At 42.4% G+C, this 142,946-nt stretch overlaps 10 protein-coding genes across 10 annotated transcripts in view; 3 read left to right on the top strand and 7 right to left on the bottom strand.

Moving 5' to 3' along the window:
- Positions 1–910, bottom strand: part of LOC137912578 (aminopeptidase Ey-like) — a 7,976-nt gene extending 7,066 nt beyond the window's left edge. Inside the window, exon 1 of the mRNA XM_068756713.1 lies at positions 318–910. Coding sequence (XP_068612814.1) covers positions 318–910 — 593 coding nt within the window. The remainder of the gene's footprint in view (positions 1–317) is intronic.
- Positions 911–3,288: 2,378 nt separating this feature from the next.
- Positions 3,289–11,779, bottom strand: LOC137912603 (aminopeptidase N-like). The gene is made up of 20 exons (XM_068756741.1): positions 11,169–11,779; positions 10,875–11,017; positions 10,441–10,580; positions 9,594–9,720; positions 8,875–9,029; positions 8,348–8,461; positions 8,104–8,247; positions 7,717–7,782; positions 7,522–7,587; positions 7,225–7,400; positions 6,622–6,698; positions 6,390–6,523; positions 6,069–6,124; positions 5,833–5,980; positions 5,645–5,736; positions 5,382–5,492; positions 4,849–5,016; positions 3,983–4,123; positions 3,546–3,627; positions 3,289–3,441 (listed from the first exon to the last, which is right to left on the bottom strand). The coding sequence occupies exons 1-20, from the start codon at positions 11,777–11,779 to the stop codon at positions 3,289–3,291; spliced, it is 2,904 nt and encodes a 967-aa protein (XP_068612842.1).
- A 3,030-nt stretch (positions 11,780–14,809) lies between these two features.
- On the bottom strand, positions 14,810–22,241 carry LOC137912592 (AP-3 complex subunit sigma-2). The gene is made up of 6 exons (XM_068756730.1): positions 22,128–22,241; positions 20,880–20,971; positions 20,281–20,392; positions 19,168–19,239; positions 17,717–17,824; positions 14,810–15,767 (listed from the first exon to the last, which is right to left on the bottom strand). The coding sequence occupies exons 1-6, from the start codon at positions 22,194–22,196 to the stop codon at positions 15,642–15,644; spliced, it is 579 nt and encodes a 192-aa protein (XP_068612831.1). The 5' UTR covers positions 22,197–22,241; the 3' UTR covers positions 14,810–15,641.
- A 4,510-nt stretch (positions 22,242–26,751) lies between these two features.
- Positions 26,752–51,840, top strand: LOC137912589 (insulin-like growth factor 1 receptor). Its single transcript, XM_068756726.1, has 21 exons — positions 26,752–26,842; positions 31,858–32,424; positions 40,930–41,233; positions 41,426–41,562; positions 42,052–42,196; positions 43,293–43,501; positions 43,700–43,826; positions 44,722–44,957; positions 45,335–45,502; positions 45,582–45,789; positions 46,703–47,007; positions 47,207–47,340; positions 47,998–48,157; positions 48,267–48,366; positions 48,650–48,720; positions 48,817–49,046; positions 49,470–49,577; positions 49,983–50,145; positions 50,688–50,817; positions 50,921–51,055; positions 51,333–51,840. The coding sequence occupies exons 1-21, from the start codon at positions 26,752–26,754 to the stop codon at positions 51,838–51,840; spliced, it is 4,236 nt and encodes a 1,411-aa protein (XP_068612827.1).
- Positions 51,841–57,413: 5,573 nt separating this feature from the next.
- Positions 57,414–81,896, bottom strand: LOC137912595 (thrombospondin type-1 domain-containing protein 4-like). Its single transcript, XM_068756733.1, is given in 18 exon segments — positions 57,414–57,556; positions 57,806–57,950; positions 58,514–58,693; positions 58,824–58,997; positions 59,535–59,708; positions 60,159–60,363; positions 60,765–60,894; positions 61,121–61,234; positions 61,237–61,302; positions 61,972–62,053; positions 62,351–62,526; positions 63,924–64,128; positions 76,899–77,035; positions 77,787–77,889; positions 78,544–78,961; positions 80,108–80,427; positions 81,566–81,635; positions 81,868–81,896. Coding segments are annotated over 18 exon segments (2,871 nt in total).
- A 4,076-nt stretch (positions 81,897–85,972) lies between these two features.
- LOC137912576 (leucine-rich repeat-containing protein 49-like) lies at positions 85,973–110,164 on the bottom strand. The gene is made up of 16 exons (XM_068756712.1): positions 110,108–110,164; positions 109,809–109,893; positions 109,040–109,136; positions 108,303–108,506; positions 107,591–107,657; positions 104,670–104,813; positions 100,613–100,674; positions 98,458–98,605; positions 96,388–96,471; positions 95,335–95,510; positions 94,364–94,459; positions 90,742–90,976; positions 90,199–90,384; positions 89,781–89,890; positions 86,940–87,090; positions 85,973–86,188 (listed from the first exon to the last, which is right to left on the bottom strand). The coding sequence occupies exons 1-16, from the start codon at positions 110,162–110,164 to the stop codon at positions 85,973–85,975; spliced, it is 2,118 nt and encodes a 705-aa protein (XP_068612813.1).
- A 2,692-nt stretch (positions 110,165–112,856) lies between these two features.
- Positions 112,857–116,577, top strand: LOC137912597 (la-related protein 6-like). Its single transcript, XM_068756735.1, has 3 exons — positions 112,857–113,572; positions 114,906–115,104; positions 115,462–116,577. The coding sequence occupies exons 1-3, from the start codon at positions 112,857–112,859 to the stop codon at positions 116,557–116,559; spliced, it is 2,013 nt and encodes a 670-aa protein (XP_068612836.1). The 3' UTR covers positions 116,560–116,577.
- Positions 116,578–119,969: 3,392 nt separating this feature from the next.
- On the bottom strand, positions 119,970–124,033 carry LOC137912573 (TM2 domain-containing protein 3-like). The gene is made up of 6 exons (XM_068756708.1): positions 123,926–124,033; positions 123,417–123,518; positions 122,541–122,701; positions 122,108–122,282; positions 121,283–121,358; positions 119,970–121,131 (listed from the first exon to the last, which is right to left on the bottom strand). Exons 1-6 carry the CDS (start codon positions 124,029–124,031, stop codon positions 120,966–120,968), a joined length of 786 nt encoding a protein of 261 aa, XP_068612809.1. The 5' UTR covers positions 124,032–124,033; the 3' UTR covers positions 119,970–120,965.
- A 664-nt stretch (positions 124,034–124,697) lies between these two features.
- On the bottom strand, positions 124,698–132,316 carry LOC137912572 (threonine--tRNA ligase 1, cytoplasmic-like). The gene is made up of 19 exons (XM_068756707.1): positions 131,999–132,316; positions 131,714–131,779; positions 131,405–131,592; positions 131,182–131,305; positions 130,475–130,599; positions 130,134–130,251; positions 129,961–130,025; positions 129,804–129,882; positions 129,506–129,652; positions 128,466–128,564; positions 127,473–127,639; positions 127,211–127,373; positions 126,977–127,114; positions 126,730–126,807; positions 126,541–126,641; positions 126,142–126,246; positions 125,883–125,955; positions 125,609–125,723; positions 124,698–125,102 (listed from the first exon to the last, which is right to left on the bottom strand). Exons 1-19 carry the CDS (start codon positions 132,314–132,316, stop codon positions 124,954–124,956), a joined length of 2,418 nt encoding a protein of 805 aa, XP_068612808.1. The 3' UTR covers positions 124,698–124,953.
- Positions 132,317–133,443: 1,127 nt separating this feature from the next.
- On the top strand, positions 133,444–142,381 carry LOC137912596 (serine/threonine-protein kinase ULK3-like; the record flags this gene model as incomplete). Its single annotated transcript, XM_068756734.1, has 15 exons — positions 133,444–133,548; positions 134,585–134,725; positions 134,968–135,088; positions 135,192–135,287; positions 135,643–135,786; positions 136,564–136,646; positions 137,772–137,927; positions 138,112–138,217; positions 138,304–138,344; positions 138,491–138,593; positions 139,078–139,142; positions 139,531–139,609; positions 140,843–140,883; positions 142,059–142,106; positions 142,318–142,381. Coding segments are annotated over exons 1-15 (1,393 nt in total), but the record flags the coding sequence as incomplete, so codon positions are not given.
- Positions 142,382–142,946: the final 565 nt, after the last annotated feature.

The following is a 142,946-nucleotide window of genomic DNA, read 5'->3' as shown; positions in this document are numbered from 1 at the left end:
TGTTCTTTCCATTTCAATCTTTTTTGTTTTGTACTGAATTTACAGTAAAAGTATAAAGGATTCAATGCTTTTCTCATTTTACTCTCAGTTAATAAGTACATTTCCCTGAATGAACAACCATGTCAGAAAAGTTCAATTTTGGTTTAAACCCATGTTTTCAATGTCTGTAAAGTGGTCAGTGGGTTTAAGGCCGGTTCCACGACTACACATTAGGTCTTATCTCGTGAAACTAACTAGAAATATTCAGCAAATTGTTTAATTTGATTTCGCTTTCATTTGAATAAATCTAATAAAGTTTCAAATTAAGAGCATCATACCTTCTCACTCCATCTTCCATGTATTCGCTTCTGTAAAATCCTCCGAGGTCATCAGCCAGTTCCCCAATGAACTCAGTGTAGAGCTCATACGTGCTGTCGGGCTGCAGCAGGCCGCTGAGCTGGATCACAAGGTACTGGGTGGGAACCTCCAGCCATGTCATTGTCATGTCGGGCGCAGTGGCTCCATGGAGGCCCCTGAGCTTGCCGTGATATCCATCAAAGGTGGTGAGGTTCAGCCTGTTGGAGTGGATGATGATGAGGTCGGTCTCCGTCACACATCTGAAGACCACAGTGCAGTTTCCAGTGAATATGAATAATCCGTCTTTGTTGGTCTCCAGCCGGGGCCACAGGGTCACGTTGTAGGAGACGGGAGCGAGGGACTCTGGAAGTCGATAGCTCTGCCAGGGCTCCTTCGGCGTGGAGGGCGTGGTGGTCGTGACGGTGGGGCCGGTTGTGGTTGCAGGTGTCGCTTCATTCTTGGACTTCTCCTGAGAGTAAACCACAGATAGAGCTATGATGGTGGAGACGGCGGCGATAGCCACAACCGCACAGGCTACTGCCACCGCCTTGCTGATGTAGACACCTTTTCCCATGACTCCAACCGAGAAGAACTAGACAGAAGCAACGAGAGTGGTTGCTTTCATGCTCTGCCTTGTTAGATTCAGCCCAGAGTTAATGGTTCATCTTCTGGGCGGGGGAAAACAGCTGAAAGTACGATACTGAGCTGAAAAAGTCCTTGAGATAAGAGGGAATCCTCCCTATCGCTAAACTCCCTACCTGCATCACAGCCCAGAATAAAGAGTCTTGTTGGAAGCTCGGTTGTCTTCACTCTATTTATTCAATGCCGTAAATTGTGTAACAGAAGAAATATAGTATGTGTCTGCATATGTGTGAGTGTGTGAGAGAGAGAGAGAGAGAGCGAGAGAGATCTGACTTTCTGACAGTGAAGAAGCCAGAATTGCATAATGAAATGGGCTAAAGAGATGTTTATGGGACTGGATCAACTTTTATTTAGTCTCAAATGTTGCAAACTCGACATTTTCTTTGGTCGACCGAAACAACTGTGGCTTTAAGAAATGCTTCCAAGCCAATGCTGAAACAGAAACACATAGTTTGTTCTCGGGCAGCAAAGAAATATCTTTTTATGGCTTTTGGTCAGCAAACTGAATGAAAAGAAGAGATGGTTCATCTCGCAAATGTAATTAATTAAGGAAAACCGAAGCATCTGTGTGAGCAGAGTAAAAAAAAAGGAGTAGTGTTAAATAATCATGAGGTCAAAAGGTACTGCAAGAGATGATTACACTGAAGACTTGGCAATGTCATGTTGATCAGAAGGGTATCAATTTTAAATGATGATGTGGAAAAAAGTCCCAATTTGCAACATTTGGAAACACATTGTAATCAATTATCAGACACATGCTTCTCCCAATTCTGTGGGGATTCCTTCCTAATCAGATTGTCGTTATTTTAGTGTCTATCTTGCAGATTGACAAGAAAAAGGATACAAATATTTGAGATAGAACTTCAAACTCATGGACCCATCCCCCACACTGACTGTTCTGGTCTCATTGGAACCAGCATTCATTCTGACACACATTTGTTTTTGGGTTTTTGCACAGGTCTGTCTTTCTGGCCACTAGCACATGCATACACACAATAACCAAATTACCACCTTCCCTCAAGCGAATGTTTCACCTTAAATGTAGTTATTTTCATCTCAAATGTTGAGGTAGCCTTTCACCTGCAATCACCTGAATCCCATTTTAAAACGGCCACATGGCGAAGTTGAGATTTTCTCTCAAATGTATATATATATTTTTTGTAATTTACTGACATGCACAAATTGTATTTTATTGCCACAAACACACATACAACACTTTTTGATACACTTTTATTTCTAAAACTGCACAGTTTTCCTGCTGTAATGCAAGAAACACAAAGAAAAAAAAAGTGAAGGGAGGGAGGGTACAACATAAATTACAAAGGTCATAAACGCAGCAGCAACTCAAAACCACTGAACCCTATGCATTCCAAACATGATGTGTCATTAGAGCCTCCCTTCCTGAACGCATACATCTTTCATTCTCTATGCTCACTTCCTGAGGGTGATGTCACTTCAGACCTTCTCTAAGAAAGTCAGGGACATGACCACTTTCACAGTTTGTCTTACAGCAACACTCCCTATAACACCTCTGTTCATTATTCTGCAGATGATCAAGTATCATTGTCAATTCAGTGTAAAGTCGGTCAGGATAATGTATGTAGAAAAAGCGCTAATATGTCTCCGTCTATTCACTGAAGAGGGACTGACCCTCATTATACAGTCCTTCAATGCTAAGGAACGATTGAACAGGAAACCTGATAGAAATATGAAATTATCAGTTTTTAACAAAGCAGTCATTTGGGAGAACGAACACATCTGTATATGCAATTGAATGGAAATGGAGTATGAAGCAAACATCCTATCAGGATCAGGGTGGCTAATTACATTCACAGGTTTCAGCCACTTGTAAAAGTAATGTCAGTGAACTCTGAAACCATTCTACAAGTAGATAAATGTCCGAGATTTATGATATAAATGCATTAAATAATACAAAGCAGGAAGAATAAAATTATGTGAACTATGACAGAAAGATAATTACATTATTTTATTTTGAAAGTGAAAGAAATGTTACGAAAGTAAAAGCTATTGTTATTCGTTAAAATGTTTAATTCAGCGACAATCACAGACAAGAGGTGTGCTTGTCTAGTAGCCATGGCTAAAGTGCTGCTATATAATGACACGTGACCCACTGTTACCCATCCCTTTGTTCTTTGCTCTGTGATTGATCTCCACCGATGTCCCGAGTCATATCAGTTGTGTTTGCGCAACTTTGCAACAAGGGGTAGTCATTTATTGTTCCAGACGATTCTTGTCATTATACATCCTAATACTGTAGTACAAAAGGGAAGGCGTGTCGTTTCGGTCTTCTCATGCGGACTCCTCAGTCAGCCACGCAAGCACGTGGGCTTTGTTCTCTTTCACCCACTTGAAGTTGGCTGTGGTCGTCTCAATAGCCTGCTCCAAGGTGCCCGTCGCTGAGCCAAAACCAAGATAGAGGTTGTCTTCTTTGAATTTCTTAAGCTGCAGAGTAAAAAAAAAAAGATTTAGGGTCAGTCCTTGTCTTGTGTGTCTGAGTATATACCAGTATGGAGAGCAGTGTGGTTGCGCTCGTGTGAGCCGCATACCTCGTGCAATTCAAATTCTGTAGAGAATCTTTTTGTGATTCCACTGATGAGATTTGAGACGGAAAATGATCCCTTTCCATACCTGAAACAGAAATTTGATATGACGGCGGTGATTAGCAGAGGACAAACTTGGTTATCCTTCATGAACATAATTCATCCGATAAAATTCCTTGAAATAACAAGGTCCTCCAAGTAAAGGAAAAGTTTATTGCACCTTTATGGGAAGGCTTAAAAATAACTCATTACTCATGCTTTATTGCTGAAGATTTTATGAGTTCACTCTTGTTCAGAAAAGAACAACTAATGTGCGTTGGGAAAGACATATTTCAAGCTAAATTTCTCAGTACTTTGAGTTTTTCTTCTCATTTAATAAATGCTTTGAATTCAGAGTATTAAATATGTTCTTCCCCTTATTAATTCAAGGAGTGAGATCTTACTGTTGGAAGATGTAGCTCCATCTTTCTCTGACAAATTTCCAGGCCAACGGCAACCCCACAACATTTTGGGCAACATGCTGGATGGTGGAGGTGGTGTCTTGCTTGCGGATCTTAGTTGGGTCCACTGTGTATTCCAGATATCTGCACCAATCAAAGTTTTGATTGGTTAGCAAAAATATTCATTCATTCCTTTCTATTTTTTCTGTTTAGGAAATATTATTTCATTCATTCATTCATCTTCTGAACTGCTTTGCCCGTTACCAGGTCGTAGGCCATGCTGGAGGCCTATCCCAGCAGTCAATGGGCGAGAGAGGCGGGGTGCACCTTGGACAAGCCGCCAGTTCAATCATTCTTACACACACACAGTCACACCTATGGACAACTTAGTGTAAGACAGCTGAAAGAAGATGAAATTAGGATTTTAAACACCTGGAGCATGTAAAGAGTGTTTTATGTTTCTTGGTATACAGTAAGATTACATTTACTGGAATAGTAGTCAGTTGAGACTGAATGTTTGTTCAGATGAAGATAATGTTAGGATGATTGTATAAACTGAGTCCATATTGTATGGATTAATCCCCAAAACAGTTTGTGCTAAAACAATGACTACAGTCATCTGATTTCAGCTGCCAAAAACACACAGCTGGAATGGATGTTGATGGACCTACTGGACAAACAGTCCAGCAGGTCTATCAACAAAACAGATTTGCATCGTTAAAAGGACACAAAACATGAACCAGGACAGATCAGAACTTGTCCAGTAGTATCTCACTGTTCCCGTAAATTATCACACACACGCAGAGACAGGTGACTGATTCACAAAGCTTGAATGAAGATGCTTCCATAAATTTGGATGCTGAACATGCCTATTCAAAAGCCAGGGTATTTTAGTGCAGGCCATGGCCGCCCTGAGCTTGGACGCTTCGGATGCCAGAGTCGCATTCTTGAACATCATCCAGGCAAAGTCCCACTCCTCCACACCGCCAAAGGCTATGGCACTGCAGTAAACTGTGCTTTTCAGGTTGGGATGGATCCTGGTCAGAATCAAGTGAAACAACCATAGAATAAAAGAAATGAATGAGAAATATAGTGAGTAAGTACACTGGGGGGAAAAAAGAACAGAAAAAATGCAAGAAATATACTCAATTTGAAGAGAAAATAACTTGTTTCCAATTTAGAATTAAGAATTAAATGGTTAAGAATTAAATAAAAAGTAGAAAATAACTTTTAAAACAAGATAATTATTCTCACACTCCCACATCTGAGGTCTTAAAATATGGCCAGTAAAGAATGATTTATAGTTAATAATCCTAGTCAGATGAAGCCAAACAAAAGGGACAAAGACAGGCTCCACACAATCCTAAATCACAAAACAACACTTGAACTGGTCGGTGCTCACGGGTTGCGTTGCGGATCTTCCATCCACTGCCTGTACCAGCTTTCGATCAGCACCCTGCAACCCTCCACACCCATGCTGCAGGCCAGTCCAACGGCGGTTATCTGGTTATACCTGAGGAGGGTTCGTACAGAACAACATAGCACACGCTGACGCAGCAGCAACTGATATGTGGTGGAAAGATTAAGAATCTGAATCTAATATTGAATTGAGTTCAATTAGATACCAGTAAGTTGTAAAAACACATCTACGATAAGAATTCTTACTGGTCGGTGTGCCCTGCTGGTACTTTGGTCCAGTTTGCTGTTATTGTCTTGAAGTGCTCAAAGAGTGGTTGGATTTGTTTCCTGAGGTATGCCTACAATAAATACTGGCAGTTATTTTCTTTGTCCAGGTGTTATATTCTCAGAACCAGGATGAGCAGTATTTGTATTCATAGTGAAGCGGCATTAACCTGTAGGGAGCCATAGACCTCGGAGCGGTCGAACATGAGGATGTAGAAGTCAAAGTTTCTCAGCGCCGTCTCCCAGGGAATGTAGTCTCTTTCCTTGGACAGATACTTGGTTGTTTTCAATGCCAATGTTGTATTGATTATTTTGCCTCTACACAAAGGGAGAGGGGGGGGGGGTACACCACAGTGTTCAACACACACTGATGAATGGAATGTATTACACTTTTATTATTGGTCACCTCGCCAGGTTGAACGCATCGTCTATTATCTGTGCTCTGTTCATGACTGATAAAGCCTGAAAGAAATGACACACAAAAACATGAACTCCAATCGTATTACTACATACATAACAGCCGGAACGTCTGTAAAAACAAGCATCATATACTATCCTGGTGTCTGTAGTTTCAGAAACCCACATTTAATAGTGGAATAATGACTTTAAAATTTAAAACTTACTGAAAATGCAATATGTAGGATATCATTTGCGAAAACTGCTACATTTCAGAGTACCGTAAACACACCGAATGAAAACTCTCTGCAGAAGAGGGATTGTGGCTGACCTTATGGTTGGTGTTGAGCAAAGACAGGAGTCGATCCCAGTTGCTGGGGTCATAGTTCACTCTGAAGTACCCGGATACATTGGTGTTCGCCAACAACCATTCCTCTCCTGATACTCTCATCCCACTGTTAATGTCTGGAAAATATGGAATACGGATAACTGGTATACTCACCTGATGCTGTGACCAGTGATTGTCTTCCCTCGATATGCAGCAATGCATGCTGTAACCATACCTGTCTTATGAAGGAGCCAGTATTGCTCCTGCTCCACACCTGTCTTCATCCATTTAATTGGGACAATCCAGGTGTAACTGGGCAGAAACAGGCAGTGAGTGAAAAAGCGGGACAGTGGTTTTTAGTCACGCCGGTGGTTTGACTAGATTATTGATGAGATCATTATTAACTATGCTACGTGTACTTATGACCGTAAGAGGACGAACCTACTGACTTTAAACACCCTCTTGCATACCTTCTAGCACCACCAGGTTCACATGACATTTTTCCCGGCAGCTATTGGATGGATTGCTAGGGAATTTGGTAAACAAGCTCATGTCATCAGGACGAATGGTGACAGCTTGGGTGGCATGCTCGGTTTGAAACTAGCACTACCCCAATTATAAAACAAAACAATACGTTAAATCATCCTGTTAAACATGAAAATCATTGCACGTGATAACGTCAGCGTGTTGGGTTCCCAATGTTAGCATTTAGCATCAGGCACCACTGCAGAGCCTGATAGAGCTTGTTTACAACTACAGTACAGAAGAGCTGAAGGAATCAGTCTCTGCATTGATCGTTTACACTGAACTTTCAGGATAAGGTGAAACTGATTGCTACTTGAACTCAGAGGGCCTGTCCACTACAGCGTCTGGATCCAGTAGGAAGTGATTCTGGGTGACGCATCCGGTCCGGGTGTCAATGGTGACCAGTGGAAAGCCCATCTGAAGAGTCCAGTGGTTCATGATGTTGTGGACAGTGTCAGGAATACGTATATCTGGTGTGTTTTCAACTGCCTGACAATAAACAGAGCGCCGAGAAATGTTAAGAAGAAGCACACACACACACACACACACACACACACATCTATGAATGAGCACCATGCACGACACACAGACTGTAGTTATCTGCACTGACCTGTTGGAGGTGGTCCCACAGGTCCGTGTACACTGTGTTTTCAAAGGCAAATGTGATGAGATAAGACTGGGAAGATAAAGTTGTTCAAATGTCAACACACCACCCTTGTTACTATAATTAAAAAATAGGTTTAATTCATCGTACAATACGTATTCATACACACAGACAGTGGCATTACAAGTGAGAACAACTCACACTAAGTCCTTTGGCAAACACAGGCTCAGTGAGGAACTCTGAGAGCATCCTGAGCACCGCTGCGCCCTGAAAATAACACAGAAAGCACCAGCGCTTGGTTGCTTCTTATCAACATCCCATAGCATCTTATAATATAACAAGAGTCTGCATCCAACCAAAAAGAAGCCTTCGCTTCCCCCAAAAGATCTCATATGGCTTTCCCAGATGGAATTTACATGAACAGAATCCACTAGAATCGAAATGATTTTAAATCCACTCTGACTCACAGTTATTGCGTTTGCGTTCATTTTTCATGGAGTAAAAAAAAAATTAATGTAATAGTCAAAATAATATGCAGAATATTACTGTCACCTATAAAGGTCGACATGTGCTGTATGTCAGACAGACCTTGCTGTACGAAATGACGTTGAACATCCCAGAGATCTGAGCAGAATCATTGACCTCTTCCTCTCGGCGGGACAGTGGGTGGGAAGATGCAAGGGCATCCACGGCAAACCCCTTGTGCACGTCATACAGTATGATCTGGTCTTTCTGCAGCCAAATAGAGACATGAGGTAGCACATGGCTTCTGATCTGTAGGTCTGAGGGAGTCGTTGATCTGTGGTTATGACGGTTCTAGCGTGGCTCTTACAATGTTCCAGGTGGGCTCAGCATAGTCAGCTCCAAGATACTCTACATATGATGCAAACCCCTCATTCAACCACAGGTCATTCCACCATTTCATTGTCACCAAGTTGCCAAACCACTAAAAAACACACAAAAAAAGGATAGATAGTTATGAAAGAGCATGTTAAGATTCTGGCAAACATTATCTATAAAGTACCAATACATGATTTAGCCGGGGCTTCAAGGATCCAAAAGAACCAAAGAACTGGATATTGTAAAATGTTCGTATTAGATCACTTTTGATGTCAAGTTTTGAATACATCTAAAAACACGTTTCTATAAATGATTTAGATATTTTATTATCTGTCTTCCGCTTTGCAAAGGGAGTACGCTGATTAAATACATCATGTACTCGTCTCAATGCCCAAGGGAGGACCTAGCTGAGTGTGCTCAAAATTGAATACGAACTTATTAGAACCCTTCATTCGAACATGCGCTACAGTCTTGTTCTCCCCATTATTCAAATTTGTGTAATGACAGTAATATTCCTACCATGTGTGCAAGTTCATGGGAGATTATGGCTATAATTCTCTGTTTGTTTCCAGTGGAGGATAAGATGGGGTCATAAAGCAGGGCCGTTTCTCTGTATGTCACCAGGCCCCAGTTCTCCATGGCCCCAGCATTGAAGTCTGGCAGAGCGATCTGATCTGGTGAGGACATTCATGGTAAATCAGACGTGTCTTTAAAGAACTGAAGCAGTCAAGTCAATGTTTGGTTGTCCATTTGGTGTAAATTACTTAAAACGATGGTGAGGAAAGACATGAGGTTTGTATTTTAGTCATGAGTAATTTACAAGTGGAATCTTTTAACCCATCGACGTAGGTACTGTATTTATCTAATTAGCTATGTAAATAACACCATAAACAAATTTTAATGAGGCTTATTGCTAAATTTATGATTTTTGTCCGCATTGGTTTTTGCTAAATAGCAAATGCTAGCATGACAACATTCTAAATTAAGTCCATTCTATTTGCATAGCACCATATTATATATAATTAAAAAAAAACATAAACATTATCACGAGGCACTTTCCAAAACTTACAGGTGTACATTATACCAACAATCCCCAATGAGAAAGCACTTGGAGACAGCAATGAGGAAAAATGCTTTCAACAGGCAGAAACCTTGAGCGGAACCCAACAAAGTAGGAACTATAGCCATGCTCTCAGGATAACATTTTCTCTAATTATGCGGATACAGAGTGAATGTACCTGACTTGGAGAGAGGATATGCTACGTTGTAGTAATGTTCATAGAAGTGAAGGATTGGCCCTGTGACACTCAGAGCGTAATCACCGTGCCCGTCATCTATGGCTTTCCTTCGAGCCCAGATTCGGACCTGCAAAGAATTTTACTTCAGATTGATTCTAGAAGTAGTATGAACGTGGATAAGTAAACATTGTTAAATATATGTGGATAATCATGGAAGCTTTTATTTTTACTATCTAGTCAGTTCAACCCTGTTTTCTCTTTTGCCTCGGTGAACTTGGTGCTTATTTTCAAAGACATTCTCTATTGCTGCTGTTAAAGTGGCTACACCAGCGTTTCCCATCAAAACAACAGCTTTTACTATTGCACAAATAGCCATTTCACTGCTGGAATTTTGGAGTGTCAAAAAATGTATGCCTTGTTACATAATCATTTTTTGCTTACAGCTGGTGGTAACACATCGTCTGCTTTGTAAGCTGTTTCAAAATGGAGATTCTTTTCTGGGGAGTGTGAAAAGAAACTGTTTTATATGCGTGGAACCACTATAGGTTTTTTAGACAATTAAACTTCTGCCACCCAACAGATGCACAATGGAAAATGTTAATTTTGGTGACTCACAAGTTAAGTCGTCTACCTGTGCAGTAAAAACGTACTAACTCCTGGAAACCCAATTCTGCACGTTTGATCATGATCAATATTCCTAAAACGTACATCAGAACGGGAACAATTCTTGACTCTGACCTGTTTTTTTATACAGGTTATTTGAACTAATTTTGAGCTTTTATCTTAATTCAACTGTAAGCTGACTATATTGGTATGTTTACAGACAGAGGGAACAAACGTTTCTTACCAACAAACTGTTGTTTTGGGTTGATTGAATATAAACAAAATCACAGACGATGAATGCCAGCAGATACGTGGACATTCTCTGCGTGCCCTCAAATGCAGTCAGTCTGACAGGAACGCCGTCAATGACATCATTTGTTGTGTCTGTCCAGAAAGGCGAAGAGGTACAGGTTGACACTCGGAATATTAAAAGGAAGTAGGTTATATATCTTTTTTTTTTTTTTTTTACAGTGGACCCATCTGTTACTTAACACAATTTTTTTCACAAAAATCTTTTTTAAATTCAAACCAGTCAAACATGGAGTCAAAAATTGAAATAGCTCATCCTGTTGTTGATCATATAAGTTTTACTTTATCCCACATTCCATAAGGAGGGATGGAAACTTAGAGATAAAAAAAAGTTTGATAGGAGCGAATTTATGTGTTTCAAGAACAAACCAATTTCCCTGCCGTTGGACAGGGCCACTGTGGTTCTGTCATGTATGATGGTGACATAGAAGATAGCTTTCATTGCTGGCTCGTCAAAACAGGGGAAGGCTTTCCTGGCATATGTTGCTTCCATCTGTGAGACAGCAACAACTCTGCGAAGTGTTCATGTTAAACATTAGCACAAAATGAACATCAACCATGCAAAATGAACTCCAGTCAGGGAAATGACCTCCAAGTAGCAAGACCACAATGACAGTGCACACCTATTTATGCCTTACTTTTATTTATTACGTCATTGCTTACTTCTTCACGCCATCCTCAAAGTATTCACTCCTGTAGAAGCCCTCCAGGTCATCTGCCAGCTCCCCCTGAAATGCAGTGTGTAGTTCATATGACGCTCCAACAGCTAGTGGGCTGCCGAGCTGAATAGCCAAATACTCTGTCTTCACAACAAGCCAAGCCTTTCGTATAGGGGGTGCAGCGGCTTCACCCAGACCCCTAAGATAAGCATGGTGCCCGTATAGGTTGGTGAGGTTCAACTTGTTGCAGTGGATGATAATTAGGTCTGTTTCCTTCACACATTTGAAGACCACCGACGAATGCCCAGTGAAGATAAAGAGGCCGTCCGCGTTGGACTTCAGCCGAGGCCACAGGGTCACATTGTAAAAGACGGGAACAAGGGAGTCTGGAAGCCTGTAAAGGTCCCACGGCTCCTTCTGGATGGAGCCAGGTGTAGGCATGGTAGTGTGCATGGTAGTGGTGCTGTCCGGTGCCCCACCCCCAGGCTTGTCTCGATCCTTGGATTTTTCTTTGTCATAAGCAATGGACAGACCTATAATTGTAGCCAGAGAAATGGTCGTCAATACAAGCAGGCCAATGACCACATTTTTGCTGAGATAGTAGACTTTTCCCATGTCCACTGGAACTAGATCACTGTGGGGTCTGAGTCTGTGTTTGTCCAGGACAGCAGGGCTGCTCCCTTCCCAGTTGATGGTTGAGCTATTAATGTGGCAAAAAACACATCTTCATAGCACCTAAAGAGAAACGAAACAGATAGGAAGACTTTGGTCGGTCACTCTGCAGCTCCTAAATATGTACAGGTTAAGTAACAGACTCACTAAATATTGGCTTAGAGTTTAAGTTTTATTGTGACAAGGGGAAACAATTTCAGTACTTTTTAAAGTGAATTCATTGTTACATCACAGTAATTTAATTTAATTTGCTAAAACACACAATTTCCATTATGTGGCACCAATAATATTTGCTAATTGTACCGTATATTGTTTTGGCTGTCCAGAACGGATCCAGCAAAGCTCACGGAGCACTTTTGTGATCATGAACTAATTATGGATTTAATTGTAACCAGAATTTTTTAGTGAAGGTCTGTCTTTCTTTGCTACATTTGCAGGCTTTTGTCCTGCAGTATATTTCCTTGTAACACATTTTTCAATTGTCTTAATTCTTGTGTGTATGTCATTTATTTTTTTAAACAAAAATCACTTGTAGATGGTTAAAACGCACCACTTTTTACAATACTGCCACCCAAGGGTGGAACTGCTTGACTCCTGCCCTCAAAACATGCACCTCTTTGGCCTCCTTTAAAACAGCCCTGAAAATTCACCTTTCAGGGGGGCAGAAACAGACATAGTCACCACGACTCTCTCCGAATCAATCCCCATCCCCCTTAACTTGCCCCCATTCCCCCCTTTTTTTCTCCACCTATGTTGTACATATGTGTCGTGAGCTCTAGCTTCTATAAGACACATTTTCTCATGATTTTCTACCATTTTATTGAAAAAAGACTCCAAAGATGAAAAGTTCAATGAATCCTTCACGCACCAACAAAAGAAAACTAATTATCCTCCATGCTTGCCACCCCCCCACCCTACGGGAGGCACCGCCACATTAAGTGACATCCCAGACCATCACACTGGAGTGAAAGTGGGTTATGAGACCAAACAAAGGAGTCTACATTGATGCTGTCAGGGTACAGCAATGTAGATACCTCATTGGACGCTTCCGTCAACCCCATATCGTCATTGGGAGGAGCAAATATGGCCTGAGAGCAATAGAAGTCACAGGAGAGGACAATAAAGTTTACATCTTTCAATGAATTACAGACAATTCCTATTATATGCAAGGGTTCATGACGCATGGATGAATCCAGCTGCCAGCGCTTTTCATCCAAAACATGGAAACCCCTGTATATTCTCAGCTGTGCGTAGTTATCCTCAGAACTAGTCCTGGAGTTGCTTCCTACTGCTGTCTTTTTCTGTGTGCTTTGGTATGACCTCACACCGACCTGCCCAGCCGGCGGCGCTGCCCCTAACCCGGTCAGTCTTCACACCTTCATTCCACAACGCCTTCCAATAGAAGCTCATAAAGCTTCGCCTCACCTCTGTGTCCTTGTCTTGCACTTGGGTCCACTTTGCAAACACACCACAAGGCACAAGCTGAGCCTCTGCCATGAGGTGCCACACAGTTTGTGGGATTTAGTTAAATCTTAAACACACCAACGTTCAAAAGTGTTTTCCAATCCACACGTCATTACCAACTAATCTGAACTGATCTAAAACAATTTTGAAAATGTTGCAAATGGGAATATTCATTATAAATGCACACATATAATTTATCCTTATTTCAGAATTTGTCCACACAAATGTTTGGGTTACGGCAGCACGGTGGCGCAGTGGTAAGCACTGTTGCCTCACATCAAGGTCACAGTTTGAATCCAACTTGCGGCCTTTCTGTGAGGAGTTTGCATGTTCTCCCCGTGTCTGCGCGGGTTCTCTGGCTTCCTCCCACCAAAACATGCACATTAGGTTAATTTGTTACACTAAATTGTCCATAAGTGTGTGTGTGTGTGTGTGTGAAGGATCATCTGTCTTCGATGAACTGGCGGCCTGTCCAGGGTGTACCATGCCTCTGTCCAGACCCGGTAACGGACAAAGCGGTTCAGAAGATGAATGAACTTTTGAGTTATTCTACCTGTACATAATGACTTTACCTTTACCATCCGCTCTGTGTGGTGTCAGCGCCATCCTGAATACTCTAGTTTTAGCCAGCTGAAGGAAGTGCAGAAATTACAAGCCAAAGAGCCAGAACCAGAAACACACTCATGATGACAGACAAGCATTAAATCTACACAAGAGCCAAGAAGTCACTCCGAGGCCTCATGAATGATCTCCTGGTTAAAGCAACAAGAATTGAAAATGTGTTACTTATTGCACTGCTAACTTTGCATGAACTGTATTTCAGAGGGTTTATTCTGTCTATAGTGCATTTTTAATCAGTTTGCAAACTGTCATGGAAGTACAATTTTGACACAGATGACATCTGAGTAATCATCTCCGATAGAAAAGCTAGACATGCTGTAGAGCCAATATACGGTCTTTGCTGTTGGACATTATAAATCCTTTTGTTTTGTAGGAAACCACACAAAAGAAGAGACTCCGCCATGCAGCATGTTTGATAAAAGTGTCAAACGTGATGGAAACTGTACATACCAGAACTTGGGCAGCTGGATGTCATCAGCAAGCTCAGATTTTAGTCTGAATGAGATGCAGAAGTTGAGCTGGAATGATCCTGGCCGATCTGAAACATCGGCTGCATCTGTGAGGGCGGAGTTGGGAGGTGGAAATACTCACCACAGGTTTTTCTGGGGATGTAGGGAGGGAACAATTGCCTTGACTACCTTCCCTAAAAAATATTTTAAAAAAGAAATATTTAAATTGGAAAGGACGGGGCTTGAAAGAATGTGGGTTTATCAACAAGGCTGCAACCCCATTGTGGCAGAGCAGAAAGAGCTGGGTGGTCACAACCAAACTACTTATGAGGAGGAAAGATATCAGCTGATTTGAGCTGCTAGACAAAAAAGGCAACGTCAGGAGATTTGATTTTATTTCATTTAGGAATGTTTTTGAAACATATTTCCTTGAGGAAATCAACAGACTTCATGGAAAACCCCCGAGCAGCGTATGGCTTAACCAAATCCTATCACACGTTACTACAAAACACCAAGTAAGACACAAAAATACTTTACACAAACAAATAAAGACACGAAAAGGAAAACAAGAGCCTCTCAAACTGAGTGTTGCAAGAAGCAAGATACCGTCACAGCACATTAAAATGGCTCGAACATCTTTAACATTTGTTGAATGGGACCATTCCTGCACTCAGGAGAACAGTATCACCCAAAAGGCTACAGCGATCCCAGGCATGATTTATCAGAGAAAGAAAAAGAAAAGCGAGTCGAAGCCCAGACTATACGGACACACACTGGGAACACGGGACCCAGAGTAGTTTGAATAATTGTGACCTAATGCAGATGCCAAAGGAGAAAGCTCCGTGGCCAGGAAGCGTTTTCAAACCTTGGACGAGTCAAACTCTGAAGGAAAGTCAGAGGTGTTGGACAGAAACAGTCACCGGAATGACGGATTGTTTTTCTTTTGGAAAAAGCTGGAAATCAACTTGGAAAGAAAAGACGGCAAGAGGAGCATAATACACACAGATGTAAATATTCCCACTGATGCTTTACAGAATTTACTTTACATTATTGTGCAAATCTTTCAACTTTAGTCATCTCTACATCGTTCACAAGCAGAACTCTAAAACAGGTCACAGCTGAGCTCCTGTTCATGTGAAAAGATGAGAAGAGAGCGAGCTTTTGCGGCTCCAAGATGGACGTCTAAAAAGGTTTTCTCCAAGTTAAAAACAGAAGCGAGTGAAGGGGCGCTGCACCAGTAGCACACCAGCCCTGCTCCGCTGGAATGCTCCTCAGAATGGGGAGAGGCTCGGCACTTTGATGTTGATGTCTCCGATGTTGATGTTGCGGGGAATCTCAGGCAGGTTCATGTTCTTCACGGCAGAGACGGCGCGAGCGGGGGCCGCCGATAGCCCTCCCTGTCAAAATAAAAGAACATGGAAGAAACCTTTGTTTTTGTCTTTATCTTAAGAAAGAAGGCGTTTAAGAACAATGCAGAGTTTCGAAAGCATGTCATGAAATTAAGACCTCGCCTCGTTCCATAGTACATTGCGTGTTCTATTTTCTCAAAAAATGTCTAAACAAGACATGTAACACACATTTGACTGCTCGACTTTAACAGGATTAAACATTTTGGAAAATGTGCTTTTTCACTTTTGTAGAAACTTCAGTCCAGACCTGCGTCATATTTATTGTACAGACATGAATTCTCGAAACCCACTCATGCAGAAAAGAGAATATGCTCATCGGCCACTTTATCGCTCACCTGCTTGCAAAAGCATATTTGGAATCAACCAATCACGTGGCAGCAACTCAATGCCCTGCTGTTTAGGCCCGTAAACAAGATTCAAGATTCAAGATTCAAGGTCAAGACTATCAAGCTGCCGTCCAAACTGAGCATCAGAATGGAGGAGAATGGTGACTTGGGATACGGTATGGTTGTTGGTGCCAGAGAGGCTGTTGTGAGCGCACAGCTGATGCGCAGCGCACAAAAACAAAATCCAACCTGAATTGAAAATAAAAGAAGCACGTAAAAATTCATCCTGTGCTACTTTTCAATGTGAGCCAGTGAGTGACCGGTGACCGGCTGCTGCAGCTAACGATGAGTCACGTGCGTCTAATCGACGGCCGTCCTCATGCGCCGCCGCCACAGGTGTTTGAGCGAACAAAGCGGCGTGGCCGATAAGGAGGGAAGACGCGCTTATGATGCGACGTGCTGCTGATGTTGACCCTTTATAATAATTACAAGACAAACGGGCAGTGAGGTCATCTCAGCACGCCAGAGTGAAAAGGAGATGCAATTCTTTAACACTAGAACGACCAAGGTAGTCATTTTGACTGCTTTCAAAATTTGCAACGTTATAACTTGGATTAAAAAAAAAAAACTATGTACCAATGGGATCCTGACTTTTCCTAAATGTGTGTATATATTATTATAACATTGTTTTATACTACCTCGACTGACCATAGCAGTCAGATTGACTGCGTGCGTTTTACAGGGCGTCACGTGTCACCCTTTGCTACATAGTCCTGCTCTTTCTCCTGCTCTATTGTCTGTTTGTTTTTTAGGCTCTGTGAAGCTAAAACCTCGTTATAGCTTCACTCTTAACCCAAAAGAGACGAAAATGACAAGTAGAAATAAAACGAAAGTTATGGAGGCTTTAGCCTTGCTTCAGAGCCTTGGTGAGGAAGACTCTGATGGACGGTGACCAGTCGTCCCGCATCGTGCGGGATTGCACAGCATTTTTATCTCAAATCCGGCATCACGCAAATAAGCAAAGCAAATTGGCATCGCAACAGCAGAGCGTCTTCAGTTGGCTGGCCAACATTTTACAGCATTTTGTAAATTTCATAATAGTTAATAATTATCATTGTTAAGGTCTAATGATGACACCAACCTGTTTTGAAAGGAGGATACATTGTAAGAAAAAAGGACACGTGTCAAATGTCACAAGGTGGTGCGTGGGAGCTGCACGGGGGGGGTTACCTGTGTTCACTGAGTGATTGTGAGCCATAAGAAAATTGGCATCGCAACAGCAGAGTGTTTCTTTGTAAAGTTCCTAACAGTTAATAATTATCTAATGATGTGTCTAATGATGACACCAACCTGTTTTGAAAGTTTTTTGTATATGTGATGGATGACCTCTCACGTAAACTTTCTGACTTTAATTACAAAACGAATGGTGACCGGTGCAGCTGCATGGGAAGGAAAATAAACACATTCATCCATTTGAGAATCTATGGCGTGTACACACACACACACACACACACGATGATCCACACCAACGGCGCATTCACACAAATCACTCTACGGCCCAAAACACGCAAAAACAATGGCATGGCCTTTAAATGTGCCCACTAGACTAACCTCCGACTTCTCCATGCGGTTCTGCACTTCGACCTGTGCTACGATCTCATTCATGTTGGTCTCCAGCACCATGCCACCCATCACCACCTCCTGCAGGATATAATGGACCTACAAACACAAAACAGCAGCTGATATAGTCAAGTACACATACACCAGTATTTGGTAAGTTCAGTCAGTTTAGGCCTGACTGCAGCCAATGAACATTCAGAGGACACTACTCAATGCTAGACAATTGTGTCAGAGAGAAAACGTAATAATACATACATACAATTAAAAAAAGATGGATTATAAAAAACACCAATTGTGATCAGAGTTCATTGTCTGAGGCAGTGGGAAGTTTCGTGATGCATTTTTGAAATGATGTCTTCTCTAGCTGTGTTCATTACAGTCGAGACACAAGTCACAAAGAGCAGTCCTCTCTGGAGGACAGCTCTTAGGACCCACTGGGCAACACTTTCTACTTCTCTCTTAAGTTTAGATTTGTAAATTATTGTGAGAATCATGAGTCTCTCTTCTGTTGCAACCCTACTTTGTGTACTTTTCCATTCATAACGCTGTATTCTTAAATGTTCTTTTTAAGGGGGGGGGGGGGGGGGAATATAGCAGCAATTGCTGCATGAAGTAAAACAAAGAAATGAGAAGAATTAAATTGCCTAAATCTCTCATGTCCGTGTAAATCTATTTTAAATCTCTGTGTAAAAATTAAATTTTGTTATGTGTTCAGTTTTGTTGCACTCGTGGAGCATCCTCAGAGTGAAGGGTTTTCGGTCTAGTAGAAATATTTCCACGGTTCATCTTGGAACATTCCTCAGGCCAAGCCCCGCTGCACCACATGAAATCGATTTCCTGCTGAGAAAATTCAATCAAGATGGCCGTAGATGCCCCGATTAGTTTCCAGCAATGCTTCCAGCTCCAGCTCAGGAGACCTTGTTGGAGCCTGAAACCGACAGAGCTAAAAACCTTTTTCTAAATTAATTATCCTACAAAAGCCCCTAGAGGAGAAACTTCTTGTCTCCATCATTCCTTGAATACATTCCAAACTAAATACATCCCTCCAACGGTGTAGATTTCACTCCAGAGGCTAAAAAGTAAATGAAGTATTTCAGCTCTGTGGAATTTGTCAGCCACGTTCAGGACTGGCGCCATGTATGATAGGCAGTCGAAGTTACAAATGTTGTTCACAGGACACAGACAGAAGAGACACATAACGGGAATGCAGATGTTCCTGAAAGGCAGCAGGATCACCGGAAAAGGGCCGTCAATGTGCAGCTCATTCATAAAGTTCTCTCCATCCCTAAACATAAAACTCTGCTCACCACAACTTTATTTATCACTTAAGACAAACAGTTTGGAGTTCAAATACAGTTAAAGCATACATTCAGCATCAAGACAGAAAACTTGAAACAATTGATTGGAACAAACAGAAAAGGTTCTAACCAGTCTGCACCCACCTTGTCCATGTGGAATATGAGGTCCAGTTCACAGACGTTTTCAAAGCATTTATCAAGCGTTTCCACAAACACCTGCAATGGACAGGATTGGGACGATTAATTGTGACATTTGTCAAATAAATGTCCATGGGAAGCATTTTGGAGATTAAGACGAACGATGAACTTTGAGGACATAACAAATGCTGGAATTTAGTCAAGAAGCTGTCTAAACAGTTCTTATGAGATAAGTGACGAAAGATGATGACGACGAAAACCTGCTAATAGTCAGTGGTTTGTTTGACTTAAGCTTTATACATACATGAAAAACTGGTGACCGACTTTGGACTATAGTATTGACTACAATAAGGATGAGGTGATAAAGTTGGATCAACGCAAGCATTTGGGTTTCATGCAGACAAAAGGAGTGTTAGGGACATATTTGTGAAACCGTACCAAGTACTTCAGAGTAATATTCAATCTTTATCACCAAGCATGTGCTCGTTTTTGCGTACCACAATTCTCCTTTACTGCTGGTAAGACCTGACGTCGGTGCTGAGCGGAAGAACTGAGCATGCCGACTCGCTTGCTACATAAAGCTGATGTTGCTTAACATTTTAAGGCAACTAACTATTTTGTGTGAGGATGAGTTATGTTTCTCATGAGCTGCCAAAAGTACAAGTACAACAAAATGTCCCCACATGCACAATGTTCAGATTAAAAAGGACGTATCAGCTCTCCCAGAGATAACTTCATTTTATCTGCCTGTATGGCCAGCATCCATGATGTCAGTGTTTCCTTGTTTCACATTTTATGAGTTCTTATCTGTATCTGCTTCATTTAGAACGTTTTCCACAGCAGAGCAGGTTTCAGTTCTCAGATCAGCAGTGCTGACATGAAGCAGTAAGGAGGCAATGCATTAAAAGAAGACAAATCTTAAAAGCTTTCCCCAACAAATTAATAATTGAATAGCGCATAATGTAATGGAAAGAATGTTTTTCATTACGTCAAAGGAAAGAAAAGGTGTCTTCTTCCGAGGCTAGACCATCGCGTGAACAGAGGGTTGTTGTGGAAAAGAGGAAATATTGTTTTACAAATCAGAAATGTAAATAAAGCAGTAGAAAAAATAAAACTGACCTGAATGAGGTCCAGGATGCCAAGTTCACTCTCAGATGAGTCCACGCAGAAGACAAAGTAAAGAGTTGCATAGTGTCGGTAAATCAGCTTGTAGTCTGAGCCACCTATAAGACTGTAAGCAGGGGGAAAAAAAAGGTTCATTTAGAGGAAAACGCAGGTCTGGCTTTGTGTCGTGTTTTCAAATGAGTTAGATTAAATTTGACAAATAAATGACTACATGCTATGAAGTTAATTTCTGGGACTTTGCCTCCCTCTATTGGTCAAATACGTGATGCTGCTTCTGAAGGCAGCTGCTGATGGGTGACTTCACCAAATTGAGAAAAGTGGCTCACAGTGGCTTACAGAAAGCTCATAGCACTAATACGTCTTTGTCAACATGAAATTAATGGAGTAATTCATGCCACCAAAAACATATTTATTCTCTGCTGTTCATCCACAGCCCCAGGCTACCTGCCGATGTACCCTTGATCACGATACTTAATCCCAGCTTACTTCCCAAGTGCCTAGCTGCCCACTGCTCCTCAGGGATAGAATTCCCCTCCCAAGATCAATACTACTCGTGTGTTATTCATACAATCAGAGCAAAAAGTTTTACTTGCCTCCCACCCTCCAGGAAGTTGCAGACATTGTCATCTCTTTTAGATACCAAGTGAAACGTCTCCCGAATTATCTGCTGCTGCATGTCCTCCGCCTGCAGGAAAACACGTCAACAATTCTAGGAGATGTAGACTCTACAGACACCAAACCATTATTTAGTACAGTCAGTGTTGCTTTTAGCTACCGGTAGTTGATAGAGAAAAATACAATAGCATGCAAATTGCACAGGAACCTTTTGAGACCATGAGCTGTAAACATGTCTCACATTTATCAAGTATTTTTTCCTTTCATGCATTCTGAAACTCTCACAGGTGAGCGACATAACAGACACACCTCACTCATTTTTAGATCCGATTGATAAGATCCTTGATAAGTGAAATTAAAATGAAGAAATAAAGATTTCTGACAGTCACAAAGCATAACAACCCACCTGTACTTAATGCATTTAAACCAACAAACAGTAATAATGTTAGAGATCTCACGCAGACGTATCTCACTAGACAGAAATGTAATAGAATCAGGTTGTTATGATTCTGACTCCTTGTGCTCAGATTGGGCAGCAAAGAGGTGCAGTGTGCAGTGCTGTAGCACCCAGGAAGGAGGTTCCGTGTTCGATTCCTCTCTGTGAGGCGTTTCTATGTTCTTCCCGAGTCTGCGTGGTTTCTTCGGCTTCCTCCCGCCTCCAATAACAAGCTGCTTAGGTGAATTGGTCGACAACAAATTGTCCGAAGGTGTGTGTGTGAGCATACATGTTGTTTGACCTGGGATAGGCTCCAGCAGACCCATGACCCACAGAGCAGACAATTGTAATTGTTTCGTCTACAAGAAAATGGATGAATTGATGGATTCTGAAAGGCCTAAACGGTTTGTGTCTGCAGTCTGAAGATAAAAAGACAGGTATGGAATATTGCGAAGGTAATGTTTAACCCTAACTAGCTCTAGTCTGGTTTATACTGCATAGGATTATATGCGGTCTTAACAAATGCCTTTTTACCTGAACTGGGAGGAAGATGAAATAAAACACTATCTGGATCGCTCCTCTTACGCTACAATCACTCAAAACGAGCAACAACTAACTCTTGAGTTGGAACTAGGCCGCTGCCACACACGATAGACAACGCACTTGTCTTGTTCTTGATGACTTAACAGTTAAAGGATAATTATTAGCAACAAACATCCAACACAGCTAGCTAAAAAGAAAAGATCACAGGGATAGCGAATGTTAATAATCAAATAGCAAAAGTACTTACAAAATACTGATAAAATCTGATCAGCCTCGGCTTTCCGTGGTTGTTAAATATCAAGATGGCTTTAATCATGTCTACTTCTTGGGCTTATCAAGTCGCAGTGTGACGTAATGATTAAAATATCGAGACTGTCTGTTTAGTGGCTTTAGCGCTGCGCTTCTCGTTCTTCCAGCTGCCGGATGTCTCAAGTTTACATCCGGTTGTGTTGCCACACCGAGTAGCCGACCCTGAACAAACACTTCCCAATCGTAGTTCCGGAAGGGTCATCGAGTTCAATCACGTGTGTTCACAAACTGATTACGATCAGTCTTCCAGTAGAATGCGGGTGAACGTCATGTATTGATTTCAGGATACGTGTTGAAAGAAATTGACACACAGTGATGTGGAATTTAAAGCCTTCGTCTCGGTTTCTGACCATTCAGTTTTGGTGACTGATATTGTAAGACGCCAACACCCAGGATCACCATAAATGATCTGAGATGCTGCTTTCTCAAAATAAATGTACCGATAAGATCAAAACCAGAAGAGAGCTCAAAACTGGGGTGGTAATTAACAACGTTAAATGGCAAAAAGTTGTTTTAAAATACTGTGTTGGGCAGAAATGTGGCTGGATATACGTGAAAATTTGTAACATAAATTGTGACAAATTCCCTCAAATCAATCTCATAGAACACAGGCAGTGCATTGTCTGTAATGTGTACCATTTGTTTAAAAAACATCTTTCTTTATTCTGTCTTTATTTTGGAAAGCATAATAAATAGAGGGTCTCAGACAACCTGGGGTTTGTGTCACTTTGTTAAAGATGAAATGTGTAGCATCATAAAGTCCATATCCCACAAATGTCTACAATGATGAGTCTGTTTCTCTTTTTGTCTTTTATTTAATATCTGACACAATGTTTCTATATTAGTACACCAGCATCTGAGGCACCATGTGTTGCTCAACGCCTGTTCGCACCTTCAGGCTGCCTTGAAATCTCAGAGGAGCTGTATTCAATACAGTAGAAATTACTACGGGAGTCCTAACCTTCTGCCCGCTGACATAAAAATGTCATATTATTTCACAATTATTTTTTCAATAAACACTACTTGATATGCACAGTGGAAAAATCACACGTGAATTATCAGATGATTTACTGTGACATACATGCAGCATACTGGATCGTCGGCACTATAGAACACAGCAGTCCTGTGATATTATTGACACCTCTGGTTTTCCTACTTTGACAAATTGTCAGGAAGTACAGCAAAAATAATTAATGTGAATTTATCATTAACAGCATGTCAATGCAGAATTTTAAGTTTATATGATGCACTGTAGGGGTGGTTCCCAAAAACCACACGTGCATAATTTAATAACAGTAAAAATGTATTTATATAAGCTAATTATTTCTTAACGTAATAAAAATTGGCATCTGTATAATTCAATTGTAGTTGCATACTTTTGAAAGGGGGAAAATACAAATAGGTTTTCTAATCCCAGATCACTGTATGATCATATAAACAACTCTTTCATGCCCAACTTGTCAGTTGTTGTTTCATCAAACGTAAGCTTGCTGCTGTGTGGTCTGCTGTCAGTATATCTGGGGTCTCTTGAGCAACAACCCAAGAACTAATTTTCAAAACAGGCCAACTGACATCCTGTATTGTGATCGACTCAGCAACATCAAAATGTCAGGCCACATTTCCCGCTCTGATTCCATGTCCATTACCGGTAATTCTCGTCATTAGTGCTGCACAGCCACCTGGGCTGTTGTCTGCATATCACCTATTATTTTCTCTCTAAATTCCCTTCCTCCTGCATGAGCACGGTGGAAAACAAACAGACGCTCATTAGCATGTGTGACCGGTTGGTGGTAAACAGGCTTATTTCCACATGAGTGCAGTGTGAGAATGGATTCCACCAGGACAGTCGAGGTAGGTGGGCCCGTCGGCTGCCTTCATGGGGACTTTAATAGGGACTTAACAAATGCAAGTGGACAGGCACAACATTCTCTGGAACAGGGAGGTCAGGTTGGTACAGTGAGCACTTGTTTGTGGGTGACTCACTGTATGTGGACTCTTGGGTGGCCACTGATATTCACTTCATTTGTAATGTGAATTTTTTTTTCCTCTCAGTGCTAATTGTTGGATTGTGACGGATGCCCAAATGCTGTCTGCCAGAGATGAGGTAATGTGCGGCGTTCAAATAATGCTTCTGTGCTCTAGTCTGTAATGTGATAAAAGCAGCCTGTAATTACAGGGATAATCAAAACCATCAGGGGGGTTCTATGGATGGTTTTGTTTACTGTGATTCTCTCAGAGCATCAAAGGATGCTGATTGAACTATTTTTTTGAGCACAGGGTTAAGACATAAAGCAATAATTGCAATTGTACCTGTCTAGGTCTCAAACAAAGAAAAGTTTAAAGTCATGTGACAATGTGTAAAACGCCCATATATGACATGTGCAAATGCAACTTTTCTCCATATCTATGAAGCTCAAGGCTGTAATATGATGTTCATTTTCTCCTAAGTCTTAAGAATTGTTTCAATCTTAGCAAACTAAACAAAGCCTAGGGTTAAAAGAAAAAAGAAATAAAGAAAAATCAGACAAAGCATCAAAACTGTCAGGATGACAGAACCTTCAGTATATCTGGTGCAGCCTTCTAGAGAACAAGAGATGCATAGAAAAAAATTATGTTTAGTGTTATATTATTATTTTCACAGTTTCCTTGGGGGAAAAAGTGTAGTTTCTACGTTTCACTCGTGCTTTAATTATTTTATTATGCTGGAGATTATAAATCAGCAGTTGGTTCCACCCCCCTCAAGATGGCAGCATTTTGGTTCCTTTCCAGGATCTCGGGTCGCATGAGTTGGTGTTTACCAAGCTCCTCAAGACACGACCACACGGGAGGAGGGATTTACTTCCCCAAATTTCTGATTTCTTTTCTGTGAAAATGTTCCATATATTTCACATTTTGATGTGGTCAAATTGTAGAACATTGATTGGACTAATAGGGATTATTAAAAAAATGTGATCGTTACCTCTGCCAAAGAGTGAATTAAAGAACCCTTCCGGATTTAAGAGAACGCATGGCTTGTTCCGAGTGGCATCCTATTTTATTTTATTAATTATCTGATTGAATTCTATTGCAGTTGGCTAAATTCTTAATAGCCTTGCAATAGCCTTTGTGGACAACATGTGTTGATGACAGGCCTAAAACACGAGACAGCGCATCATATGAAAACACGCCTGTAACTAATTAAGAGTGTAATTACAGCAGTCCCGAACGGACGCCGCCTTTCAGCCGTGTGTTCGTGAGGCCGAACATCCCTGGTCCTGGATCAGCATCCCGGATTTCCTTCGCACCGCGTCGTAAACAGAGTCTCTGCGGCTGTGATCAAAGAGGAGACTGGCGCTCCGACATCTCACTCTGTACAGATTTTGTATGCCATTTTGGCGCGTTGGAGTGTCGCAGGTGACAAATTACAAATTAATGATTTCGTGAAACTGGTAAACAATTGTGTTTACTGGCTGCTGGCCCACTGAATAACATTTACCTCTGGTATTCATGGGAGGAAAAATAACGCTGCGACATCTTATGCTTTGGCAATGAAAATGATAAAAAATGGAGACTGTGCGACACGGTTTAGCGTCTAAGGATCACTACACTACTTTCAATATTTAAACAGAACGATAAGGCTGATCTTAAGACGAGTGTCGGGCAAACCAGCAGTCACTATGGTAACTGTTCAACCTGCATTAGGGACACACACCGTCACAGACTGGAGGGCGGGGCAGAAGCTGGAGTGAGTCATCTTTTCAAATAGAGACGATCTCTGCGTACGGCGCCGTGTTTATAGTGAACACGAACACGGCGGGCTGCAGACTGGTCGGAGGGGACTACATGTACAAATAAATACCCAAACAGGCGTCCTGTTCGGCTAGCTGTCAACGAAGACACGTTTGGTTGATCTGACCCGGAGCTTTTGGGTGAAATGCTGAATTTTCCGTTGATATGAAGGCGAATTGCAGATATCACGACAACGCTGCGTGTGTGCGCGTTACGCGCGGCTGAGGAGGAGGAGGAGGAGGAGGAGGAGGAGGAGGAGGAGGCTGCTGCGGTCTGAACCCAGATTTTATCCTGGGTAATTCGTGAGTAGCCGTTGTATTGTACACTCAGGGGGACTGTGCATTGATCGAATATCTCCTTTCGGGGTGACCTGCCTTCTGTCTCCCGTGGATCCGACAGCAGCAGCGGGACGTCCAATGTTTGTTTTCCTCCAGACATGGAGCGTGAAGAAGATTCCGGAGGAATCCCCGCCGTCAGTGTAGCTGCGTCGGTTTTCATCTCGTTGCGGTGTCGTCTTTGGCGTGACTAAACCGCGACACATTATCTGAGATTATTTTTTACATTTTTTTTTAATCGGCGATTTTTGGATTAGAGTCCAATTAGAACCCGTGGGAGAGCTATCCGGCTAGCCGCTGCGCAGTAGCCATTAGCCCCATTAGCCTAGATTGTGCAGGCTGGGGGGTGGGGTGGGGTGGGGGGGGGGGTAACAACATCATTTTGACCAGGTTTTGTATACGGCTCTTCACCCTCGACATACTTATTCACAGGATTTTGGAGGGATTCCTGGTCCAGGAATGGGGTCTCGCACGGGAAGGAGCCGCTTGACCTTGTTTTGGGGTCTGATGCTGGGTCTGTCGTCCTGCCTCCGGCCCGCCGCAGCAGAGAGTAAGTAACGCGCCTCCACAAATGTGTTCCGTTACGGGAGTGATGTTAATGCATGAATGTTTTTTCCCGTCATATGTTGATCTATAGTTCACTGGAGGCCAACAAATTTTGTGGCAGTTTAAAAAGAAAAAAAAAAAAACGTTTTCTGCATTTGTAAAAATATCTGGAAAAAAAAATACAGATTAAGAAATAAGACATATGACAATGTAGTTATGTGGTTACACGATAATGGAAGACATTAAATATGATGTATGGGTTTGTCACTTTAATTTTCATATGTAAGAGGAAACGATACATGTTTGTGCTAGAAGTGAAATGAGCTTTAGTTAACTTGGTCTGGATGAATTCCACTGGTCAGATTAGAAGGAGTAGCTGTGACGTAAATTGGCTTTAAAATAAGTCACACAAATTAGTCACTGTGTCTGTAAATACATCAGCATGAGTCAACCAAGCTCTGTATGCTCTGCATACCACACTGTCAACTCTTAGTCACAGTGTGTTGCATTTATGATGAAGGAAACACGGAAAGTATCCGTCAGTCTGACAAAAATATTTGATTTGTGTAATTCACTTAGTTTGTTTGAGCTTGTCTTCGTTGGCATCCTGAGATCCGATGTATTGATGCTGAGGTGAGGAAGCGGTACCTACCGTAAACTGTTAGTGTTGCATCAGCTGGCAGACGCCATATTTACAAAGTTAACAGAACACAGTATTTTGTTTGATGGATGTAGATCACGTAAAGAATTTCAGTGAATTTGTGATTTGGCATCAGATGGGATAAAAATTGACCATCATCATATAATAAGTGGAGTAACAACAGTGAAGGTTTGGGTTTACATTTAATTTCAGACTTATTATTTTGTCATGTCCTCTCACTTTTCAAGCCGGGCTTTAGTGAATTTAACACGATCTTGACTTTCATTTCAGGATTTATTTTTTCCCTGCAAGCATGTTCTCTGTAAAGACTGGCTGAAATCACATCATTAATTCCTGTTTTACGCAAAGGTTTCAGTGCGTTTTTCTTGGGCTAATTACGGTAATTCTGCTTTAAGAAACAAACTTGGAGATCTGTTCATGGCTGCAGCAGCAGTTGATCGGGGCACAGCAACTGTCTCCCATCTGGAAAAATAGTCCAGAAGTGCTGGGGCTCTAAAATGGTAGTCCAGAAATATTAATTGAACTAAATTATACTTATTTGAATTATGAAAGAAATTGAGTGAATGTTAAAGTAATGACTAACTGCTGCATATAGCACGAAGCCCGTAGCTTCTATAAGCGCGTAAACATTTAACTTTAATCAGTTTAAAGCCCCTGTGTTTATTCAGACGGTCTTTTTAGGGGTTGCCATCTGAACATTTTCCATGTCTCCATCTATCCTGTAAACTTGGCTTCCTGATTCATCCCATTCATTATAACGTTAGGGAGGGGTGGCGTGGGGGCTTGAACCAGGGTCTGGGTTTTAAAATAGAACAAGCCAAAGTACATTCGCAAGGAAAACAGACTAAGTTCTGTTGATTGGAAAGAGTGAGGAGCTTGTGAGCTGCGTGTCATGGGGTTTACTGTTAGCCCCAGTGGTGACAGGACAAACCTGGGAGCAGCAGAGAGGTGCTCCCATCAAAATTCTACATTTATTCTCCCTCCGGTGGGGAGCTGTCTGAAGGTTCCTTGTGTGGCTAAACTCGGAGCATTCCTGCTGGCTTACTATATCAGTTGTGACCAAAGGGCAGCTGGAACCATTGGTCTGGGTTAACCAGGTTCACTTGTAATACTGCAGACCTGGATGAGCTAAACACCTTTTACCTGCCAACAAAGATCCTTCTAAATCCTCTAGAGATCCTAGAGAAAGGCTTCCCAATGCATTTCTTCCCACCACATCTGTCATGTGGAAAAATATTTACGAGCACCCCCCCCCCCCCCCCCCCCTCACTGTGATGGGAATGAGGAGCAAGCAGACTTGCTGCGGTCTCGTTGCAGTGCATGATGTATCAGTTTAGCAGACGTGTTGCGCCCCGTGTTTTCTCTGATGGCTCTCCTTGTGGATTTCCTCTGATTGTCTGTGACTAGTCAGGGTGCTGCGACCAGCTGGGAAACCATTATCAAAAGTAAATATGTGATGTGGAGGCTCATCAAAGCAACGGCGATAGGCTTGTGGACTCAGCTGTTTAAAATGTGTCGGTGCACGAGGAGCGGAGCGTACACCTGCTAACGGTACGGCATTTTCACTCCAGTGGTGCACAAGACACTCATTCAGATCAGGAACCTTCATCTAGTATCTTCACAAGCGAGTTCATGAGCAGTTCCCATGAAAGATAAGCATGCTGGCGTCAAAGGGAGGCCACAGAAGGTGAGGCGCCGAGGCCGTGGTGATGTAACGACGCAAGTCTTGTGTATTTCCAGTCCTGTATGTTGGGATCGTAGTAGCGGGAATGGAGCCTGATGAGGGCTGCTTGCACTGCCAAGCAGATTATAGCGAAAAATGGAGCCATCACACGAGCACAATGCTGGCTTTAAATAACACCAAAGACATTTTCAAACGGTTCATCGAATCCGCCAAACGAAAACGTTCCGCAGTTTTAGTAGAGAAGCATGCAGTTCTTAAGCCTTTTTATAGGAACACTCAGAACCAAACTGTTTTTTTATTAAAATGCTGAATTCAAAGTATTACAAGTTAAACGATGAGCTTTAGTGAACTTTGAAGGTTGAAAGAGTTAACGGCGATAAATCATGCTTTTTGGTCGTACTGAACAATCTGCAGAAAAATCCTTATTTCAATAAAAACAAAATGAATATTGTGTTTTGTAATCCTTAATCTGAAAGTTATGCAATGGTTTTAAAATTGATTTCGACAAACTGTTTTTTAGATTCTGTTTTTCCCATTTCTTTTTTTTTTTGGTGCCACTCCCTAAATATTAGAAATAGAGCCTGCAAAAATAAATATAGAAATGTACCACTTTCTATGTACCGGTAGTTATACTTTATGAATTGACTCAATAAAATCTCATTTTATACTACTTCCTATACACACCATTAATCTTTTAAGGCTGGACGGGAGCCGGCGATTGGCTGCATTCGGTCACGTTGAACAGGTGTGAGTCTTGCACAGGAAACTTAATTTGTATGTTAAAACGGAACTGTGGAAAAGCAGTCGTTGTGTTCACCTAGAGTATCAGGGAGCAGCTACTCTATTACCCAGTATATAAAAACGCTGATGCTATACGAGATAGTCCCTTTGTCACTGACACTGGATCCAGCTATGTGAGTCCACCTTTGTTGACCATTTTCTGTGGTTAGTTTTAGAGCAACGACGCTTCATGACAAAAATACTGACTTGACACTATTGTTTATTTGATGGCTAATAGCGATTTGTTTGTTTTTGAAAACATGGTTTTGTGGTCATATTTGGCCTCAACCATAATTTAACGTTTAGATATCTTTTTATTGTTTTGCGCCAACAGATAATTTTGAATGACCGTTAAAGCTCATCTCTGAACATTGGTTTTTCTTTTCTGAGACCATGCAATGTGAAGCCTCGTGTTGTGCTCTGATCTCAAACCACGTTGAGAGGTCAGAGGGAAACGTCCATTGCCAACGGGAATATCCGTCGTGTTCTTTTGGAAATTGGACTTTATTCCGCCTCAGTGCCATTATTTTTTTCTAGAAGAACGCCGCATATCTCGTCAGGAACAAGAGTTTTTTGTATTAGTAGAACTCTCTGTAACTGATTTCATTACATTCTGCATTGGAAAAAAATCAATCTTTACCATTTACATTCAGTATCATAAATGTATTAGACATTAACAATGTGATTAAAAAGGAAATAACATTCTATTTGTTTAAATTTGTTAATTTATTTTATTAGTTCACACAGTGATGTTTTTAGCTCTTGATCGAGCTGCAAACATCATAAGTATACATTTATTTATATGCATTCATGTGGCTTCATCAGGCCCAATTTGTAATTATGAAATGTCTAAATTCAGAAAGATGATTTATTGGGACTGAATCAACTTCTCCAAACCTTTCTCCATCACATTCATACTGTAAAACTTTATCGACCAGCATCAAAGAAGCAGAGGGATGACTTGCTAGCTGCTTGGTGTGAGTTTTCCAGGACTCATTACCCTCTGACATTTGAAGTCTAAATCCTCCCCACAGTGGTGTGTGACAATTCCCCATGTTTCTGTGAGTGCATTCTTCAGAGCACCGCACACAGGTGAGAGTAAATGTCGGGAAAGCAAGCGCTCCTCCCATCATGGTGGGTCAAAGTTCCTGATGAGGGTTCGCATTATTCCCCACACATAATTCAGAGGAGAACTTTTGTCACTCCTCTTTGTAAGATGGGTATGGAGATTCTCAGTCATCCATCATGGTAGATTTCATTTTGACTAAAGTCAACTGGACTGTTAGGACAATCTTCACGATGTTTCACCTCTCATTCAAGAGACTTCTTCTCTTTCTAGTTTAGTCCAGTGTGTTTTTCTTCATAGTGCTATAGCTGTTACGGAAGCTTGACAAAACCAAACAGTGGAACCAAACTTGGGGTTCCACTTCACACAAACAATAGCTCGAAGGCAGATCAGTATAAACCCTGGAGGTTAACCCGTGCTTGAATAGAATCCGGATCAAGTGTTGACTTTGTCACACAATGTTTACTTTAGTATCGCAAACACGCTTTGTCAATAATGGCACAGCTCGAGTGTCAACATTTGATATACGTATGATGCACGTCTCTTAATTAAATATTGATATTTAGACAATGGAGGGCATTATTTTAGTTCTCTTTAATGTTGTGTTCATCTATTTGTTGTCTGCATATGTTAACCAAGTAGTGTGTCATTTTGAGAACTGTTATTTGTTTTGCTGTTTTTCTTAACTAACTCGTGTTGTGGTTATAAAACTGTTCCGCACCAAGGATACATCCAATGATCAAGACCAGTTTTAATGAAGTGTTGGCTGCTACTGTCGAATTTAATTGATGCGGACCCCTAACTGTGTCCTTTTGTCACCCCCTGCAGTTTGTGGCCCCAGCATTGATATTGGCAATGACATCAGTGAATTCAGACGTCTAGAGAACTGCACGGTGGTCGAGGGTTACTTGCATATCCTCCTCATCGGTGACAAAAACAACAACATCAACAACCAGGAAGTCTTCCGCTACCTCAGCTTCCCCAAGCTGACGATTATCACAGACTACCTGCTGCTGTTTCGAGTGTCCGGCCTTGACAGTCTGAGCACGCTCTTTCCGAATCTCACTGTCATACGCGGAAGAAACCTCTTCTACAACTATGCCCTTGTGATCTTTGAGATGACCAGCCTAAAGGACATAGGCCTGTACAACCTGAGGAACGTCACCCGCGGCGCCATCCGTATCGAAAAGAACCCCGAGCTCTGTTACTTGGACTCCATAGACTGGTCGCTAATCATGGATGCAGAGTTCAACAATTATATCGCTGGGAACAAGCAGTCAAAGGAGTGTAGTGATATTTGTCCAGGCATCATGGAGAACAACCCTCAGTGCAGAAAGACCATGTTCAACAACAACTACAACTACCGCTGCTGGAATTCCAATTACTGCCAGAAAGGTAAGCTGACTGTCCATCATAAATGAGAGCTCGTCCAGCAATTTGAATTGCAAATGTGTCAAGCAGATTGTTCCTTCAGCTCCATGTGCAGATAGTAATCTGGGAGTGTGATGAATGGCTGTGTTGTGGCCTTCTACCTGGGCATGGTAGGGGGAGGTGCCATTCATGACTGACTTGTCTGTAGATCTTTACTGTAATCCAGCTCAGGTTTATGGAAACAAGAAGAAAGTTCTAGATGGAGGTTCAGAGTAAGTCAGCCCAGGTTATCGAGCACGGTTTTCTGGATTGAAAAACTTTGTCAGTTCTCCACCTCTTGCATACAAACGGCACCCGTTTCACCATGCATTCAAGATGTTCTGTGACATTTGTAGGTGTTGTGAATGTTCAGCTCATATTCGCTCATCTTTCTAAAAGGTGAATTAAATCAAGTAAATTAAGGGTATAAAAGCTCAGATTTGAATCAAACTCTTCCATGCACAGTGAGCATGAACGTTCCCTTTAATTTTGTGTTTACGATGCAGCTTTCTCAGTGACTTTTCAAAGGATGTGTTTTGTCTGCGTGTGTCTGGCTGACCTGTTTCCCTGGTGACTGGCGCCTCACTGCAGACTCAGCGTGTTGATGTTTTTAGTCATGTGACATAGAACTGTTGCAGACGTGGCCTGGATAAGATGCCCGTGCACACGCAGGCATACACACTCAAACACGGATTCAGCTATCTCCGTATGCACAGAATCTGGTTGGCTCTGTGAGTTACTGTCGTGTTGAGTGGTCAGCAAGAAAATGTGGTGGTGAGGTCACAATAAAATCTGGATTTTTTTCTCTCTATTTGTTTGGGAATTGGTATGCTTGTTGAGAAGTGAGGCTTTCATCCAGTAAGACACATCATCAATCCTGATGACTTAATCAGTCATCTTATGGTTCGTGACCTCCTGTGTCCACAAGAAACTCTGCGTGCAGCTGTCTTCATCTGCATGCTCGTGCGTACCGAGTTTAACAACAACCTACTGTCTTGCTTCAACTACTCCTCAATCAAATAGGACGTGAGAATTGTGTTGATTTAATGTTGATCATGTCCAATTAATATCAGCCATCAGATATGGTGCAGTTTACAGGACATTAACATTTGAGCAGCTAGAACTTTGCAGGTGCTGTGAAGAACAGGAATGTATTATCATTATTGCCTCCGCCGAGGCGGGGGTTGTCTGTCCATCCGTCTGTTAGAAAGATAACTCAAAAGGTTCTGGGTGGATCTTGATGACATTTTCAGTTAATGTTTGCTGATAGAGATCCTGGAATATGGATCAGTTTGAAATTTTCAGTGACATTGCAGTCAATGGAGCATCAAAATGTGTTGCTGGATATCTCGATTGATTATTGACCAATGTTTTGTTGTAGGGTGGAGAGCTCTATCCTACCACCGAGTTTCATCTAAATCAGATCCAGAATTTACAGATTCAAACATCTGTTAAAAATACACATCGGCTCCGATTCACTTTTACTTTTCATGGTTGGTGTATAAAAATTCTTATGAGTGGAATGAACTGCTCGGCGGAGGTCTGCGCTCTCCGAGTACTTTTCTAGTTATTATTGTCATTATTCTTAATGTTTTAAATAGCCGACAGCTAGCGTGTGGACTAGTAGCACTTCTATTAGTAGTGCTAGTGCTTGACAGCTGCTGCTGCTACTGTTTCTCTCGGTTCTGGACGTCTGCTGCTCCTAGCAAAACGCCAACCAGAGTCCAAAAGTGTAGCTTCAAACATAATGATCGGTGTTTAGTGTAACATTTGGATAAAATACTCTCTATTTCCTAAATGTTTGACTGAGAATTCAGCCGATTATTCGACAAGGAATTAACCCTTAACCTGTAGTCATGTGCAGAATAGTTCAGTGAACTCCACCTAATATAACAGGAAACAAATGTAGCTTTTACTGAAATGCATTGCTAATAATGGACTTGTATAATGTACACAATAACAAATCTACAGTATATGTCGACTTGCGACTGACGACTGTTCGACTTTACAACCGCACTGGTCGGTTGTTTTTTGTTGTCTGTTTGTCTGTTTATCATGGATAAATGTTACCCATGGGAACAATGAGCTATTGTAGATACTACAGCAGTGGCAGTCAGTCGATTGGTGGTCTTAAATATGAATGCAGCGCTGCTGCTAAACAGATGTGATGGAAAAGGCAAAGACACCTGGTGGCGGCTAGACTTTTGCGCACATTTTACAAGTGGAAAATGCTAATTTTGACCATGACTACCAAAGCTAAAATTATTTTTACTGTTTACTTTCAGAACCTGGCTAACTGGACATGTGACGAACCTTTAGGGCCTGCATGTCTTTGTAGGTTAATGTCACATTATAATCGGAGAACCCCCCCATTATTCCTCCGTTGCGTTCATTTCCAGGCCGTCAGTGAAAACACTGTGAACAGGGTATCTGTCTCTGCTGTGTAGATACTAGTATGTTATAAAGTCACACAAAAAAACCTCAACTTTTTGACCCACGTTTCAGTTTTCTCAGCCACAAATGAAAGCCATGTGAAGTCTTATTTTTAATGACAGCCTGAATCATTTAAGAGTCGTCTATGATTGAGATAGGCCTAAAACAACAGCATAAGGAAACAAACCCAAGAGGCTGCATTTCTATTGCATGTGCTAGCGTCCTGAGTGTGTGTGGCAGGAAAGAATAGTGAAGCCTGATGTTTCTTACTTGCTTTCTACCCGTTGCAGGAAAGTCTGACCCATATGATGGTGTTTGTTGTTCTCTTCTGATAATGCCCCGTATCAAACTTCAGGGATCTTATCTGGGGCCTGTTTTTTTGATGCGTCTTTCATACAGGCTTCCTCTGCTGGTATGAATGGTAATTTTGTATTCAAAGGCATTTTATTCATTAAATGCACTCATTCATATAACTAATACAAAGAAAGAGTGTTCAAAGCTTGTTTGCTTTTCTGGGAAAGTGGGGATTCTTCTGCATTTTCTCGTGTTTACTTCCCTCGTTTGTTTTTTGGAGTCTGGTTTGGGTGTTTTTGTCTCGTTCATAGCTCACAGGCCTCTTCTAAAGAAAAGTCCCATGTCCATGCACGCTGGGAAGCAAACACATTGTCTCCATCATTCTCACACACACACACACTGAACAGCATGGGGGGTGTTTTTCCGGTGTTTTGTATTGTCTAAAGAGATGAAAGCACATCATTAAAGTACTAAATGGGTCTTAATATATTTACTGGAAGTTTAAAAAATATATATTTTGTTAACCCCTGACTTGAAGTATTACACGTTAAACTTAAAGGATTGTCGTCAGGGTTGTCGCTGAGCCTGCTGCTGAATTAATTTGCTGCACTTGCCTCGTCAGTGCGTGCTCATTTCTGATCAGTGATTTAGATGTGTTCCTGATGGGACAATGGAAAGTACAATGAACATTCTGTTTTCTCAAGAAGCTCTTAAAGGACAAAACTAGAGTGCATAAACACTGCCCCATGCATGTAGTTTTCCCAACTTCAATCTTCTGAGCAATAGCTTTATTATATATTTAATAAAAATGCAAAAATTGTTATTGCACAAAAGATTCACATCTAAAGTATGAGTCTGATTATCACATCCTTCTCCATCTCCTATTGATCATATTAGATTTTTGGGTGACCTAAATTTATTTTGCTCAAATTGAAACACGAAAAGCTCGTTTTTCTGATCGAACAGCAAACCTGCTGTCAATAGCGGGCGGCATGAGACCTAACTGGTACATGGGTTTGTTTCTGCTAAAGTCTTTGTTTCGTTAGATCCAATGTCAAAACGGATATTAACTATTGAAGCGTTTATTGCAGACATCGATTTTCAGCAGTTGCTCCTTTGTGCATCGAGCGACTCCGTCTGCAGGAGGAGAAAATGATTTTTCCACACTTGGCATAATTCTAGAAAAAAAATTTTTTAATAAAAGTGTTCTTGAAACCAATGTAACACACAGGGATGTCAGCAGGGTCTACAATCAAACGAGCAGCATAAATGTGTGGTGGGTATTTATGCACATTAGCCCGGCGGCGATGAAAAGCAAAGAGAAGCTGGCGACTCCCCCTGGACCACGGATGTTCTTCCGAGCAAATGCTCTAACCACGGTCACCACGACACAAATAACGAACAAGATGAAACCCAAAGGGGGAAGATCACTGAGCATAACAGGGGAAACACTTGAAATGTACACCAGGAAGACAGCCCTCACCTTGCCTTGGTTCACACCACCCAGGAATTACAATTTTGTTGCAGAGACTCGGCTGCGTCTCCTAAACTGAATCAAACGTGCAGTATATTGCCCGTGATAAAGCAGATTACAGCGGTCAAGGAAGATTCGCCCTAAAGGGAATCCCAAAGACAATGGCGTCATATTAATTCACAAAATCTCCCGATTAAAGCGCTCCAAACATCCATAATAAATAAAGAAGTGTACAAGAACGACTCACAGCACCGTAAACAAAAGAATCATCTGGCACACAGCAGGCTAAAAACAATGAGCCCTCAATTTTGACATGACCTGACACTGCTACCATGACAAAGTCAGATACGATACGATACGATCAAGGGTATGGGTAAGGGAATGCATCCATGCCCCCCCGAGCTGTTGAGGGTCAGATAAGGTACCAAAAATGCTTCAGTACATTCAAATGTCTTTGTATCTGCATGCATGAATCAAGGTGAAGAGGAACACATACACAATCATCACATCAGAAAATGAGGATGGAGATATTTGGTTTAGAAACAATGAAAACAGAGAGGTACCCAGCTCCAGCAACCAGGCTGTGTTTCCAGACAGGCTGACCTCATGCTGAGGGCTTAAGGAAGCCCAGTGTCTACCAGCTCCCGTTGATGTCTGTCTAATCGCTGCTATTATTAGCTCAATACCATCATGTACCGAGTGCAGGCACCCATTCTGTCGTTCCACACGCACGCTACAGATGAAACGGATTCAACTGATCTTGGACCATATGGTTGCCTGTTTGAATCTATTGTCAGAATATGACTTAAGTCACGTTCACACCAGAGCTGTTTGGCCCGCTTTAAACGGACCAGAGTTTGTTTTGGAGTTTGTTTTTGTTTGGTGCGGATCAAACAAGCAAACTCTGGGCCGCATGAAAACGTGGGTCTCGGGTCGCTTTCAAAGTGGACTCTGGTTTGGTTTGTATGCCGTGTGAAAGCTCACCGGACCAAACACAGTGCATATAGGAAACTTAATAATTACTGAAAATTATTCACTGGAAAAATAAATATCAAGCTTGTAATAACTTTAATTATACCAAGAACTGCAGTTATTACATGTATTACCTTTCTATTTGCTTCTGTTCGAGGGACGTCTGTTTCACCTAACAGGTTTGCACTGTGTTTGTATGTTTTATTAAATTATTGCCTTTCACACAACCCTTTCTATTTTAATGACTTGAATTTGTTTTGTGTGAACAAACTGTTTTCTACATTCATCGAAAGAATATGTGTTGCCTGTACATGACTTGGGTACGGCCATTCCTATTTTTATATGATTCAACAGTGCTATATAAAGATCACTATGCTGGAAACGCCACAACTAGTCATATTTGTTGTGGTCATCCTTGTGGTTTTGTCCTCGACTTTGAAACTTGATGTATCTCATGTTTAATTACTAGATCTGTAACCCACTTTTTCTTTTTTTTTTTTTGAAGCAATCTATAAAAGGTCTTTATTACAGTAGACAAACATAAAGACAGTTAACTCTGGTCATCTTTTTCTGACAGAATTGTATGAACCCTTCCATTGTTTTTCAGGTATTGTGGACTTTCTAAAATCTGGCATTGGTCATCAAAGCAAAAATAAAAATGCACGATGATCCATCACTAGTAATACACCCCTTACCCTGAGCCAGAACACGGAGGCTGTCAGGACTGGTAATTACAGGGACTCTGCTTTGTAAACCAGGCACATCCATGACTACTTTTAGTCAACAGTCACACCCATCCCTGGAATTCCTGGAAGAGAATATTGCGGGTTTGGCTATGTTGAAGTGCCTACTGTAATTATGTGGCCTTTAATTGTGCTCTGTTAACACTGTCAAAATGGGATGTGCTGTGACCAGGAGCTGAGACGTGCCTCTTGCTGGTGGATTTTAGGCTTGTCGGAATATTTTATTTTCTGATGGAGCCTAATTTTCTATTAAGTCACCCTGGCATCTATTGTGAAATAGAATTTAAAAACCCACAATAGGTTTGAAATAATCACAGTGTATTGTGCTTTCAGTGCTGCATATAATTCCCAAAATGTGAAAGTTACTTGCCGATTTTCCCGAGACAGTTGTAGGTCAAACAGGAGAAATCATTTCTACCAATTTCAAACCAGTTTTCATAGTAGATGATGTAGGTCTTGTGTCATCTGTTGAGATTCTCAGTCCTCCAGGTATTGGTGGATCTCTGTGTTGGATATAACCAACTATAGGAAAGATGTTTCCCCTCCCTCTCATCCAAGGGACGGAACTGAAGAAGCTCTTGGATAAGAGGCAAAACATCTCCAGGCTTTTCCTTCAAGTTCAGTTGACTTGGTTCATTACGGAGTAACATTTCCACAGTCTTGTTGTGTGACCTCGACATAAACCTCATTATTTTTGACAGATATTTCATCAACCCTTTTTGGCTTTTTGCCCACTTTAACATATGTGATGTCTGTCCTTTGAAGGAAGTCGTAGCCTTGGTGTCGGGGAAGAAGCCAGCGTGATAGCAGCTTGTAAGCCTCATCCACCCTGTTACTGGCTGGGCTCTGCTGAGGCACAGGGGGCAGACATATTTGATTTGTCTTGTCTTCTCCAGGTCAGGCGGGAGGAGAATGCCAGGAATTCCTTTTATCTGTCCTCATCCTGTAGGGTCAGCTGATCTGGCAGATGTTTTGCCCACAAGGTTATCCGGTGGCTGTGTTTAGGCTATCTTAAGATGCATATCTCTTAGTTAAGGCCAAGGTTTATGATATGCAGCTATGTTTTTAATAGCTGGTGATCCTTCTTGTTCATTCCTGTTGTGTTGTGGATGAGGAGAGTTGATAAAAGTAGACAAAAGATAGATGTTTTTCGAGAAGATATTTAAATAACAGTGTGACCCCTACCATTGCACAGTGCTGGTGGGAATCCAAATAGGGCAAAAATATTGTTGCGTATTTGTTTATTATAAAATAATTGTTTTTCGTTAGGTGAGTCTGCCTCCCTTTCTGTGTAGGGAGGCAGACTCACCGGTGGACAACAATTCACAATGTGCCATAATTATTAATTGATCAGTTGATCAGGCGGGAGGGTTAGAAGGAAATCAGCCCACCTGCCACTGTCTTTTTTAAACCACCCAAGAAGATGTTTACCGTCTTATGACTCTGAAGTGCTATTTGATTGGGTGTGGCTGCTGTGGGGTAATTTGTTTAGAACTAACAACCCGGGTATTTTCCCACCATTAGGCAGATTACTGCTCTAAGTTTCCCAGCTCACCTTCCTGCTGAGCTGGTATTTATGGTTCCCCGGAAGACATGTAAGGACCCGGGTCACGGGTCTGCTGGAGCCTATCCCATATTGCTATGGGCGAGGGGCGGAGTACATCTTGGATGCGTCGCTGGCGCATCACGGGGCCACATTAGAGGGACAATCACTCACGCACACATACACTATTATGCACTAGACAAATTTTGAGGTGCTTCCTGTCACTAAGGGCCAGAGGCCATATATATTTCATGCTGCAGAATAGCACCTTTCCAACATAGCTGCCGTCACCCCATTGCAGAAGTTGAGGGGAGATATGCTGTCAGGGGGCGGTCGGGACTCGGCCTCAAGGGAGAACGCTCTGTGCCAGAGAAACACAGCTCTGGCTCCCCCCTGCTGAGTGTAAACAGACTGCTGAATAGTTGATTGCACTGCATATGGGTTCTGCATCCATTACATTCATATTTGTAACGAATTTGGTAGGAAGGAGAGAAGAATAGAAATGCTTCTCGTCCCGTATTTATGTTTATAGAAGTATAATTTCTTAACGTTTTAATGTTATAATGGGCTGGATGTGTACTGACAAAATTAGTTTTATGTAACATGACTTACTGCACATAAAATTCTTGATGTATTTATTTTTATTTTGATCTACCAGCAGATAAGGGAATTGTATCCTTTAAATGGAGCTACTAATACAGAAGTTGACATAAGCAGGGCCTTTACACACTCGTATCGTGGTCAGTGGTATGCGCTTTCAAAACTGGTTGTTGATCCAATGCAGTGTATGAAAATAAATCAGACTATTCTCTTTCGGAGAGAGCTTTGTAGCGGTGATGTGTAAAGGTGAATATCAGAATAGGATTGAAATTAAGCACAAATTAGCAGGCATCCCTAATATGAGCTGCATAATAGGATATGAATTTTGTATACTTTTCTTTGTAAGGCTTACAAAAAAAAGTAACATCTCATATCAAAATATTTAATCATCCGCACAGGTGTTTTATACCTCGCCTCTCTCTTCCCAACAGAATGCCCAGAGAAGTGTGAGCGGCGAGCATGCACAGCAGGTGGAGAGTGCTGCCACCCTCAGTGTCTGGGCAGCTGTACAGTCCCTGGTAGCGACACAGCATGCGCAGCATGTGTGCATTACTACCACCAAGGACGCTGCGTGGCTGACTGCCCACCACACACCTACAGGTTTGAGGGCTGGCTCTGCATAAGTGCTGAGCATTGCTCCAGAGCCCACCTCCTCGACTATGACAGCATCATCATCCATGGGGGAGAATGCATGTCTGAATGCCCTTCTGGGTACACACGCACCGCGCCCAACAGGTGAAATGCACGAAATATGCGAATCACTCCAAGACATCATTTAACCAGTACTTTAAGACAGATTTTTCAGGAATGTAAACAAAAGTTTAAAGGTTAAGAGAGCGCTTCAAGAGTTTAGAGTATGCCAATCAATAAAATGTCAAAATGCATTTGCATCTTCTGCTTCTTTTATCACCCTCTGTCTGTCTCCAGCACATTCTGCACAGCCTGTGACGGTCTGTGCGATAAGGTGTGCGAGGGGAAGGTCATCGACTCGGTGGTTGCCGCTCAGTCTCTCAAAGGCTGCACTGTTATTAAAGGCAGCCTGTGTATCAACATCCGCAGAGGCCGTAAGTACTGCATTGTACCACAGCTGCACTGCAGTTAATGCTACCATTTCTACTTAATCTCTACTACCACAATACAGAAAGGAAAGAGGGTTGTTAGTCGCTCTGATATCTCATGACCAGGAAAATCCCATAAGGCATCTGTCCCAGATTTCCTTATCTGAAAAAATAAACTGATTCACTGGGCTAGCTTTGGGCTTTGCATTATTACCAGCAACCTGTCCTGCAAGGCAGAAATTACATCAGGAGTAGTCAAGACCAAGGATGATTAGAAGTCCTTGAGATTCTGCAAGGGATCTAATTTTCAGGTACCGGTATCTCCTAAAAGACCATAAACACACATGGTGAGGAGGATGGAGGACAATTAATTCAAAGGGAAGACAGGAAAGTTCATAAATGAAGTTCAGTAAAAAATAAATAAATGTATAAATACATAGGCTAATAAGACTGTTGGAAATGTAAGTACTAACAGTAATTTGTGTGTGTGTTTAGACAACATGGTGGCGGAGCTGGAGAGCTTCACAGGGTTGATCCAGAGAGTGACTGGTTATGTGCGAATCAGACATTCCCACACTCTGAGCTCCCTGGCCTTCCTCCGCAGCCTGAGATACATCGATGGAGAAACGCTACTGGATGAGTGAGACCACACACGCTCCAGCACAGAGACACAAACTCTCAGTTTGAGTCCTCAGCAGCTCACAGTCAGGCCTAATGTTGTCAGCCAACAGATTTTTGTACACAGTAATATTATTGCCTAAAGAAGGAAAAAAACCTCAATCTCTTTTTTTACTAGAGGCCTTGACAGCAGCATAACATCCAGGAGTCCAAGGAAAGGTTCTGTCAGGGTCATGGAGAGGCCTTCACTCCCACCTCCATCTGTTCTATCTTGAGTTCACAGGAATTTCTCTCTCATAGCCCACATTACAGTCATTCATGGATGTCTGCTATCCAATGACTCATAAAAAGGACCTCTCCTCTCTTCACTCACAGAAAGTAGTTATATGTGAATCATGACTCCTGATTGGTCATTTTCTACTATGCACTGAAATTAAATAATTGTCCATGATACCTTAAAGGTCACATATTATACCCTTTTTCCACAAGTTAGCGCAGTTCCCAGACACTTATATGAAATATCTGTGACGGTCTTTGGTCAAAATAGCAAACAGATGCTGCAGGACGCGTCCCTCTTTTCTGTCTCAAACAGTTCTGTCAGAAACGCCTCTGAAAATGAAACCGAAACTAAATTCATAGCGGGCATGGGTGCAGCTGCACGCTACCATGGTAACCCGTGACTTTTGGCTAAAAAGATTCAACCATACATGTTTGAACCAGAATCCAACATCAACAAAAATGAGCAAGTGGAGGCTCCTGAGCAACTCGTGACGACTCATGCACAAGCCACGTGGATGTGCTGAGCGCAGTCACGGGGACCGTGTACACACATCTTGTGAACGTGTCCCCCCCCCCCCCCCCCACTGTTTCCCAGATGAAATGAGTGCTGCCGAGACTTGAACCAATACTTGATTACAGAGCTACGCAAACTACACAGGATTGACTTAATTTAGCAGTTTTTTGGTTTGAAATTACCCGAAACCACCAAAATATGACTGTACAAAAAGGGGAAAAGTAAATGTCCCTTTTAAGACTGATGTGAACACACAGTTAACCAACACATAGGCCTCATACAGTAAAACCTGGAATAATTGTCCTCTCTTCTTTTTGCTTTTTAGCATGTATGCATTCTCAGCCTTTGACAACCACCAGCTCCAGTATCTTTGGGACTGGAAGCAGCACAATCTCACCATCAAGGCAGGAAAGCTGTTCTTCAGTGCCAACCCAAAGCTGTGTATGTCTGAGATCCGCAAGATGTGGGAGAAGACGGGCGTCAAGAGCCGCTTTGTTGAGAGTGATTTCCGAAACAATGGAGACCGAGCCAGCTGTAAGAACCACAGAAACTTAAATTGCTATGCCCGGTACATGTTACAGTAGTTTACTAACAAGCAAGCAACGTATCTGAGCTTGATGTTGTTCTGAACCACATGTCAGGATAAACCACAATAATCTGTCAACATGCAGCTCATTCAACAGAAGTATAATTATTAATAAGTGTCATTATAACGGCACTCTTTCTCTTCAGGTGAAAGCACTATCCTCAAGTTTAAGTCCAACCGCACCAGCAGTACTAGGATCAAACTGACTTGGCAGCGCTATCATCCTCCCGACTACAGAGACCTCATCAGCTTCATTCTCTACTATAAGGAGGCGTAAGTCTTTCAGAATCTTAGTGATTTTTGTTTTTCTGTACAAATATATTAAACTGATGAGAAGCAAAGATTTAAGTAGGATTTTCTTCTCCATTATCCATATTCCCATAATGAGATAAATACATGGTGCTAATTGCTCATTTGGATAAGCAAGAAGCTCTGCAATGAAATGAGCTCATCCAGGTTGTACCCACCTCCCACCCATAGACAGCTGGGATAGACTCCAGTACATCCCGCAACCCAGATTTCATATTATCAGTCAAGAAGATGAATGAATGATAAGCAAGAAGAAGTCGTGACTTGATGTTGAAACTTGGCTGAGGGTCCCTCTCTCTAAATTATGTTCCGAATAGTAATTAACACCCGGATTTATAGGTTATTTCACAAACTTCACCTTTTGTCATTGCCATTCCAGTGTACGTAATCAACGTTTCCTTTAGCCTAGTTCTTTATAAAATGTGATCACCTCTTTCCAACCCAGGTTCTTATCTTTGATGTAAGTTGCGTGCAAATCTGTCATTAAATGTTTGAGTTAAATGACTGTCCCAATAGTTTCCACAATAATGACTAAACTGAATAAAAGCGTATCTTATTGTGTAATCCTGCTGCCAACTAATAAATCAGACTAATCAATTGACTGGTAACAACAGTGTCGTTGAAAACAGGGTGGGAATACGACTTTCCTGTTTGTTTTATATATATTTTTTAATTGGGGGAGTTCCTCATTGTTTTTGTCTGAACATTTCCTCTATTTTTTGCAAGATTTTTTGCTTTTTAAAAATGTTATGCTGTTCCAAAAATATTCCCAAAAGTCTGTTTGAGTAGTGCAGTAATTAATTCAGCCAAAAATGTTGACCTAATGATGAAGCCCTGACATTTTTCTCCTTCTTCACAGGCCATTCCAGAACATTACAGAGTTTGAGGGGCAGGATGGATGTGGCTCTAACAGCTGGAATATGGTGGATGTGGAACTTGGAGCAGAAAAGGACTCAGACCCCGGAGTACTGCTGACTGCTCTGAAGCCCTGGACGCAGTATGCTGTGTTTGTGAAGGCGATCACTCTGATGGTGGAGGACAAACATATGCCTGGTGCCAAGAGCAAGGTTGTCTACATCCGCACTAGCCCTTCAGGTAAATATCAAAGCCACTTTTTTAGACTTGTTTTCAAATGCATTAAAATGGTTTCATGATGGGTGTGATTCAAACATGTTGTAAATAGATGGAGAGAAAGATTGCTTTAGTAAACACAGCTGCAAGTCAAAGAGATGGAGGGAAATGATTTAAAAAAAACACTAATGTAATTAGCCAAAATGGAAGAGTGCTTTTAATAAATCCAGCTGCATTGTAAAGTCGTAACACTGCTGTGATGTCAGAATCACATCTGCACTGGCAGACTGCCTCTCAGCCAGAGGGTAAGAAGCTTTTCCTAATTAAAAATCAGGTCTCCGGTTCTGAGTCGCAGCGGGGCTGTGAGATCTTTAGAATTTAGTTCTTTGTCTCTCTTTCAGTGCCCTCCATGCCTCAGGATGTGCGAGCCTACTCTAACTCATCCACACAGCTGGTGCTGCATTGGTCACCCCCTGTCTCACCAAATGGGAACCAGACTTACTACCTGGTCAGATGGCAGCAGCAAGCTGAAGACCGGGAGCTGTATCAGCACAACTACTGTTCTAAAGGTGCACACTCATGCCGGTTCATTCTGCTGAGTTAGAGTTCACCTAAAAAAAACACATCTTCTGCCTCTTCCTCCTTCAGAGCTGAAGATCCCCATAAGGATCGCTGCAGAAGGTGTGGAAGACCATGAAGAGGATGCCAAGCCCACTAAGCCAGAGCTTGATGGGGCAGACAAGGGCCCATGTTGCCCTTGTCCCAAGTCAGCTGAGGACCTGGATGCTGAAGCTGCAGACGCACGCTACCGAAAAGCTTTTGAAAACTTTCTGCACAACTCCATTTTCACACCGAGGTGCACATCAGTGATTTGTTGTATGATCCTGATTGAGACAAAATGTTAGTGCAATTGTTGTTAACGCCGTTAGTCTGTCTTCACTTTTGAATATTATGCTCAGGAGTCTAAACCCAAATCAATCAGTGCCAGTGGAGTGAGTGGTTCTTGGTTTTCTCTTTGCCCCTTTTATAACTCCTGCTTAATTTACAGGGTCAGCCTTCTGCTGCATACTTGCGTCAAACCACACATATTGTGTATGAAAAAAATATATATATCATTTAAAATACCGGTAAGTCTGTAAATCTCTTAAAAAGTCTACGTTTTTTTTGAAGATTTTGCTACAGAAAATCCCACCATAATTCAACACATCGAACTATTTCAGCTTCCAGTTGTTCCAGGCTGTCACTCAGACTCTGGGCAGAGTTAATAGGCAGCACATGGGAAACTGAGGGAGAGAGACCAATCAGTTCAACACAAAGTACCTGGGCTAATAAGCTCTGTCTCCCTGACACCATTTCCCAACCCCATCCAACACACTCCCTCAGCTCATGAAGGGCTAACCGAAACCCCACTGCTACAATGATATATTGAAATGTAACTCCAAGTTTTAGCTCTGCAACGTCCACATGGGTCAAAGAATGAGGTTTGAACAGGAAGGCTTTCCAATAACTGGGATCAACAAGGAACTGTTGTAGGCTGTAACTACTCCTCCATTTGACGGTCCTATGTAGGGATTCATCCACTGGTTTGCACAAACCTTGTTGAGTCTGTTAATGTTACATCTTTTGTTTTACTTTTAGCCAGATGTCCTGTCAAGCACTTAGCAGAGGAAAAGAAGTTCAGCAGCTGCTAGTATTTAGATAACAAAGAAAACAAAGACCCTCTTTCCCAACCTCATCCTCGGTCTTCCGTCTCCTTCCCCCACCCACAGGCCTCCGGATCGTCGCCGTAGAGATCTTTTTGGCATAGCCAACTCTACTCACTCCCGCCGCAACCAGCTGCACGCCAACAGCAGTGTTGTTCCTCCTCTCCAAACTGCGGGAAATGGCAGCACCATGAATGTGGAGCTGGCAGATAGAGAGTTCAAGTTCATGGAGCAATCAGTCGTGGAGCGGGAGCTTCAAATCGCTGGTCTGCAACCGTTCACAGTTTATCGCATCGACATTCATGCTTGCAATCGACAGGTCCAACGCTGCAGCGCCTCGGAGTTTGTCTTCTCTAGGACAAAGCCAGCAGGTTAGAGAAATGAGCTATTTACAGATGCAATGCAAGTATGATTGCAGTTGTCCACCTGGTGTGTATTCCTGCCAAAATGGTAGCTGGAGAATGTTGAAACTGAGTATGATGAAGAGTACGCTTTACTCGTGAGGTTGTTGCGTGTCCGGACGTCTGTGTTCACCATGCTTTACTCCCCCCCCCCCCCTGTGGTTTTCAGAAAAGGCTGATGACATACCTGGCCCTGTGACCTGGGAGGGCCACGAGGACTGGGTGTTTCTGCGCTGGCCAGAGCCACATCGCCCCAATGGACTCATCCTCATGTATGAGATCAAGTTTAGACTGGCTTCTGAGGTAAGATAAGATCAATACATAGACCTGCTCTCTTGTGGGGGAACTCCTGTTTCTGACAGCAACTAGGAAGCCAAAAAACAGATTCAGATTCATAGTTATAAACAACAATTATCCATCTTAAATCTTCATTTAGTAAGAGAGAAGAGACAAATCAATATCCCCCTTAGGCGTATCTTAAGTTATATTTGTTTCAGAGTCTAAGTCTCTGTTTTTTTTCCCTTGGTTTTTGGCAGTACTTAAAAATCTAAATGATAGTCTGGGATTTTTTCCATTAGTAATAATTTGTTTTAGGGTTAGTTGAGGACAAACTTTGCAGAAAGTGAGTTCTAGTTGTCTGACAGCTGCAGCGTCTATGCATTTCAGACTAAAGGCGACAGACTGTTCTGTGTTAAAGGACGGACCCAGCAGTGGTTAGGTGTTAAACATGGCCAAAATTAAAACAAAAGAACCACAAGTTAGGCAGTCACAGTAATAGATCTTATAAGTGCACTTTCCAGTATATAATATATTCCACTGTTGTTTAGTACTTATGAGTGAGGGTGAATCCAGGTTTGTCAATCCTGTCTTTGCCATTTGTTTCTCAGTAAAGTGTAGACAGTGTGATTCTTGAATCTAAGATGTATTTTTTTTCTTTCTATGTGTGGTTTTGTTTGTCAGACTGAGAAGCATGAATGTGTATCTGGTCAAATTTATCGGACCCAGCGTGGAGTTCGTCTTAACAATCTGAGTCCAGGAAATTACTCTGTTCGAGTTAGAGCTACGTCACTGGCAGGCAACGGCTCCTGGACTCGCTCTCTGGATTTCTACGTGGCTGAAGGTAGGGCGAGATCATCCGAACCCTTACCTTCATATTTCCCTTTTTATTTCCTAAAGCAGAGAAATGATTCTGAAGTGAATCAAAGTGATCCAAGTGTTTCTCCCATCAGAATATGAAACCGTTCTCTACGCAATGATCTTCATCCCCATTGCAATCGTCTTCCTCATCTGTGTCCTCGTCTCAATCCTGGTGGTCTTCAACAGGAAAAGGTGTGTTTAGAGCAGTAACTGTTTCCCTGCAATTGCATAGAATAAATTGAAACAAAGCAATACTTAACATACAGAAAAAGATGAAACGGAAAGCTTAGCTAGTGAGTGGTGTGGTTACATCAGGAAGGATAGGTGCACAAGCAGAAGTGAGATGCTTCTAGCAGCTAGTCGATAGTCAAATATTTCCACAATTTTCTTTGGAAGATTTTTTATTTTATTTTTTACTGAGTAAACCTGCGTGTTTGTGTCTTTAAACTTTTACTTGTTTATTTTTTTCTGTTAGGAATAGCGACCGGCTTGGAAATGGAGTCCTGTATGCCTCAGTCAACCCAGAGTATTTCAGCGCTGCAGAAAGTGAGTGAGGTGTGAGAATAAATGAAAGGACGAAAAACACATGGGATAAGTTGTCTGACTGAAAAAATCTATACGCATCTTATTTATTCTATAAAGTGTATGTACCGGACGAGTGGGATGTGGCACGGGAGAAAATCTCCCTGAGTCGTGAACTTGGTCAGGGGTCCTTCGGCATGGTGTATGAGGGCCTGGCAAAGGGTGTGGTGAAAGATGAACCAGAGATACGTGTCGCCATTAAGACCGTCAATGAATCAGCCAGCATGAGGGACAGAATCGAGTTTCTCAATGAAGCGTCTGTCATGAAGGAGTTCAACTGTCACCATGTGGTATGTACACACTGTCAAAAGAGTTGTGATCTATCCCTCCCTAGTTTCACTCAACACAACGGGGTCAAAGGAAACCGCAAACTTCCATGCCTGTATGATTAACACAAAGCAACCTTAGACTCTCATGTTGCTGTTTTATAAACTTACTATGAATAACTAATAACTAATGGTTCAATGTTACTAAACTGCATGTCAGAAAGGATAAGCATGATTGAATCGTGTAAATGTAAATTATTCAAGGAGACGGCTTTCAAAATCAGATCAGTCATTCTTTATACTATTTTTAATATGTTTGAATAATATTTGCATTTTATGCTGTGATGGGCAGTGATGGGTAATTCTTTGAACACATTCATCATCAAAAAAAAGACAAGATTGTGAACCAAAGTTTTCCACCGATGTAAAGCGCTGTGTTCGGTGCAGGTTCGTCTGCTGGGAGTGGTTTCTCAGGGCCAGCCCACCCTGGTGATCATGGAGCTGATGACTAAAGGAGACCTGAAGAGCTATTTACGCTCCCTCCGACCTAAAGAGGTATTGTCTGACCTGTAGCCTCCCACTGCTTATTAGTTTAAGTTATTCACAACTGAGATACAGTATTGAGGAACAAAGTTTAATGCCCCATTTACTTCGATGTTAACAAAAATTTCAAAGTGATCCAAAATCCAGGATCTCTCCTGGATCATCACTAAAATATAATCATCTGTTCCTGGTAACATTCCCAACATTTCCTGAACGTTTCATCAAGATCAGTCCATAACCTTTTGTGTTATGCTGCTAAACACAACTAACACCTAGTAAGATTCATATGAATGCAGATGAGATATTTTAGCCTCAGTTCATGTCGCAGCCGCCTCGTGTAATTAGTATGACTAATTATGCAAGCATTCATCATTTCTGAGGAGTGACTCATCCATCTGCTCGCCTGTCTTTCTTCAGCAACAGTGGTCAAGCCTGTCTCTTCCTCCTCTGAAGAAGATGCTTCAGATGGCCGGGCAGATCGCTGACGGCATGGCATACCTCAACGCCAACAAGTTTGTCCACAGGGATCTGGCAGCCAGGAACTGCATGGTGGCCGAAGACTTCACCGTGAAGATAGGAGGTAAAGGAATGTCAGCGGGGCGGAGGTTACGGCCAGTCGTGAAGCCGAAATGAGAACATTTCCGTCGCAGGTGACGGGTGTCGGTTATCAACTTTCTTTGTAAATCCTGGCTTTCGTCTTTTAGATTTAATTTGCGCTCATAAAAACGGAAGATCTGTTCTGTTAAAAAAAGGAAAGATGTTTTTGAGCACTTAAATGAATTAGAATGGAAATATTTTAAGATTAAATGTAAAAGGTTGCAACCAGAAGAATCAGCGTTGCTGCAAATAAGGCATATTCTCCAGATTTATTTCCCTTTGGGGGTACAACCAATTTTGTAACAGCCTTTTTAATGGTCTGTAACTCTGCCATGGAGTGATTAGTAAGGAAGTCACTGTAGAAATGTGGCTCTGCCTGTAATCCCAGTACAGAATCTTTCTGATTGTGATTCTATAATCCCAGAGTGCCCTCCTGTGGAATATATGGACCCAAACAACCATTAACTACTTGAATGCAGGTTTTTTTATAGGCATTAATGCTTCACTTTTTCACTGTTTGGGCAGACTTTGGCATGACCAGAGACATTTATGAGACAGATTACTACCGCAAAGGTGGTAAAGGTTTGCTGCCTGTTCGCTGGATGTCACCCGAGTCTCTGAAGGATGGAGTCTTCACTACCAACTCTGATGTCTGGTAGGTGCCTCACACAGACAGACGCCAACATTACTATTTATTCTGCATATCCCCATATTATGGTAGTTTAAGCAATTTAAGCCCTCCCACTTTCCCTCTCTAGGTCATTTGGGGTTGTATTGTGGGAGATTGCCTCACTGGCGGAACAGCCCTATCAAGGCCTATCCAATGAGCAGGTCCTCCGCTTTGTCATGGAGGGAGGCCTGCTGGAGAAACCACAGAACTGTCCTGACATGTTGTAAGACACAGTTTACTGGCTCTGCTTTGCTAAATAAATCACAAGTGATCAGTGACCTCAACTGTTAGATCGCTTCCGATGCCAGATTTGTATGCAAAATATGAAGCTTGCAATCCGTCGGCCTTGCTTTTCTTCTGTGCGTGCATGTGTGCATTTTTAAGGCTTTTACTGAAGTGAATATTGGCTTGCTGGTAAGAATGTGCAGTATCTCTGGATACTTTGCATTGTGAAAGACGTGTTGTCGCTGAAGGTTAACCTCATTTGTTTGTGTCCGTAGGTTTGAGTTGATGCGAATGTGTTGGCAGTACAACCCTAAGATGCGTCCATCTTTTATCGAGATCATCGGCAGCATAAAGGACGACTTGGAGCCGTCTTTCCGGGAAGTCAGTTTCTTCTACAGTTCCAATAACAAGCCAGTCGACGCGCCGCAGCTCCACGTGGATAAGATGGACGACATCGATGACGTTCCCCTGGACCCCTCTACATCCACACAGCAAACCACAGTCCCACAACAGACGCCACCCTCTCCGAGTTTAGAGGCTCCGCCCACCCCGCCACTAGCCCCCAGCGCTCCCTCCAGTCCCTGTACATCAACTGCTGCCATGGACAAACCGCTCTCTGGGCAACAGGCGGCCAATGGGCTGTCAGGATCAGGCCTAGCAGCAGGGTCCGGGTCAAGTGTCACAACACGGCCATCTCTGGATGAACTGCCGCCGTACGCGCACATGAATGGAGGAAGCAGTAACGAACGAGCCGTGCCTCTCCCACAGTCCTCTGCCTGCTGATTGGACAGAGACGTCCACCAGACTGTAAGCTCTCCCACCTGCTGCTCTGGGGAACCTGATGTCTCCGTGGGTGCAACATCTTTCTAGAAGAAGGAGAGAAAAAAGCCAGGTCCACCAGCTGGGCATGGCTAGAGGAGCACAGACTCTGAAGAAGAGTATGTGGAGAAACTTTCCCCTCTGTCTCCAAACACTTTTTCAGATTTTTGCCATTTTGGTTTGTGTCTGTCAGACGTGACACTGCCCTGGCAGCTCAGCGAGAAGACTCGGCACGGTAAAGTAAAGAAAAAATACAAATCATTTGAAGGAGCGCCCTCTCTTCGTGACTGAACATATTTTATAAATAGTTTGTTACTATTTTATATGTATTTCCAAATGAGTAAGCAAAGCGTTTTGGTTTTTGTAAATGACCAGCGTGTTGTTCACTTTTGGGTGGGCATTATGATTAAACTATTTAGCATATCTCATAAAAAAGTACTTAAGAGAGATCAGGGTGTCTGGTCAGTCGTCTCTCTGCTCCGCAGGGTGGGAGCTGGGTCAGCCGACAATTTGCCAAAACAACCAGAGGGAGAATGGACAAATCTGCCAAATTTGTTGCCAAAATTGTACTTTCTTTATATTCTCTCTGCTGTGGTTTTGCAACGGAATTCTAAAATTATCTGCATTTAAAATGCAACAACAACGAAAAATGTGATCAAAGGGATAAAAAAGATCCTCTGCAGCCCTGAACGACTTCTCTCGATTTGCAGCCACTGTAGATATCGGATTCATGTCATGGACCTTGGTTACGTCGGTTTATCTGAAGCTGAGCCACATCATCTCACCAAGTGCTGTTTTGTTACGATTGAAACACTAAAACTAGTCCATTAAGAGGCAAAAAAAAGAATCTTTGAAGGAAGGACTGCAGAGTCAAGAAGAAAGCACTTATGAATATTACATCGTTCGGGGTTTTCTCCAAGTTTAGAGTCCTCATTGTACACACACATGTATTTTTATAGACTAGTCATTTGTCTCCAATGTTAATACCGTCTCTATGTGGGCAGAGCATTTATGTGCGCACCAGTAATTCGTGTCACTTTTCTAACTTTTCTATGGTTTGAGACACTTGTACAGAAAGAAGCTGCTATTCCTTACTTCTCTTGTCGTTGTAACATAGTTAAAATCTATATATAAAAAGAGGTTTAAAAGAAAAAAGCCTTCAGGTTGGATCTATGAACATTTCCACTACAGACCATTTTTAATGCTCGTAATTCTGTAAAGTTGATCAGTTGAAATGGTTTCATTTCTGTGTTTAAGGGTGCGACTATTTGCCGTGTGGATTGAAACACTCCGATCTTCCCCTCTCACCTGACTAAAGGACAGTTCTGGTACGATTGAAACTCCTAAAATAGAATGACAATAAATGTTACGAGGGCTAAATTTAAAGCTTTATGTTTCTCTTTACTGACTGTAGCAGATCATTTGGTGATCCCAATTATTTTTGACTTGTCTGACTTTGACTTGTCTGACTTTGACTTGTCTGACCTGCTGTCAGATGCTGGTTCTCATGAGTGCTGCGTGATGACCCCGGCTTCCTGGTACAAACTAAATGCAACATAGAATTTAATTAAAAGCAGCAGCAATCCTTCACAGCTAATTCTCTTTTCCTTGATAGGATAATTTCACTTTCTGCTGATCAACTGTTCTCTTGAATCAAGGGTAGTTTTCTGTATGCTGCTGGAGGAATTCACATTATTGATCTTTTTTTTCCAACATGTCTTGTAGTAGAGGATTGCTGAAATTAAATTGCATTGAGAAATGAGCATAATGAACTTACAGCACTGAGATTTATTTTTAGTTTCATGCTTTTTGAAAGAAATAAGATTTCACAACTGGGGATGGCACTAAATAGATGCTCATGGGGCTCTTTTTTCTGAACATGTTCTTTTATTAAAACACTAAATCAGAAAGTTAACTCGAACTCGAGGTGCGAGTGCTGAACAGTTGAGCATTAAACACTTTTAGGTTTACAAAAGAAACGCTTCTCACTTAAAACATGAAGATAGGGCCCACATGGTATAGATATTAAAGCCTGAGTCGCCTCAAAAGGTTTGTGTTCCCAGCCGAGAAGTTCCTTGGTTATTTGTTTTGTTTTAATGACGTGGAACTTATAAAAATACCCACAAGTTGTTGTTGTTGTTGTTGTTGTTTTTGTCTTCTTTTCGCTTATATTGTGATGTTCTTTTGTCCTTTTTGGGAGGAAGGTTTTGTTGCCCTTCAACCATCCATCTACCTCACTTCTTTTCAATCTATTTTTATGTACAGAAAAGACAAAAGTTCTATTATTTGTTGTCTAGCTGAAGTGATGACTTCACTGAGTGCTGTTGATATAGAAAATAAATCACACCACAAACTGAACCATCCTTGAGGAGGAGGAGGGAGGAACATGGCACAAGAATGAAGACATTCGACTCAAAGTGCTGGAGAACATTGCTGCCTGTTCTACAGAACATTAAGGAACCTGAAGTCTGTCTGAGGCTCGTCAGATTTCCTTTATGCACGTGAAACATTTAAGGGATTTTTGGCACAGTGGAAATGATGAGGCATTAACTGTTAACGGTGTGTCGAGTTCTCCATCCTCACTCCTTATTGGTAGCTGTTTGTTATTTATCAGTATTGAATGTAACCGTGTGACGTATCAGTTAAAGGGAAGTCTGCCACAAGCAGACGACGTCTGGTTTCCTCTTCATGGGTTTGTCGACAGGTTATTTACCACAATGTCATGACTCTGGCAAAGTTCCTAGACCTGTCGCCAGCACCATCCTTGTCCCATTAAAATGCATATTCACTCCTCTCGTATTCCACAATTCCTCCTTCTCCCCTGGTTCGGTAGTAGTTTCAAACTGGGAGTGTCACTGATTTGGGATGTGGTTCAGAGTTTTGAAAACAGCTGTGATCTGGTTAGTGCTGGTATGAGATCAGGATGGGTTTGTTTTTTAGTGTTTGTGGTCTGACTTTTGCCTCATTTTTACCACTGGAACACCTCACAGAACGACTTCTAATCAGACTTTTTTTCCTCTCTCTCCTTTTGTCACATTTGTTATGAGGATTTTGATGTGTTTAAATTATTCATAGCCTTCCAACTCTTGAGTTTCTATTGAAATGATCTATTAGACTGAGGTTTCCTTTTGACTTTCTTTTGTAAATGCTGTTGTAAGAATTTTTTTGTTATCTATATATTGTGAATACTGAGAAACACTATTGGCTGAAGCAAAAGAGAATGTCTGTTTCTCGTTTTTTTTTTTCTACAAGATTTAAGATGAATAAAAATGTATGCAAACTATCGCTGCTTGTCTTCATCTGCTACTGAGTGCAACTTGTGCTTAAGTAAGATTTATCTTTGTGAATTAACAGATCTAAATCTTTAGACAATATTTGTGGTAGATGTGCGTGCACAAGACAAATTAAAATGTGTTACACATATATTGTATGTACTGCAATGCAGTGTCTTGACAGCAGGTGGCAGCAGTTGTATTCTGTCAACAAAAACATGAATCAAATGAGATTTTGCTGAAGTCTTGATTTGCTATTCCTTCTATTTAAAGTCCATGATAAGCCATCCGCTCTGATCGCACTTCATTTTAAATAAAAATACAGGTATGGTGTGTTGAATGATGATAGGATCGGGGTAAGTGCTGTATGTCAGCTTTCTTTTCTGGTATTTAAGAACGTTTGAATCTCACTAGAGGAGTCGTGAGTGCAGTTTTGTTAGTCTTTGTCCCACTTAATTTTGTCGTTGGCGCTCTGCATCTTTTTGCTTGTCACCGTTTGGGCTCCCTTGGGTGACTAAATGCCTCACAAAAACATAAAAATGTTCAACAGATGCAGCTGGAGCTCGGGTGGAACGGATTTCATGCAGAACAACAAAACATGTTTTACAAATGCATTATGATGGTTCACTAAAAAACTGTGTGAAACAAATACAAAGCACCTTTAACTAATATAAAAACAACATCCAGACTCTCACGCATCCTGAGGGCTTTGCCCATCAACAGCAACAGCAGGTGGAGCGATGCTGCCGCCCAATCAAAAGCAAGCTCAGTTTCACTTCACAGCCGCTCTAACCGAAGTTCACAAACCTAAAACATTAAGCTGTCCATAATTAATATTTAGGCCATTGGATTCATATTATAAATCGTGTTATTTGCAAGTATTATACAAAACAAACTTTGCAAAAATTGCATGTCGATATGCATAAAAGTGAGGAAATGTGTTTGATAAGCCAGTTTATTTCCCTTTTAAATGGAGCTCATTTGTGGAAGGAGCAGCAGAGCTGAGTATTCCGGGATGTACCCCTGAAAAATGTGCCAAATCTTCTCTGCCATTCCCCAACGGCTTTTCTTTTCCGTGGACTCCTTTGTTTTTTGTGTGGATTGGTTGAAGTTTGAAGAAACGACACCTATCAGCAATAGGTCGCCAGCCTGGCCGCACGCTGCTATGGGACGGCATCCCATTCTTCAACCATCATTTGTCGAAAGCCATCCAACGTGGTTGTATCGGTCGCTCTGGCACCAACAGCAAACCCAAGCTAATCCCACAAGTGTTGAAAGGGGACTGGAAGTCGGGACTGCTGGCAGGTCATTCCAGGATCTCCACTCCTATACTCTGAAGGAAGTATCCGACAAGCCCCACTCTGTGGGGGGAGAATGTTCTCAACTTGGAGCATCGAGTCTGATCCCAGACTGAATGTATGGGATTGCCACTGCCTCCATCTAGACAGCTTTGTGGATTGAGATGGCCTCCAACTACACACAGGGTAAAGGTTTTAACACGTGTAGAGGACCCACTGGGAGCAATCTGGGTGACCTGCTCAACAGGACGTCGGCAGTCCCCAGGAGATGAACTGGCATCTCTCCAACCACTATTTCACACCGCACTGCGGTCCGCATGGGTCATGAACCAGATTCGGCAAAGTTTTCATGGGGACAATTCACATATTCAGCTCTGCTCCTCATCCCCCACATTACATAGGCTGACTTTATGTGGCTGTGCAGACAGGAGAAAATGTAGTTAACCACTGCTTGAGTCATTAGAAAAACTTTTTTTTGAAGGAAAATATGTTACTTTGTCATTGTCTTCAGTATCTTTGGTCAACAAATTTGTTATTAGACGGTTGATTGCAGGTGAGACGGCATCAGAGCATCGCACTGAAAGGGACCACTCGCTTTCTCCGTATACTGTACAGTCCATCTGAAATAGTTCACAGGAGCTCTCCCCGTGATACAATCCATAAGAGCTGGCTTTAAAATCCTGCTGCAAGTGGCTTCCTTGAAAACAAAAGCAAGATGGATTTATTGTATTTAAGTGTCATGGTTAAAACTCATGTTGGGTTCTTGCTAGAGATCTCCGTCATGCCACCGTGGATTCCTGTCCTCCGCTATCCCTCTCGTCTCCAAATGTGCCAACAGAACTGTTCCTTCTTCACTCTCTGTCCAAGCCTAGTTCAGCCACATCTGTGTCCTGGCTGGCCTAGGAGCAGCGTGCCTGCTGTATCGAGTCTGGCCCAGCGAGGAGCTGAAGGACCCTGCTGGAGGGGGCTATCTGCGGCCCAGATGAACCGACTGTCTGTGGGTTGCTTGTGAACATGAAGCACAGCACGCTGTCTTGTAGTAATCGTACACGCAGAGGCGAGCCTGGACCACCACGTTGCAGTTAAAGTATCTGTCTCTGCACTTCTCATCTGAAACAAAAAAAAAAAGTTGACGTTATATTTCCAAGTTCCAGGAAATGGTAATAATATCATTTATTATTCAACCAAATGAGGAAAGAAAATGTGAAATTACTGTAAACCTGGGTAGCAGGCACAGTAAAATTTTAGCTGCCTGTTTCAAGATTCGGATTCACATATACTTCAAAGATTACTCATCTGTGTTTCATGCAAGGTGTTCTGCAGCTAGGTATCGGCTTGCAGTCCAGCCCGTTGACTGACCTATGAGAGGCGTGCAGGGCTCTGGGTTGCAGTCCTCCTTATCTGCAGGTCTCAGCTGATCGCTGCAGTCCTCACTGGAACGAGTGTCGTCGGACAGGCAACGCACCTCCCGGACACGGAAACCTCCTTCACATGTTTTTGAACACTGAAAGGAGGAGAATCGGCGACGGCAGGTCAAAAAAACCAAATTCTACTCTGTTCATTCACGTAAACGATTTCTGCATTTCTGTCTGTGTTCTTCACGCTGGTTTGAAGAGGGCGCAGTTGACGCAAGTAATAGTCATGCACTTCCAATCAGCAGCGTCAGAAACAGTCATCCATCCATTTTCTTAGCCGCTGGTACTGCTGGAGCCCATCCCTCGGTCTATGGGCGAGAGGCGGGGCTACGCGCCCTGGACAAGCCGGGTCATTTTGCATTATTTATTAACTGATCTTTGCCAGTGAGTATTGAGTATTTAATGTTCATATTATATATATTTATATATTTTATGTATTAAGTATATATCTTGAGTATTTAATGTTATGGAACATATAAATTCACGCATAGTAAAATATATTGAGCCCTCCAATTGACTGGCCCCATGGAGACCATGGAAATACCGATGTGATTCTTCTGTACATATCACGATGCACCGTGCTGATCATTACGCAGCGATACAGGTACCGGATCTGAACGCCTGTGTTGAGAAGGTTTTGTCTCTCACTCACAGCGCTCCAGTCGGTGTGATACCACTTTGCTCCACAGGCCTTGAGGTTGCAGCTCTGCTGGCTGAGGGGCCGCTCTATGGAGGAGCACTCGTACGGCGGGATGACGACGAGGCCTTCCTCTGAGCTCATCAGACACACCACCGGCCTCTGCTGGCTGCCTGCACCACACTCTGCAGAGCACTGGGTCACAAACGGCACAGACCATATGACAGAACACATTCTCACATGGCAATGCAGAATAACTGTGCATATTTAGCTAATCCAGACAACGTCCCCTTAAATCAGGCGTGACCTCCTGTCATGCTCGTACCTGGCTCCAGGGGCCCGTAAACCACTCGATGCGGTTCTCACAGGGGCCACTGTTGCAGACCTTTGAGTTCGCAGGTCGTTCGCTGCCACAGCCCTCCAGAGGAAGACTGCTGACGTGGTTGGTCAGACAGACGACTCCCCGGGTCCGCGCACCCATCCCACATTCAGCTGAGCACTAAGGAGTAAATGCTTTATAGTAAACTCTCAGATTGCATACATGCATGTCCAATGGCATGGCTGTGGTTTACAGTACATAGACAATGAGAAAGCATTGCTAAGGCTCAGGTGTGATGGTTTTGGAATTTGCGTCTCCCTCTAATATCTCTGATCGTAATCCTAAATTGATTTGATGAGACTTTCCTCTCGGCATCGTACTGAATCTTCACAATGCTATAATACAAACAAGATACTGTTCAGACATTAAAACACAAGATCCAAGAAGAGATCTCCACTCTGAAGCAAAATGCTGGTCATTCCTTCACCACTACTCTCTCCTCTGTCACACCAGTCTTATCTAAATAAAACAACAACTTTATTTTATTTTATTTTTTCTGTTATTTTTGACAACCTTTATCTTCTCAGCTATTATTGTAATAATTTACATTTCTTTTTTCAACTCAAAATAAAGTTTTATTTAAGCTGCATTGAAATATTTTTTTTATAATTTTGTTGCCAAAACAGCAGCTGGATGCATGAAGACAAAAACATTTACCCTATTGCCCCAGTCGGTGTAGAACCAGCTCTTGGCACAGGCTCCCATGTCACAGTTTTCTACGTCGATGGGCCGTAGATTCATGTTACATTCGTCATCAGGAACAAAGTCGCCCACGTTACTGACACAGCGCACCTCTCTCGACCTCTGACCCAGCCCACATGGCACCGAGCACTATGGAGACAGGAATCATGGTTAACGTACTAGTGTGGCGGTGAATACTTAACTGTATTAACCCTTCAAATGGAGATAATCTCTCTTTTTCTTTACAATTTTACACACACACACACACACACACACACACACACACATAGGGTCCGTAGATGCAATGTGGAGAGAGTTGGTGGAGTGATGGGCAGTCATGTGGCACCGTGAGAGCAGTTAAGGGTTCAGTGCCTTTCTAAGGAGCGCCTCAGGAAGGGGCACTGGGACCTGTCGAGCTGCCACACATTCTGGTGTGGTCCCAAGACAGGTCCGATGGACTGAGCTGCTGCCGCCATATTTCTAGACAGGAATTTCCCATTTATTTGCTTAGGGAAGGGTTAGACATACACCAGTATTACCATAGTCCGGAGCATCATAAAGCCGTGTCATCAAGGACGAAGCAGCTCAGCTTCCACTTACGGCGGTCCATTCTGAACGGATCTGCCACTCACTGCAGATCTTCAGCTGGCAAGTACTGGCGATTTCAGGCTGCTCCAAGTCTCGGCAGTGACTTGTGTGTACGTTGAGGGTGTGGTTGGCGTAAACCTGGCGGCACAGGACCTGCCGATGCTGCATGCCCAGGCCACAGGTCTTACTGCATTCTGACCACTCGCCAATATCCCAGCTGCTCAGGGTAAAAACCACAAGAGATGGAAGATCCTTAAAGATTGTTTTATATCTATTACATTTACTTTATTGCTATTATGTTCTTTTTGTTGTTCATATTGTGTTTTGTTCATGTGATGATCTCACGTATGAGATTGAGGCTGTAATAGTTTATACCTGTAAATTATTTTATTCTATTTTAAGGAAAATATTTGGCACAATGACAGGATGATAAAGTTTCATGTTCCAACAGTAAGTCAAAACTTCAAAGGATAAGAGCACAATAAAGATATAACTATTCAAACCACCACAGAAAACCCATCTAAAAGATACACGTGTTGAATGAATGTTTGGGTGGTATTGACTTGAAGTCAGTTTAACAGCATTTAGTGTGCTCATGTGAGGGTTATGGTCGCTCACAAGGCTGGGCAGGGCTGCAGGTTGCAGGCCTCTTCTTGAGGAGTCGGTCTGCTGCTGCTGTCACACAGAGCATCTGATACCTGGACGTGGTTCAGCCGGGAGACGCAGTGAAAGACGGGGTATCTGAATCCTGCAAAGGAAATAATAATTAGTTTACACTTCAGACAAAAAAAATTGATTTAAAAATGCAATTGTTCAAACTGAAATCATATTGAGCATTTAAGTATAGGAGATGTCAGTAAAGTCACATTTTACTCTTTAAGGAAAGTGTTTGTGCTGTTGATTGAAACTGAACTTACTTTCATTCAGGTCAGTTTATGTAACTAAAGCAGTAAGATCCAGACAGCGGGACTGACCTTTACCGCAAGAGGCGCTGCACTCTGTAGCGCCAGCCAGTTTCCAGTTGTAATCTCTTGTGCGTCTGGGTGGCTGGACAACGGGAGGCTGGTTGTCAGGGAGACGAGGAGGGGCTGATTGGAGTTTTCCTGGTGAGTGTTGCCGTGATGGTCATATCCACCCTGTCCATTTACAGTGTTCCCTAAGACAACGACACTTCAGTTTGGACATGCTGGGAAAAAGCAGGTGATGCACATTGTTACCTCTAAAGGGTGAGACGGTCACATTTTGAGGCTGATCTGAGTCAAAGTGCAGATTCTGGATTACTTTCTCACTTACTTCAACATTTTGCATTTTGAGAACAAAGGACTTTTTTTTTTACATTTCGTTAACACAATAGTGAGGCTTTTCCAGATCTATCTATATATTTACATATGTGGAGCGGGGGGGGGGGGGGGGGGGGGGGGGGGTGGAAAGGAGACACTGTGGATTTAAAGGCACTTGGATAATGGGTTTCGACCTGCCATTATGGAAATCGTATTTATATTGATAACTCCTAAATGACTTATTTCAAATAGAAACAGGCTTCATTGGTGAAGGAATTGGGTGATATTCCTTAATATGGTACGAGGCAGATGTGACCACAGTAACATCCTCAATGCAGCATCACTACATGGTCGTCATTGTAATGACACAAGAATTCATTTATGACGGAACCGGGATGCCAGACTTCAGTTGTTGGCTGGAATGGATGCAACAAATGACAACAATACGCTTTCATTTCCTCATCGTTCTGCTGATTACTGTTACTCTGAGTCACCTCGCTGATAATACGGTGATAAATAGCGTGCTTTAAGTGAGTCTCACTCGCCTTCTTGCTGAGGACCGGCAGTTTTCTCAATGGGGAGGAGGTACTCATAGTGAACGCCGGGATTAGTCTGCTGGAAGATCATCTGGGACAAAATGGGCAGTAAAAAAAGTCACAAATATTGTCATTATAAAATCTACCGGTACCCATCCATTCTCTTGTAGACGAGACGACCTCAATTGTTTTATGCCCCTTGCAGGCCACGGGTGTTGCTGGAGCCTATCCCAGCCGACTACAGACAAGAGGCGGGGTACACCCCGGACACATCGCCAGTGCCTCACGTTATTGCCATTATAAAGTGACAGACATTAATGTTACTGTGGGGCTGAAAGACAGTCGCCGCGTTTGGACATCTGGAGGTCAGAGTTGATCTGTTACTCACATAAACATCCAGAATCTCGTTGGTGGGTCCTTCAGCGAGAAAAGACTCCCCAGATGTGCTGCTGATTTCGTTCGGTCGGCGGTAGGTGAACATGGTCCCCACTCCCTCATACTTCCCTGGTCGGTCGATGGCCCAGTTTCCATTAATGATGGATCGTCCTGATCGGCTTCTAAGAGCTGGGAAGGAGAGGAGAATCCCAAAATCACTACTGAAGACCCTGAGCTGAAATGGAGAGGAAAATACAGCCACAACCTCTTCCACATAATTACTATTGGTGTGAAACCGTTTAGCATCACTGTACGACGCTGTTAATGTACCCCCCCCCCCCCAACCAAAAACCTCATTGCAGCGAACAAAATGAACGCTTTCTCAGTATGTTTTAGGAACATGATCTGTTTGTGATGTAAAATATGTTATTCAAATCCTGTAACAACATTTCTTCAGATATTTTCCACTGATTCAGAGTTTAAGTACGCTATTCCATTGGCAATGCATTAGAGGTGCAGCATTAAGCCGGTTTATAAATGCGTTTGGACATCTAAAAGCACATTAGAGTCACGGCTGTATATATTGTAAGTTCAAAAACAGCATTTCATGGTGACAAATTTTAGCCACAAGGATGTTCATTGTTTGACATTATTTTTTGCCTTTACTTACAGAACAAATGTCCAATGATACGTCACTCAGTACAGCATGAGCTTGTGATTTTACCATCTACTGGTGCACAGAAAGCGTGCAGGGCTGCACATAACTGTTCCTTTTTCACAAAGTTTTCAAATTCCACCCCTTAATTAAAAAGGATGGTGAGGCTTTAGGGGCAAGATCCCCTAATGAAAACGTGTTTATGCACTTTCCTCAAGGGAAGCAGCTGCAGGAGGGGGATCCAGGCTGTTCCCTTCTTTCTGTAACCTACCGCTGAGTTGGGACACGTCTTTCATCAAACAATGCCAGACATTCCAATAGTCACTTTTCAAAATACCCCCCCGCAACTGTGTCCCCATATTGCACTTATATAAAGATGGCAATTAAGTGTGTAGTGGGTTTCGGTTAGAAACTCCAATTAAATGAAAGTCTGCACCACAGAGGTGGGTGGTAATACAGGAGACGCAGAACAAGTCCTTAAAAAGGACAGCCCGTCCCGTCCTAGTTGGCCTGCCTTTTCAGACAGATCTAATTCATTTTACAAGCAGCTGCGGCCTGAACTGCCTGAACTGGAATCTTCTCATCGAACGACAAATGTTTGCTGTCTTTATTATTGAGATACTGTATGTGTACCATACCTCTGCATTAACTTTTTTCCATGTCTGACTGTGTTTGGAGCTGGAGTGAAGTCACAGCTCTGTAAACCAGGAGGAGAACCGGATCTCTGCTGCTGTGAGCCAGCTAAATTAACTATGATGGAACACAGCAAGGCCTTTATTACGCAATTAAATGTAAAATATGTCAGAAACCGCTGGAGGAATAACATATCTCATGTGACATGGGAACACCTCGGGATACCCGGGATAAACTGGGACCTCTTAAACTAGCCGTGCAGCAACTTGCTGTGGGAATGTTGTCGTGTTTTTCCCACCTAGGTAGTTTCTGCTTTTCACCATCTCTGTGACGTTGATCTTGGTGGCTCCCTCTGGAATCTCCACTACCTTGTGGTAGCCAAGCTTGGATAATCTGTGTTTAAACACTCCAGAGACCAGCCTGCAGGTTGCGTTGTCGCCTCCGCACACTCCGCATTCGTCCACCTCCTTTCCCGATCCAAGGTAATCATCACAGCCAAGGCTCTGTGATTCAGAGGGGGGATTAAATGCATTACAGACTGTCAGGATAATCGCTGAGAGAGTTCTTTAATAGAGCTGGTTAGGATTAACTGGATGCGTGCGACTCCAAAAATGGTGAAGCGTTAATTAGGCATGAAAGATTGCACACCTAAACCCACATCATTAAAAACAGAATATCCAATCAGCTAAAGTCGTGGTACTTTCCAGATGCACCATTTCAGCAATTGCCTTTGAACTGATGCCAGAATTTCTTTCCTAAATGTGTTTTCTGTATCACATTGACAGTAAAGTTCTGGAAACCTGGACACAGTGAAAATAGAACAGTTAACAGTCAGCAGTCCGCTAAACGCAAACCGCCAGTCAAAGTAACTTGTTGTTCAAACAGGCGGTGGATGGGACAAAACTGGTCCCAGTCAGCAACCATGGGGGGAGGAGAAGGGGGGGGGGGGGGTCTGGGATTTGTCTTGGCCCTCCATTCGGGTCACACCTCTTGCTTGGCTTCCATGTGGTTCTCTGCGTGAAGCTAAGTATTCCTCTCGCTGTCTTCTCGCTATGTCCGAGCAAATGCATTAAACCATGTGTCAGCGTTCGAACTGTAACGGCACAGCAGGCCGCTCCGTTTCCCCCGTTGCTCTGAAAAGCAACAGTCCCATGATCGTTTGAGCCTCGTAATATTTCTCCTCGAGCCTGAGAAGCTGGAATCACACTCCTTATTCATTTGTTATTCAAGGAAAACATTTCATTTTTTTTTTGAGCATTTTTTTTCTTTTTGGTGCATTGCATGTTTACAAGTAATATCAAACCATGAGCTAATGAAATATGCTCATTTGTATTTTCTTCTGAGTCTCATCGAACCTAATTTTCTGTCATTCTTATAAATTTAAACATTCTGCATCCGGATTACATTCCAGATTACATTTTGATGCATAGAAAATGTGAAAGGGTCTAATGCATTACAGACAAATGTGAAGATAGCAGCTCAATTCCTATAATTGGGACAAGACGCTGGAGAAAGTTAAAGAACAGGAAGAGAAACTGTGATAAATGGAAGCTGGAGAAATGAAGCGACTCGAGCAAAGGTGTCTGAGGAGGTCGGGTTGAACTCCTGAAGAGTGTCTGGCTCGCTCTCCCACTCATTGCGGCTCAGTTGGTTCTTGGCCAAAATGACCATGAAATCGCTCTCTCTTCTCAGGAAGTCAGTGATGAGAGAAAATAAAAACAAAGTCGGAGAGCTGAATAATAGAGCAGCTGCCAAATGCTCATGTGGTCAGAGTAGATCCGTGCTGCAGTGCAGCAAGGCTGGATAAAGCTGGGGCTAAACGTTCACGGTAAATATGCTGCATTTCACGTCTCACTTTTTGCACCATTGAATAGAAAGCAACTCCGAATCCCACAGGTCTGCAGAAAAAGGGTGCACAGTGAATCTTAAAGCACATTTTGACAGGCTCCACTCAGAGAACAAATAAAAATGTATTCAAGGAGGATTATAAAGGCGCGACTATCAACAAATATCTCCTCCACTGCTCTGTTTTGGCCATTAATCCTTTCTGCCTAAAACAACATGACCACAGCAGCAAATCTTTGCTTCGGTGAGGTGAAAATGTTCCTCCAACAACAGAGATGCAGACACAGTCCATGCAAACAGGAGAATGATTGAATCAAAACACCCCACAGTGGAAGGAGGGGAGGAAAATCAGTGACATTTATTGACCCAAACGCCGAATTGTAAATATAATATCATATGACTGTGGATTTAGAAAACAAGCTGGGTTCACTTTCCTCCGATGTGGGAAGAGTTGAAAGGTTTAGTGCTGAATCAGTTATCTTGGCAGCTCACCAAATCAAATCAATCAATAGATTATTCACTTCTCAGCCCCATCATAGCATGCTGCACTAAAAACTAACATTCCAATACTGAATAATCCACAAATAGTATCATCTGTCCTCCTGATGACGTGGCCTTGCATCCTCTGAAACACGGCAGAGACTCAACGACTGCTCAGCAAAATTCAAGCACGACTCCAACACAAATCTGATTGAGGTTGTTTCTCGAACACCTTATTCAAAAAAATCTGGATCCAAATAATGATCCGGGTCACCACCAAAATCTGACTCAACTCACCTCAAAAAAGAGTTTCAAACTGTAGTCCAGAAATAAGTGATAATTCGCACTGACCTCTATAATCTGCCTGTCAGAGTGAAATTATAGAAATGATCTCTGGTTACTTGCATAATCTGTACAAAGGCTTCCCTTCAATGAGATAAAGTTTAGGAGAGAAGGAAAAACCGTCTCAGCCGATATCACGGCTAAAAAGCATCAGACATTAATCGTTCTTTAACACTTAACATGCACATTGTCAAGATGCACGCAAGTCTCTTCCTGACAGCTCTGGCATAAAGTTACCGTGGCCTTGCAATAGTAGTGCTTTCATCCTTGTAGGAGGCCTGCTTTGTGGTTCCACACCGCAAATGCAATTATGAATAAAAGCCAAAGCTACGAATGATATCATTCTTAAACCAACAACGGTGGTAGATGTAACATTGAGATTTTTAACTCCTCTCTTTTTGGCTAAACTAAGTGTGAAAGGTGGTGGAAAATAGTGTATGTACTGTATGTGTACCATGGATGAACTCATTTCAGTCAGTTAGTACTATGTCAGTTAGATCGATGCCGTCAGCATCGTGGCTCTCTTGTCTAATTTGGGTAAATCATCACTGGCACAGTTTATTCTATGAATTGATACCTGAGATTATTCAAACGGCTTATTAACATTGTTTTGTGAACTGATATTACATTAGATAAGAGTATCAGAGAGTTTGCAAAGTTAAGGAGACAGGTTTGTGTGTAAAATGTTCATGTAGTGTTTAGAATAATCTGCTCAAGAATGACAGACACCAGCAGATCCTGATCGCTGGACCACAGAACAACACTGCATCCACCCCTTTATCATCATCATCCTATGACCTTTCATCTCCTATCGTTTTTTGTCTCCCATCATCTCCTCTCATCTCATCACCTCTCATATCCTATCATCACCTTCCTATCATCTCCTTTTACCTTCTCTCATCTATCACCTTCTCCATCACCTCTCATCTCCCATCAACACCCATCATCTCTGATCAACACCCATCATCTCCCATCAACACCCATCATCTCCTTACACCAACTCATCATCAAGTTGAGCCAGGACATCGGTTCCCCGGTTCCGGTGCAATGCTTTAGCTCCTCTTTACGGCCCTGAATACAGATGTATGCATGTTGGATGAGGCTCAGATCCCACCAGAACCTGGGAACCGACATCCTGGCAGTTTTGCTCTCAGCTTTCCAACTGACTGCAAAAGAAAAGACAGGACTGCTGTGAAACTGCTTTATCCTGAAACGTAGGACAGGAACAACACTTCTGTTAAGAAAATTATCCAATAGGTTTCATAAAATACTGAAGACCTTTAACTCACGTCAACAGAACAAATGCATCCAACGCTCACTGTGAACCACTGGGAATAGAAGCATGCTGTGTTCTACTGTGAAGTCAAATTTAAGAAGTGGTGCGTTTGAAACACTTTTATGAGTGTAAGTTGAAAGGGAGACTCTTGACACGCTAATGTGTGGGGACTTTAACGAGAGCCCCTCGCCCACAAACGGTTGCCATGTTCTCCAGCAAAACTAGTGACGTCGTTATTACTTGGTCAGCTGTGAAACACCAGCTGGAAATGCAACATACCGGTAACTATTCCCAGTGACAAGAATTTACAGTGGAAGTGACCTGCAGACAGAAAAAACTAATAGGATTAGGAGTTAAAAACAAAAATAGGATTAGGAGGAAAAAACAAAAATAGGATTAGGAGTAAAAAACAAATAGGATTAAGAGTAAAAAAAAAAAAACAAATAGGATTAGGAGTAAAAAAAACAAAAAAAACAAATAGGATTAGGAGTAAAAAAAAAAAAATTCAATGAGAATTAGATTGGGATGAATTGTGATTATGGTATGATAATACACCCCATTGTTTCATATGCATTTTATATTGTGGTTGTCAAGGCTACCAGCATCTGCCTCCCACATGCTGGGATACTCTGGATCTTTACAGTTTTAATGAGTGGTTGAAGGCAAAGTTATCATAAACACATCTGTATCTGTGGATACAACGCCGCCTTTACGCCTTTAAGTTCACACAGGCCACTTTCACAAATCAACTGACTGGACCACTGAATGCATCTTCTATGGGAATCATAAGGATGTTGACTTACAGGTTTTCTCAGTTTCCTACACACGTTTTCTGAAAGCATACCTCATGTCATGTTCCCAGAACCCCAAACACAAGTCCAACAAACACACACACTAAATGTTAAATGCTCCAAATCCCCTGCAAAATGAATCTTTGCCCCCAAAACAATGTTCACTCTAGTCAAAATGGTATTTTGTGTTCAAATGAAGACAACAGTACACAGACTAGCATATGATTACACACTTTCAGGAGCCGATTGAATACTGAGGTGCTGAATGGAAAACACGACCATCAATGGAACACACTAGTATGACTGACTATCAGGAGATTAGTGATGCCTGTGCAGCTCCGTGTTACACCGACTCCTGTAAGATGTCACAGTATAACTTTTTTATACTCAGATATACAACACACGAATATTCAGTGACAGAAATACGCCGATATTCTCTTGCCTACACATCATAGCAAACACTGATGTGTAGAAAGAACATAGAACAGGCATGTACAGTAAACAACACTATACAACATGTGCTTGTTGTCTTTGGTCCCTGTGGACATGGTCAACCAAAGTGGTCCAGATCTCATCAGAGATGATGGCTCTCCGTCCTCCTCCTCTTCCTTTGTTCCTAGAATACCGGTAGTGTCTATTGTTTCATTTTGTAGACCTGCCTTAAAGAAAGCACAATCCTACTATTTATTCAGTGTGCGCCTTTTCCTCACATTTCACTTCTGGCTCTCTACCAATGGGAAGCCATGATTTCTAACCCTAAATAGAAACACAAGGTTTGGTTTTTCCAATAATAATCACTCAGCTTTCCACTTTCCACAACATAGCGTTTCAAGACATCATAGCAACATGTGCCACGGCATGGGTCTAGGGCCCAGGTTTCCCCCTGCTGTGTCCCAAATGGCAGACGTCCATGGTCAGCTTGGCCAGTCGGAGTACGCCCATACTTGTAAATATACCAAAAAGTAGTACACTTTGAATACTTGGATGGCATGGATTAAGGCCCATTTCCAGCTAGTACATCATGACAGTATCTGATCTATCAACGCTACACTGCATAAATTCAGCGCCCATTCCCCCCTGCATTGCCCATATTGAGGAGCACTTTGAGAACAATAACCCACGTGACATGTGGAAAGGCATCAGGGCTGTGACGGACTACAAACGCAGGGACCAGCACGGCAGCCATGACTCCACCCTGCCTGACACCCTGAACAGATTCCTCTCACGCTTCGACTCTCCGAGCAGCAGAAGATCTGTGGATCTGCTCCAGCCTGAGGTGCAGCATCAGCCGCTCGTCCTGCAGCTGCACCAGGTTTACCTCTCTCTGATTGGTTGCCTGCGGTTGTGGCAATCATCCTGCTCTTCACCGGCTTATATCCACTCCTGATCACGTCAACCTGTCACCCAATACTGATCTACTCATCCTCTATGTAAATCAAATCCCCGACTGTTGCAGGGCGCAGCGGCTCAGAACCAACGCTCCACACTAACCTTGTGATCTCGTTGTATGATTGTATAATGACAAATAAAGCTGCTTCTTCTGGTTTCAGTTACTCATGTCCAGATCGTTCACCCCGAGCAACACAATTCTTTGTGTTCATGTGCTTCTTTTGCTGTTTTGCCAGCAACAAACCTAATTTCTCCTGCCTGTGATTGGCTGTTCCAGCCCAGCTTCTCCTCTCTCATTCACCACTCAGCCACCACTCCAAGTTTAACAAAGTTTCCCCTGCTGGTTACAATAAAATCAAAATGACTCCTACTGAATTTGTGTGGGGAATACAAAAAAAGCTGACATTATTTACTGTAGCTCTGAATGAGATGAGCTGGTAAAAGTCTGTTTGTTCCATTCATTTGTTTCTCTGATACATTTTGTTGCTGATTTAGCTGGAACATTTAAAAAAAAAAGAAATCTGGCTCACATTATATCAGATTCGCAGTATGCCAGTGTTGCCAAATGTGAAGCGAGATGTAGGTGCGAGTGACAGGAATTCTGATGCCAGCAGTAAAAACAGGTCAAAGCATGCTTGTTAAACAAATAGCATTGAACACAGTGACTCTTCAGCCATTAAACAACCGTAGAGTTTCTCTTGGCATCACTGCCCTGAACTGGATGCACTGGAGCAGAATGAGCGAATGGTCTCTGCTGGATATTCATTTTACAAGGTGATGGGATTCAATGCAGATTGATGTCTCTCACTTCTTTTAGAATGAGCAGCTTTAGCTGTGTGCGTGTGTGTGTGAACTTTTATTATGTTATTGGGGAGCAAGGATTGTTGCTTTGGCACCAATGTCCTCTGAGGGGAATATTAAGGTTCACCAGTCTCAGTGACAGCGAGTATGAGCTGGTTATATAAACTTGTTTTAATAACTTTGAACTGAGTTCAGCCAACTGTAAAAACAAATGGCAATTACTGTTGAAAAATAAGGTGAACTACTATGGGTTTTATATCTGTGAAGATTCTCAGTCATTATCGAGTGTGAGGTCGTCTAGACCCCAATAACAAATTCTGGCACCAAATAAAGAGTTTCGCAGATCATTCCTCAGTTGTGACTATTTGTTCTATCAAAAGTCAAAATGAATGTTCTTAACTTTGCCATAATTTTTCTCAGTACCTACGTAATGACTACATACTATTATATTAATAATATAATCATACAATATATTGATAATAATAGTTTTACACTCACCAGGTCCCAATCACTCCAAATTAAAAAAGCATGCCATGCAAGAGTTCAGGACTCAGGAGGTTAAGATCGGATAAGAAGCAAACCATCTTCTAACTGCTCCTGCAAATCCATTTGGATTTATTCCACACAGAGAGCAGTTTTTCGCACTGCTTCTCCTTCCAAATCCATATAGAAGCCAATATACAAACGGTCATTACAATTTACACCAAACTGAGGTAAAAAAAAAATACGACATGCTGTTAATTTGTGTGTATGAACAGCAAATAAAATGAATTGAATGTATGACTACAGTATTTTGTTGTGCACTGCATCTGTAATATAGCTCAGAAAGTATTCCCCCATACATTAGGAACCATTTCATTACTTTGTCATCCTGTTAATATCATTAGAATGGGCTAGAGACGCTGCATCACGCAGTTTATGATGACTTGATTGAGACGCAGCTTCTCTTTTCCTTACAGGTTCACACAAATACTTCGTAACTCAACCTGCATTCTACATTTACATAATATTCACAGTTCTGTAGCATAGAGTCATATAAACCTGCCAATGGCATCTCCTCAGGATCTTTACATTTCACAACCGCGTGCGCCTTACACCGGCATCGTTAATCACGGGCAAACACAGGTGATCTGAAGCTGCCTGAGCGGAGCCGCAGGCAGTGACGGGCTAATTCAGGCTTGAAGTGCATCTTTATAGGCCCAGGGCAGGTCTGCCATTAGGGGGGGAAATCTAATCCTACAAGTAGGCAGTGAGTGTGCAAAGACACAGTGAAAACCATCCATACTGTCAGAGTGACACTGCCCAGTGCTGCCTAAGCTCGCATCATCCTACAACCCAGGTCTGCAGCCATCACCTAGTCTGCTAAATGCACAGAATGTCCAAAGGTGACATGCATGCATCGACCCCTGCAAAGCATCCACAACAAAAACTAAGCAATGCATCATGCAGTGCAGCTCCAGGAGACATAATGTTAGCCTCAATGGGAATCCCTGCTCTCTGCCACATTCAAGGTCCAAGCAGAGGTGGAACCGGTCCTACCTGTGACCACGGCTTCCCCTGCACATGCATGTGGACGCAGATGAGCATCAGGATTGCCGGTCCAGAAAGCATTCTCTCATACGGTCACCAAAATGCTCAACCAGCCACTGAGTCTTCCACACGAGTCCAGCGGGTGCTCCCGTCAAGACTCTTCCTCACCACTGTAGCTTGGAAACAACCCCTCTCACTACAGATCTGCACAAGTTCCCCTTGTAAACTGAGCTGGGGGGGAGGCGCAGCTAAGGGAGGTAAAGGGGAACAGGGCTTATTCAGAGGCAAGAGAGTGAGGGGTAGAACATGAATAGGAGGGGAGAGAGGAGGGAGGGGAAGGAGGCAGAGAGGAGAGTGCAGCAGCCATCGCTGACGGTGAGTTGGAACCCAGAGAGGAAGTTGGAGGGAATATTTTCTATGTGACAGAGAAAGTATGTGAGGAAGGAAGTTCCTGCTGGGCTGAAATTAATGTGTCAGCAAAACCACCATGGTTGGAATTGAGCAGAAATAATTGACAGGTCTGCGCGCCATTTTTGAGGGATGTCAGCTAATAGGATTAACAGAATTACACACTTCTTAATGCAACACAAAACAGAAAAATCAGACAAATAATCCCGAGGTCTGGTCAACATCTTGAGTCAAACAACCAAAATTGGGAACATGTTTCAGTTTCTGCTCACACTCCCAAAGATACAGAACAATTTCAAAAAAACATTAGAGGACCCTAAATCATTTGGTGCAAGCCACATCGCAGCCAAACTACCCAACTCGTATATGTTTCCAATTGTGGTACGGTTGATTCCTGGGCCATAAGATTCACCAGGGTATCGATACAATGAGTATACTCTTCATCCTTGATTTGTGTGTTTTTATTCTTCTTCATGAGCGGGAACAGACGCTGAGATTCACTGCTATCTGAAACACCCTCCGCTGCCACTCGCCTCGCGCAACAACTATCCCCAAATCGCCATCATTCATCCATCTGTTTATCTACCAGGAAATGGAAATGCACTGACCACTGACCGTCTTCTTAGTAACGCATAATCCTGTTGTGTTCCATCGTATAACTATAAAATGCAATCACGAAAAACAAAAGTAGTGCAGTTTTTACATAAAAAATAAAATTGAATATGAAGAGTTTATGCCACCATCTGTTCCGGCCCTCAGGTTTGCATCCTGTTTCCTAGCAACCTTAAGAGCTGAAGTCACCATGTTGGTTTAGCATGTTAGCTCACTAACCACAACAGTCATGAAATGTGGTACGTACAAATCATAAACTAATGCAGAGTAGGTTGCATCCCTCACAAGTGAGCTTCCTTCGCCCGGCTTTGTGGAGTCGGCTGTATATCAGAGCACTCGCCCCCTTTAAAACATCTGCCTGTCCAGTGCACTGGTGAATGCATAAACCAGATGCAGCTGCTAGAGGAGGGGGGGCTGGTGAGGATGCTGTGTGGCGAGTTTTAATCTGGGTGATAGGAAACATGTCGATCAGAGAGACCTTCAACGCGTGCATCATGGCAAACGCAATTCAGTTACAGGTAAAAATCCATGCTGGTCTATCAGCGTCGTGGCACGCTGCTTATCAGTGTCTGGATACAAAAAGAATCCAGATTTTACCATTTACTTATAATGGAGGCTTTATAAAAACATCATATCTTGTAAAATATGCATTTATTTAACTCACTAAAAATCACAGTCATAAAGAGGTCCGATATGAACTATCATGAGAAATGTCTTCTGGGTCTGATCCAGAATGAGGTCAGGAAAAAATATTAAATTTCAACATTTTAATTCCAATTATGGATTCAAAAATCTGTTAAATACACATCAACTCTGATTCACTTTTACTTGTCATGGTTGTTGTACAAAGATACCAAGAACAATTTAGAACCTTTTGATGATGATCCAGATCACCATGTGGACGGTGTTAATCCAGTTAGGAGGGGAATGAGCTGCTCGGCGGAGGTCTGCGCTCTCCGAGTGCTTTTCTAGTTGAACATTCAGCTGCTGTTCAGCCTGACTTCACTCACATTGTTTAAGTAGATTGTCTGTGAGCAGGAACAGCCATTAAATCTGAAGGAAAAACAGGTCAAAAATCTGTGAGGGTCCCCAAGAGAAGGAGAGAGAAACCAAGCGAGTCATTCTGAAATCTGGCCTATTCTTTTACTACTTCCCAGATGTTTGGCTGGTCAGAAGTACTGAAGCCTCTGTTGTGGACTGATCAAACCACTGGCAGCGGCATCAACATCTTTACTCCATCTGACCTCAGACAGCTCAGGTCACAACGCTTTGTGTTTCGGCAGGAATACGATCCTTCACAGATTCGATTTGACTCAATCAGCTTTGGTTGTAAAAGCAAACAGACATGAAGTTGTGCAATTGAATGATTTGAGGGTTTCACTGCACGTTCAGAAATATGAGATGGAGACCTGCACGTGGGGTCAAAGGTCACATGGACAGAGCTGGGCAGTTGTTCATGCAGCCACTGAGAAGCATCAGGGAAGACCCAAATGCTCGGTGTGTGGTACGTGACAGCGCGTCAGCAGGAGTACAGACAAGAACACAACCCTAGCAGCTCTGCTGATAGAGTAAGACTCAAAGAATAATCAAGCTATAAAAATACAGTTCAAATGTGGATGGCACCAGAGCTCAACAGAACAGTCACACTTATTCCATCCTGCCTTCAGCAGAGGCAAGATTCTGTACTCATACGACTACTACTACTACTATTGGTAGTACTTGTGCTGCAGACAGTGCTTTGACTGTCTGAGAGCTTCAGTTACAAGTTTCCAGATTACAGTATCCATCTCGTCTAGTGAATATATTTATCGCCATAGGATATGATGATACCTTTAACATTTTTAATATGAATAAAACCTATAATATGTTTTAAAACCATGAAATGCAGTCTCAGAGATTTTTCTTTTTTTAAATGGCCACCAGAGACATTTCTCAAAGGACAGGGACACCACGACAAAAATCTGTCTTGTGGAAAATGATGCATTTACGTAGCATAAAGCAGAACTACAGTTAGAATTGAAACATTTATACCTTATTGGAATGTGATATAACATTAATGCAGCAGAAATAGCTATCCCAAAATGTCATATAATAAAATGCTGACAGGAAATATTTTACTACACAATGGATTTTAAAGGAGTAAATATGTGGTTGTAGAAAATGAATTTGCTAAACACTACTACAGTACTTCTATGTTATTACTATTAAATCATGTATTATGACAGCATGGCAGTCTGCAGTCTTCTGCTTGGCAGGTATAATCATCATCTTGTGCTTTGCTGTTCCTAAATCCCACTGAACACAAAGTAGCCTGCAGCTCAGGCTGATGGGAATGTCTATGAGCAAACTGAGATTTGATCCAAAGGAACGCCAAAGCCATTATAATTCATGATTTACTTTTAGTGCTGGCAAAAAAAAAAGACCACCTCAGAATCTGTACTGTAAATTATTTTGAAATCATCACATTGAAAGATTTGCTCAATATAATAATCTACCTTTTCCTGTAATCTCTTGGCTTGGGTGCATCTCCTTTTAAAATGGCCGGAGAGTGACGGGAACTAAGCGTCTCTTCCTTGAAAGATGCTAATGAGCTTGAACCCACAAACAGTTGACAGACCAACATTATAAAGGAGCATAGCACTCTGTAGAACACATGCTTCTGCCAAGGCTGAACAGTCCTGCATGACTGTTCTGTCCCATTCCCCATCCCTCCAGAACCCTTAGTGGAAATTGGGTCAGGGTGTAATTATTAGGAAGATTTTTTTAAGGGCCCTATCTAGCAGTCTTAAAGAAAATGGAATAAAAAAAAAAGTCTGGATCAGCACCAGACATCATAGGGTTCTTTCCTGGCCCAGGCCTGACCCTTCCACCAAGTTTCCACTAATTCAGTTAGATGCAGAATAGACAGAATTTGTGAAAATGTTCTGACTGTGCAATGTATTTTTTTTTTAGAGAAGAAGAAGAAGAAGAAGAAAAGAAAGTCCTAGCTCAGCCCAGTTATCTGAAGCCACAATTCAAAGAGCTCTTCTCTGAAACACGTCCAACTCTCCCACCAATTTTCATGAAGGCCCATAAAACAGTATTGTGTAATCTGGCTAACAGACTGACAAACAAAAAGACACTGATGGAGACATAGTAACTTTGGCAGAGGCAATAATAACTCGATGCCATTCGAGAGGGATCCATGTTGCGTGTGTTAGGAGTGAAAGGGCCTAAATAAGAGATCCGAGGGCTTTCTCTCTTAATTAAATCTTAATGACACAAAGCTCGTCGATGGATTACAGTGCATGGGAAACACACAGGGTTGACTGAGCAAAGGCTGCATGAGAAAATGGAAATGAGTTCTTCCTCCTTCTAAGTTTCAAAAGAAAAAGATTGTTACCATGAGTGCAGCACTCTGAATACAAAGCAAACTGTGAGCAGGCCAGCACAGCTTTGTTGTGTTTTCATGGAATGTATAATATATAGGGTCAGAAGTTTAAATATGTCCTACATTGGGATCTCAGATCTCAAGCTTTGGCACGAGACAGCAAAAACTTCCTCCGACCTCCACAAACCTAGCTTTCACTCTGAGCTGTGCTGCCCCCTCTTGGCCAACAGCCATCACTGCAGCAGAACGGCTGCATGGGAATGAATGCTGTAAATGAACAAAGCTTCATCTGATGAGGTCTTGATAGCCTCATTGATGGTATGCAAAAGTCAAAATAAATAAACACAGAGTTACGTGGTACAGAAAACAACCCCCCCCCCCCCCCCCCCCCGGAACTGTTTAAAAAATAACTTTTATCCAGTGGCCTACCGAACATTTTCCCGCCACGCAGAGAGAAGAGTCATTCTGCCCACACGGTGTCCCGTCGGTCACTCTGTCTGACTGTCTCACGTAGAACCTGAAGCCTACGGCCCGGCAATTGAGTTCACAGCTTTGATCCCCAGGAACTGGAATGAGATTTAGGAGGTGGTGACAACTTTGCAGAAATTAAATAACATATTGATATCACAGTGGTCTAATTCAATTCTAGTGCTGGGATGTAAATCTGAGGTTTAAGGACCATCCACCCACAGCCTGTAATAATATACAATAACACTGAGGTCACATAACCATTACATCAATGAATCCTATACTATTAATTCACTAATACACAGGCCATGATGTATGACAAGATATTATGAGTATAGCCTTGAGACAAAAAAAAATGTTAGGACACTGGGTGAAGTAGAAATAAACAGAAATCAGTGCTGTGCACGTTGCTTTTTAATTATAGTCATTTAAATACAGTTTCGTGATGTTGACTTCGTCTTCAAAAGGTTCAAAGAATCCGAAAATTATCTTTGGAAATATTTCTCTTCTGTTGGTTTGAATGGATTCAACTTCGATTTGTCATTTGTCTTTTTTGGGCTGCTCCCTGTCTCAAATCTTCTGTTGTGACTAAACTAATTTATGTATGAAGCTTTTGCTTTTTTCAGCTTCCCCTCATGTCCTGCTTCCGTCTTAGTACAGATACCCTGTGTCATGTTGCTGCTTTACATTTTCTGCCTTTGTAAATTCCCCCACCTTTGCCAATGTTGGTTGGTTAGTTAGTTAGTTAGTTAGTAGAGGTAAGAAAAAATGCCCTTCTTCCATGTAATTATGAATTATGGAATATTGCCCTAACACAACCCACATGTATGCTCTACATACACAACTCACCCTCATTGAACGGCTCCCACTCGTACACTCTGCCCATGAAAGGCTGGTTGTTGTATGAAGAGCACTGAACGGCCCTGGTGTCTCTGCTGGATGGAGGGCAGGCCTGAGGACGAACCACACAGACACATTGATGCTCCAAAGAACCCAACAGGTAAATGTTTTAGCAGCTGCAGGAAGCTCACATTTGTCATTGCTGCTCGAGCCGTTCTAGCCATTGTTTGACTGCAGCGGTCGGGCTCTGCTTGAGCCGCTTTAACTCTTCTCTCGTCAGAATCCTTTTGATTCCAGTAGGCTTGCCAGTGAAACTCAAACTCTCCGACGTCCCCCTGACTCCTTCGCCTAAACAAGACCCTGCTCTGCTTTGCCTCGCTTGAAAATCAGTGTCATCACACACTACGCAGAGCCAGACACAGTTTGGATTTATTTTCATAAACAAGATGGACTCCATAGGATCTGTTCACAGTTGAGTTTAAACGGATTTCTCATAAAAGCCCCAGAAATGTCTCTGATGAATGAAATAAATAACGATCTTCTTCTCCACAGACTTTATAATGGTGGTCGATTCGTGTTCACGCTAATTTAAAAAGGTGAGCGGTATCACCGTCACACCCGCGCTGACCGGCTATTCTAAATATACAATAGGCATTGTGTTTTATCAGATTAAAATCCTGCAGCAGAAGCTGAAGCTTGCCGGCAGGTTGAGCCGACGGCAGAGAGGAGCATCCGAGATCAGATGACTACGGTTGGATTTACATACTTCACTCCTGCAGATGCTGTAGTGAGCGCGATCTCCTGTGCAGAAGGATGCAGACAGGGGGCTGTAGGGTCTCTCCTGGTACGTCTGGCTGCTTGGTCTGCCTTCCCGCTGGGCCTGGTCCTGGTCGGTTGAACCCGGCTGGTAAAGGGGGGCCCAGACTCTGTCATTTTGACCGTTCTGTTCCCTGGGCTGCATGTGAGGCCCGCTGTAGCGATAGAGGTTGGTGGAGGGGTCAAGGTTGTTTGACCTGTGGCCACTGTGGCCTCTAGCAGCAGCATGGTGGGCGTCAGCTGCAGCAGAGCGTCTCTGTCTGTGGGAGCGAGCTGTCCCAGAATTCTTAGCTGCATCTGTCAGCAATGGAGTCACATAGGGAGCTCTCCCATAGCCATACCTCCCCGGGGCGATGTGAGCGACCCTCCTGAAGTAAACCCAATAAAAAAACAGTGTTACCAGTGTCACCTCCATCTCGATGTGTGTCTCAACACTTCCTAACCCTCCTAAAAACCAATGAGAAGCCAACATTATCTTTAATTACAAATAGTATATGCTTTCATATCACATGTTTGACATTTCAGAAGCATCAAGATACCAGTAGCTGGATTCTGGGAGTTTTCGTTGTTGTTTTTCCTCCTTAAATTCCAACTGAAACAAGCTTGTATTTATCAGTGCTATTTGTTTTAAGGCAAGCACAACAGGAACAAGGTCACAAAGCTGCCGAGCACAAGCCAAGTCTTTGACTCTGAACATAAAAGATGGGCTCTGGAAGGGCCCATAGTGATGGCTCCAAAAAGACCCTGTCAGAGCAGGCTGCTCAGCCACACAGGCGTCTCGAGACCAACAAAGAGCTGTAATAGAGAAAATAAAGCTCCTCGTGATAGTCAGATTACTTCCAGTAGAGGTAGACACATTTCTTCCCACAGTATTTCCACGTATAGTATTTAAATATGTAGTATTTGAGAAGCAAATTAATTACAGAATACAGCTACAGATTGATAATGAGCTAAAAGAAGACCCAACATCATTGTGCACTATAATACAGGAAGTCGTCGACTCACGACCTCTGCGACCTCTGCGACTGTTTGGCTTTATGAACGTACTCGCCTGATGTTTTTCTGTCTATTTACGAGCTGTTTTTACGACATGCCGGAAAGCGAGCAAGCGAATCAAGTGTGCGACGGTTTCTGCGGTCTCAGCCTCGACGTCTACCGAGAGGAAATTGTGTCCGATACTCCGATATTTTGGGTATCATGACGCAGCATAACATACTTACGGTAATTTAACATGGGGCGACATGCTTACGGCTTACGGAACCAATTGTCGACGGCCCCCTGTACAGATATTCTGTACTGAACAGCAGGCATAAATGAGTGCAATGAATTAGACGGGATAAATAAATGTCATTTTCATCTTTTCCATACTGATTAAATATTTTACTGAGCCCTATATAGAAGCATAAATTGAATTTCCTGATTTGAAAACTTCATATCAAACAGTAATTTGAACAGCTTTGTTTGCTAACGTCTTAAAACCTGACCCAGCAACCTTTCACCAGAGGGTCCAGTACCTGCGTCCAACGGGCCGGCTCTGCTTCTCCTCCTTCAGCTCGTCACGGATGCTGCCGCTGGACGTCGAGCCTGCGTTGCGGTGCAGAGGAACCGATGGCCGCAGGGCAGAAATGACCCAGCCCGGTTGCTCGGGGTAAGGATGAGCCCTTCTGGGGTATTGGGCTTGAGTGTAAACAGGCAGACAGGGCCTGCTCTGCTGCTGCACCCCTCTTCCACAGGTCTGGGAGCACGTTGACCAGGAACCCCAGGTGCCCCAGGAGCCATGAATCTCTCCATGCTCTGCCCTGAACTCCTGTTGGTGCTCTGCCGTCTGAGTAACCTGTGTGAAGACGACACAACACACGATCAGCGACACCACAGAGTGCAAAGCATCAGGATAAAGCACCACAAAGTAAATGCAACGATCGATGGACGGCCTCCATCAAGGAGACTTTAATCTCCTCAGATTTATCGCTGACCTCACCTCATCAGCCTCCCACCAGTATCCATGAAACCGATCTCTGTTCACAGCTATAAGCCCCTGATTTGCCTGATTAGCGGGCCTCTGTTAGTGGCCTATTCCCTATTGGCAACCTGCATTTCTAGCTGTCGACTCTATCCCTCCGTGCAACTTTGCCAGAGACGTATTAGCAGTGATCGCTGCGCCCTCTGCCAGCAGAGGCCCTGTGCCAAGCCTACTTTATCCACGGAGCTGCATAGAAATCCTCCTCTTTGAGGCGCACTTTGTCTCCATTTGTTTGCCGCCTCTCTGGGCGAACACATGGCCGTAGTAAAAGCTCAGCTGTCTTTGACTTTCAGTGGATGGAAAGTGAATGCAGAAGCAGTGAGGGGGGGGGTTGGCAGTGGGCTCTCCCTCCTGTCAATCAGCATGTGCAGCTATTCAGAGGCCAGTCAGAACCCCCCCCCCCCCCCCCCGCCGCCACTTCCACCCTGCCTCAGCCTTTGAAACTCAACCCCACTGTCATCTAGCGATCTCCCGGGTCAGCCGAAGGTCACACAGCCCGACACCTGGAGGGGACACATGGAGCCGACTCCCACCGGAACCCTGGAGGCCAACTGGAAAGTCCATCTCCCAGTCATCTTCACCCATAAGGTCCATCCATCAGTTTCCTCCATGCGGTGTCTGTGGTCCAGAGGGAGGTTGCTGACTAGTGACTTAAGCCCGTCTCTGTTTCACTGCAATCAAAGCTCATTTTCTCTCACGCTCTCCTTACAAGTTAAGGGATTAGAACCCTGCTCAGGTTCCCCTTAGGAGAACCCTCACTGTTTACACACACCAGGACAGCAGCACAGAAGAAGCCACAGCAGGACTGACAAGAGACTAATGCATGTCTCTGGACAAGTGTCCCATCGTCCCATTCTAACAGGAGCTAACGCAACATAAAGAAATCCAACCCATGCGCACGATGGTGTCAAATGTTACCGGCCTCACCACCTGCTGAGCGGCTGCTGCTCACCTTCCTCTGGCCTGCTTCTTGTTGGAAGTCCAGGAGGTCAGCCTGAAGCGACAGGAGGAGGAGAGAAACGCTACAGACGACAGACAGAGTTAGCTGCTGTTGATACTGGTGGTGTGACTTTAATGGCATTATTGGTTTACAAGCGAGAATATGTGCAGTTGTGTGATGTTGACAAAATATCTCTGAATGAAGAGCTTGATGAACAATTAGAGAATTAGACGGTCGTGGAAGTTTATCTGTGTCTAAGAGCAAATGAATGCAGAGACCTGTAGAAATATAGAAAACAATCCCTCTGACATTACCTGGAAATCCGGACCCAGACGCCGTGCATAGCTGCTGGATTCTTCAAATGGAGTTTAAAAAGAAGAAGACAAAATTACATTAAATGCATCAGAATGATGCTTTTTCAACATAAACACAGCCTGTCGGGTCACGGCATGTTAACACGGGAGTGCTGGGACTGACCTGTGCCTCGGTTATCAGTTTGATGACACCTTGCATCTCTTTGCCCGACTGTCCTTCAAGACACTGACTAGGGGGGGAACAACTTCTACCCACTTGACCGTGTGAGTTGACCTTTCTGACCTGTGGCTCATAACGAGGGAGCCCCCTGCTGTGGAGCTGCAGCCCCATTAGATCCTGCTGGCCTGACCCCCCCCCCCCCCCCCCCCCAGACGGTGCACGTCTTCACTCACTTTGATTCACTTTAGTTCATTGAATTAGACGAGATGATCGGAGAGCCCTGAACTCCACAGACTCCTTCTCACAGGAGACAAACACGCAGAGCACACCTGAGCATTATTATGAATGAGATCACGCTGACTTACCTGCAGCCTGCTGATGGTGAAGTGGAGTAATAGTGCAAGTCCTTCACGCTGCGGTCGAGCCCGTGCGTCCTGCTGCGCCGTTGCGCTCACAGATTCATTTCCAGGTAGATCTTGGTCGGAGCCTGAATGAATCCAGGTGGAAGTGCCGGGTTTCCCTTCGGAGACTTTACACTACGACATTCGAATCAGCCAATCCTTCCTCCGAGTTGTGAATCAGACCGCTGGCAGCGGCGCGTCTGGGAGTCGGTCATCATGGTGATTCCCGGAGGTTCTGCTTTTACGCACGAAGACACGGGATGACAGAAAGCTGCAAACTAAACAGCGGACAGAAAGCAGCCTCTGCTGCAGCACACGCCCCCCTCCCCCCCGCGTGTGCGTGTGCGTGTGCGTGTGCGTGTCTTTCTTTTCCCACTCGTGTCAGAGCTCGGTCGCGAGTGAAGAAGACCAGAGACAGAGAGCGTCAGCGCTCTTTACGCGCGGACCCCGCGTCTCTTCTCTCCGTCTGTCTGGAACGTCCTTTCTGGGCAGGTAAATGGTCTCATCCTCCAGCGGAGGTGGAGCCAAAGCGCGAAGCCTCACCTGCCAGTGACATTAGTATTCAGCGTCATCTGGCTGCGCTATGATTTAGGCCACGGATTCAGTCCATTTGTTTTTAACTATTAATTATTACCTTTTATAATCCGCACAGTGATACTGCCGATATGTGAAATCAACACATTCACAAATGAAGTTAGTGGCCCTTAAATGAAGGGTCGCTTTAAATCAATCACAGATCATTCCTCAGCAGTGGCCCAAGCCCCCCCCATTCACATTGAAGTCAATCACAAAGTCCATCAGCCCCGTCCCTGCAGGACAGAGGGGGGGGGGGGGGGGGGGGTTGATCAGTGGAAGCTGAACCTCCAAAGGTTTTCATCAGTGCCTTAATTCCTGACAAATGAGTGACTTTCTTAAACGGATCTGGATTAAGAGGTAAAATGCAGATTTTATTTCCCACCACTTTTGTACATTAAACATAAAACTACCGGAAGCATTTAATGAAGGGGCCAATGCAGGAATCCCTTCCGCTTTTTTGACGCACGAAAACTTTGTAATAAAGTTGTCGATCTTTTTTTTAGATAATGATAATGAGGTGGGTCTACATGGGTGGACACCTTGAGGGACTGTAGGCCTGTAGGGTGGAGGTATGCACTCTGCTCACTGACATGATGGTCTGCGTTCTTCAATCTTATTATTTGGCTTTGGATTGACAGAATGGGTTCTAATCGCTCTGTCAAAGGACAACCACAGGAGCCTCGGCACACTAAAGAAAACAAATTAAAATGGTTCAGGTGTAGTTTATTGTTTACCAACATTAAGATTCATTCAAGGGAATCAGCTCACTTAAAATAACACACACACACACACGCAGCCTGCAGTGGGAGAGTGGAATCTACAGAGCCAAAACCTTCACTTCCATAAACCGGAACGACTCGGTGATCTGCTCTGTTGCCTTTTTGTTTAATGGGACAGAACAAAAACGGAGTTCAGCACGATTTACTCTCCGTTATGTGGCAGAGTGCAGCTCACCACACCCTGAGTCCGCAACACACAGCTTGACAAAACCTTCAGTAGCAAACTGTGTGAAAATAATCTGACAGATGTGACAGATGTGTACATCCAAGTGTGCCCATCATCCATGTGCTGATGTTCCATGTGTCTGTATGGATCTGCCCACTGACCCTCGTGTGGATAGTGATGCCGCTCAGGAATTCTCCTTTAAGCCCGATGTTTCCAGACCCATCACACGAAAACAAGGCTCAATTAAAGCACTCTTAATGAACTACTGTTTTGGCTGAAGCACTGAAGGCCTCGTTGGAAGAGCTCTGGGTTGTGGGAGGGGATTTACAGATGGATTTATCTTATAAAATGCTTAGAGACAATTAAAATAATAAATATTGTACATATTCTTTCACAGTTAGAGCAATAATTTAACATAAATTAACATTATTCACTTAGAGTGTGTTTTGTATGTTATTTACTTTATCTGTGTTCAGATGGGGGGTTCTTTTATCCGTGTATAACTAACACTAAAAAATACTTGTGGTTCATGCCAGGAGAATCTAATAACTGTTCCTTTGAGGTGGGAAAAATTGGCAGCCTTGTCTTTAAAATATTCTTTTTGCCAGGCAGCAAAGCACATCCACACTGCGGCTTCAGAACCAGCATTTGGCTTCAGAACCAGCATTTGGCTTCAGCGCTTTTCATTCAACTATATGAGAAATCATATCCTGTATGACTCTGGTCCTTTGTTACGGCCACATCAATATAACAATGCTGCTCTTAATGATATCACTGTAGCCCTCCATTTGTACAAAATGATTAAGACAGCAATCAGGAAGAACTACAGTATAAAACAAAGTTGGATGCAGCAAGTTCAGGCGTGTTGGGGTTGTGTAAAAGCATTTTGAGAAATGTGGATAATAACTAATAGAATTAAGTGGAGACTTGTAATAAGATGTTAGCAGTTAATGAAATCAAGAAAAAAACGGAGTTCATATGAAGAAGCTCAGCTCAGAAAACAAACCAAACTGATTCACACCCGTTTCTCCACATTTGTCATCTTCAAGTGGAACAGCAGTAAGAAATGCATTGATCTCTGCTGCAGAGGAGGAATGACTTTGGACAGGTGTGTGTGTGCGTGCGCACACACCGAAGGGTTTTACACGCCATCTGTCTCCAGTTACTCCTGCAGGTTGATCCCTCTACACGCCTGATTATACAGGGGTTAACAGACTTTGGGGGGGGGGGGGGTTGGGAAAGGCTGAGAAACCAGTGAAGATTCAGGGATGTTCCTGTCTGACTTCACACAACCCAGAAGATCCTTCATCTCACACAGACACACGCCAATAGATAAAGAAGAGATGAACTTTGACACGTAGTTCAGCGATGGACTTATGTCATAGCAACTCGCACCCATTTAACAGGAAAGATCCGATGCCTGATTAAATCCTGACATTCTTGTAGACAGATTTTGTTGCAAAAAATATAATCCTACGAACCAAGAGTGAGTGTTAATCCAGAATATTTTAATACTAAGTACAATACAGAAACTCAGTGGTAAACAAAGAAAAGTCATCTTATATCAGGCAGGAGAAAGTGAAGCAATGCATAAAATAAGATTTAAGACACGGGGATGTCTTTCTAGTCTCCACAAAGGAGACGGAGGACATTTTCAGCTGATGACAGTAATGGTGAGGAGGGGGTCATTCAGAAGGCTTTAAAGTGCAGCGCAGGGCCTTCAGGGACCACAATGCACTGTGAGTTGATAAGTCCCAATGACTTTCTTCAAGTAAGTATCCAGTCGCTGAAGAATCAGTGTTTCTAATTTTTTTAATCAACATTCAATCAAGCTGCTTTTGTCATAATCATTACTTAGAATGTTCTGGGAAAAACTATCCTTCAGTTCACAAAGGTTTTAATAACTAATAGTGAAAATCCACTGAGTGAGGATGCGTTAGGGTTCCTGTGATGGACTCTCGGAGGTGCCGAGGCAAGCTATGTCCACGATTGTGTGTCTCTAAGGGTGAACCTCCGCTCCTCTTCACTTGGTCTCAGAGAGCTTTGCAAGGCTGACTTGGCGGAAGGCTGCTCGGTCTCTCATCTCCAGCACACAGTCCCTCACCATCTCTGCAAACATGGAGGGCCACAACCTGTGGAGAGCCTCACCCTTCAGATTGGTGTCTGATGCCCTTTGGACCAGCTCCTGGAGGTACTGCTCCATCATGGCGGCTTGCTCTGAGGACTCCACAGTGCCCTCCTGTGAGGAAAGGACAAGCATTTCATTCCTGTTGTCATAAATGCATGATGGTGGGGCACAGTGGGAAGGAAATCACCGGAGATGAACGCTTTGATTGTCAATCGGTCTCATGAGTTTGAAGTGTTTATGATCACAGCAGCAGAACATACAGTCGTTTGGAGTCTGGCATGTGTTTAGATAGAAACATGGGAGTGATGAACAATCTTCTTGCACCCTTTCACTGCAGCGCAGCTTGCTCCATTTATCACGGTAAAAATGTTCAACATGGTTGATTGCTGAGTCAGTAATGTTTTTGTGCAACAGTAGCAGCCCAGAAAATATACAGTACCTGAAATATGAGACAATATCTGTTTCAAAATGACACTAGTAAATTTGACAATATTATAAGTTGTCTTAAAAAGACGAGTACAGTAACAACATTCTGGATCCGATCCAGATGAAATTCGGTAGTGAGATAGAGGTCCCCACCCTACATGACTGTCAAATTCCATAAAGATCAGTCAATAATCAACCGAACAAGGAACAAATTTGAAGCTCCATTGACTACAATGTTACCAAAACTTTCAAACGGATCCATAATCCAGGATTGTTTCACCAAAATGTAATCATCTGATCCTGGTAACATTCCCAACATCTCCTGAAAATGTAATGAAGATCCGTCCAGAACCTTTTGAGTCATCTTGCTAACAGACGGAGGGACAGAAAAACTAACGCCGGTGATTACATAACCTCGGCGGAGGTAATAAATGACCTCAGGGCTCTCGGCGCTGCCTCTGCTGGGGTAGTTGAACAGAGCTCTGCTCAGGCCTTCTCCCAAGAGTTTCCCGTTGTCTCTGAGCTCTTCTGGACTCAACCCAGCCCGCCGGCCACGCCCATCCAACAAGAATTGCAGCTGGCGTTTTCTTCAGGGCGAAGAGAGACAAGAGTGAATTAGACAGTGAGTGAAGAGACACACACACCTGGAGAAACACGGTAAGGAAACAAAAGCGTGTTCTTTTGTCCATCAGAAACAAGCTCTCACTTCAGGACGGCTAAATTGATCTGCGAAGAAATAATCCAGCTTGTCCAATAAACCAGGAATGTCCAAAAATTACCTGTTCAAACTAAAGTTAATGGAAAGTCACGTGAACTTTCTTAACCTAAACAGCATATGTGGAGCTTCACGGTCAAACTTGTACGTGTTGCAGCAACAAGTTCCTTTCTTGATGTTTCATTGTTGGTTGAATACTAAAGCAATACAGAGTTCTAATTTAGCTGTGCTCATGTGGGCGTTTGAGCTTGTGTGCTCACTTCAGACATCTTTTCAAATCAAACTGGGATCTCAGAGATTTTGGGGACTTGGATTAAGCCGTATAATTTCAGCAGAGTAATTTTATATTTGGTTTCTCTCTTCTTTTGTTATGAATTGTCGTACCTGCTGTCTTCCTTTTTTATAGAAACTGCTGCAACTACCTTTTCTTGTAAACTAAGAAATTAAACTTGACTTTGAGCGAGTAGAAAATCAGCAAACTTTTAATTATGGGGTCACTGGTCTCTGAAGAAAACCATCAGTGCTGCCAGCAGTCAGTGTCAGTGCAAACGGAAATGTAAGTGTTGTCATTTTACTCTAATCATTCAGCAGCAGGATGCGCACACTCAAAAAAACAAGACTTTAAAAGTGACGCAAACTACTTCGAACATTCCTCTCTGCAGAATATAATATGAAGCACTAAGCACCGACAAGTTCTACAAGTCCAAGCCTCGGGATACTGAAAAGGTGTTACCAGAGGCTGGAGGCAAACATTCCATATAGGGTAAAATAGTTTGTAACAAGCATGTGACCATGTGAACGTGTGATTGATTGCGTGTGTGCGTGCAGGCGCGTGTGTGTGTCAACCATATGCCATGCATATATAACCGAGCGTAGAATAGCAAACATGCAGGGGGCAACATATCAGCAGTGAAACCGCCACTCCTATACGCTGCCCTGCGTGCTCCAGCCATCTTTGGCTGCAAGTATATCTGTCAATAGCCGACTGGACCTTGACCCAAATGAACATGAACCAAACTGGGCATCTGGAACACGTAGAGGCATTCATTAAGTCGAACCATGTGGAGGCGATTTAAAGGGGCTCTAAGCAGGACTTTCAGGAAGGAGGAGACGGAGTGGATGGAGGAGACATGCAAAGACACGAAGGAGCGAGAGGCTGAGCATCAGCAGTGGGAGAGAACGTCACGAAAACATGTCGAATCGTAATGGTTTTTACATCGTGTGCTGTTTTTTATATACCGGTATATATATTTATGTATACAGACAGAGAGAGAGAGAGAGAGGTAGTTTTATTTCACCCATGCTTCATCTGAAGTGTCTTTTCTAAAAGGTAATGATGGAAATAAATACTTGTCTTGCTAAAAACCTTTGAATTCATCAGGTGGAATATTTCTGTTTCATGAGGAAAAAGAGGTGCAATAAATAAGGTGGTAGTACATGAATGTTACCATCAGTATCATGATGCCATGAGAAAAAGGATGATTTGTGTATCTATAACAGATTTAATCGTTTAATAGCGCATAAACATCCCATGGGAAATGAACACTTATCATCAGGAGGTTGTAACACCACTTGGAACACTGGAGTTCATTTTGCAATGTGTGTTTGCACTGAAAGATAACATGATATTTTTATAAACACATGGCCAGTTACATTTATTTATGGGTCCAATGCAATATTTGTGCTTCGTAAGAGACAAGGTGTTATTGAAAAAAGAGCTTTTAGGAGTTCAAAAGAGTTCTACATTAAAAGGGTTCGACCTTCAAGAGCTCAGGGTCAAAGAATTCTGTGAGGCTGAATGAAATCATGCTTTTCACGGATTAGACCTCAGCTCTGACATCATTTATTATAATAGAGGGGCAACGATTCTGCCTGCAGATAACAGTGATTCGGATTTAAATACTAATCCAAAATTATTCGACCTCAGACTGTAAATGTACAAACAGGGGCCGTCTGCAACCAAGAGCGTTTATTCCTGAAACTTCCAAACAGAATGCCTCTGTAATTTCCCTAATTATACTCATTAAATGAAAGTTGCTTTAAGCTACATGTTTAGCATTTTCCTGAGCCAGTCAGATGATTCGATTTGGCAATGTTCCAGTAATTGGGAGAGTTAATACACAGAGTCATAGAAACTATTTCTGTGCGTGACAAAGTCAAAATATTTTTGCCTTGGGAGGATTTTTTTTTTTTTTTGTTAACCAAGAGTGACATACTTCAAGGGCTTTTGGCTCAGGAGAGAGAAGAATGTTTGCGTGTTTGTGCCAAGTACCCACCCTTAACCTGAGACAGCGTCTAATTCCCCTGGCTCCTCGGTGCCAGGCTCCGTCTCGTTGCTTTGCACACATTTCAGGACGCATAAGCATAAATGTTTACACTGGTGCACGTGCACATGCACAAACACGTGCAGTAGCTCACAAGCTGTAAGTCTTGTGCATTTGAGACGCCACACATCCTTGGCATATCAAAAGGAACAACTCGCGTTATCCAGGACAGAGCCCGTGCTTATTAAACTGGAGTTACTGTTGTATCGTGGGTTAGTGTCTGAGATCCAGTTCTTACCTGGACTCCTCTAACAGCAGGAGGAGCCGACAACGTGGCGTTTCAGTGGCTGCTATATGACCTAGTGTCCCAAACACACGCTCGGCAGCAATCACATCATTCATGGTCACCTGAGGTTGGCACACAAAGGAGAAACACAGCTAAAGTGTGATTGTCTGCCACCGTGCTGCCCGAAATCACAGCTCCTAAATAGTCAAGCTTTGCAAAAACCATCAACTTGGAAATCTGTCAAGTAGGTTTCCCATAAATCTACAAACTAACTAATGAAACAAAATGAATGAAAACCTAACCAGCTCAGCAGAAGAAGTCATTCACAGAATTCCCTATACTCACACATGAAATGGATCTTGCACCTTCGGCAGGAGATGTGACATTTACACAGAAGGAGGGCTACATTAGAAACTCAGCTGGTCCTCACCTCCTGACCATTTATCCTCTGCAGATTGAAGTGGTGGAGGCGATAGATGACAAATGAGCGCCAAAGAGCCAGACTGACCACCGGATTGCCCTCTGGATGAATGGTCAGCTGGTCAAGACGTCTCACCTGAGCCAGCGCCGCCAGCTGGGGCAGACGGCTGATGTTGGATTCTAAGAAGATCAGGTGCTGAGGAAAGAGTAGCAAAGTGGTGGAACTTTATGATTGCTAAATTATTCACTAATTAATTAATTTCCCTAGGAGGAATGTATTAAAAGCATAGACTTATTTCTGGATTAGGACTACACAGTGATTATGGCTCATTGTATGAAGGTAGAAGCGGATGCAAAGGAAGAGTATTGAGAGGCCACATATCCACTAACTAGGGTCTCAAAAGAACTCTCATCATCATCGCATCACGTCACAAATTTGTCAGCATTGAAAAAATAGAAAAAGGTAAATTCAAATGTATTTTTGTTTCCAATGATACATATTGTGTTAACATCCCTCCCATGACTCATCATGGTATCTGGTTCGTTCTCTCACCGATAGATTGGGGAACTTGACCCTTATTCGCGGCAGTGTTGGTACAATGGCGTCATAATTGATGTAGCGGAAGGTTATCACACAAACAGCAGCAGCAGTCTGAACTCCCCAGCCCCTCTCCAGGGCCTCCAGGGCACCGAGTCCAAACAGACGCAGGGTGTCTCCGTCCAGCTCTGCCAGGTGACTGTCAGAGAGGGACAAGCTCTGAACACTGCTGCTCCCTGTCTCCACAAGTCTGAAATATACAAACACAAGAACACAAAACAGTTGCTAATCACTTCTGATTTTGCTGAGGTAACCTCAGTACAGAACACACAATGTCTGGTCTTCTGGCTCCCAAACATTTTCACTTGAAGGACCCTTCAACTTACATAAATTAAACTGAAGACCCCATTTTGGTTCCAGGTCCCCCATCTGATTTGAATATTGATTTTACTACAGAAAGTGAATGAAACCCATTACCCTAATATTGAGTCATTGTGTTGGAATTAGTGAAGATAAATGACCCTTGGTTTTGTTGGGAACATTTTTTGTTTGTTCACAAGAACATAATGAGAATATTAATAAAGGAGGCACCAGGCAATTTCTATTTCATCATCATTTAATTTGTAGATTATGTTCTCAATTTATCCTGCTCATTTAAGATTTTCATTGTCCCAACCGCTTAATCTGTTATCGGGTCGCGGGCCAAGCTGGAGCCAATCCCAGCAGTCAATGGGCGAGAGGCAGGGGACACCCTGGACAAGCCGCCAGTTCATCGCAGGGCAACACAGAGACAGACAATCAGCCACACTCACACTCACACCTACGGACGAACCTGCAACCATTTTGCTGTGAGGCAACAGTGCTTACCACTGCGCCACCGAGCCGCCTCGTCATTTAAGATTTTGAAATGTCAAATTATTTCCCCCCTCAACAACAATCCAAAAATCAAAGATATTTAATTTACTATCACAAAAACACAAATAGCAGCAGATCATCCTGACCTCTGAGATGAAAGCGACTTGAGTACTTTGGTTTCAAGGAATAGTTTTGAGAAGGGCATTGACAGACGGGAAAATGACTAACACCGCGGCCGGATTCCAGTAATGGGTGCAAATCCCAAAGCAGCTATTATTTATTACATAACCATTAAAATATGAGTGTGCACTTCCAAATAATGAAATGTGGATTCAAAGAGAATGAGCATTGAACAACAGCTGGAAACAAGCGACATGCACGGCAATGGACGCTGCGGTGCCAGACGCTGGAGGGCTGTGTAATTCTGAGGATGCGCCACACCTAAGAGATATCTGATAGGCAGAGGTGGTGAAATCAGGACGAGTTACAGAGCGATGGAAGAATGGGAGCAAAACATGTTTTTGTGTAAAGAGAGTGACTTCTGTGCATCTGGAAGTGTGCCTCTGCACTGTGTCACATAATGTTCCCTCTGAACCGCTGATGAAAAGCTGACAGGTGGCCTGAATCCTCATCTGGCGTGAACCCAGCAGCTACGAACAGAGGTGAACACGACACAGAACAAGGAATGCATTACAAATACCTGGATCCTGCTCTGGCCTACGAGGACCTGAATGTAATACCATCAGAGCGATGCTTCTCAAATCATACAAAACGAATCTGACGTCTCTCAACAACCGACAAAGACGTGGCTAGGAGGTCACGCAGTGTGACGTCATCATTCTATGAGCATTTCAACATTTCACTGTGTCAAAAATGGAAAACAATGGTTTTAGTGGCTGTTGCTGGTGTGGTGGAGACGATAGGCCCACTGTGGCGTGGGTTTCTGTAGTGTGGGGTAGTTTTAGATTTCAGGTTAAAGTCAAGGAGCAACATCTGAAGAAAAATCAAACACCACCTGTTCTGGTTCCAGCACAGCTCTCGTGTTGAGATGAATGGATGCATGGAAGTGCAAAGGCCTTCCCCATCTCCCCACATGATGACAAACTCTATATTGAGTGTCTGAGTAATAACTGCCCCACCGCTGTGCACCCCTACTTCGACTATTTGTCAAAACAAATGAATTAAAATCAGTGTAATTCACACTAGAATGAACCTGATACTGCCTCACAGCCGCGCGTTGGTCGGGAAACAGACTTTTTCCCATGACTTTCTGTGCAAACACATTTACACATCCAGCATTCACTTGGACCTCATTCTAATGTGTAACAATATGTGCATGTGTTGTTGTTTTTATTAACTGAGTAATAATCTTTGGGGCACACAAACTTTCACAAATATTATTTAGAAATATTAGTAGAAAAACACTGTTTCACATTATTTTGCATTCCTTTCTTATTTTTTCTAGCCAAACTCTGACATCTTTGAAGGTGTGATCTAAAGATTCAAGCAATAAGCAGTGATAATAAAAAATGGAACGGAAAGTTTATGTGTTCGTAAGTTTTCATCCAGCTTTTCGGAGAATTTTTATAAATTGAAATGAACACAATTTCTCTATTAGCAACTGAAGTTGTGGTTTTCTCACGTTGTGTAGTCCACAGCAGACTTGGAATTAAAATTTGTTCCTAAAAAACAAAACCAAAAAAACACACAAGCACACATGGATCAAATGGTTGCCCTGCTCCAGGTTGCCACTGAGCACATCCAGATGTGATGATGTGCCAGGTTCAGGTCCTGACCTCAATGGAAGACAAATAATCTGTTGATCTTCTGGAGTAACAGGATTATGGATGTCTCTTCAGGGTGCAAAAGAATAAAGCTCCTCCTGCTGTGTTACCATTTTCTAGGAATCCACACCCCCAACGACCTAATAAGTGATGTCATACACAAGTGAGGAAAGTCTGTTGATTCAGAGGCCTTAAAAACAGAGCCAGAATGATCCATCAACTTCATGTAACGTTCAGCCCATAGATTAAAGAAAACTTTGAGCCATCAGCCTAAAACGTACTTTCAAGCATCGGAGGCTCAACACAACAAAGATACACACGTGATGCAGAGACAGACACTTTTAAACCATGCTACTTGTGTAGGTTACGTATGTTGGATTGATGAACTGATAATAAGTCTTGTCAAGGGAAGTTATCATCATTGCAAGACTGTGCTTTGGGCCTATTTTCAGATTCTAATGCAGGAAGGAAAAGCTGTCTTTCAAATATGTAATAACCATCTGACACAGCCCCAACTTTCCCTTGAACCTCCCTCTCATAACTCATTCAGAAATGGATCTGTGAAATGGACAGCATATCAGTCTTCTGCTCGCATTAGACTGAGCAGACTGCTAATTTAGAGCATTTTAAACATCACATCGTCACATGTGCAGTGACTGTTTTCAGACATCTCCGACATGCATAGACTGATTTTAGCAGAGAGCTCAGAGGAAGCCAAGCCCGAGACAGCCTGAGAGTAAGTAGCAGGGTCCCTTTTGTTTCAGTAAGTCTGGTTAGATGCAGCAGGTGTTCAGATCAGATCTGCAACTGGGGTGCTCTCTCCATATATTACCAGCTTTATTTGGAGCAACCTGTGCACAGTTCAAGTTGTATTTACAGTGTCTTTCTCATCTACAAGAAAATGGATAGATGGATGGAGTCAGTGTCTATTTGAAACGTTACGACGCCACACAGTAAATGGGAGAGTGTGTGTGCATGCACATGCATTTGTATCTTACTTGGGCTCCCGTGGGCTGTTTGGGCGGCTGTTGGTGCGGAGTCTGCTCTCCGTTCCTCCTGATGGTCGCTCTGGCCCTGAACCTGGGCTTATCCGTCTGATTAAAATGCAAATGTAAAAAACTCACCAGAAGCTCAGAAACAATCTCAGGTTGCCCTGCTAGTATGTTAACATTTGCTCATTATCACTGAATACAAGGTTGATAGATATACAAGTATTATTTTCAGACATTTGTAAGGACTGTATAAAACAATTCATCCTGACTTCTGCCCAGTGGCACCGTGGAAAATTAAAAATAAAGCGTCAGCTTATGTGTTTATCATTAATTCACCAATCAGGAGCATTAGTCGTGTCATGGTTCTTTAAATGACATTTATAATCATTTCCCTTTTAATCATTCTCAATATATCCATGTATAATCTTAAAGTGTGTGACAATCTTATATCTGATATATGTTGACTAGACTGAAATAGCAATCGCGCTTGTATTGTGTGAAAGAGCTATCTGCTCAAGGTTGGAGTCTTCATGTCTGTGTGATTTACGCATGTTCACATTCTTATCTGCTAATAAAACCAGCTGGGAGAGAACTGTTTCTCTGAGAATCGAGGGCGCAGCGAGAGAGAAGCTTCCATTCTCCCTTGCATGAAAGAAATAATACTAGTCTCGTTTCTTGCCGCAAGTCAAGTAAATGTTATTGGTGCTGAATCTTTGGTGGCTCTGAATTGCTCTCTTTTACAGTGTCACGAACCTGACACAAAGTCTGCAGAATTCACCATCTCAGGCACCTGTTATAGACCGTGTTTCTATAATTGGTCTAGTGTATTTAAACTATCCAGGACTAAACCATACCAAGAAAAACCACTCAGCAAAAAACATAACTCACTCTGGATAAAACAGGTCACAGATATCTGTGGCATTTTATCACAAAGTGATTCTTTTTTTTGCAGAAATGTACCGGTAATGTAATTGTACCTGGGTTCATCTGGGGAAGGCTCTTGTGCCAGACCATTGGTCTGCGGGGGGCTGTGGGCGGGGCTGTTCTCTGGACTAACATCCTCTTTAGCACCATTTGTTGGTGGCGGCTCCAGACAGGCCCGGACACCTTCCCACTGCTGAGCTGCATTACGGATGGCGAGGCGCCTCTTCTCCTGGATGAACGCAATGCGCGTGCACACACACACACACACACACACACACACTGCTTATTAGCTTTGCTGGCAGATGTTACACTTTAAAGTTAGATCTCAAACTGTATATGTGTTGGTCCAAATGATTTGCTTCTGTTACTGGTTCATTTTGATTTACTCTTCACTCATAGCAAAAGTAATATAATCCCTACCCTGCAAGGGAAAGGATTTTACTCTTTTATCTATTTATGTTTTTCTGGCCTAGCTGTTTCAATTTCTCTACCCTGCAGCGAACAGGATTATTGATCTTTCAAGGTGTAGTTTCGTCATCCCTACCCTCCAAATGAAAATATTTCTATTTTTCCAATGGGCTTTTATTTGCTGGTCTGGTTGTAGTTCTGATATACCTAGTTTTGAATGTGCCACTCCCTGACCGAGGAGTGAGTCAGTCCTAATTCATAGTGAAACAAACACTTGGCTGGATCATTCAATGTACAGTAATATTTCTACACACTAAGGATTAACAGGAGCAAGGTTACTGAGAGGCAATGTCTGAGCAAGAGCAACTACACACACACACAAACACACACACATACATACTGATAGAGATATATTTAAAGTGTTGAAAGTCCAAAAACTGTATTTAATAGTGCAGTTGATGCATAAAACACTGTTACATTAGAGATGACCTATCATCACTTTTACATTTCAGTCGTTTTATCTTCATTCTGTCATGAGTAACTAACAATACGACTCCAAGTATCTGGAAATGGCTCAAGTACATTGAAGAGACACTTAAAAAGTTCATTTATTCTTTGAGATATGGACCCTGTGCTATATAATTTAAGTCTGAATCCAGCAGACCAAATAAAGCAGGATGGAATCAGATTCGTGGTACCTTATGAATAGTCTGCTTGTGACTGTCCCTCTTCTTTTCTTCCTCTTTTCGAGCCTGTACACCAGCCATTCGCCGATCCTCGTCCTGCAAAAGATAGCGCGTGCAATCAGAGTGTCGCTCCATTCATGAGTTCTGAATTATTCAAGAGAGAGGGGAACCACAAAAGACGACATCAGGAAGCAAAATGTTTATGCAAGAATGGACCAATGTGGAGGATGGGAGAGATCGTCACACCAGCCAGCTGCGTCACAGGACTGTCTGCCTGAATGTCAGTTTCAGATCAGCTGAGCCCAGTTGTTGGGAAAGCCAAAATCCCAGAATGCATTGCTGCCATACACAATCTGAGTGTGCCAGTTGAGAGCTGGGGGGGATATTCAGCCGTCTGTGAAAAAGCTAGCAGACGCAGCGCCTGTCTGATCAATAGATGCGAAGTGCCAGCCTCATAGCAATCAAGGCACTTATCTCAGCTCCAGGCGAGGCACGTTAAGATAGCAAACTTGTGTGTCACTATTTTAAAGGCATTTAACAAAAATAAATTCTCCTGTTGCATTAAAAGTAAATTGAGTGCAGTGGAAGTGAAAATACATTACATATTGCTTCTCTCAGAGAAAATATTTACTTATGATTCTTTGTACCATGAGATTTTGTTTTGTAAATAGTGGAATTACATATTTGAATTATCATTTTAATAATCATTAAAAACAATAATGACTATAGGGTAGCAATTAATATATGTATAAAAAAACATTTCCAATCTACTACATATGTCTTGTTTGATCTTCCCATTCTTTAGGTTTATAAATAATCCACTACTGGATCATACAGTATCAGAATCAGAAAGCTTTATTGTCATTAGGGATCAGTATAATCCTGATAAAACACAACAGCAATTTAGCCTCAAGAAAACAGTACGAGTATGTATCTATAGTTTCTGTATTATACTTATTAAACTTGTACTATCAAGTTTGCTACCAGCAATATCATGACACCATTTGAGAAGACGAAAATTGCAGTTCCAGGCTGACGTTTGCTGTCAAATCAAAAGTTTGCGTCGCTAACTAGTCAACAAGGATGAGGAAATAAACCCCCTCCTAGATTTCAAGACTGACAATTGCAAAATTTGGAGGCTTTTAATTTGCCCTGAGTATTGTGAAACTTGGGAAACATTTAAAAACCGCATGAGGATTAAAATTCAAGCAATGTAATTACTATTGTTGTCTTCTGATGGTATGCTGCATTGTTTTGTTTTGTTTTCTAGTTTGTTTGTTTTTTCAAACTCCCCACAGAATGTTCTGAGGGAAAGGTGTGTGGTACTTACAGATTCCTTAAAAGTACAAGCTCAGACCTGGGTGCTTTCTGCTCGACAGCCACTCAAATGTATGTTGATATTTCATTGTGATTCTTTGCTTTCTTGCTGTGAAAATACAATGACTTCATGTCTATAGTTGAGAATAAACATTGCTTCATTAAGTCAGATGAGTGATATGTACTGTAAATACTTAGCGCTCTGGTTTATTCACTTTGCCTCATTGTGTACAAACGCAAGGACAGCGAATCCTGCACTGATGCCAGAACAAAGACAAAGCCTTGTCATAATGAATACAGTCCTGGAGACGCTGGCAGTGACTGATACCCGCTTTTTTCCAGATATGGAGCCATAAGATTTATCATCAGTCAAATTCATGTTGAGACAGCATCGCTCTCAAGAATCTACATGCACAGTGCAAAACAAAGGTCAAGACAGTGACAGTGAAAAGTCTGGTAGTGGTTTTGGCAATCAACTGAAGATGATTATCTAAAAATTTGACCAACAATACAGGCTTTTAAAAATTCCAAGGACACATAATAATTATTATTAAGGGCTACACTGCTTTAAATGTATGCATGGTGACATTCTACTCTGCTCATGTGATTTTCAGTACATTTGCACAGATAAGAATGAATATATGAATGGGCAATAAACTACATGTTAACTGTTGCAGCTACATTCAACAGAATGAGGTCAGGGGCCGGTGTTTCCTCTTGTTAACAACCCAGACACCTAGAAATGGACAAACAGTTCAGACTCACCGTGATGCGCTTCATGTCCAGCTGTCTCAGATGAAGCACACAGCGCAGGACGGCCTGCTTGTACCATGTCTCCAGGGCTACAGGATTCCCATCCAGGGTGAGCTCAGAAAGGGAGCGTGACCGTCCAAGGCAGGCTATCTGATCAAAACTAGACACAATGACAAGTATTTGGAACGAGATCCGACGTTAACGCTACAAAAACGCAGACATGTTTCTGAAAATAAAACAATGAACCCTGACACAGAAATGCAAGCCAAACAGGACAAAGTCCTGTATGTTTGAGGCCATGATTAAAAACTGAATTGATGGAATGCACCTGTGCTAAAAGAAGAATAACTGGTTATTTAGTGAGCATATTGGCAGCCTGACATTACTCAAGCTGCAATGAAGAGGGGGAAATCCCCGGCATTGCCGCCCTTATCACCCCGTGGGAAAGGAAGGCACAGTCACACCATGTAAGGTGGTACAGAGTGTTAAGAAGCTAATCTGAAATAATAACCACGATCAATTATTTGTTGTGAACGGTTTATGGTCCTGATCGCTGATAGATCTGTATGTAGGTCTGTTCCTTGAATAATCTTTTGGCAAACTGTTAAAGCAAAGTGCAAATGTTCAAAAGTCAAATTCAATTTGAGGTAGTCTCTGAAGAGAGCTATTAAATACAGAGTAATAAATCAGAGGTTAACTTTCTTACATGTCAAAAATTACAAAGGGCACAGCCGGACCTCTCGCCTACACAACATACATTAACCTGGGATTAGTAATAATCTGCTTGGTTTGCTATTAATTCTAATAAATCCATATACTTTGTGCCATTTCACACAATTGCTGATTTGATTTCACTGCGTCGGGCATAGTTATTGGATTCATATTCACTGTAGTCACAGGTTTATGCTGTTACTACAACTATGATGAAGTAAAAATGTACCAGTGCTTGGGTGTTATCAAAGCTCCAACACGTGGTAAGTGGCACCATTGAAAAAAAATAGTCTGCTGTGTGTGCAGTGTTTTTCAAAATCATCTACCAGTAAAATTCCCACTTCTCAGTCTTTACTGGCTTAATATTAATTCTGTTTTGCATTGCTTTATAAAGTGTCTCACTTTAATTGGGCACGCTAAATAATAAAAAAAAACAGTATTTCGATGAATTAAATAAAAACAGCTAAGTTTAATGGGGAACCTTTTCACTCCACCTTCTCCTGTGCAAACGCCACTGCCTCACATAGATGAGTCTGTTTTGTTCTTCTACCTAGCAACAGAGCACAACTGTTCTCCTATCAGTTTAGAACAGTTTGGAATAATATGCACACCTGGGTTCCACTCTGGCAGGAGACATTTTAATTTAATGTCATTCACAAAAACTCCCAAGGGAAACAATATGAATATGATGTAGGAAAAAAAACACATATTATGGAAAGCTGAATGACCATATTGTACATAGAATAAAATGCCATTCTGCAAAGAGCCATGCGAGGAAAAACAATGCAAACAGAATTTTCCTTAATGAGATTTAGGGCCATGTCTTTAACGCGATTCTCTCGGGGATCACATGACACGTCAGGTCAGATCAATCACAGCACAAGGTGACTGCAGGAAAGGAGACTAATGTACACCGATCCACCTCAATTCCTGCACACATTCCCCTTTTCCAGGAAATTACAAAATAATTTTAAAGTAGCCTTATTCACTGGGAAGGCTGCTAACAAGTTAGCTGTTTGACCTGGGCATAAAAAGAGCAAAAAAAAAAAAGACAGAAGATATTGGAAAAAGTGTTAACAGCAGGTTGTCATTTACTCGAAACACACCTGTCATTCATCATAAACACCTTTACCTAGCAATTCAGCTCTTAGATATACTCAACCTTTAAATCTGCCATTGATTTTCTCTCTACCTACTGTTGGCCTGCTTTTCTGTTGTCTGAACGACTTTAAAGTACTAATACTAAGAGCAGACTAGCTGCAAACAATAACACATCTAGGTTGTTGCGTAGGTTACAGAAACTGCCTACCACAGCAAACCTGTGTGTGGCTGTTAGTGTGTATACACTCCCTGCAGCTTGGTCAAGCAGTGCTGCCAAAAGACAAGGGAGGAGACTCATAACTGTCCGGCCAGAATCCCTGTGGGAAGGAGGGAGTTAAACGATACAGGCTCTTACCTGCTGATGTTGTTGCAGCTGAGAAAGAGGCGCTGCAAGCAGGGCAGGCGATCCACCTCGGTCTAGAAAGCAAAAGAGGGAGAGGGAGGAGAGAGTGATGGAGGGACGTGAAGAGGAGAAGGTGCTCGGGAAGAGGGCACTGCATCGTCACTGCCGTCAGAGCTCAGTATCCCTCTCCATTCCCTCAGTCACCTTGCAGCTCTCAGCTTCCCCATCCACCCTGCGCATGATGCACACACACACTCACACACACACATAGATGCACGCGCACATGCACGCACACACAAACATAGCATGCTGTCTTGTCTGCACATGGAGAGGAGGGGCAGGCGAGAGAGAGAGAGAGAGAGAGAGAGAGAGAAAGAGAATGAGGAGGAAAGGGGGAGGGGAGCGAGAGAGCAGAGTGGACTGCGCTAATGCAGGCATCCCCTGCTGTAAGAGGCAAACTCAGTACACTGGAATACACAGAGTCACTATCACAGAAACACACACACACACACACACACACACACACACAGCGAGACAGTCTAGCTCATGACACAACGCTAACCAGGATAATATGCATGCTACATGCGTCATCATACCAGCTAACCATCAGAATCAGGGAGGGGTGTGGTGAGGAGTAGCATCTGGTCACCACGCAAGCCGGAGAAGATTCCCACAGGCAAAGGGCATGCCATAACCAGGACAACGTAAGCTAAGCAGATGGCATAAATCCATGCTCTGCGGTGCCAAGATCGGTGCCGTGGTGATTTGTACGTGTGTGCATGGCTGGCTGGTGCTGAACCAGTTGTGAGAACAGAGGGCATTCCCAGCTGCAGTGTGAATGAGCTGCATCAGCGTCTGCCTATATCAGCCACCTCTAGAACTGTCAGCATCCTCCAATCAAATGTGAGATCAGCCTGGCATTGTGGCAGCTTTAAAGCCTCTACAGAGAAATGATCTCACCTTTTAGAACATTTCTACAACCTTTTTAATCATTCCATTGACTAAATGTTCATCAGCAGCGATGCTAGAATGCACTTTCATTGGTTTGTACCATTTCCTGTGTGGTTGTTGTGTTAAAGTATTGGAATTAATATAATGACACCTTTAGCTCACGATACAGAATGGTCTTACTTTCCATATCTTTCCATGTATGAGGTTGTATTTATTATCCTTATCTTGTCAGACTAGACATTTAAAGCAACCATGCTCACCTCTGATGCATATGCAAATATCTAACAGGTCAATAATAACTACAATTATTTTTCAAAAACGGAAAAAACATAGCTGGGATATCTCTGAAGTATGTTTGGTGACCCATTTTATAATTTTTTTTAGACACTATTATTTTTCATTAAAGTGAAGGGACATCCCAGAGAGAGAGAGAGATGTGGCTACTCGTGTGAGTAAATATAACATTGAGAATCAAGTCAAATTCAGATGTTTAGATATGAAATATGCCACTGAAAATAGAGTAATTAATGTATTAAAATACCACCTACATCAAGACTTAGAGTCTTAGCTGTAATGTTTTACATGTCAGCAGGAGGTGTATGCTCTCTTTAGATAGGAAAAACAGCAAGTCATGCTACTGCTAGCTGAAGCTGACCCTCCACCACACTCCCTGCCCCCGCATTGATGCTGGTGATGCAGCAGCCGAGACTAAATATAGCAGCCACGTCTCAGACACAATGATGTCATCGCTGAGCTGATGTGCTGCATAACAATGGCCCACTAATATGGTCTCTTTCAGAAAAAGCTGTTTGATCCGAACCAATGAGCTGGCAGGATCTGATGTGGGGGTGGGTCCAGTTGTAATACTGTGAATGCTGGTATTTATGTGTCTGTGTAACTTCACCTCTTCATCACGACTCCACCCTCTTCTCACTGACAGCTTTCGTGTCTTAACTGTTCACACCCATTTTGAGCTCTGACAGGCATTTCTTTCCAAACACAGAGCTTCCACTCATCGCCACTGTTTCTAATGGGTGCATATTACACCCCATAAGAGCGTGATAGCTGCTCAAACACACAGGTACACGTGGAAGCTGAGAGCTTCTTTTAAATGTAAGCTGGTGTGGTTTGTGGCTGCTCTTTGTGAGTTGTGAGCTTAGCTGACACACTCGGGTATTGTGTACTACAATAGCAGACGCCGTGCATCATGTCGAGACTACGATCTGGTGTTAGGTAGGCTGCTCTGTGTTGATATTGCACAGTACGGAGATCACTCATCAATCAACAGTTTGGATTCTCAATTGCAAAAATAATTTTGCTTCATAAAAAGTTTTCCATGGTCTTTGCTCTACAGAAAAATTCACCCCAGAGCTGTTTAAATGGATTCAGGACACACACACACACACACACACACACACGCACACACACACAATGAAAATGAGTAGACAATCCAGTTGGAAATTATCCTGCTAATCTATTAAGACAGTTTGCCTCTGAGTGCTGTTCTTTGCTTTGCCTGCTCATGCTGACTAGCCAGCTCCTAAACACGCCTCTACTAATCACTTTTTCTTCTGCTAAAATTGTTTTTATTGCAGCAGTTAGAACTGCCACAGGACTTCTTATGGTGAAGACCCAACTGAGTACAATTGTTACTCACTGAATCACACCCATGTTTTAGAATACTGCGTTGTAAGCATCAGATCATTAAAATGTAATACAGTCAGGTAGGATAGGCTGTGGCAAAGCATCCACTTTAAAGAACATTGATGGTTCGATCCCACGCGATCAATATGTCAAAGTGTTCTTGAACAAATACTGAACCCCAAATTGCTCCCAGTGGCTATTCCGTTGATGCAGCAGAGGAGCACGATGAGCAGGTGATGAGCGTGGTTGTTCCTGCCAATATTGCATGAATATGTGTGTGCCTGAGTGAATGATGGTTTGTCTTGTAAAGCACTTTGAGTGATTGATTAGAGGAGAAGGGGCTATAAAATATATACCACAGAATTGAAAGAGTGGCAAAACAACAGCACTGAACAAGAAAATAATCAAATAGTTTAACAAAAAAAAACAAAAAAAACATGCCTAAATACGATTTGTGTTTGTGTCTTCCAAATGTGAGCCAACATTTTTCCAAAATAACAGTTGAAAGATAAAACATGCATATGAATGGATGACTCGGGATACCGTGTACTTTTTTTGTAACTTTTCATCTGCCTCGAATGAAAGGAAATACCTGGACACCTGGAGGATGGTTATGTACTCTGAGCACGATATAAGCACTTGGCAGGAAACGCCATTAATGACAGAGCGACCAAAGAATCTGCTGAGGGTAAGTATTTTTCCTAAACTGTGTATCAAAAAGCATCCCATAATTAGGACTGGATGTGGTTTCTTGAATTTGAGTGATTGGAAGAGTTATCGTCACACAATGTTGGATCTTTGCTTGCATTTTCTACCCTAAAAGGCAGGAAATCGCTCAGGGGATTTGCATCAAATGAAGGGACCTGTTTTGGCATGCACTGTTCCATTTATCAGACTAAAACTATAGAACCCAAAGGGAGTGGATACACGTGTTCAGAATATCCAGTTTCTCTCTTATTGTACCAGAAGGTTGGTGGAAGGTTGTTGGTAATGAACTTCATTTCTGCATGTAACAGCATCTAGATACATTTCACCACAGACTGACAGATCCTATTAATTTTATTTCATTTTAATGAAGTGAAGATGAAGCATGGTATTACTGGACATCTTATTTGTCATGCTCTATATGTCCAATTTGCATTCATGAAAGGAAGTAAGAAACAGAGTTGGTGCATTTCACTTTACATGAGGTCCAATGAAGTCCAACGAATGGTTACCATGCATTGCATTGAGTATTACAATGTACTTTGTTTGCTTATGTTGTTGTTGACTTTTATTTGCTTGTATATATATATGCCTATTTTTCCTCATACTTATATATATACTGTATATTAGTAGTCCTTAACCTTTTTTTGCTCTTACCCCTGAGGTGTATTCCTGTGACATGTACCCTGAGAGTACAAACACATATACACGTACAGTAGAAAAAGGCAACTTCCTAGTATCTGGGAAGATCTGGGATGAGGCTGCTCACCACCAGAGAGATGCAGTTGTGTCGTAGATGGAGTTCAGTCAGAACGTCGAGGCCCTGAAGATTTTCCACACTGGAGATCCTGTTTCCTGCCAGGTTCAACACTTGCAGCTCACTCAGGTGGGACACATTTTCTATCCTGCAGATCTGTATGAATGCACGACGAGGCAAAGATGACAGAAAACACAGAAATCTGAATTAAGTGAAACTGTTATATAGGTACCGGTAATAACATTTTAAATAGGATTAGAAGAACGTAACACCCTTGAAACTTCACGTTCAGTTTATGAGTTTATAGATTTAAGAATGCTTCAGCTTCACACGGCTAAATGTTTCTGGTGTACGAGACAGCCAATGTGCCCTGTTTTCTTTTCAAACCCTGAAGCTACACCTTTAGTTATATCAAAACATTACCATCTGTCAAATGTACATCAGAGTAAAACAAAAAAAAACCTCAGCCATAAGCATCTTGAAAAGGATTGTCAATAGTTGTATTTTGCGTCATGGCTGATGTGCATAAACACACTCATCAGAACAAAGCAGGACAACGGTAACTAAAAAGATTAGAGAAGCAAGCGTTTGTTTGGTTTCCACCTCAGATATCAAGAAAATGCCAGAATACAAAGCAGTGAATGGATGGAAAACATCCACATTTTCAGTGAACCTCCCTGAATAAATCAAAGTGAGGAAACATCACTTTGTTCAAACAGGAAACACTCTTATTGGTTTTCACAATCACAGGCCCAGACTTGGATGTCCCAGAGCAAAGCAGGCATCGATATAATCAAACCTCTGTCAGCACACAGGCAGTTTCGCTCTTACCCTAAAGCAGGTTTTAGATGTTGCCATTAAAAATAATTGTGGATCTTGTGCTAAACACCATGACTTCCAGCGTATTAGGACGTTTTTCTTCTTCTTCTATAATGCGCTACACTATTCAGATGAACATTTTCTAAGCACATGTGTTGTAAAGGTATAAGAGTGAAAAATATGTCCACTATATCTGTTTGTAGAAGTGTGAATAAAAAGTAAAAGATATCTCTGAAGAGTTGAGACTGACGGTTAAGATGGACGGGTTGCATTGACTCAGCACAGAGGGATCACATCTTAGACATTTCAGTTGTGGTCTTTTATTGTCAAAGAAGATGACCCAAACACAGACAACCTCAAGTTATAGATGTTATTGATCTTATATAGTTCATTCTGAAGGGGAGTCTCTCTTCAACATTCAGCCCATCCCAGCGTGCTATACTTACCAATCACGATAGATTTAGTCATGTAAAATCAAATCATTATTTGATGGCTTGTGTGACGGGATTTCTACCACATACATAAAAAGAACCTGCCACTGTAACTGTAATACTTCTGCTTTGTTTTAAAGACCCTGTGGAATATTCTATGTGACCTCAGAGGATTCAAAGCAAGTTGCTCATGTGGAAAAGATCAGCATCTAACTACGACTGGTGATCCAATAATATCAGGTCACACTGTAGCCCCAACACTTAGTCAGTGGAGAAAAGTGAATTGGACGCACACTCCCAGAGAGAATATCTCGTTTTGAACAGTTCCTGTGAGCTGGAAATGAAACAACATCCTGTTACAGAAGTATGCGGATAAAGGGATATGTTGGGAGTGAAGTGAGCCTCCCTGCTAGAGGATGGGAGGAAGGCATGGTGACAATGATGTACTGCTTTTGATTAAAGCATGGACACACAGGATGGGGGGGACATGCAACTGTGACAAAACAACAACCTGACCAGGTTGTTGTTTTGCAATTGTGTTTTTGACTTTGCTCACTTCATCAGCATTGTGAACTTCACATTTAGGTGGTCTGGCCTTTGGAAAACGTGGACTAAATGCTATCAAATGGTTTCATAACATTTGGAAGTCAGTGAGTAAAAAGCAACCTGTGCTGGTCAGAAGAATAGATTTGTCATCTGCTCCTGAACAGACGCCTGCAAGTGGAGGCCCTGCAATCTGCTCTCCCCAAAGATGCTATTTGTTCATTCATCATTCAACATAAACATTACCTGCATTGTTAAAGACTAGAAAAGTAGTTAGGAATAGGAAGCACACGAAACGGGCAGAGCTTCAGGCAAGACAAGTATCTGCTGTCATACGATGTAAAACTAGAAAGCTTCAAAAAGCAAACAGGAAGTCTGCTAGCGTAAATAGAAGGCAATGTCAGAAAGGGAGCGAGTCTTACTGGGGCTCTGGGGGGACCATCTGGAGGGGTCGGTGACAAAACGGCAAAACATTTATTTGACCAAGGGAAGTGTTTCTACTCTCTTCCATTTCCAAAGGCGGCTAATATCCTCAAATGACGTCAGTTCATTTATTTGACTTTTGGAGGCTGGAATAAATAAATACAAAATTTAAACAAGAAGAAATTGAGGAACAGCATAATCTGCTACAGCTCACAGCCATTTCCAATGCTGAAAACAGAAACAGTTGCTGTAGTCTGTTAAATACATTATTCTAGGGTTGCTGGGAAAATGGATGTGGGAGTAGAGTAGACCCTTGGCAAGAGCTTGTGGGTTCTGATGGTTTCAATCCTCTGTTATCTAAGAGTACTTGAAACTAACTTGTTGATGCAAAGTTTTAATTGTTAAAACTCAGGGATCAAAATGTATGGCTGTAAAAATGTATTAATGCTATTAATAAAAGGCAAGACCTTTTATTGGAGTTACCGTTAGAGCTGTATTATGTACCGGTAAATTATTTTAGAGCGTAACAAGTGAACAACTTGAAAATAACATCTTCCCTCCAGCACCATTTGATACGCCAGTGAAGAACGATGAAGGTGCAGGAGGTGGAAGAGGGTCTTCTTTTGAACTTTGAAAATGATTATCTCTAGTCAAAGTATAAGCAACCAAATGTACAACACGCAGGCTGTGAGCAGGAAAACGGTTGAGGAACGGTACCTGATTGTCATGCAAATCCAGGATATTCAGTCTACAGACGCTTTCCAGGCAGCATATTTTACGGATTCTGAGAATTATCAAAAACAAGATGAAACAAATTACTTAATAAACAATTTATCACACTGTACCGCATGTCAATAATGAAGAACACATTCTGCCTCATCTTAAATGTGCTCCATAAAGCCACAATAAGAGTTCGGGAGGTTCACAGGAAAATTGTGAATTACGTATGACTATTGAATCGCCAAATAAAAATAAAAATAAAAAATCCAAAGGAAAGCAGCACTTAAGTGAAATTTACTTATTGTTCAGGGCTGGCCATAAAAAAATAACATAAAACATCATCAAAGTATGAAAGGATACGGTCTTTTTTTATTATGTTAATGCAAAGCTAAATGTTGTGTTTTAAGGAACGCTAAACAATTCCCTGCTAGGAAAACACTAATCATGAAGCAGCAGCTAGTATGTAAAATGTATAATATTATATTAATATTAAACAAATTATGTCTTGAGTAAAAAGAATAGAAGCAACTCCACATCTGAATGTAGCCGATGGAATTGTCACAGAGATCTGAAAGTTTGTTGGAAGCACAGGATGCCTTCTAATGTCTAGACACTATCGCCTATCCTACTTGGTATAGTATCAGAAATGTAACTAGTACAATATTATCTGCGCATCGGTGGGAATTCAGACACATCTGACATATTCAACCTGTTCTTCCCCAGCATGAGGATCCGAAGAGAGCCCAAAGTCTCAATGCCAGTCATTTCAGAAATGTTATTGTCAAACAAGTTCAGGAAACCAAGCTGATGCAGATGTGACAGATGCTGGATCGATGGTATTAGATTGTGCTGGAGGTTGAGAAACTGTAGTTCATCCATAATGCCCAGCTGGGGGCATTCCTCAAGACAGCGCCTGAAAAATTAAATGTGGCATAATTTAGCACTTATATTGGTAATAACAATTAAGGGTTGAATTTATGACGTAACTAACATATTTCAACGTCAAGCTATGCAAAATATCCGATGGAAATTACTCGATTAGTAATTAGAGACACTGATTCCTTATTTCTGCCATGTGACCGGTGGAATGGATATTTCTTAGTCGTTGAAGACAGGAATGTTTTTCTAAAGGGACAATGCTGCCCTCTAACGGTAACCTGAAGTATTACTATTCAAAAGTTATTTTGTTTTTTGAGAGATCCTTTAAAAGCCATGATGCACACACACACACACACACACACAAATAAAATAAATAAAACAATGAGACTTAGAGATAAAAGACAAAGCTGACTGATCCTGCATGAAAAGATGTACATAACAACCATGAGTCATGACATGCCATCATATGTCCAGAATGCATAATTTATCTATACTGATAGATAAATGTTATATAAAATATATATACAATATATAAAATAAAATGAAAAATAATGAAACCAAAGGTACCTGTCCATGTCAATTCTTTGAAAACTGGAAGCATGTCTGTCAGATGGCAACTGAATGAAAGGAAACCCACGAACTGCCTTCCTGTAGCCGTATCCTCCTGAACCACCAGACATGGGAATTAGACAGTGTTTAAGTGGCACAACATTTCATAGTGGAACTGCAGTTTTATATATTGAAACTCTACCTCTGGAATAAACAAACTTTCCCAATTCCACAAAAGTGACATGACCCTTACCATCTGGCTTGGGCCGGTATAAGGAATTATGGTATTGGGTGATCCGGGTGCTGTCGGCCAGTCTTCTACATTTGTCTTGAGACTTTCTTGCAGCATGTGAAACCGCATCCAACCAACTTGTCGCTGCACCTGCTAATGGTCCTCGATTATTAGGAAAATATGGAGCTTCGCTGGAAAATGATGGGAACAGAGGTATCAGGGCAGGGCCTCTCTGGCTGCATCCATGTACCGGTAGTCTGATTTCTGCAGAGAGCATGGTAGAGTGAAAGAAAGTGTACAAATACTGTATTAGATTACTTATATACCTCTTTGATACACTACTGAATCAGACAATAACCCCTTTGGTGCTAGTGGGTCTATGTGGAGGAGGTTGGATTACCTGAGATAGGATGATTAGGATTAATTGTTTGGATGATATTCATGTATTTTTCTTTCCCATCTTGAGAGGCAGTCTGTGGAGTGATAAATATGAAACATTTTGAAATAAATATAACATTTACATTTTGAAGCAGTAAATGAAGAAGTCTAACAAACTGTCTTTAGGCGTCTCCTTCGTCCTTACCGTTCCCTGGGCGCCCTCTGGTAGGGATTTTCTATGATGCAATTTGTAGCCATTAACCTGCAACATAATTTAGGAATACATCACATATGCTTCACATAATGCACTGATCGCCTAACTTGTCTATACTAACTTAGCTAAACAATAAACTTTAAATGATCCATTTTTTTTAAAAAGAACATTTTTACTGAGCTAAAGGAAAAAAGGTTGCTCTAACTTGATTGCGTAATATGCTGCCAACCAATGGTAAACATTAGCTAAAAATGGTATTTACCATCGGGGTGAGAAACAGCAGTCTGTCGTCAACGCTGGTGTGTTTCTGAGCTCGCATAGTGTCGCTCTCAGTTTCTTCGTTAAAGTATGAGTTGAGATAAACCCGTGAAACCAACCATTAAAAATAGTAAAATAACAAATATCTGTAATAGACGTCACGAATATGTAAAAGAAATATCTTAACTCATTTGCCAGAAACTAGCTTCTATCTATAGAGTTTAGTTCGACCGGAGTGCAATAAAAAACGTAACACAAATATGGTTGCCATAGCGAAAACGAGTTGATTGGTCATTACCCGTGTCCCTTAAAAACAGTCCGTGTGGAAACCAAGGTGCGGCTGTGGTCCTAAAATTTGCGTTGTCTTTACTATGACCGCCTGAACTTTTTGTATTTAGCGGACTGCTTTCTTCTAGTTACCTCCGCCAAGGAGGTTATGTTTCTGACGGCGTTAGCAGGACAAACTGCTGGATGGATCTCAATGTTTTTTTAAGTCATACGGCGTTTATTGATTTTGTCCCTCGGAGCGCAATTTGGTTTACAGCAGTTACAGTCTGACTGTAGTCTGCTCCTGGTCGCTGCGTGCGCATGCGCCCGGGCAATGTGGGTGAAGTGTCTTGCCTAAGGACACAACGACAGTGAACCGGGAATCGAACCGCCAACCTCTCGATCATATGTATGTTTTGTAGCTATGTTTGAAAGTGGCACATGGTGCAGAAGTCTTGGCATACTTGGCTTGAAAATGAGAACCTTCGTAATCATATGCATCAGGACGAGAACTCAGAAAGCATTCCTTTGTGATGGATGCTCCAAGCCCAACTTGCATAAGAGAGCCTAAAGTAGTCTAAAATATTTCAACTTTTATTATTATGCAAGGTCAAATGAAAATGTTCTAAACACATCTGTGATTTCTTCATTTTTTGTGCATCTTGTGCTAAACTGCCCAATCTTCAAACTAAATTTGTCTGAATCCCATATGTACAGTAGTCTGCTGTAGTTAAATTATCAATAACAAGGGCCATTAGGGGCCCATATCCAAACAAGCCAGTTAAATAACAGCCAATTGTAAATGTAACAGAAGCAAAATTGTGTGATGTCCACAGTAGCCTGTTCTATCACTGATAATCTCTGCTATAGTCACATTGAACTCTGGAACATGGGTACATTCAGCTTTTGTCAAGAAACACAGATTCACCAAATAGTCTAATAACACCATATTTGGAAAGAAATTAGCCAGGCCTTTAGTATAATAGCAATATGATGCTGTTCATGCACCTATTGAGTCAAGCATTACCCTCAGATAATTATAGTCCTGGTGAAGTCAGCATGACAAGAAAGGTGTCCTCATAAGAAAGGGCCTCTATGACCATGTAAAAAGAGATGCAAATCACTGGACTAATAGCACCTAATTGTACCTTCTTTATTCTGAGTGTAATTATTAAAATAAAAGAAAAAAAATGGCACAAATAAACGAACACGTCCATTTGTACCTGTGAAGATTTTCTTCTGACGTGATTTTTGTTCCTATTTTTTTTCTGGATAAAACTATTGTAATGCTGAGTAAAGATATTATATTGACCAAAAGGGCACTGGAAACAACGTTCCGTTACAATTAGCATCTTGTAATTCAGGAAAAGGCGCAGACACAACAGCAAAGCATTGATTAGGACTATTCGAGTAAGGTGGACATGCTAGTGGGTGTTTCTATTAATTCTGATTCATCATCATTATTCTCCCGCTCACGCTATCTTACAATTGCTAAGATTAAAAGTTTTAGTCCATTGTACTTTGTGTTATGTTATGTTATCCTAATACCTGTGACATCTTTGTCACAGCTGTAACTAATAAATCAAACTGTATATTTGATTCCTTCTACTATTAGTGCATTTAGTAAGCATTTTCATTTTTGTTGATGCAGAGGAGCTGGAAAGATTTTGGAGATCCAGACCAAAGGAAATGCTGCTTTACTTGTCAGGATTGGGTAAATAACTTTAAGCGTATTATTTATGTAACGCCGTGGGTAAAAGTGACTGACCAGGAGAAAGAAAGGTTATTCTCAGAATGTTGTTACAGGAACTCACATACCAAGAAACCTACAGTTTACATGATTTAAATCCTAACCAAGCCCCCACCGCAAAACATTTTTAAAGCTTAAAATCAACAGACTCGGGTGCTTCACACATTTTATATTTGATTATTTCACTTCAAGACATATCTTTAATTGAAAGCGGTTTGACCTTTCATGCACTCACATATAGATTAACTATGAGTATTTGTCTTATTTCAAATGAACAAGATTTTGAATAATGTTCTCCTGACTTTTCTAAGCGTTCCAGATTTGTTACAAATCACCTTTTGAAATGAGCACCAGACGAACACTGACTGGGGTTAATAATAATGAGACAAATAATTTATATATCATAATTTTAATAATTTGACTAATCTCCAGTTCTGATCATGCAATTGTTTGTGATTTGTGATTCCACGAATATCAACTCATATTCTCTGCAGCCTCACGCACGCACAGCTTCGCGCGTGGAAACAGCCGCAGAGCTCATATTATCCAATGAGAAGGGGTCGTCGTTGGCACGGCAATGTTCCAATTAGAGATAAGTGGCTGCCCGCCCTACTTAGAGCCATGTTAACCGGACACGCGCGCCTTTCCCAAAAAATATATAATAATAATAATATGACATTCCCTGCGTGGGGGAAACAAATCCCACTCTGACGTGAACAAAGGAATAGCGAGAAGCATGTACGCGCTGGTGAACGCCTTCCGGCGCTGCGTCTCCTTCCTCCTGCCTCCCTCTTGGCTTTGCGTCAGCTTCTGCGTGTGGGTTGGGAGTGAGAGCGCGGAGACGCCGGCGGAGCCGCGGCCCAATCCCAGAGCTCGTCTCAAAAGCAGAAAGCCTCTTACAGACGAGGAAGCAGCAGCAGAAGCTGAAGCCCGAGGAGGCTCCGGTCCGAACCGCGCTGCTCCTCAGGGCCCTCAGCCGGGTCGGATCTGGATCGGGGGTCTCTGGCGAGCCGTGGAGCGCGTCTTCAGGGCCCCCTGGCTCCACGTCCGTTATCGCTGGTGCCCGAAGAAACCAGATTTACGCGCCCGGTATCCTGCCTGCGCCTCCGGGTGGAGCTTCCAGGGAGGCGCTGCTGCTGCTGCTGCCGCTGATCCGACCGAAGCAGCGGAGGGAGTGGGTGGACGCACCGTGACTGACACGAGGAACACGGGTGGGTCCGCGGCGACCCCCGGTTCGAGCCCAATGGAGTGCGCCTCGGATGCGTCGGCGGAGCAGGGCGCCGATGAGGTAATCGCCGTGGATCAGCGCACGCAGGAGATGGGCACGGTGACCATAACGGTGGCCATCCAGGCGGCGGAGGACGAGGAGCCCGGGGACGCGTCGTCCAATAACATGGACTGTCTTGGAGGCAGCTGCAGTGAGGACGAGCTCGGGAGACACGACAAGTCGAGGTTCGGTTCGGCTCGGTTCGGGGCGTTCACTTTGTGTTAATGCCCGATTTCTGTTGCAACTATTGCAGCTCGAACCCGAGTTTAAATACGATCATTCGGGCAACAGAGTTTAAAATGTACGTTTTCCCTTCAGTGAATGAATGAATGAATGCATGCATGAATGAATGCACGCACTCGATTGGGAGTGTGAAGTCCACAGATTTGATTGGTGCGGCTATTTTTAACCACCTGTAGGGAACCTTACACCTGGACGGCACCTTCACGTTAATCTGACTCCTCTGCGTCACGGCCGGCTATTTTGATCCTCTAAGATCTTTAAGACTCGGGCGTGCGCGCAGAGCGAGTCAGTTGCTGAACGGCGTAAAGGGGGAAGTGCCAGCTGTTTTATCTGGCCGGCTGGAACGCCTGGGCGGCTCTGAGTTGCGACACGTTTTCGAGCGTGACGTATTTCCAGATCTCTACCGGTGATTGGTTTAGCCTGCTTGCAGCAGAGGGAGGAAGTCGGCTGTTCCCGCATGAGAAAGTTCATCTTTACATTCCAGTAGAGACTTAATTTGCTGGACTTAGTTGTGACATCACATCATAATTATAAATAAATAAATAATGGTAATCAATTCTCCAGTAGCCACATCTGGGTTTTTTTTTTATGTTATTTTTATATTAAATTCACTTTTTAAACTAGTTTGTGCCAGTATTTCCTTCCAAAAGGCTCCGTTTGTCTTCATCCAAGGTCCTGGGGAAGCTGTGGGCTCCTGCCGGCAGACTGGAAAGCTGTTGGTTGAGGGAGGAGAGGGAAAAGGTGATGGAGTGATGAAAATGAAATTCAAGCCCTCACTCCTATCTGCAATTCTACCTGGCTGTGCCTCCGTATGGTCTCGGTCAGGTGTCTGAATGAGAACAAACGGCACCTAAATCTCCCTGCTCTGCAGTGTCTGTTCAGTTTTTCCCCTTGTTTTTTTTTTAATTGATCTGGTGAGCGACCATATTCTGTGTGGGAGGGAGAGTCTGTGACTTCAAGCCCTTCAGATGGAGAGGTCTTGGCAGGTTCAGGATTGGTGGGACACTGGTGTCATGGTCTGGCACTGAGGCATGTTGGCTACGGCTGGAGACGCAGCTTGGTATAATCTTCAGTGTAAATTGTTGTTTGCGGAATGAAAGTATAACGATTTGTAAGCCTCTGTTTTACTGTGCCAATGAATTTGTCATTTGCAGTGGCTGTAATTTTAAATACAGGACTGCTATCTCAGCTCTTTCCAGAGGAGAGTCTCTGCTGACCATGCTCATGTTGTGTGTCCCCCCCCCCCCACACACACACACACACACACACACACAGCGGCGCTGGGACCAGTGGAGGCGAGTTGGAGGAAGAGAGCTGGATGCCCCCGGATCCAGAGCTCATCCTCAAGTTGCTCACTCAGATCGAATACTACCTGTCGGATGAAAACCTGGAGCACGACGCCTTCCTGCTCAAACACGTCAGGCGCAACAAACTGGGGTTCGTCAGTGTGAAGCTGCTTACTTCGTTCAAAAAGGTAACTATCGCTGCACAGCAACTGGATCCAGTCTGCGTGCTTAATCGTGGTTTTTAATTGTTGATGACGTTGGGGAGGAGAAACTGAGGACTGAGTCACAATGGCTGTTTGTAGTGCCAGCAAAAGTGTTACAGATACACTAATAGACTCAGACTTATTCGAAGCTGGTACTACTTGGTGCTCATACACGCATCCTTTAAATACAAACAAGCATTTAAATTAGAGTTTGATACTGCTTACATGGTGATTTTTTAAATATGAGACCCTTTCAGTAGCTGAGTAACTCGGTGAAGCCGTGATGTTAAAGGCTGTGACTTGGTGGTTCACCCATGTGACGCAAGCATTGTCTGTTTGCAGGTGAAACATTTAACTCGTGACTGGAGAACGACGGCTCATGCTCTGAGACACTCAAAGACACTTGAGCTGAACGATGAGGGGCGGAAGGTGCGGCGTAAATCTACGGTGCCGGTTTTCGCCAGCGAGTCTTTGCCTAGTCGCATGCTGCTGCTCAGCGAGCTGCAGAGGTGGCCGGAGTTGGCCGCTCTCACGAGCGATAATGGAGGAAGTGAAGGGGGAGCCACTCAACAGGAGCAGCTCATGAAGCTGTTGCTGAAAGACTTCGGAACCTACGGCGCCATCGCTTCTGTAAGAGTCCTGAAGCCTGGGAAGGACCTGCCGGCTGACCTGAAGAGGCTGAGCGGTCGCTACACTCAGCTAGGTGCTGAGGAATGTGCCATCGTGGAGTTCGAGGAGGTGGAGGCTGCTGTTAAAGCTAACGAAGCGGTGGGGAGTGAGGATGAAAGGACCAGTGCGCTCGGGTTGAAAGTAGTCCTGATTGGCACCAAGCCGCCCAAGAAGAAGGTGCCCAAAGAACGACCGCGTGAGGAGGGAGGGATGCGCAAAAGCCGTTCGCTCAACAGCCGAGTCCGAGAGCTTCAGTACCACGGGGACGACTCTGCCTGCAGCTCCTCGGACACCGAGAGCACCCCGACGTCGCCGAGGCTGGCCAGGAAGTCCCAGTCCTGCAATAAGCTCAGCCCCACCACGGCAGGCGTCGCTTTCCAGAACAATCACCTGAGTCCTGGTATATCCCCACGTAACAGTCCCTGGTCAAGCCCCCGCGGAAGCCCCTGTCCTCTGCGCAAATCGGCTCCTTCCCAAAGGTCTCCCTTGCTCAGCGAGGGCAGACTGAGCCCTGAACCCGGGCGTCGCTGGGCTGACTACTCTTCAGACAGTAGCCTCACCCCTTCAGGGAGCCCCTGGGTTCAGCGGCGCAAGCAAGTGGCTTCTAAGGAGAGCAGTCCGGTCGGAAGCCCGATGATGGGTAGGAAGATTCAAAACGCAGACGGCCTGCCGCCGGGCGTGATGAGGCTGCCTCGGGGTCCCGATGGAACGCGGGGCTTTCACTGTGTCACTGCTGGTGAAAGGGGAAAGACTGCTGCCACTCAGACTTGATATGTGGAGCATTGTTTTTCCATTCCGTCCCCCCCCCCCCCCCCCCCACCCCCAGCGATAAAAGGATGCATTGAAATGTGAGCTGTTCTTTGCCGTGGAACTCAAACCGCACTTCACATTTGAGTCTGTATATATGAATATGTTGAGTGCATCAATTTTCAGTCGTTTATATTTTTATACAATGTTTTGAGTTACCATGGTAACGTTAGTGATTTACTAATGGACTAATTTAAGTGACGTAAATTGATTTTTGCTTTAAAATTAACCGTCATCTCCATTGCTGCCTAATCTACGGGGGGCGGGGTTAGAGGGAATTCTAGATTTCTTTTTTTTTATGAAGTGTCCTCAGTCTCATGTCTAGAAGCTCGCGTTGTCTTTGGATGATGTATGAATGTGTAAGTGGGAATAGGCAAATGGATTTGATAGACATCACCGTATGCCTTTTCTGTATTTGGCTTTACATGTTAATTAAAGGCCATAACCACTGCACTGCCATAAAAGTTGGACACTAATAATGAGGACTGTTTATTTATTTTTTTGCCTTTTTTATTTTTATATTCCCAGTATATGTTGGCACTTAATTTGAAGAGGCCCCCTCTACTAGCCCAGTACATGTTCATTTGTTTGGGCTTTTTGTTTGATTTTTTGATTTATTCTTTTCCTCTTGGCATTGCTTTCCTTTTGTCGAAACTCCGTGAGGTTTGAGGGATCTAGTCTGGCGGGATAAATGCTCCTTAGTCAGACCTGGGCGTGTTCGTACACTGCAATTCCCATTGTGCAAATAAATCACTAAAATTGCAATTTGCCTGAATTTCTCTTTTGTTTAAGACACACTTGAAGCAACCTTGATGGTCTAAACGGCAATGGTCCAACCGCATAGAAGAGGAAGATGATTCCTGTGCCAAGACTGTAGAAGGTTCCCTGATTGGAAAGCAGAATTGGCATGCTGGTGTGTTTTTTTTTTTTTTTTTTAATGGATAGTGAAGATGAGAGGGGAGTTGATGGATTGCAAACTATAAATAGAGAAGACCAGTTGCACAAGTAATTTATTCAGATTTCATGTATCTTGCTGTATACGATGGCATGATAATAGCATTTGCCACCTGTTGCATTCTCATGTTTTTATCTAGTGTTGAATGTAAAAATGACAAATGTTCCAGATTGAATGAATGTGTGTATATATATATATATATATATATATATCACACATTACAGTTGAAATGAAGCACCAGCATCCCTTCGACGGCAATTATAGCTTTGAGTCTGTGTTAATCTGTAACATTTCCACAGCTACATTCCCCACGAGCTGCAAGAGGACAGCCACGATCCATTTTAGCCATTTTACGTTTGTATCAAGCTTTGAGGTTCTGGATTGGGTAATACAGTATCTTTGAATACACAGCATTTCTGTCCATCCTTGGCTTCTCTGTATGGAGTTATCTTGCTGGGAAATAAATCATCTCAACCATGTTTTTTTGCAGATTACAGGGATTGGTCTTTTGTTTTTGTTTTTTTGGTCTTGCATCAAACAGGACTTTTTACGGCCAACCATGCGACTGTGGCTACTTCACTGCCCATAGATCTCCCAGTAGCTGCTCGCCAGTGTTATTCTCCTGTCCTGTGGCTTTGTCATAAAATTGCCTTTAATTTATACTCTGGGGATTTCCATTCAGTTTGTTAAATGCCTTTAACAATATTATTGGATATCATTCACTGGGGCTGAGTGTCTTTTGTTTTATGCAAACTAATCTTTTGTATTTTTCATTTTGCCCTAAATCAGAGTTTAGAGCTTTGTTTCCATGTCATGAAATGAACTTTTCTGCTGATTAGAGCCCAATAAATTACCCCATTGTAATTCAGTGATGGGTTACAAAATAAAATGAGCATGCGTTGTGAATACTTAACAGGCGCTTTCTGCCTGGTCTGGTGGTTTCAATCGCTCTTTAGCTCACCGTGCTTGTTAAAGGAAGGAGCATGCATTTGGTTGGTCGTAGTTCTAAATTTCTGTGATTATAGCATTCTGTTTTCCACTCATTGTCAGGCATCTCCTGTAGGAGTGAGCATAATGGGAGGACTCAATCTGCCAGGCAGCGCTGGATAAACTGGGTCAGAGTAGAGGTTCTGAAATTCAGCGCTACAATGGGACTCAAGGGGATTGCACAAGCGAGGGATGAATAAACAACTTTTTCTAATTTCTGATAAGCATTGAAAACCAGGAAGTTGTGATGTAGTCTGTCTTTGATGGATATTGTGTTGACTCATCTCCCATTTGTGAATAAACTGAACTGATCACTTCACCAGAGGTTTGAGAAGAATGACTGGTGTAGGGTGATATTACATGTTAAAGAACAGAAGTACTAGACATTCAACTTTATGGGACTATCATTCAATTATTTATGACTTTAAATACACATATGAAAAAAACAACAACTGACTCATACTTGTAAATAGATGCATGCTTTTCATGGCAACAAACAATGTGAGGATTCAGACAAACAGGTCCTGTTGAGGCAGTCACATAAATCACAGGATCTTGTGGATGGCAGATTTAGAAGCTTTCTGACTGTACGTAAATTACAGATTCCCAGAATGTGAAAGAAAAATTCACATTTCTTCTTGGAGGAATTAAGGGAACATTCTGTTTCTACTTATCTCTGAATATGTGACACACGCTTTCATCAGTCTGTGGGTGGGAGCTGGAATGAATGAGGGGGCGTTCTCATGTTTGAGGATGTAGTAAATTTTAAACAGTCCCTACAAGTTAGCCAATAGGAAAAACTGACTCAAGACAATACGTTACGAGAAAGGGAATGTGTTTTTCCCCTTGTGAACACCCCACGTTATGTAACAGCCGTACAGTTAGATTTATATGATTCTTCTTTTTGGGTGTTGAACCATCTTCTCTGGTATTTAAGTGCTTTGATAGAAAGCTCTTTAAGACTGGGAGTGTTCCTCAAACAATCCGTCAAGACATTTGACTTGAGAAAGACCACAGACGTCAGACAAAATGACCAGCCAATAATAAAGCTCTCAGACGTTATGGAAGGGGAACAGAAATCAGGCCGACTGAGATAAAGCTCCTGTCACACTATGTCTCTGCTGAGAGATACTGATCACCTTTTTAAGATGATTGTTGAACTAATCAATCAATCAATGCTTCCCTTCCCCCTAAAAATAATATCACATTAGTCTTCTCATTTCCCCAGTTCTGAATTGTACTATTGAAACATTTTAGCTCACAGTATGTGATTTTTCAAAATAAGTCATAATTAAACTAGTTTATTCATCCTGATTTTTGAATATTCATGTTTTCTCCTGCTTTTCAAAGACCAAATTAATTAGGCTGTAAATCGAACAGATGAAAATGGTCCCATGAAATATCACCGTATATCCATGGTCAATGAGGGCTATGTCTATATCAACCATTTATTTACAGAAACTTACAAATGTCATTTACAATGTTCCAATAGGTTAATGCAGTCCAACACCGGAAACATTTACAGGAACGGACAGGGGGGCTGCAACAAATAGCTCAAAGCGTTAGCACACGGAGATTATTTTTTACAATGTGAAAAAGGATGAGTTTGATGAAAACCGAAGTTGAATATACAGGATATCTTCCATATCTCAGACATGAAGCTACAAATGCAGCTTTCTAGTGAAACAGGCTTTTAAATGAGAAAAGATAAATACATTTCCCAAAAACCCAAGTACATATTACAGCAAGTGACAATGTGGCTCTTATCCCACTTTATGCTTCTCTACCAGTTCCAGTTGCCATTTAAACATAAAATTACTGGAGAATCAACTTGACAATGAACCACACCGGCCCAGATTTTATATTTTTAACTGCAACAGTGTGAATAATCTAACACTAAGGACAATGTTCTGACAGTTGTTGTCTTCAATGCAGATAAAATGTAAAACAGTTTCTTCCAAAAGAATAATCATCTGTTGTCAATAATATCAGAAACATATACCCTGCTGCTTATCAGATATCCTTTCAATTTTTTCATAAATATCTCTGTAACCATCACATGTATTTGACTCTCATTTATACTTTTACTTACTGCAGTAAGGAAGAAGCCATACAAGCAATGCTCCACAGGAAACAAACCGATCTACATATCAGATATCAGTATGACGAAGCCTAATCACCAGTTAAGTCAACCAAATAAGTAGACAAAATGATCGACTCTTCATCGTCCTGCAAAACTCCATCTGCAGAATCTCACAGGAGACGGACACAGAATGATTGGGGTTGATCTGATGGCTGTGTGGGTAGAGTCATCACTCGTGTAATGACAGAAAACACTTCCTGCCTCAGCAGATGGGATGAAGACGTGTTGTGCAGCGAGCTTGGGCAGGCAGACGTGATAAGAACATAGCATCTCCAGAGCTTGGCTTCAGATGTAGAGCGAACCGTCAGCAGGTCCCACATAACCAACCCCGATCAGAAGAACATCGATTAAAGTCCAAATGCCCAGCCCTCCAAAGCTGAACAGCTTGCCCAGACCTTCTCTCCACTGGCCCAGATAAAACCGATCTGCCCCAAAACCACCAAGCGTAATGCTAGAGAGAAGCATAAGAGAGAACACAGACACAACAAATCAAAAAAGGGGTTACAGCATACACGTGCGCGCACTAACACCCACATGCAGATTGTGGTTTTCAGCACTGATGATGGTCAGCACTTTGGATACTACAGTAGCCGCAGGTTTACCTGAGCGCTAACGCTGTCGACCATTTATATCCACCAGTCCAGTTGCAGAATAAGCGTTTCTGAAATGTTCTTTTACCTACAAGAAAAAAAGGGTTTCAAAACATTTCACCACACACAAAACTAAAACCACAGAAAAATGTCTAGAAAAAGCATTAATATTCTGAATGTAGTAAACATTTAAAACACCTGGCATTGTGTTGTGTGTGATCGATTGTGTTTTTTACTTTCATTTTGGGTCCACAAATGTGTAATTATGCACCTAATGAGATCATGGAGCTCCACTTAACAGAATATTTGGACACAAAACTTTACTTTAAAGCTACCTACCAGTTGAGACTTTTCAGTAAATGGCTGTGAGCATCAATGATAAAACAAGGCTGATCCATTTCATAAACACAAAGACCTTCCATCTGGGTGACAAGGTGCTAGTCACCTCACAACAAATCCTTTATGAACATATTTCTTTGAGATAAAATACTTAAACCCAGTCCACTGTGATCTTCCTGTTTTCCATCTGGTAGACAATAAGAGTGTCGTTAGCAAGCGTCTATAAAGCACATTATGTATTCAAAGATGTCTCAACACTGAACAGCTTTTCTGTTGCACTGTTGTCCATAGCTTTGGTGTATTTACTCTTCTTTATGAATTACCACCCTAGAAACAGCATAAACCCAAACAGAAGCTTTAAAATGTATACTGGATGAGAAAACAAACTGCAAAACTCCCTTCCTATTACAACTATCAGTGCAGGGCCCGACTGAGCTGCGGTCACCCCATTGAATATTAAGAAAGGAAGCATATTTTGCAGCGGAGCCATTACCGTACCTAAACAATGAACATGCTCCAAGACGTCACAAGTGGCATTGTAGCGCTTGCGTGGGCAGGACACGGTCATACAGTTGGTAGAGTTAGAGCAGCGGTAAAGTGATGGGTCGAGCTGCCAGCAGAACTGACAGATGACGGAGAGCAAGAAGCTGGTTTGTTGTTGTCCAGATTCTCCCTGTAATTGCAGAAAGAGGAGGTTAACAGCTAAACAGCTAAGCGTTACAGCCCTGCAGCAGTCGCTTAAAATCTCAAGTTAAGTCACCCCTCACAGCTTTTAGTTGGGTCAGCTTTTATTTCACTTCCAGTTTCTAAATGTTTCATTTCCGCTTTCTTGAATTCAGTAAACAAAGTACCATCTTCAAAATCTCTGATCATTACTGTTTAAGCAGCACTGTAATCATTTATAATTTAATAGGTATGAGCTCCTACTTACTACGCAGTGAACCCCTTTTTTGGGTTTACATGAGAAAGAAGCTGGCTTCTTGTAGGTACAGTTGTGCTGATAATCGCAGTGAATGCAATCAGCTGGCAGACGATTACACAGCCCCCCACTGGGACACATGGAAGTGTAACTCTCTTCATCAGCAGGGGACACTGCAAAGCAGCAAACATGAAGTTAACAGGTGCACCTTCCATTAAAATAATAATTATGAGGCAATAAAGCTTTGGTGCACGCTATACGTATGTCCTTATGTTTATATTATCAATGTGTTTAACAATGGGCTTGTCAGATTGGCAAAACAGATCTGTTGGAGAAAAATAATGCCTCAACAGGAAAAAGGATGGATGGATGGATGGATGGATGGATGGATGGATGGACAGACGGACACAACGGTTAATGCGCAGCCATTCATTCATGATTTTTCAATTACGGCTTCCTGCTGTGTCGTTGCCTCTGTTGGAGAGTTCTTATGACAAAACCAAAACAACAATTTTCTTTGATAGAACAGAATATAAATAAATAAATACAGTACCATACAGAAAACCTAAAATATATAACATAATATGCTACACCTTTGTTATAATGTGGAATTGATAAAATACGAACCCGACAAGAAAACAAAGACCGCTGAACCAGAACTAGAAGGATGTGTACAATTGCCATGTATAAACCCAGGTTATGGTACTGTGCGAGTATTTGGAAGGTGTGAAGAAAAGTTAAGAATGGATGCTTTCAAAACATAAACATTTTACTGTAATCAATCAATCAATATTTGTTCTGACCAACATTTGCCTTCAGAACATAAATTCTTCTAGGTATACTTGCATAAAGTTGGGAATCACGTTAAATATTAAAGGATGCGTTTACCTGACGCTGAAGCAGGGACGACCGGGCTGGTGAAAACCGGTCCCTGCTGGGCATCTCTCGGGTACGGGGACTCCTGGCCAACATGCGGGGAGCTCATGTACCCTAACATAGAAACAAAATGGTGAATGTTTGTATGGAACTAGCTAACCTATGCAGCAACCGCTGCAGTCTACTAGCAATGGATCAGTCTTTAACGTGACGTACAGGAGAGAAACGGGCGCTTTTGAGCCGGTGTTTAACAGCAAGTTTACTTCACAAGGACTAAGACTTAATGAAAATACTAATTTGCAAACTGCGCTCATATTCGTAAATTAAACACCAAATGTTAGCATTAAATACAAAATCAGCTGCCTAATCAGCGCAATCAAATTTATGTCACAAATGAGCAGATTCGCTAGCAAACATTTAATGCTAGCAATAGTAGCGGGACGGTCAAGCCCAAATGTAAGCTAGCGATCCACGAAAGGCGTGTTTGTGATCGTGACATTTACGTGGCCAGACAGACGTACCATTAACACACTGTGACAGCAAGTCCATGAACAGAACCAGAACAGTTCCGCAGGTTCTGAGGCAACGTCCCCGGCCCGGTCTCCACGACCGACAGCTGCTTGCCATTGTTGCTGCTCGGCTAAACGCAGCTGCATTCTCGGGGTGCAGGAAAAAGTGACACTTACTTGAACGTGAGATGTGTAAGAACCAAGTAAAGTATTTCATTGACTACAATTGCTCATAATACATTTGCTTTATTGAGCTTTTTATATATTCGATCTTAACACTTTACAGTGTCACGTGTTAGTGTAATTGCGTCTTCCTAAAAAATGTTCCATTGAACATTATCACCATGAACATTAAACAATTACCAAAACGTGTTAGTTTTAATGCAATTTTCTCCATTATTAATTTTTAATGGGTAAGTCGTTCATCAAATCCAGAGTCAATGATGTCGGACGTTGTGTAAGTACAGTACAGTCCAACACCGCCGGCGTTGGTTTTTATAATGGTTACAAAAACGATGACCGTGAATACAACACCACGAACCTTCCTGTTTGTGGCCTTGCCACGCCCACCGCTCAGTGACGTCGACACGCGCCTTTAAGGTCTCCCGGCCCCTGTTTTTCATGGATAGATCTTCTGTTCTCTTGCATCCAGCAGACCTGTATGTTATCTCTGGGGCTGCCCACGGAGACAGACCTCTGTGAACTATCAGTGTCAACGTTACACAATTTTCATTATGGCAAAGGGCGCATTGTTTATTTAGTTCACACAAATTATTTTGACATATTTCGTATCCACGTAACATACAGAACCTTTTTTTTTTTTTTTTACCCTTTTCACGTACATTTCTATATTTGTTTTTCAGCCCTATTCATTGCATCTACTTATCGATCAGCTCATAACCTCCTCCGTCAGATTTCTGTTCTACATTCAACACTTCCTCTGGACCATCATTATGTGCCAACAACTTTTTCCCTTCACTGCTCATCTGAATGATGTTATGGTATTCCTATTCAAGCATTTGGATCGTCCTTTGTCTTGATCAGAACTCCTCCTCTGCGTTTTGACAGCGGGATTGTTTGAGCAGGGTCAGGCGAGCCTGCACCTCAGCCACCGACAATTCTCCATGGACTTTGTTGTCCCTTGTGCGCACGTTGACGGTGTTTGTCATCTTCTCTCTCTCTCCAACCACTGCCAAGACATGACAAAACACAACAGCTTGATGTGGGCCAAGTCACACCACACACGCGCACACTCACACACGCACACACAGCTACCCTAACACATGTCCTGCTTTGTGCCACTGAATTTAACAACATGGGTGGTTAGCCAGTTTGGAGGTCCATTTGCTATAGATTCAAAACATGAGTTTCATTAAAGGACAAGACGCCACAATATATATTATGGAAAACGATGTGTCTTGAAAATGTTTGGCTGCAAGTAAATATAATTTTGGATAAAGGATTAAAATATACCTCCCATGACTTCAAATCATTTGATTTAGTTGGATGACATAATAATATTGCATTGACTGTAGATCCTGTTATAAACAACTTAACAAAACTAGTTTACATTTAAATATGACTGAATGTTAATGTAACAACTGTATTTTGGTGATTGTGCGAAATAGTGAAAATGCTCTTGAATCGGTGGAATGTGTTTTCCCAAAGGAACATAGGGTTGTAAAATGTTCTCACCAAGAATGAAATTATATTGGGCCAACTGAGCATTGCGGATTTTCTTGTTTAGAAGACAGCTTGAGTCTAGGTCGGCATCTGCCATGAAACCCGCTTCTGAGAACTGCTTGCACACCTATGAAATGGGGGGGGGGGGGGTGTTAATCATTATACAAATCTCAATACCACACACATTTAAATGCTGCCAAATGGGGAGACTGTTGCCTCCGTGACCCGAACCCGGATAAGCAGTGGAAGAATGGATTGATGGAAATGGGTTAAGTAAAAGACTAACCTTTTTGACATAATCCTCACATGAGGGGTTGACGGGCACAAGCATCACCTGACGAGGAGAGAGCCACAGAGGCCTGATAGAGGGTCAGAAAAAGACAGCAGTCAGTTTAACGTTCTAAAAAGGTGGCAAGGCACTCAAATTACCCTAAAAATGTATTGCAACAGCAACGTCCATATCAGCATGTTGGGCTATTTCCATTAAAAACTGTGTAATAACATTTCAAATTGAAATTCTCAATTTAGCAACTAGAAGTACTCACCATTTCCCTGCATAGTTCTCGGTGAGAATAGCAACCATCCTCTCCACTGAGCCCAAGATGGCACGATGGATGATGACTGGTCGGGCTTTGTCATCCCCATCCTTCCTGTAGGACATTGCGTAAGGCAAAAATAATAAATAATTCATGTGATATCGTCATGTAAATCATGTAACTTTGATTGTGACATTATATTATTATTATGCTTCATAGGCTGTACATCACATTTTGATAATGGGTTTACAAACTCTGTTGAGGCAATAAATCAGCTGTTTAACTAAACCACTCTGTGGAACTCAATGCACATAACAGACATCTGAGAAATCGTCCCATGAAGAGGTTATCATATAATCCGTGGACCAATAGAGGGGTCTTAGTTTCGATTCCGATTCTGTGACTCACCCCACAAAGGTCAGGTTGAAGCGGATAGGCAGCTGGAAGTCCAGCTGGATGGTTGCACACTGGTGATAACGCCCAATCGCGTCTTTGATGTTAATGTCAATCTGGAACGGCACACAAAGCATTGCGGTACTTTCCAGCCCTTTAATTGATCAGACAGTCGGCAGGAAATATCAAAAGCAATTATTCGACCTTGGGTCCATAAAAAGCACCGTCTCCTGGGTTGAGTTTCCATGGCTCCCCAAACTCATTCAGACTGTTCTCCAGTTGCTGTTAAGGATGAGGCATAGGTTAGCAGCTTAAATCTTGGACATTGAAAAGCAATTACTGTGTCAAATTCATACAGTAGTACACTAGGTACTTTGTAATGTTTTTAAATTGCAGTCACGTCGTCTGCTGAGTATTTCCCAGAAGCACGCTGATGCACAACGCACTTTACCTTCTCAGCCTGGTTCCACACAGCGATGTCACCCAGATACTTCTCTGGACGAGTGGAGAGGTGAAGCTGGAAGGAGAATCCGAACACGTCGTAAACACAGCGGAGAAAATCAAGACAACCCTTGATCTCCGACTCTATCTGTAAGGGGGAAAACAACGTGACAAGAGATCATACATGTTAGGAAATGAGTCAAAAGTATATATTAATGTATAAATAAATGACTGATGTGTACACCTGATCCATAGTGCAGAAAATGTGAGCGTCATCCTGCTGGAAACGGCGGACTCTGGTCAGCCCCGTTAGTGCTCCTGACAGCTCATTTCTGTGGAGAACTCCAAAATCTGCCAGCCTCAGAGGAAGCTCCCTCCACGAGCGGGGTCTGTGACTGAACATCAGACTGCAGGACAAACAGAGAGCATCAGATTACTGTGCCGAGCACTAAATATTGTATGTGCTGTTTGATTTACTGCACTGGGGGAAAGCGCCCTATATTTACCAGTGCCCAGGGCAGTTCATGGGCTTGAGTGCAAAGACGTCTTCTTCCACAGGAAAGGAGAACATGTTTTCACTGTAGTGCTGCCAGTGGCCAGATGTCTCCCACAGTTTGCTGTTATAGATGTTGGGGGTGGCTACTTCCTGAAAGCCTCTTCTCCAGTACTCATCCTAGAAAAAAACAACAATAAACCACAAACCTGGTTGAAAGCGTCATCTGGCCTGCAGAGGTACAGAAGATGGATTGTGGTTTCAGACAGATTTTAATGTCTTGTACTGGACCCCGTGGTTTAATTATCTCTGCCTTTTTATCCCAAGTGTTTGTCTCAAAGAAGGATCACACAAAAGTACTGGATGGACTTCAACCAAACTTAGAGACAGGGATGAGGAAGTAGAGAACTCATTAAAGTTAAGAGAAAATCCACATAAGGAGACGGATCCAACAACGTTGTTGTTGTTTATTACGTCGTGCGATGGGCCATTATTTTGCATTTCCATTTATTAATGGACTGCAACTTGGCTTGTAGAGCAGACACAATGCAGTATAGATTAAAATATATTTATTCTCTTCTAAGAGCAATGCATTATAGGGGGCTTCAGCCCATCTTTGAAGCATAAACACAGATGAATGCTGATTTTAGAGCGATATAAACTGATTTTCTTGACAAAATAATGTCAAAGAATGCCCAAAAAATACGAATTATTTTTTGTGTATTTGTTGCTAAATATTTTTGCATCTTAATTCACATGATGATATAATGATTAGCAACCAAAGCTTATTACAATAAATATATTTTTTTCCAATAGAATGCTTTGTTTAAACATACATTTCACTGCAATTTGAAAACAATGAAATGCACAAGCATACAACAGGATCGCAAAGTCTCGATCTCAAAATGAAGAAAATTAAAATGACTTACCCAATTTATTAAAAATGATATGCAAAATATACTACTTTTAGATGATCTAAGGCTATAAAATAGGCCACCACTCATACCCTGATGAACTCGGTCAGTGTATTGTAGATATGGGCTCCACGTGGCATGAAGAAACAACTACCGGGGCTCAGATCATGGAAGAAGAACAGCTCCTGATCCTGTGAAGTACAGACAGGATGTTTTAATCACATATCCTGATTATCTGTAAGTACGAGCACAAGAAACTACTCCATCCACCGCAGGGTGCTGTCCAGTCGTCGCACGGAACCCTGCTTTGCATGGAAGAAAGCTTAATGGAAGAAAAAGAGACAACTTTGGCATTCCCAGATATCTGGAAAACAAGAAATAACGTTGACTGCTAACGCATCTTCTCTAATTGTTCAGGAAGTCATTACTTGAGACAAACCTCACTCAGCCACCTCTTCAACACCAGCTGGGTCCCTTCTGGCGCATACCCGGTGGGGTATTTCTCTTTTTCACTGCACATTATTGTTGATCAAACGACACTGCATCTAGGCTTTTTTTAAATCCCGTAGCTTATTCTCTACTGTGCATTAAGAGTCAGCTTTGAGTCAAAACATCTTTAAACAGCATGGCACTTTTGTCACCTCCCTCCAGTTGGGACCAACAGCAATATCTTGACTGTTATTGGTGTTGATTGAGGTGCTGCCGTCTGTATCTCCCATGCTGGGAAACCAGCTGGGGTTCTGGGATGACTCACAGTTGTCCGAAACAAGGCAATATGAAGAAGCATACTGCCCCCAGCTGGTACAAAGCAGCAACCATCTACTTATAGCAATATGCCCATCTTGTTTTGCCATCCTGGTTTTCCATTGGACTTCTGATTTTCCAAGGTAACACCGGATGACTTCAAGCCCACCGAGCTGGCCGAGGCCTAAAACTAGAGACTGAAACTCAGCACAAGAATGTATTTTATTTGAAATTGTAAAACGTGATGACTGCGGCATCTCCTTTTGAGGTTTTTGTAATAATTCTTCCTTGCGAGAGTTTAGGTTTGTGTTTTTCTAGATACTGTGAAAGCTACTTCAGCACATATGAACTGCAAGACACAAACAACAACAGCCTGCAAGTGACTCACTTTGCCAATCTTACGATGGTCTCTGTTCTTTGCCTCCTCCTGAAAATGTTCCCATTCCTTCAGCATCTTAGGGTCAGGAAAAGAAATCCCATAAATTCGCTGTAGAGTCTCCATGTCGCAGCGACCTTCCCAGTAGGTTGAAGAGTTCTGATGACAGAGTGAGAAGAAACACCTGACGCAAAATTGGCTTTCTCGAAAATGTAAAAAAAAAAAAAAAAATTACCCAAAAAGCTAATTACTTTGGACAAGCATGAACTCGTTTGGGGCTGATGATGTCACAAAGAAAACCCTAACTTACCTTGTAGATTTTCATGGCTTTGATCCTGCCTGTATGTCTGACGTGGGGACCTCTGCACAAGTCGATCAGCGGCCCACATCTAACAGAGATTCATAAATTGTACAACAGATGTATAAAAATAACCTGTTTTAACATATCCTTGTCAGAAGCACCCTACCTGTAGACTGTGGTAGTAGGGGTGGTGACTTTTTCATTCAGAATACGGCACTTGAATTTGTTGTACTGAAGGATACAAGCGGCTTTGGTTATTGTTTGTAGACTGTGGCAAAGATTTAATGAAACAAGCAGAGGGTCAATATGAAGAGAGTAAACGGAAGAATTCACTATCACCTTGAACATCTTCAGCAGAGTCTCCTTGCTGATCTCAAGCCTCTCAAAGGGTTGCTTCTCCTTCATTATGGCCTTACACAGAGTTTCCAAGTTCCCAAACTCGGTGCTGGACACGCCGCTGCAAACCGAAAATACACCACAGAATACATGGTCAGTCATAAGTACCCTGATGTTTCTGTATTTACCTAACCATGTTTGGCACAATGATAATAAATTTGAGACTGCAGAAAGAACTCAAGAATGCATAAACAGTTTTTTTTAGCCTATAATATAGCCCTTAAGTATTATACATCAGAAAAAATGACACATAAGGAAACAGAACAGAGATCATATTTGCTTACTTGTGTCCATCCAGGAACATGTCGTAGTAGAAGCCATTTTCAATGGGAGGACCGTAACACAAACAGCCTCCATAAAAGTGCTCCATTGCCTCTCCCAAGATATGAGCACTGGAATGCCAATACACCTAGAATATGACATTAAAAAACCATATCACTATTCTTAAAACAAATCTTAGTCAACATAATAAGCAAATGCATTGATTGGAAGCCAAGCCTAACTTGATCCAATGTAAAGACTCATAAATCATGAAAGGGAACAATAGTACAGTTTCCCCATGCGCCATCCTTACACATTTTTCTTATTATTGGATTTAGTAGCCAATTTGAAAAGAGACGACTGCACAGATACAATGTTCTAAGCTCATAATATAAGGTCTAATACAGCTAAATACATTTGCCATTACCAAAAGTTAGCTGTGTTTTTATTTGCACTAGTTCATGTACTTCATGTGGGCCCCCCAATAAACTGGCAACTTATCCAGGGTGTACCCAGCCTCTGCCCACAGCCAGCTGGGATAGATCCCAGTGTAAACCTTATCACCTGGGTTCAGGTGAGCAGCTGAAGATGAGACGATTACCGATTGTCTCGTCTTCAAGAAAATGAATGAATGAAAGTACTTCATGTGGCACGGGAGTAACAGTCGCCACCGCTAACCCCTAACCCTGAAAAGGAAAGGCAGAGACAGAACACGGATGAAGGCACTCACAGTCTGAGCGTCCTCATCGTCAAAGCGCAAGAGCTCCAGGGCGCAGTCCTGTTCGAGCGGTCTGTCCAGGTCCCAGAGCTCCCCATTCACACGAGAAACCACAGCGTTGTCAGCCAGGCCCCGGCTGAGAGACCGAGCACGGAATATAAAGCATTAATAAGGCTTTGTGTAATGTATGGGAGTTATTGATGACATGAATGCAGATCCGGCCAGACGTTCCTACCTGATATCACAAGCCACCTGGTAAGGTGTTGTGGACCACGCCTTGCCCTGGACCCTTCGTCCATCTGGTAGCTCCACAGCGATGGCCCTGCTGTTTTCAGTCTTCTTCGCCAGCAGGGCATCGCTCTCCAGCTTCAGCGCCTCATATAAACTCAGACGCTCCGAAACGTATCCGGGCCAGGGCTTCAGCTGCAGTGGGAAATATGGAAGGAAAGCAAATCCCTAAATGTGGCACGCAGGAACCAGTGGAAAACTATCTGTCATCTGTAACGACATCAGGTGAACTTCAAGATGCCATTCGAGTAATCACCTCTTTTAGTGCCTTATCCTGATTCCTCTCCTCCTTGTTGTTCTTGTCAGCTGGTTTGGTCACCGCCTATCAACAATCAGAAGGTGCATCTTTAATTTTCCAAAAGGCCCGTGTTATTGATTTTACTCTGATTACTAAACTCGGCATCCTGTCGGTGTTTAAGGTGCGCGCACGCTGTGGCATTCAGTGCGACGGTTATTTCTGGACATGGGGTGGTACAGCCCCCCCCCCCAAAATGAGAGCGTTCAGTCTGTGTCGATTATCCGTTCTCTTCTTCATCATTACCTTTTTATCTTGCCGTTTGTCCGTCTGCTGCACTTTGCTGGCGCGTTTATCCAAAACTTCACCACACTCCGCTCCATTTCTCTCCTGCTGCGCCTCCTGCAGCTCCAGCTCCGCCTGGAGCCCCCGCTGGAGGTGCAGCAGCCGGTACCCGAGCTTCTCGTTTTCGGCCCGGAGGAACTCCAGTTCTGGGGAGGCCTCCGCAACACAGGCAGCATCTACGCCTCGGACTAATCCATCGCGGATGGTGACGATTTCTTTGGTGAGGAGGCGAATTTGCTCTTCCTGGACGGACAAACGTGCTGCCAGGCAATCTGCCATTTTTAAATGACCGTGACACCCGCAAGCTTCCTGTGAGGGGTTTTCAAAATACAGCCGCTGTCCGCAAGCAATCAGCAACGGGAGTCCGGGTGGGGTTAATGTAAATTCATAAAATCCACTAGTATGGACAACACATTACCCAGAAAATGTCATGAATTATTGCCTTTTATAGGTTATTTCCAGTTGCGCGTGTATTTTTAAAATTTCACAAAAATACAAACTCAGTTCGTTAAAAATAATGCGATATTACAAGAATAAAAAGATACATGTTAAGATATCTACGGGCAACTCTCTCCATTATAGGTATTTCCATTTAATAAATTCTTAAGTAGGAGAGATTGGACAAATCGACATTCATGGACATTATAGTATTATGATATTATTATAAACCAAACTGGATACTTTCACATGTATCTTTCAGCCGCTGAAGACACGCATCTTATCTTTATAAGACACACGGCGTCTAATTTCATTGCATCACCGTGCGTAACCGGAAGTTGTAGTAGAGGAGGACCCGCCGCCAGGGGGCAGTAATTAATTTTCACAGACCTTATTGTGTCATCTGAGCTGCAGGGCAAACGTGCCATGTAAACAGTGATTTTTCATTCATGTGTCGTGTTACCCTTCGGGTAAGTGTCATCTTTGTTAAAGTTTTCACTTTTCTGAACTTTTGAGCTCTACAGAAGCTATAAACTAGCTAGCGTAACACATACTACGAGTGTTAACTTGACCTGTAGCTAGCTCCAAAACCGATGCTCTTCATCATATTCACCCAAACAAGCTCGCTGTTGAGGATCTTTATTTATCAGAAGGACACGTTCATTCGGTGGGAATAATTTCTGAAGCACCTTGTCTAACTGTTACGCGAAGCGTCAATAAACCGTAGTTTGACAGACAGTGTAGGAGATGCTATTAAGTGGAAACGCATGCTAGTCGTCATATGTGTGTTATAAAAAAAATAATGGAGTAACAAGTGAACAGTACAAAATATGATGTTGAGGAAAGAATTTGTGTGATCTGATTTGTTGTACTTTCCTCTAAATATATTCTATTTAATTTGTTTTTAATATCATATCTCATATTGCAGTGCAGAGCTCCAAGGGTAGTCTGCTGCTGCTGTCGCCAGCATGGCATCGACCTCCAACCTTTCTCCACCCAAACTCGCTGACTTCATCCTGACTGCGCGGTTGGGTAGTGGTACCTATGCCACGGTCTACAAGGCCTACAGAAAAGTGAGGAATTAGATAACACTACAATAATACTTTACCGGAGCAAATACTATAATTTGATGAATGTGAAAGACGAGCCATTAAGTGCTCTCTACATTTTATTTTTGGATCTGACTGCCCACATGTAATACAGCAGGTCTGATATATGCAGACTTTAACACTTTACACATTCAGTAATGCTCCCCCTCATGGACTGTGTGATGACGGCCCGCTCAGTCGGGCTGCCCATGTAGCATGTAGCATCAAAGGTAGCCGGGGTGAACTTCAGCAGTCTGGATGAAGTTTTTCAGCTTCACCTGCTGAAGAAAGCGAAGTCGATTCGCAGGAACAAAAATCATCCCCTAAATCCGGAATATAAGCTGCTCCCATCGGGTGTTCGACTGGCACTCCCCCCGGTTACTAGAAATAGATATAAGTTCTCCTTTGTCCCACTCTCCATCAAGGCCCTGAATGCCACAGAAAAGAGGTGACCCTGCTAGTGCACCTGTATGGAACCGGTCTGCTCTGTTTGCACTGTTTTTATCACGTACAATATTTAACACCTTTACAGCGATGCTGCTCTAATTTGTAATTTGTGCATTATATGTCCCTTAATTGTGTCTTGCGTGTCCGTTATATGTTGTGGAAAATATGTGTGTATATGCTGTAAAACAAATTGCCCTCCGAGGGACAAATTCAATAAAAGTGAAGCGAAGCTGTGTCGGATTTCAAAATGGGCTTAGGTTAGGTATCATTGCTTAATGATTCAGAACACAAATAAAGTAATCCTGGCCATGTTATCCCATATATGGCCCTCCTGCAGGTGAGTTAATTAGATGAGAGAGAGCAATCCTTTATGAATTGTTGAAAAAAAAATGTTGTGATACTTTATTTAGAAAATGTGTGCTCAAATTCATTATTTAATTTAATGATAACCAAGGAGTGTTCAATGAGATGATCACAGAAATCTGCTCAATATATAGATGTTAAATCAAATTAAGAACAGAGAAAATTAGGGCAAAACTTTACTGGTTCAATTGAACTGAAAGTGATATTGCAGGGAGACAGTCGAGAAGTGGTGGCAGTGAAGGTGGTTGGGAAGAAGAGTCTAAACAAGGTGTCGACAGAAAACCTGCTCACAGAGATTGAAATCCTCAAGACTATGCGTCACCCTCATATCGTCCAACTTAAAGATTTCCAGGTAAGATCGTTTATAGCTTTTGGATTCTAAGTAGCTTGTAAAAGGGATGACTTGTGAATAAAAATGATATCTGATCACTGGCTCTAATAAAGCTGTGTTCCCGTATGTTTATCTGAATGCTATGCTTCAATGTTCTTTTGTTGATTTAGCGGTCCAGGTCCCGGCACTTTTTCAGCAGATTTGATTGGGCCGGTCTTGTTTTTAACATTTCCCTAAGTGTCTGATTTTTTCTCTGACATCAGTGGGATGCTGATAATATTTATCTGATCCTGGAGTGGTGTTCTGGTGGAGATCTGTCCCGCTCCATTCGCAGCCGGAGGGTTTTACCTGAGAGAGTGGTGCGGCGCTTCTTACAACAGATAGGTGGGCTATCGCCAGACTGAGGGACGAAGCATTCTAAATAAATGTGGGCTAAGTTTAGCATAACTATATTGCTCTCTATTTGTTTGTGTGTCTGCACAAGCAGCCTGTGCCCTCCAGTTTCTTCATGAGCGAAATATCTCACACCTGGACCTGAAGCCTCAGAATATTCTGCTCAGTGGGTCTGTCCTCAAACTGGCAGGTGATCTCACGCCCGTTCACACCGTCGAACAGTGGAGCAAACACATAGCGAGTGAGAGCATGTCAGCTACATGCTAATTAACAGGAGCACTTGGATGTCCTGATGCTATTGCAGAGCAAGACAATCTACTCTGTAGTTCCGCATGTGAATTTTGCTTGTTTAGGGTGTGCTAATATAATATTTTTAATCTGATTTTATTTTCATGGATTTAAGGAAACGCACTATTGTATTTTAATTCATGAATAAACCAGTAGGCAGTATTTTACAGGACACAAAACACATTTTTATTGGGGCTGCTTCCACTGGAATCTTTTACAGTGAAAATAGTTTCATCTCGTATTCAATCCTCTCTTAGATTTTGGTTTTGCTCAGTACATGTCGCCGTGGGATGAACAGAGTGTTCTGAGAGGTTCTCCTCTTTACATGGCCCCCGAGATGGTTTGCCAACGGCAGTATGACGCCAGAGTAGACCTCTGGTCAGTAGGAGTCATTCTGTATGGTGAGTACTTTCTGGTTCACCATTTTATGGTGTGAATGTAGAATATCCCAAAGCTTAAATAAAAGTAATGCTACTTTATACTAGGGGGGGCTAAATTATTCCTTTGCTTAAAATGTGGTGTTTGTGTGTCTCGTGCTGTGTAGCATGTAGCATGTAGCATGCTCCTCTCTCGAATAAATGTTTGTTGTGTTCCTGGCACTGAGCCGCTGAAGATAAACAACTTCTTTCTCTTTCGGCTCATCCTGTGAGAGGTCGCCACAGCAAACTAACGTTCTCCACTTCACCCTGTCCTTTGCATCGTCCTCCCCAACACCAGCCGCTCTCATGTCCTCCCTCACTACGTCCATGTATCTTCTCCCAGGTCGACCTCTAGCCCTGTTCCCTGGCAGTTCCATCCTCAGCATCCTTCTACCGATATAGTCCCCATCTCTCCTCCAAACCATCGAAGACTGGACCATTAATTATTTATAAGCAGTCTGATTTTGTCCTTTTCAAGAGCAGTAGAGTAGTTGCTCAACAATAGTACACTAAGGTACTTTCAATGTCTGGAATGGAAATGTCAAAAACTGGGAGGTGCTGTTGTGACACCCAGTCATCCAAATCAAATAGAGTAACACACAATTTACAGACTATTGACTTTCTCACTTCAGACAGACATTCATGTCAGTGATGAGTTAAATACAAGAGATATTCAAGTTAGTAATCTAATTTCTGAATGTAGCCTGAGCATTCAAATCATCCGTACCCTTCTACTGAACATTCGTTGTGTGAATGCAGAGGCACTGTTTGGACGAGCTCCATTTGCATCACGGTCTTATGCTGAATTAGAGGAGAAGATCCGGAGAAATCAGCCTATTGAGGTAAGCAGTGAGCAAAGCAATCCCGTCCTCATTGATTATTATTGCACTGATTATGGCTGCACTCAAACAGTTAGCAATGTATTAAAAAAAAAAAACCAATGTGAATAATTCTCTACTCACCCGGCTGCTCTGTGGCAGGGACACACATATTTATCTTTTGATGAGGCACATGTTGGCATTTGTCCCAATGTCAAATACAGTATTGTGTTCCAAGAAATGGAAACCTGTAAAGCAGCAATGCTTATTTTAGATGAAATACCAATGCAAGCATGGCTGTACCTTATTTATTGATTGTGTAAGTGACAGTAACACAATACAACCGCAATTTATTTTTTTTCCAAAATTTGTCAAGTTATGCAGACATTCAGCACATCACATGGGAATAGGAGCCTTTTTCAAGCATCTCTGTTTAAATATTATCCTTCTTAACACGTGTTAATGCTCAAACTGAATAAAAATAAAGAATTTAATGCTTTAGATTATATTTTAGGTCCCTGTCCTGCGGTACGTCCCTGATGTGTACTGGACCGTTCAGCCTACAGTTTAGCCACTTGATGGCGTACTTTCACACCATACTGACTTCATCGAGCATTCGTTTAGCTACACATTGGTAATATATTTAATTGTGACCTGTCAACACTGACTCCGCATTGCCCCTTCTTTGGGTCAGTTTAGCAGTCATTAAGGTATAAACGCCATAATTAACTTGGATTGAAGTATTTGTTGGATATTTAAAGACTTCAAATTTATTATGTTGACAAGAAGTGACAAGGGATTGATTGTGAGCTGAAGTCGTTCTGCTCTGTCTGTTTTGATTCACCTCCAACTCACATAAGCCAAAGGTCACTTAAAATAACACAGTATAAATGAGATCTAATGGTACTTTTAATGATGGAGGTCTTTACAAATACTGGAATTCCTGTGTCACACACTGGGCTTGAGCTCAATAGGCCACATTAACATATGGCATATTACACAGGAATCACATGGAGGGTTTTAAGGTTATCTTTTGACAAAACGTAATGGTGTGAAACAGAAGGTCCCTGGCAACAATCTGATGTCCTTTTCTCTTGGATTGTCCCGTGGACTGAGTGTAACATAATAAGGTCATGTTTTGTGCATCAGATCCCTCCTGGGGCCAGGGTATCCAAGGACTGCAGAGACCTTCTGTTGCGGCTGTTAGAGAGAAATCCAGATGCCCGGATCACCTTTGCAGAGTTCTTCGCCCACCCTTTTGTGGATTTGGAGCACATGCCATCTGCAGAGAGTTTAGTGAAAGCGGTAAGATGTAGAGAAAGGGGAAATATTTGCTGGCTTGTGTGTGTCGAGTCCAGATTTTTATCACTATATGATGGTGGTGTGGTGTGATTGACTTAACGTACTGCATGCATGTGTTTGTAGGTTTTTACTCATCCCTAGCACCAGTTTTCACTCAGTGACCCCCGTTCATCTTTCCTCTTTCCAGAAGGATCTAGTCATGCAGGCAATTCAGAAGGACCAGGAGGGGGAGAGGTCCACCGCCCTCTCTCTTTACTGCAGTGCCCTTGAGCATTTTGTAGCCGCTCTTCACTGTAAGATGCACCTCCGTTGTTCCTCCACAATAAGACTAAACTGACCAAGAGCAAAATAAAACATCTGTTTTCTCAAACCTCTGCAGTTGAGACAGACCAACAACGTAAAGATGCCCTGAGGCAGAAGGTAGGCTGTAGAATACTTTCCGTTGGGCCTTGGTTTCAACAGTCCAGTGGCTTTCAGATGGTATTCTCTATCATGAATACCATATGGTGTGGATGAAGAGGATATAGTACGCTTGACATGATTAAGTTGTGTCAGTGTTCCCACAGGTCAGCCGCTATGCATCCAGAGCCGAGGAGCTGAAAGCCCTGGTTGCCTCAGACAACAGAGTGAGCTTCGAAGTGGCCCAGACCTCCAGGGGTGTCCTCCGAGGTAATGCACATTTCTCTGTGCAGATGCATGAACCTAAGATTTGTCCGGTTATTATCTCCACGATAAGTCAACTTAAATATTGCCATGTGTGTTTTTGCACTTGATTATACTAAAATAAATGGGAAATTAAGAGAGATGTTTTCAGATATGTCCACTTAGCAACGATGTTCAACACGCTCATGAATCCTGTGATAAATGTTACATTTTATTTTTTCCTACTTCTGAGGGCTGAGTCAGCCATAGAATGGCTGTTCATATTCCCTGAGGGATTGTGTACTTGTACAGGACAGTTATGCTCAATTGCACATCAAGTAAACAAGACTAAAACTTTAGCATCTTAGGGCCTTATTATACTGCAGTCTTAAGAGTTTGCATGTGGCGTACCGATTGTTCCACATATCCTAGTAGAACTTATTGATGCTGTGTTCAGACTGATAGACAGTTGATTCAGGATAATACTATCATGTGTTTTTTTCACCTCCAGAAATGTCTCAAGACCAACCACGCCTGCTGGCTGCACTGGACATGGCCTCATCTACCATGGCTAAGGTTAGAGGGGGTTTAATGGGTGATGCCAGGGCTTTTGCATACTCATAAAAGCAGGATGCTTCACAATTAATACAACATCCAAAAAAAAAAGCAACACACATGTTTTAAGACTGAAATAAAAATAAATAATTCACATCTCAACACTATGCACCTTTGTATTCTGATTAAAGAAAAAGCATATGTAATGTACTAAGCTTGAACCAAACCCTTTCAGCCGATAGTACCATGACCCCAACCCACTTCACATTGCAAAGATTCACTATTTAATAACACGCTAACAACAGCTTTGTCTGTCTGTGAATCTTTGCGTGCTTGCCCCCTCAAACCACGCTTACCTGATATAGTGTGGCTAAAGGGCCATGAATCAATATTTTGCTGTCTGTTATAGGAGGAGAGCGGCTCCGATGATCAGGAAGCTCTGGATATGTATCAACAGTGCCTTGGAGAACTACTGTTGGCTTTAGCAGGTAGAGAAAAGAAAATATTGCTTTATGATGTTCCTTTGCTGCTGGTTGGTTGTTTTTCAACCCACTGGAGGTTCATGCATCTTTTTCAAGGACTTTTAAGGAGAATGACTGAAGATGAAATTTAAACCACATTCCACTCCCACATCTGCTGTTATATATATATAATTATTATTATATATATATATAATTATTATTATATCACCTGAACCTCAGGCGACTCTGTTTGAGAAACAGAATACAATAGGGAATGTAAGGAAAAAAAACATAATTATGAATGAGTGAATAAATTAGATCTAAAGGTGTTTGAACAAAGACATTGATGCTCAAGGGAAAGGCTGGGAGAGAAAGGCATAAAATGACTTGTTGCAGATTCTTTGAGCGGGATGTAGAGGTAGGGACAGCTAATAAATGACAGACTAGGAAGTACAAAAAAGACTCCAGTGATTCTCTCTCGGGCCTGCTGTTCATTAAGCCTACTCATGATCTCATCTGGAAGATCAGCCTAAAGGAAGAGGTGGTATAGAGTGATCCAGATGTGACTTTGAGCCGGGATAGCCCAGCAATCTGCTTCCCATATAGGCGTTCACTCTGTATTATTATTCTCTAGAAACTAAAGCTATTATAGTTCTCTTAAAGAAGAATGCCTCGGTAACCTTCCAGCCGGTGGCATTAACAGCACTTTCTCGCTCGAGTTGGCCGATTAAAATCTAGATGTTACACTCAATCTTTAAAATAGCTGAAGAAACTGTTAATGAACAGGCAGCAGTTTACGGTAAGTGCTTTTTGTTCCATGTGTTAAACAGCCTTGTCTGGTCATTGAATCAGGGATACATGATATACCCATTCAGCGAATCTCACGCCATCCCAACCTGCCTCTCTCTTTAGTATCAGGGATCTTTCTGTAGCACAGTAGATGTCACTGAGGGGATTGTGGGGAGAAAACATTACTTCTTTGTTTGGTTACGGGCTCTTTTTTGCACAGTTTTCCAACGTGCCTTGCCGCCAGAGAGTTTTCTCCCTCCTCCCCTCGCTCATCCCTCTCTCTCCTCCTCCAGGATGATTAACTGCAAAAGCACTGGCCTACATTAGAACCATTTCCACCCATGAGCCCCTATTCAACAAGCTAACAAAATCCAATGCAGTAGTTGACCTCTTGTTGAGCAAACAAGGTAATTAGGTAGTGTTTTCTCTTTTTCCTTCTTCTCATTATTTCTTCCTCTCCTGCTGCACCAGCCGAGCCCCAGGGCCGCAGGAGAGAGCTGCTTCACAGGGAGGTGAGTACGGGAGGAGGGGCTTCTGGATGTCACGGTGCTAACATATATCTAATATATATGTAAATATATGCTTTTTTTTTGGTACTTGAAATAAGCAGCATATTCTATAGAATTCTGAAAAGGAGCAACAAAAGAGTGGGAAAGTTGTGTAACTTTTTTTCCATGAAAGGTTTCGGTTAACACAGCAAAAGGACTTTTGTGGTTTTCATAACAAACCATTTAATACATTGCAGCAATAATTAACAATTGACGTTAATGAAAGAAAACTAATTCTATCCATGTGTCATCGCTAATGTTATAAGACAACAGTAAACAAACATCCTTTTTGACTTCAACCCAGATACAGTTGAATGAACCTGAATAAAATTCTTGGCCTGTGTTGACCCTGAATAGCAAACATATGTTGTACTTTCACAAGCATATGGAAAGGAGTTGTGCCTGTCAGTTATTCATCTTTGTGCATTGTTAGTCAGCAAGTAAGCCAACAACAGACAATATTTTTCCACAAATCCCAGAAGGGGGAAGAGGTTTTTGGTGGGCCTCATAGACCTCCTTGAAGTTTTGTGGGTGCTTGTCTTAAGTAAATTCAGATGCGCCTGTAATAATCTAGAACAGCATTAGAGCATGGGGGTAGGGGATTCGATAGAAAGCGTGTGTGTGTGTGTGTGTGTGTGTGTGTGAGAAACCCAGAAGAACCAACACACGGTGCCGTGGCTGGCCTCCAAACGCATTCCTGTCTACTGTAGAGCAAGATTTAGCATTTAAAAGTTGTTGTTCAATATTCTGGCTCATTGTTTAGCCACGGCTTTGAATTTAGATTTCCAGTGATGACAAACCTAAGGATTCACTGATGATGCACCCCATTAGGACTTGTTTGAGAAAGCCTGAAGGTACGAGATGCAGCCAGGAGCATTCATGGTCACCAGAGGACAGATTACCGCAGTCACACGATAAACATAATGTTTCCAACAAATGAAAAGTGCAAAACAAACATCAACAAATTATTCTGTTTGATTAAATTTTTGCATGGACCTTATTTCCTCACAGCACATTTACATTTCCTGTGATAATTGTCACAGTAAACCAATAATAACACAATAGACTGCCTTTACTGTTGAAACGAGTGTGTGCAAACAAAAAATATTATATTTCCCTGGAATTCTGTGCCCCGCCAGATTCAAAGCCTCATGAGCAGAGCTGAATACATAAAAAAAACCATCAAGGTAAGCGGGAATTCTGTCCTTCACTTCTGATTGTATAACGTTCTGCTGAGAACACAGAATGACTTTGATTTCAAAAGAGTGACTTGTTACAAGATAAACACTTTCATCCTGCAAAAATGGTATCAAGTATGTATAGGTCTGTGTTTTTAGTGTCCATGTTCCTTTGTTTAGATTCGTTTTGGGTGATTACCGCTGCACTTGTATTTTTCAGATGCAGGAGACTCAGAGGGATGTATCTCTGGATCGAGAACCTCTTTCAGACTCTGTCAGAGGCCGTGAGTTTTTTCCATTGATGTTGTATAATGTATTTTGTGTGTGTGTGTGTGTGTGTGTGTGTGTGTCATGCCATGCTGAAAGCTGCGGTATGTTCCTGGAAGGTAGTGTGGCTCAGGAGTGGAATGACCACATAAAGATGTAATGACATGAACTTTTATTAAAGTGTTTTCCACGAGTAAGACCTGAGCCATTCCCTTGCTGCGCTGGCCCCTGCAGGACTGTCTGGCTCTTTGATTTCATTTCAGCGCAGCCCTGGGCCACTCTGTCCTCTGCCCTCTTGTAAAGCCTACGCTCTGCAAATCAGTCTTGGTGCTAGCAAACAGCTACACAGATGACATTCCTGTCTCAGACTCATGCACATGTGCTGTCTGTGTATGATATGAAAAGCCCCCCCCTGTCTGAGCACCACATAAATGAACTATTATATAAGAAGTTTAAAATTTTTATATACACAAACTCATTCTTGCTGTAACAAAGTCTAACTCCTAGTCTTTTCTAGGCTACGCTCTTCGATGGATAGTGGATACTTCAAGCCTAGACAATATCCTGTTCTCAGTGAGAAAT

This window comes from Brachionichthys hirsutus, unplaced genomic scaffold, assembly GCF_040956055.1.
Source record: "Brachionichthys hirsutus isolate HB-005 unplaced genomic scaffold, CSIRO-AGI_Bhir_v1 contig_200, whole genome shotgun sequence".
NCBI classification, from domain to species: domain Eukaryota; kingdom Metazoa; phylum Chordata; class Actinopteri; order Lophiiformes; family Brachionichthyidae; genus Brachionichthys; species Brachionichthys hirsutus.
This window is presented reverse-complemented; position numbering and strand designations above follow the sequence as displayed.

Excerpts from the sequence above, each read along its gene's own strand:
- LOC137912603 (XM_068756741.1), bottom strand. The coding sequence starts at position 11,779 with ATGGGAAAAGTCTACTATCTCAGCAAAAATGTGGTCATTGGCCTGCTT. Across the intron at positions 7,401-7,521 it reads TGTGGGACCACCTCCAACAG|GCAGTTGAAAACACACCAGA; the intron begins GTCAGTGCAGAT and ends GTTTATTGTCAG. Across the intron at positions 5,981-6,068 it reads GATGCGTTCAACCTGGCGAG|AGGCAAAATAATCAATACAA; the intron begins GTGACCAATAAT and ends CCCTTTGTGTAG.
- LOC137912592 (XM_068756730.1), bottom strand. The coding sequence starts at position 22,196 with ATGATTAAAGCCATCTTGATATTTAACAACCACGGAAAGCCGAGGCTG. Across the intron at positions 20,972-22,127 it reads TCAGATTTTATCAGTATTTT|GCGGAGGACATGCAGCAGCA; the intron begins GTAAGTACTTTT and ends GTTTTCCTGCAG. Across the intron at positions 15,768-17,716 it reads ACCGCATGGAGAAGTCGGAG|GGAGGGCTATCGGCGGCCCC; the intron begins GTTAGTCTAGTG and ends TTATTTTGACAG.
- LOC137912589 (XM_068756726.1), top strand. The coding sequence starts at position 26,752 with ATGGGGTCTCGCACGGGAAGGAGCCGCTTGACCTTGTTTTGGGGTCTG. Across the intron at positions 41,234-41,425 it reads ACACGCACCGCGCCCAACAG|CACATTCTGCACAGCCTGTG; the intron begins GTGAAATGCACG and ends GTCTGTCTCCAG. Across the intron at positions 44,958-45,334 it reads CATCCGCACTAGCCCTTCAG|TGCCCTCCATGCCTCAGGAT; the intron begins GTAAATATCAAA and ends TCTCTCTTTCAG.
- LOC137912576 (XM_068756712.1), bottom strand. The coding sequence starts at position 110,164 with ATGCGAGCTCAGAAACACACCAGCGTTGACGACAGACTGCTGTTTCTC. Across the intron at positions 108,507-109,039 it reads CAAAGAATTGACATGGACAG|GCGCTGTCTTGAGGAATGCC; the intron begins GTACCTTTGGTT and ends TTAATTTTTCAG. Across the intron at positions 95,511-96,387 it reads ACAAGCAGACTATTCATAAG|GAGAAGAGGCGCCTCGCCAT; the intron begins GTACCACGAATC and ends GCGTTCATCCAG.
- LOC137912597 (XM_068756735.1), top strand. The coding sequence starts at position 112,857 with ATGTACGCGCTGGTGAACGCCTTCCGGCGCTGCGTCTCCTTCCTCCTG. Across the intron at positions 113,573-114,905 it reads GGGAGACACGACAAGTCGAG|CGGCGCTGGGACCAGTGGAG; the intron begins GTTCGGTTCGGC and ends ACACACACACAG. Across the intron at positions 115,105-115,461 it reads TGCTTACTTCGTTCAAAAAG|GTGAAACATTTAACTCGTGA; the intron begins GTAACTATCGCT and ends GTCTGTTTGCAG.
- LOC137912573 (XM_068756708.1), bottom strand. The coding sequence starts at position 124,031 with ATGGCAAGCAGCTGTCGGTCGTGGAGACCGGGCCGGGGACGTTGCCTC. Across the intron at positions 122,283-122,540 it reads AAAAAGGGGTTCACTGCGTA|GGAGAATCTGGACAACAACA; the intron begins GTAAGTAGGAGC and ends CTGCAATTACAG. Across the intron at positions 121,132-121,282 it reads TCGACAGCGTTAGCGCTCAG|CATTACGCTTGGTGGTTTTG; the intron begins GTAAACCTGCGG and ends GCTTCTCTCTAG.
- LOC137912572 (XM_068756707.1), bottom strand. The coding sequence starts at position 132,316 with ATGGCAGATTGCCTGGCAGCACGTTTGTCCGTCCAGGAAGAGCAAATT. Across the intron at positions 130,026-130,133 it reads CTCTGCTGAAGATGTTCAAG|TACAACAAATTCAAGTGCCG; the intron begins GTGATAGTGAAT and ends TGTATCCTTCAG. Across the intron at positions 126,808-126,976 it reads TGTGGAACCAGGCTGAGAAG|CAACTGGAGAACAGTCTGAA; the intron begins GTAAAGTGCGTT and ends CATCCTTAACAG.